Raw genomic sequence first — 144179 nt, 5'->3', positions numbered from 1 at the left:
TATTAAGCGACCACCAGTACGGATCCTATCGAAGCCAATCGATAGGAGATCTACTCTCATACATCACCCATCACTGGACAAATGCCATGGAGAAATTCGGCAAATCCAAAGTTGTTGCACATGATATCTCTAAAGCCTTTGACTGGGTCTGGCACAAAGGCTTATTAAGCAAACTCCCATCATTTGGACTGTCTCATGACTTCTGCAGATGGATTGCCAGCTTCCTGTCTGGACGAACACTTTGTGTGATGGCAGATGGATCCCTATCCTCTCACCATCCAACTAATGATGGGGTCCCACAAGGTTCAGTTCTCTCACTGACTCTCTTCCTTCTATATATCAATGACCTACTTCAGTTGACCTCTAACCCAACGGTTTTGCAGACAACAGCACATTATACTCCTCCCTCTCATTTGACAAACCCTACTCTACACAACTCACTTCAACCACCACTGCCCTTAATTCTGACCTCCAAGCCATCCTCCAATGGGGTTCAGATAGCTTCATCAACTTCAACGCTAGTAAAACCCAATTGTCTTATTTCTCACAAAAAAGAACCATTTTCCACCAACATTATTTTTGATAACATTCAAATTCCCAGACAAGATGAGATCTCTCTTCCCAGAATTACCCTGACACCAAGCCTCTCCTGGCAAAAACACATCACAACCATTGCATCCTCAGCTTCCAAATAACTAGGTTCTCTTTCGCTCAAGACGCTACTTCACCTCTAAACAGCTGTTAACATTATACAAATCTCGAATCCGCCCAGCAGCTATCGAATACAGCTCTCACGTTTGGAGTGGAACTCCTAAAAGCTCTCTCAAAATGCTTGACTCAATACAGAAGAGAGCAATTAGATTGATAAATGACCCATCTCTCACCAACTCACTCCCCTCACTTTCACATACACTTGGTCTCTGCGATTTGTATATTCTATAAATATTGCCATGGAAAATGTTCATCCGAAACAGCATCAATAATTCCCCCACTCTGTACTAAGCCCATTGAAACACATACAGCTACCACCCAACATCCTTTCACAGTATGCCTTGAAACCCACAGAACAAGTTTCTTTTCCTCCTCCTCCATCCCTGCTACTGCAGAATACTCTTCCCCCGACGTATTTCCCAAGGAATACAACATACAGGCTATTAAATCAAATGTAAATAAGTTTCTCCTTTCCCAACCCATGCATGGTACTAACATACCAGCCAACCTCTCGTATATGGGCCCAACATAATAAAAAAAATAAAAAATAAAAAAAAAAATAGCCTGGGTACATTTTTCAGAGAATTTCATGAATAAATGTGCAGAGGGCAAAAAAGTTGGTTTGGTTAAGTTTGAACTTCATCTGCAATTGGTGAATGTAGTCATTTATATTTTAATAGGCTAGGCTCAGAGCACATGAAAATGTCACAGAAAATGCATTTAAAAAAAAAAGTATTAAGAAAGCAATTGAACTGGGCTTGTTAGAGTGATAAACTGTCATTTTCTTATTAAGAAAGGGTGATTATTCCATGTTGCTTATTTCATTCACCAAGCTATATGAATTAATTGCATTTATCTCAATTTTTAGAAAAACGGGTGGAAACAATACCTTCTCATCTTTATTTTCTGTTAACTTTATTTTCCTCTACCACACCATTAAAGATATTCATAGCAATAGTTCAGTTTTATTCAACCAGTCTTGATAACCACTATGGAATGTCAAACCAATAGTTTCAAATTTGAGCAGGTTTAGATAAATGGTAAATACTGAACATGCCTAACAGCCTGTCATAGAGTTAGAGGCAATACAATATACAGTTAATCTTAAATCAAACAAGAATCACTGGTAAGCCTACCAGCCCCTGAGCAGTATGAAAATTGGTTCACATAAGATTTTCATAATGCTTGAACTTTCAACATTGAACTAAATGAATATAATTATTATTATTATTATTACATAACACCTCCAGGGAGTCCAAAGACTCATCGAGGAAGGGCACCTACTCCACACTTCTCTGTCTCCACCACTCAATCCACCAACTACAACTATGTTCATATACACCAACCACCACACCACTAATATTTTCACAGACAATCACAAACATCCATACCGAAAGGATTCGAACCTGCAACCTTTTGGCTGGAGAGCGGATACGCTAACCACTCAGCCAACCAGGCTGGCAAATATAATTTAATTTAAATGTATATATGACATGAAAACCCTACATTTTCTCACACTTAAAATGCACGAGATTTAATTTTCAAATAAAGCACCATAACACATAATAGCTGCACATTTTTCTTGCTTCATAACTAACTAAAACCATTAATCTGTCACACAGTGAAGCATGTGTGGATGAAAGAGTAGAATAATATTGCTGTGAAAGAAACGAGATTTTTGCAACTCGAAAGCAAATATTTATGAAGTCTTTCATAAAAATATTTTTTAAAAAATACATTTCATTCTTTGAATGATAGAATTTATATTTATATTATGAATGCATTTAGAAAGAGGCCAAAGAACTTACTTGCCACTTTTTTTTTTGTTTTAACTCATCTATGGCAAGAAAGCTAGTGGATTTCTGGAGCCCTAAGCCCAACTGTCCAAAACTGTGGTGGCAGGTGTATTTTTATGTACAATCCCTGTAATATTCTCAAATCTCATTTGAAACTGTCTGGCCTAATCTACTTCCTTAAAGACCAACTTCTTCCTTTCTCAATTGCTAATGTACAGAGTTCATTGTTACTGCAAGTTGCCCTATTATGGGCAGAAAGACCATATGAAATATATGATCTTTTCACCCATAACAGGGCAAATATATACAGTCAGATATAGTAGACCATGCCTTGAAACTCACAACACACATCAAATGAAAGAATACCATACAGCTGCTCCTAAAAAATCAACGTAAATATGAATGTGAGAAACTCCACCCTTAGGCACTGCGTGAAACAAACAAGGTTTCTTGTAATTTCCCAAAAAGGACACTTCATAACCAGGCTATATGATTTGCATTGCTTTGTTACAATTTTTATTATTATTATTTGACACCTCCAGGGAGTCTAAGACTCATCGAGGGAGAGTGTTCCAACAGCATCGAACAATCGAACTCCTTCCAACTACTAACTGCACTTAGCCTTGCTTAACTTTTTGCGTGAGCCATTAGTAGCAGAGGCTCTACCAATCGACCAACTATTGTACCCCTAAAGATGTCTGCAACAAATGAAATACTGGACATTAAACTGTCTACCCCTCACCCCTCTCCCAAGATTAAATCCTGGGTGTGCTACTGACAATGCCATACCATATTGTACACAAAAAGTGAAGATTAAATGAAGGGGATAAAAATCCCTTATTATTTTCCAGCCAGTATGCAAAACTTTAAGATTGATAAGATAGTTGCCTTGGTGTGGAACTACAAAGTGGTCACTTATGCTTGGATTCGCCGAAAGTTCTTCGGCATGAAACTCTTAGATCGTAGTTTTCGATCTTAAAGTTTCGCATACTGGCTGGAAATTAATAAGAGATTTTTATCTCCTTCATTTAATTAACTTCACCAGAAAAATAGCCGTTTGGCTTTTCATCTTAGTTATAAAAAGTGAAGATACTTCTGAAGACCAAAAATATTAACCAAATCAAGTGGCTAGCACATTCTCCAGATCTCAATTCCATAAAACATGTTTGGGACACAATAGAGAGATGCGCTGCAGTTTGAAATTCTTCTCCAGAAAACAAACATGGCCTTAGGCCTTATATCCTACGAGAAAGAGGGTAGTTGTCATAGTAATCCCCACTCATAGGCCTTATATCCTACAACATTAAAATGGTGTCAAATTAGATGACCTTCAGGATTTTTGCCTCTTTTCTTGGTCAGATTATTGCTTTGATTTAATAACTGAACTTATTCTTGCAGGATTAGTGCCTTTATTCCCCATTTCGTTCAAACTCTCTGATCCTTATCCAAGCTCTGGTTTTCCAATAAATACAGAAGAGAGCAATTAGATTGATAAATGACCCATCTCTCACCAACTCACTCCCCTCACTTTCACATACACTTGGTCTCTGTGATTTGTATATTCTATAAATGGTGTCAAATTAGATGACCTTCAGGATTTTTGCCTCTTTTCCTGGTCAGATTATTGCTTTGATTTAATAACTGAACTTATTCTTGCTGGATTAGTGCCTTTATTCCCCATTTCGTTCAAACTCTCTGATCCTTATCCAAGCTCTGGTTTTCCAATAAATACAGAAGAGAGCAATTATAATAATAAAAGAATTCAATTATAATAAAAGAGCAAATGATAAATGACCCATCTCTCACCAACTCACTCCCCTCACTTTCACATACACTTGGTCTCTGCGATTTGTATATTCTATAAATGGTGTCAAATTAGATGACCTTCAGGATTTTTGCCTCTTTTCCTGGTCAGATTATTGCTTTGATTTAATAACAACTTATTTAACAGTAAGCTAAAAATGAGAACACATTCAATGGTCCAAGCTAAAACTACAGCCTCTCATTCTTACACCACAGCTTATAACAGTAAAAAAAAACATAAGAAAAAGTGAATTAGACTATGTAAGTGCCAAATGCACTGAGCCACCTGGTCCTTGCCAAGGTTGCTTTGCAAAACCTCTGCCCAACTATGTTCCCACCACTCTTATCCTGATGGAACAATGGAATTTCCTAAAAATAAGATGGACTTCTTGGCATCAGTCTTCTCCAACTCTTGTTTATATAAGAAATTCAAGTCTCTTACAATTCCACAAACCACTCTCAGTATGCCTCCTCTGATCTCAAGTCAGGACATCAGAAAAAATACTCAGCCTTGACACCAATTAGTCCTCTGACCAAGTGGTATCCCTCTAACTGTACTAAGAGCTTGTGCACCAGAATTAACATATCCGTTCTATATCACCTTTACGAGCTGTCCTACTCATCTGGCATATATCCAACAGCATGAAAGCAAACTTATATGGCCTGTTCAAAAAATGAGAGATAAAAGTCAGCCAAATTACAGTCCATTGTCTTCACATCAACACTCAAGAGTGGAGGTAAACAAACTAGCTTCTTCACTATCACTTCCTAAAGACCCAGTGGTTAATCAACAATTATCAATATGGATTGCCATTTTCATTCTATATCAGACCTCATTAATCTTGCCAATCTTTGGACACAGGCCACCATGGAAAGATGTGGACAATCTATGGTAAGCTGATATTTCCAAGGCAAATGATCAAGTTTGGCATCACAGTCTTCTTTTCAAGCTGCCACTTTATAGTCTCCCTCCTAGTCCACAATCGAATTGCCAGCTTCCTCTCTGGTTGTTCACTGCATGTCATGGAGAACAGTTCCCATTCATCAGATTTTTCCATCAATGCTGGAATATCCCAAGGCTCTGTGCTTTTACTTACACTTTTCCTATACATCAATAATCTTTTCTAATATCCAATCCTATTCATGGCTTTGCTGATTCCCCATTGCCCAATAACAATCAGTATGGATTCTGCCAATCCAGATGGCTGATATAGCCTAAATCACCCACCACTAGACACATGCCATGGAAAGGTTTGAAGAAATGAGTGATGGCACCCTCGATATTTCCATGGCTTTGATTGTATGTCATCAAGATCCGCTTTGCAAACTGCCTTTCTTGTCTACCTGCCACCCCTCTGTAACTGAATAGCCAGCTTCCTCTCTGGTTGTTTGCTGTGTCATGGTACATGGCACCTTCTCTTCAAGCTTTGCCACCAATGCAGGAGTGCTTCTAGGCTCTGTTCTCTCACCTACCCTCTTTCTTTTATACATAAATGACCTACCCTTAATGACCACAAATGTTATCCATAGCTTTGCTGGTGATAGCATACTCCATTCATCCTACTCCTCTGACAAACCATAGTTCCCAAACATCCATTACATGAAGATCTGCAACCAGTGCCTTAAACACTGATCCCCCATACCATCCTTCAGTCGGGCAAGGATAGCCTAGTGACTTTCAGTGCTTCCAAAATGCAGTCTTGCCTTTTCTCTCACAAAAGGGATCTCACCTCATCGTCATCCTTAGTAATACATGCATCACACATGATGGATGGATAAAAACTCTCTCTCTCCTTGGACCAACATTTACCTCCAGCCTATCTTGGCACAAACACATCATATCAACAGCCTTCTCTGCTCAAGAAGCTATCTTACACCAACCCAGCTGCTAACCCTATATCAGATCACCCCAAAAGTAATGTCATTTTTTATACTGTACTTGTTCAAACGTATCTCAGCTTGTCTAAACATGAATTTTTAAAGCTTTATAAGTACTGCTGAGCTGAGGCAGCCTCATTCTAAGGAATTTCATCTTGCAAGAACATCATACATATCCTAATGTTTCAATAACCCTTTATTACTATGGAGGTCACTGAAGAGTACATCATGAGTTCAAAAAAAAAGCAACAATGCTGCTAACACTATAAAAAATGTGCAAGATGGCGATAACGTTTTGAATATGCAAATGTGCCAGTAATAATCCCAAAAATTTTGACAGGGGGACTTTAGATTGAAAGACCTCATTCTGGTCACCCTGTCTTGATAATCATATGCTGGAAGCTGCTCTATTGCAAGAAATGCCAATGCAACTGTTGAAGACTTAGCAAAAGATCTTAATTCATCGTCATCAACCATCCAATGCCATTTGCAAGAACTTGGAATAGTGTCTAAGCATGGCAAGTGGATTCCTCATGAACTGATGAACAACAATCAAAGACAGCACATCAACATCTGCACTGCTCTTCATTCTCGAGAGGTTCAATCTCCATTTTTGAGTTATATAGTCACGGTGATGAAAGTGGATACTTTACAAGAATGTCAAGCTTTGATGGCAGTGGAACAGGCTAAACCTCAGCCAAAACAAGAATTCACCTTCAGATTAAGCATTTGGCGGGATATGGGTAGTATGAGACTGAACTCTTACCACAAAACCAAACACAGCTGAAGTATATTGTGAACAATTCGATCAATTGAATGAAAAACAGAAAAAGAGGTGTTTTCTGGTAAATCGAAAGGGTGCTGTTTTTCAACATGATAACACACGCCCTCATAGTGCAAAAACCACATGTACAGAGATTGAGGAATTCAGCTGAGGAAAAGCTTCCACATCCTCCATATTCTCCTGATTATTTCCAAGAAAAAAGACCATACTACAATCTCCCTCTCTTTGAAAGACACTCCACTCGTCGTCTCTTCTCAGACTAACTTTCATACCTCCAGTGAGTGGGGTAATGGAGTTTCCACATTGGGCAATAAAAATTATCTTCAACCTGTGGCAGTGGTATGAGCCCACAGCCTGTAGTATAGTTTCAATAACCTAATACATTTTTCATTACTGATCTGTTATTCTTTCAATAATTTCAGAAACTATCATAATCAAGTTTATCACCTCCTGTAAGCCTATTAACTGATTGTTAGTATTAACTCCATTCTAAATACAGGTCATCCCTCAAGTAAAATGCACCATGAAAAAGATGGGGAAAACCAGCTATGATTGTGCACATTTTAATGACTCTTGTAGAGGAACTTTTTAAGCAAGCATGCAATTCATGATTTAAAAAAAAAAAAAAATGCTTAATTTCTTCTTTGGCCTCTTATTATAGGTCATAGCAATTTTTTCCTCAATGTTGCTTATGTATAGAAGGCTATTTTATAGGAAAAGGATAGAGAATGTAACAGCTGAACTGTTACATTCTCTACCCTTTTCCTTTTGTATATCAATAATCTAAATAAGAGTTATGACAACATTATTTCTGTCCTCTCAAGTGTCATAACCCAAGGGGTTGACTATCATAACTATTTGAGATCCATAATGTGCAGCAGAAAGATGGTGAGATGTAGATAGCGTGTTCAGTGGGCCAGTTTGTCTATTTCGAGGGACAAAAAAAAAAAAAACCTTCAACCCCTGTATTAAACCAGCTAACTGACCATTTGATTAAAAACACTTTTTTAAAGTTCCTCTAACCACAGATGGGATTCAAACCCAAGACTGTACCATAGAGGATCTAAGGATGATTTTATTACTAACACTGCTTTCAATAAATCCTCAATGGGATTGAAAAACAAAATCAACATCAGTACAACTAATATGTATTTTCCCCTAACCCTGCCTGAAAGTGTCAATTTGCTGTGATGAGATCTTCAGACTCTTAAATTAAGTCAGATCTTATATATAGATACTTCTAAAATGAATCATCAGACACTTCATTGAAAAAAAGACCATACTGCAATCATGAAGTAAATGAGATGGAATGAGTTTTCATTCCATCTCATTTACTTAAAGAATTACAACTAGTAATTTTTCAGGACAAATATCAATAAATTTCTCATCAAACACATAACAGAAGAGTAAATTTTGGCAATAGCTTTTATGATTTCTGTGGGAGGTTGCTATTAACAATTTATATACAAAATAAACGTTTTACATTTCTGTTGTGTGGAGATACTATAAATGGATAACTACAAATTAGTTTATGAATATCCATTTAATACTTAACTTTCTAAGAGGCCTGTGGACATACATAACATTTTCATAATAAATCTCTCGTTCTCTCTCTCTCTCTCTCTCTGGCTTAGACTCCAAGAGAATTAATGTAATAATAGTAAATATATTTTTTACAGGGTTCATACTGTCAAAATAACCAGCCCATAGCTATCGTACAGGATACGCAAACTGCTAAATATTGCACATGATTATAATATATGGCTCTAATTACCTCATCTACACATAAAGAACTTGTTCACACGATTCACACAGGCGGCCATTTAGTAGCCAACATAATAGCCGCCATGTGATTTCAAAACAAAAGGAATTAATTCTCAGTACAAATACTTAATTCTAAATAAATCACTTGACAATGTATTATTGTTATCATTTTTTGTATCACTATCATCACAATTACCACTTTTACGATACAAAAGAATCATTTTTGACCGTGTGGTAGAACACAAAGAACTGTCCCGTATGTATGCTAAATACGCGGTATAATAAATTACGCAATTTACTGGAATATTTACATGAAATAATAACGAAAATGACAAATACTTACCGAAAGGTTAATAGGCAGCAACTTCTAAACCTTCTGTCTATGAAAATCAATACCTAAACAAATAGCAAGACTTCGAGAGATACACCAATTTGCCGAATTCAAACACGCAGAAAAATTTAATACGCCGTTCTATTATCTGAGAATAAGACAATAGCAGCGCCACCTAGAAATGCACAAAAAGCATACAAAGAACAAAGTAAATATAAGCCCAATTTTAATTCAGCAATTTTTGGGGAAAGTTTCGAAAAAATTGAAGGCTGACATGTTACAAAGGAATACAACTTATGAGAGCTGACAAACTCTTCCCATTAAGGAAGAAATAAAGATCCGGAAGGAAATGACACCAAAGACTTCTAGAATGTATGGTATGAGACGATATAAACAAATATTTTACAGTATGTTGCTGCAAAGGGTGATGATCTTGAAATATTCAGGATATTTGCTGGTAAAATGAAAGCATGTGATCAGGGCCGTCGTTTCCCATTAAGCAACAAAGTCAATGCTTACGAGCACAAGTTCTCAGAACTGCAAAATGGTAACTCAAACATGAAAATATTGTTTTGTTTTTTTTTACTTTTGCATATTTTCTTGAATTTAGAGATTACAAGATGCTAACTGCTAAGCATGAAATATACCCTAAAACGGTTACTGCTTCTGATAATAATGGAAAATAAGAAGTATGGTAATATAATCTGAGTACAAGAGATAGCATAATAAAGGGATCGAATGTTTGGAAGAATTGAGAAATAATTGCCTTAAATGACATGCAGTGGAGGAAATTAGAGAATCAGAGGCTCTGGATTTCGTCACAGCATTGGAGGAATTGACAGTTTTCTTCATTACAGTTGATGAGAATCATCCTGCAGATTAATTTTTTTAATTCAACAAGTTAAAGTTAGTTTTCTTGCATAGCAATAACCATGGAGTTTATTTTACTGGACATATATATATTAGGATAACGAAGTAATTTTATAAGCTTGGTTATTTTTACTCCTAACCCCAAGTAAGCAAACAGTTTAGTTTGCGCCTAAAACGTAGTTCAAGTCTAAAGATGGTACAACACAACGGTAACTCATTGTAAAGGTTGGTAAAGTTCTGATCACTATTCTTAGTATTTCCCATAATGTAAAGCACATCTCACTAAAAGATGTATACTGTAATACACTATGGGTGCAGTCACTATGCTGACCGGTTTCAACCTTTTTTGAGGTCTCCTCGGTGAGTAGCTAGACCCTAAATAGCAAGGTTTTAGTAATACAGAGCCTTATCAACTTTACCTACACAAGTTGCTACAAGGTGTTTTTTATTTTTTTAAAAATCTCTGGAGGAGATATAGATGAAAATGAATTTTTAACTTGGGGATATTGTATATTAGAATAACCAAGTAATTTTATAAGCTTGGTTATTTTTACTCCTAATCCCAGGTAAGCAAACAATTAAGTTTGCGCCTGAAACGTACTTCAAGTCTAAAGATGGTACAACACCGAGGTCTCCTCGGTGTTGTACCATCTTTACAATGAGGAGGTCTCCTCATTGTAAAGGTGGGCAAAGCTCTGATCACTAGTTTACGATCTGTATAGGTAAAGTTGATAAGGTTCTGTATTACTAAAACCTTGGTATTTAGGGTTTAGCTACTCACTGAGGAGACCTCAAAAAAGGTTGAAACCGGACTAAGTAGTGACCCCACCCATAATGTATTGAGGTATACATCTTTTAGTGAGATGTGCTTTACATTATGGGAAATACTAAGAATAGTGATCAGATCTTTATCCACCTTTACAATCAGTTGTCCTGGTGTTGTACCATCTTTAGACTTGAACTACGTTTCAGGCGCAAACTTAACTGTTTGCTTACTTGGGATTAGGAGTAAAAATAACCAAGCTTATAAAATTACTTGGTTATCTTAATATACAATATCCCCAAGTTAAAAATTCATTTTCATATATATATATATGAAATATATATATATATATATATATATATATATATATATATATATATATATATATATATATATATATATATATATATATATATATATATATATATATATATATATATATATATATATATATATATATATATATATATATATATATATATATATATATATATATATATATATATATATGCGTGTGTTTGTATGTACACGAGGGTGGTCTGAATAGTCTCGACGATGGGTTGCAACACTATCGGGAAGATTTTCTTTTTCTATGTCGGTACATATGTCATAGCATCCATGTCAAATTGCAAATCATACTGTCAAGTAGTTTGTTTTATACAGCTGTCTGAAGGAAGGGTGTTGTCTGCATCCCTTGAAATGGATAAAATTGAGTATGGTGTGGTTATAAATTTCTTTGTAAAAGAAAGTCTAACGCCAAACGAAATTCATTCAAAGTTCCTAAAAATTTACAGGCACTCTTCTCATTCGATTTCGACAATCAAGAAATGGGCTGCCGAGCTTAAACATGGCCGTACCACCCATGAAAATGATCCACGTGGAGGACGTCCAAAAAGTATAACAATATCAGAAATCATTGATTAAATACACCATATGGTATTGGATAATCGGCGAGTCAAATTGCATGAAATTAATGAGACTATAGCCATTTCAAAAGAACGAGTAGAATATATTTTGCATGAAGAATTTCATACGAAAAAGCATTACGCAATATGGATTCAGCGGTTGGTCATAGCAGATCAAAAACGCACTCGAATGAGAATCTCTGAACAGTGCATGCAGCGTTTTAACAAGAATAAAATTGATTTTTGTTCGTCGATCTATTACTATGGATGAGACCTGGATTCACCATTACCCACCAGAATGCAAAACAGTCAAAACAGTGGACAAAACCGGTTGTTCAGCACCAAAGAAGACAAAGTCAGTTCCAGCAGCAGGAAAGGTAGGCATCGGTGTTTTGGAATGCTAAAAGCATTTTGTTTATAGATTATTTTGAAAAGGGTAAAACAATAACCGGGGAATATTATTCCGATCTCTTAAGCAGACTAGGCTAGACGAAAACATTCGTGAGAAAAGACCCAGTATGCAGAAGAAAAAAATAATCTTTTATCAGGATGTTAGAACACCCACCCTATTCCCTAGATTTGGATCCCTCTGACTTCTATCTCTTTCCAAACTAAAACTCTCCCTTGCTGGCAAGCATATTTCTTCGAATCAAGAGGTGATTGAAGCTGTAGAGGGGTATTTTGCAGATCTTACTGAGAACCACTACAGCGACGGGATAATGGCGCTGGAGCATCGCTGGAATAAATCTAATAGTCATATGTGAGATTTTGTTGAAAAATAAAAATAATTTTGAATTTATGAATTCGTTTTTTTCATTGTTAGGCCGAGAACTTTTCAGAGCACCCTCGTATATCACAGGCGAATATTCCGGTTGTGCTAGGTGTGCCGTGCACACCCACCAAACAGCAATATCATATTCTGCATTTTTGCATTGTGTATTGGCTTTAAAGGCCTTTCCTACTCCTTAGAAGGGATTAAAAGACGTTAGATTATTATTATTTATTATACTTCTCGTAGTGTCTAAGAACGAACACTATTTCTGAAGATTACAACTACCAATTCAGACGAATCACCTTGTGGCAATTTGTATAACTGATGATTTCAAATAGAAAGTGAATACACATGTAAATTTTTGAATCTCTCGCAAAGGGGTCACGTGGCAGCACACAACAGGATAAAAAGCAAAAGGCTGCTGTAAGCGAATTATGTTTAAAGTAAGCTTTTTTCGTAAAGGAATAACGTTGCAAATTTCGATGTCTTGTAATATTTCAGCCATATGATGAAACTATTTCACGCGGGGAAGAGTTATTGCAAAGCTTGAATAAGGCTGCAGCATTACTGATATTGCCAGAGAGTTTGGAATCTCATATAGCGTTGTATCCAAGCTCTGGGCCGCTTTACAAACCAATGGAATGCGTTCCAGACGATTGTTAAAAGGTCGTTCTCGCTCTACCGAGGAAAGTGAGTTTAATACAGAAATAAAACAAAAATAATAATAACAGAAGCGGAAAAACTAATTGATGCCATAAGTTCATCGAAACATTTAAATTAAATATCAAAAAGGCAGCTATCCGAATAGGAAGTAAAATAAACCAGCATCGGAAGAGAGAATGGGAAGAAAATCTGAAACTTATCTAGCCTATACAATTCAGGCAGAACAATCAGACAAGTAGAAACAAAAATAGATATATTAATAAATAATATAAAGGAACCATAATACAAGGAAATAGAAGGTGCATGGCACTCTCCAAAAGCTAAATAGCGTTAAAATAGGCTGATCATGTAACGTTTTAAATGGGACAGTACCGTTTTTTACGTATTTCCCAGCCGTCCCGTCGTTTTAATAAAAAGGTCAATTTTGTCCCGTTTTTAATAAAAGCTATAAAAATACTTTAATATTGGTCAATCATAAATTACTATTCATAACGTATAATCCTATATCAATATCATGGATACCATTAATTTGTATAACCATGAAGTCGCATTGTTCGATACTAAATATCGATATCTGCAAGGATTTATTCAGGGCAAATAAAAATTACATGTTGGAAACACCTGCGTGTCACAGACGCGGCGTATGTTCTTCTGTAGCGTTAGTTTTGCCTGGTTTTATCATTCAATGGGAGTGGTTTATATTTCATATTTTTAAAATTTTAAAATTTTATTTTTTAAAGCTACAGATCTATCCTTGCAATGTCAAAGAAGCGAAACTGCAGATTTAATGACGATCTCCAGAAAGAATTCAAATTTATTAACTGTATAAGCTGTGTAGCGATGTAACAAAAGTAGTATGCCAACATTGTAATGTCCATTTTTCCATTCCTCATGAAGGTAGAAGCGACAGCAACCAACATCTACTTAGCCAGAAACATAAGGATGCTGAAAAGACTCAGGCTTCAATTTAAAAACATTAGTTCCATTATGAAGTGGGATGCAAGATACAAGCGGGTTGGAGGAACTGGAGGGAGATGGCTGGAGTGTTATGCGATCAGGGTGCCGATCAATCTGAAAAGCAAAATCTATAGGACAGTAGTGAGGCCAGCTATGACGTGTGCTATAGAAACTGTGGCCCTGAGGAAAAATAACATCAGCAGGATGGAAGTAGCAGAGATGAGAATGCTTAGGTGGATGTGTGGTGTGACCAGAAAGGATCATCTGAGAAATGACTATGTGAGGTGAACAGTGAAAGTTACGAACTTAGGAGCGAAGATACAGGAGGCAAGGTTGAGATGGTTTGGTCATGTGATCAGCAGGACAAATATGTGGGAAGAAGGGTCATGCAGATGGATGTGCAAGGAAGGAGGAAGAGTGGGCGGCAAAGAAGAGATGGAGGGAGCTGGTAGAAGAGGACTTGAGAATGAAAAACTTGGATGTGTTGAGAGCCCAAGACAGGAAGGTGTGGAGGAAACTCATTACAAACAGTGACCCCACTTAAGTGAGAGAAGCTGCAGAAGAAGTTCTTTTATGAAGAGACGTGATGGTGATAGTAAAAGCGATAAAATTGCAGCAAGTGAAGCTCTTGTTGCTTTATCATGCTGTGCTTCGCGGACAAAGTTTTCGCACAAATGACTGCTTGTCGCTATTGATAAAAGAAATTTATGAACCAGAATTTTTTTACAGCACGTACCAAATCAGAAGCAATAATTACCAACATTTTATCACCATACATAGTGGGCAAAGTAGGTCATTTGAAGTGGCGCTTGCGTCCTCTGCGCTTGGTAGCTCGAAGTTTTGCGCTCCCTGTGCCACCGCACAGTTCGCACACCACCCATGGATACGGCACGAAAACACTTTTCATATATTTTTCACCGCGCGACTTAAAAATCAAATTTTGTCTTCATTAAATTAAATTAAATTTTATCTTGATTAAAATTGATTAAAATCGCTAAAATCGGGCAAGGCTGCTGGCCCCAAATTCGGGCCAGCGGCCTTTCCCGATTTTAGCGATTTTGCCTGATCAAATTCGGCCCGAAATGCTAAAAGCCTTAAATCGAGACGGTGTTCTCTGGCTGACTCGAGTGTGTCAGGCTGCCTGGATATCTGGGAGAGCACCAAAGCAATGACAGACAGGAATAATAATACCAGTCTTCAAGAAGGGAGACCAGAAGGATTGCAGTAACTATCGTGGCATCTCTGCTCAGCCTGCCTGGGAAAGTGTATGCTAAGTGCTTGGAAAGACGGTGCAGGAGCATAGTTGAGACAAAGTTCCAGGAAGAACAATGTGGCATTCATTCTGGTAGAAGCACAACTGACCAAATCTTCACTTTAAGGCAAGTCTTTGAGAAATCTTGGGAATATGCCAAGAATGTCTACACATGTTTTGTGGACTTGGAGAATTCATATAACTGGGTATCTCGGGATAAGCTTTGGCAAGTAGTACAGGAGTATGGAGTGGATGGTCAACTATTAGCTGCCATCAAGTCCCTGCATGAATGCCCAGAGTTTTGTGTCAGGGTAAACAGCACAATGTCCGAACCTTTCACAGTCTCCGTTTGCCTGCACCAAGGGTGTGTTCTGTAACCCCTCCTTTTCATAATATTTATGGACTCGATTGATAGGCACAGCCGAGACAGTGAGTCTGTCAGAATTGGAAAATGTAGCATTGGACGTCTGCTTTTTGCAAATGACCTAGTTCTGCTTAGCTCTTCCACAGATGACTCCAGCGGACCCTGGATATGTTTGTAGCTGTTTTTGCAGACGACGGAATGAAGATCAGTGTGGCCAAAACTGAAACATTGGTGGTCTCAAGACAACCATCCCAGTGCACTCTAAATGTAAGTGGCGTCCCAATAAGGCAGGTGGAGAAGTTTAAATACCTTGGATCCATATTCACGAATGATGGAAAATAGGACGTAGAGCTAGATACTCAAATTGGCTTAGCAAGCTCAATATTGCGGAACTTTGCCGTTCGGTAGTATTGAAGTGGGAGTTAAGCCAGAAGGCAAAGCTGGCTGTCTTCAATACTGTCTATGTCCCCATCCTCACCTATGGTCATGAGAGTTGGATAATGACCGAAAGAATGCGGACACGAATCCAAGCGGCTGAAATGAGGTTCCTTCGAGGGGTTGCGGGGCTGACAAATCTCGACAGAGTCAGAAGCTCTGGAATTCGGGAAACCCTCAATTCTCAACCACTGCTTCTCCGTGTTGAGAGATCACAGTTACGATGGTACGGGCACCTGGTCAGAATGCCACCAGAGAGGCTTTCTCAACAGGCCCTCTTTGCCAAGCCAGAGGGTGGGAGGCCACGTGGAAGGCCAAGAACTCGCTGGATAGATTATATCCAAAACCTTGGGTGGACACGTTTGGGAATCCCACCAGAACACCTGAGGTTGGGGGTAGAGGATCGTGACCATTGGAAGTTCCTCTTGCAGCTGTTTCCCCCACAACCCAATTAAGAAGAGTGGGCCTTGAAGATGTATGTATGTATGTATTAAATTTACGTCTGCCCGTATCGTCCATGTAGCTATAAGTAGCAAATTTACATTAGGGGAAATAGCACGCATGTATGTCAATTATTTACCGTATCATTCTTTACCATAAAGTGTTTATTGTTGAAAGTTGTCTTCGTTAACTGCCAGGAAAGCGCATTAAAAATCACAAGTGTGTTAATCTCAAGCTGAGCACTTTATTTTCTGGTGAGTTGCATACAATATGTAATGATTTTTCTTTTTATGTAAAAAAAAATATTTTTATAATAGTGGCCACTTTGAGGGCTTTTGCGATATGTTTAAAAACGAAATTAGTGAATTCATTGATGGAGAAATAGATTTAAATTAGGAGACTTGGTACGATTAATAGATGACGTCGAACCAAATGGCGGGGAAAGGTCTTCAAAGATTCTAATTGTGATGAATCCATTAAAGAATTTAGTTTAAATAAATTAGCAAAAGGATTGGACTTGGCGAGAAAGTTAGGAAGTTATTTTACGAATAATGATCCCTCAATGTAGCTCTCCAGAAAATTCATGAGACAATTGGATATTTTTTAACTCCACATTATGAACTTAATAAAAAAAAAATGCAGCATAGTGGTAAACAAGGTCTTATTACTGAATTCGTGATAACTAAACCAGCCAAACTATGCAATGAGAATTATACAAATGATGTCAAAGAGATATCAAGTGATGACGACGTCCAACCATTCATATATAAAAAACATCTATGAAATGTTCGATTTTTTTTTTTGCCTAAAGCAATTATGCATTATGTGTAATGAAGTTCACGTACAATTTGTAATTATATAAGTTTACACTGAAAGTTCAAATTCATGTAAGTTATGGAAACATATAAACTATGAAACAAATATATGTTTCTATAACTTACATGAATTACCTGAATTAATTAAAATATATTTTGTTGAGTATGCCATTGTTGTTTATAGTGTAAATGGCCCCCCTACTCCCTATACGGGAACAAATAGGCGTTAGCTGATTTTTTTTTTTAATTAAAAAAAAAAAAAACGATTTCGAAACATAACCCTACTTTTTCTATGTGATCGAAGTTTCTCATAACGCGATTTATATAACTCGGCATTTCTATGGAACCTAACATCCGAGTTATACGAGGATTACCCGTATATATATATATATATATATATATATATATATATATATATATATATATATATATATATATATATATATATATATATATATATATATATATACGAGGATTATCCGTATATATATATATATATATATACGAGGATTATCCGTATATATATATATATATATATACGGCAAACAGTTAAGTTTGCGCCTGAAACATGGTTCAAGTCTAAAGATGATACAACACCAGGACAACTCATTGTAAAGGTGGGTAAAAATCCGTTCACTATTCTTAGAATTTCCCATAATGTAAAGCACATCTCACTAAAAGATGTATACCTCAATACATTATGGGTGGGGGTCACTACCCAGATCAGTTTCAACCTCCTTTGAAGTCGCCTCTGTGAGTAACTAGACCCTAAATACCAAGGTTTTAGTAATACAGAGCCTTATCAACTTTACCTATACAAGTTGCTACAAGGAGTTTTTATTTTTAATAAGAATCTCTCCAGGAGATATAGATGTAATTAATTTTTTGACTTGGGGATACTGTATATTAGCGTTACCAAGTAATTTTATAAGCTTGGTTATTTAACTCCTAATCCCAAGTAAGCAAACAGTTAAGTTTTCGCCTGAAACATAGTTCAAGTCTAAAGATGGTACAACCCCAGGGAAACTCATTGTAAAGGTGGGTAAAGATCCGATCACTATTCTTAGAATTTCCCATAATGTAAGGCACATCTCACTAAAAGATGTATACTGCAATAGATTATGGGTGGGGTCACTACCCAGACCGGTTTCAACCTTTTTTTGAGGTCTCCTCAGTGAGTAGCTAGACGCTAAATACCAAGTTTTTAGTAATGCAGGGCCTTATAAACTTTACCTATATACGTATATATACTCCAAGCCTCCGTACACAAGTAAAACATTCTTCCTAAAGAGCAGTTTGGGTTCCATCAATTCCATATTACCACACAACAGATACATAGACTAGTCAAATACATCTCCATGGGATACAATTAGCCTCAATGCACTGGAGCTGTTTTCCGTGACATAAGTAGTGCATTTGATAAAATTTGAAATTTCCGATTACTGCATAAACTGATCTCAACATATATATATATACAGTATATATATATATATATATATATAGCGTGAGGTGTTAGTGAGTGGCAACTAACTCGAGAGCGTCAGAATTGAATCACTGTGCTGTGTGAGTAGATTAATGTTCATGGGTGAGGGGTCAGAACCATTTCTTTTGATTCTAAGATGCGTCTTTCTCGTTCCACAGAGCATTATTGATATATTATGGATACGTTCTTCTAAAAGAACCCGTGCAAGCGCCCTCTCTAGTCATGTCCTTTTCTCTGTCAACTCTAATTTTAATTTAGAAGAGTGTCAACACCAGATAGACTGGTATCTTACTACTAATATCCATAAATGCGCTGACGAACTAGAAAGACGCTTCTTAGAATCAAAAGAAATAGTTCTGGACCCCTCCCAAGGTAAACTTTGATTCCATTTGGAAATAATATATATATATACGTGCAAGCGCAAACTTGACTTATTTGTCTGTTTGCTCACTTGGGAAATAGGATTAAAAACAAAGTTTGTATAAAATTACTTGGTATCTTGAATACATAATATACCCAAGTTAAAAAACTTTCTGCATCTATCTCTCATCCTGAGATTATATTTAATAAGGTCAATGCACCTTGTGGCAACTTGTTCAGGTAAAATTAATATAAGCTCTGCATTACTTCATCCTTAGTATTGTCTGGTCTGGCTCCCACTGACCAGACCTCAATAAAGGTCGAAATGGTATGGATAGTGACTACTGCCTTTAATGCATAGCATCATATATCTCCGCAAGGGGATGTGCTTTACATTAAGGGAAAAATACTAAGGAAAGTATTCAGATCTTAATCCATATTTACCACGAGTTGCCTAGAGTGGCAATACCATGAGTTGCCCAGACTTGTACTACGTGCAGACTCAAACTTGACTTACTTGTCTGTTTGCTCACTTGGGAAATAGGATTAAAAACCCAGTTTATATAAAATTACTTGGTATCTTGAATACATAATATACCAAAGTTAAAAAACTTTCTACATATATATATATTATTTCCAAATGGAATCTTTCATTATTATTAAGTTATTAACATGGAAAAAATTTGAAGTAAACTGAATGACAAAGGAAATCAAGCAGGAATTATAATGGATGAAGTGAAGCAGTTGCATTAGGAATTTTAAGTTCAGGGTATAAGGGTGAGAAATATGGTAAGGAAGGAAAAATTGAGCAGAGAGTGGATTTTTATTGTTATGTGTCCAAAGAAAAGAGGAATGATTGCGGATAATCTTGATAGACACAAGAAGCAATCGATTGGCTAATGGCATAGTTTATAATAGCATTTTAAACTGGTGAAAGGGTTGTTATTCTTAGCAGAATTGGGAAGTGTGCAGAGTAAGAATGCTTGACTGGACGAGATTTCACCAAGTTTTTCCAGACTGTGTGCTAAGGAACTAATATTGTTACTAATCTTTCACTAAACAACTAATCTGTTGTTTAGTGAAAGCCTTAAAACCCGCAAAGTCTATAAGCAGTGCAAAGAGAGTGGTGCCTTGCAAATGGGTGCTGGTGATTGAAAGAAGGTATCAATCTATAGACCAGTTTCTATTTCTTCTGTGAAATTTCACATTTCAAAAGCTGATGAGTTTATATAAAATCTGCAGATGAAGATATGCTATCTCTACAGATTATCATGATTAAATGTGGATAATCATCCATTAGTAATCTTTGATAATTATAATAAAGTAACAAGAGTAATTAATAAGAAATTGTTTTTGCAGTTTTGCTTATAAAAACTAACTTTTTATCAGTTAGTTTTCATAAGCTAGGTTTATAATTTTTGCTCAGAGTTGCAATATATTCCGAGGTCTTTAATGACAAAAAGGCAATTGTTGGGGTATGGATTTCTACTTGATCTTCACTATTAAGATGGGTATAGAACAAACACTGTTAGTCTGCATTCTCACTTGCGCCCGGACCAAGTTGGATATGCCATATATGTAATCTATCCGTAATCAATTCGTTGGGGAACGAAACATTCGTATTGGCAGTGTTAAATTCTTCTTACAATCGTAGTTCCTCAGTATTTGCGATGCCCTTTGGTTTGAAAGATCTGAGTTAGAATCCTATTCAGGACAAAGAAGGCTTATCAGGGTTTTCAAATGAAGTTGAGTTATTCAGCCTCAAATGTAGGTAGCAGGTGGCAGGGAATCCCTCCCAAAAACTCGAGATTTTCTATGGCAAAACAGGCATACCAGCTACAATAAAAATACAATTTACAGAAATAATGTACTGATAACAGGCCAAAGTTGCTTCTGCAGTAAATCCTAAGCAAACAACCAACCAAGTACATTTCGTCCATCTGAGACGGGGTATTACCCTAAGGATATGCAACATTTCTGAATATGGCATAATGATTTCTACAACATGGTAGTTTTATGGAACAAACACATCTCTCTGTCAACAAAACGCTGATCCATATCATGCTGCTGCAGATGCCATTGTTATCTGGTTGTAGAAAATATTTGTGCAAAAAACTTAACAATTCTATACAGTTTGTCAATCGCATTTCAATACTAGGACAACCCGAGTCTCTTATCCTGTAAACGTTGTCCTCTTATCCTGTATATTCCACATCTGGTTTACTGTGCTCAGTTCTGGTCGTCTGGATTCCTTGGAGATGAGGAAGTGGTGGAGAGGGTTCAAAGGAGAGTGACTAGGTTGGTGAGTGGTGTAAAAAATGCTTCCTTCACACTGATAGATTGAGAGTTTGTTTATTACAGAGGTTGGTTGATAGGCGGAGAATACGGAATATAACAGAAACATTTAAATTTCTAAAAGGTTTTTATAAGATTGATGGAGTGGAAATATTTCATCAGTCAGATAGTGGTGGATTAAAAAGAGGTCATCCCTGCCAATTAAGGAAGAGTGTCGTTAACAAGGGTGAGAGAACTATATTTTTTGCTTGGAGAGTGGCGAATGAATGCAATGCAATGCCTGACTCAGTTCTAAGTGCTACGTCTGTTGATGAATTCAAGAAGAGTATGATTGATGTTGTTTTGATAGTTTGGGTCTCCTACGAAGAGTCTTTTGACTACATGGAGATACCTATATAATAATAATAATAATAACAATAATAATAATAATAATAATAATTTTTTTTTATCGTTTTTTCAAATATTTACATATGTACAATGATCATCTATTCAGTATATTATTTTACAAGGTTCAGCACTTTGTGCTACATATAATGAGATTTAAATAGTAATGATGATAACAGTTTTTTTTTATATAACAGTCATAATAATAATTTACAATTATATTGTTCAGAGTTACATAAGTTGTATAATATTACATGTTGTGGTTTACTATTTTTTTTTTTTTCAAGTTTGTAAAGGTGTGATTATACAACAGTATTTAATTGACAATTGACAATTGACATTTATGTCTTTAGGGGTGAAGCAAGATGCTTTTCATATTCCCCGCTATCTGTTGTGGTTGCAGTGAAGGTAAAATTTATGAGCAGAATGCTCGCCCTGATTGGGCATGGAGATTATGCATCACTAAAGGATGCCAATATAGCTTTTGGTCTTCTGTATTTGAATATGTCCGTTGGATCGTATGCTGTAGCTTGTTGAACCAAATCGTTGGGATGTGTGAACGTCTTTAGGAAAAACTTGGTGGCTAAGGATCGTAGAAAAGAGAAGATATAGGGAATATTTGTGTCTCTGTGGAGTTGAGTGTTTCTAACATACCACGGGGCATTCAAAATCATTCTCAGGCACTTGTTCTGCACTCGCTGTATTTTGATGATGTTAGCATTAGAGGTGTGGCTCCAGGCCGGAGAGGCATAGGTGATTATAGGACGAATCGTCAACTGGTATAGCTGCAATTTGATTCTGTTGCTGAGCTTGCTATTTCTATTAATTAGCGGATAGATCTGTGCTATGGCTTTAGATGCCTTTGTGCATGCAGACTTGGTGTGTTGATTGAAAGATAGCTTTTTGTCGAGAATTACACCCAGGTAATTTGTTTCTGACTGCCAGGGAATTTTAATATTGAATAGTAACAAATCTCCTACAGGAGACATTGGCCTTTTTGAGAAAAGAACGGCTGAGCTTTTCTGGGGGTTGACTTCCAATCTCCATTTAGAGAACCAACCCTCCAGCTTTAGAATGTTTTCTTGAAGCTTTCTGGTAATGAAAAGGGGTCTGAGAGATCTGGTTAGTATTGCCGTATCGTCTGCATATAGGGCCAAAATGGAAGTCATCGGATTGTGTGGGATGTCTGACATGTATACAGAGAACAGCAATGGAGCCAGCAGAGATCCCTGCGGCACTCCAGCAAAGATGTGGCGCTGGGAGGATGTAGAACCGTTGATTTTTACTTGCATTGATCTATTTTGAAGATATGAGTGGATTAAATGAACCATTTTAGGTGAGATGCCGGCTGAGATAAGTTTGTGCAGGAGTCCAAAATGCCGGATTTTGTCAAATGCTTTGGATAAGTCTAGGAAAACAGCGCCTGTGCACTGGCGCCAGTTGTAGCTGGTTGTGATGTATTCAACAATTCTGTGGATTTGCTGGGTAGTACTATGGTGTTGCCTAAAACCAAACTGTTCTTTTGGAAGGATGTTTAGGTCATTTATTGAGGTTTGAAGTCGTGAGAGGATGACCTTCTCTGCAACCTTACCCAGATTTGAGATGAGACTGATTGGACGATAATTTTGGGGTAGGTGTGAGTCACAACAGTATTTACACATATACAATCTGAATATTATGTGTCCTTATTTTCACAAACATACGGTGTAAACTCATGATTTACTTTTAAAATATTTTTTTTTTACATTGCATACATTTGTTACAGATATTATATACATTATATACATTTGTTACAATAATTATATACATTACATTCATTTGTTTACATATGATACATTACTTACATTTGTTCACATGTGATATTCACATTACGTACATTGGTTTACATACATTGGTTTACATACATACATTGGTTTACATACATACATTGGTTTTCTTGTGATACGTACATTACATGCATTTGGTTACATATGATACATCTTGGATGAGAACTAATTTTTTTTCCCTTTCATCCTCGAAGCTTAAATGTAAGCTTATCTGAGGATGACATCAGTTGGTTATTATGTATTTTTTTTTTTACTGTGTTAGGATGCTACGGAATCTATGATTGAGAAATTTGCGCGCGCGCACTCACACGCACACACACACAATAAATTGGAATGTACTGATGCGTCGCTGAATTGGAAGCCTGAGCGAATATATTGTGTTTCATTAAGTTGGAATGGTATTTTGGGTATGTGTTTCTTATTCGTAGTATGTCCTTAGAGCTCTTTTCAGGCTATTGTAGTTTGTAAGGTTTCTGTATTCAAATGGTAATTTGTTTATCATGTCTGGGATGTAGAAGTTTCGCGTGGCCTTTCCGTAGTGATTATTGTATTTATATGTGATATAATTAGTAGTCTGAGGTCTTGTTACATGGTATGTATTTCTAACTGTCCTGTAGTTGGCATCGAAATAATGTTTTAGCAAGGCTGCATAGTGGCATAAATGTTTTGCTGTCAGTATTTTGCGTTCTGCCATTGTAATGCTTATAAGGTCGTGATTTTCTCTTTGTTCCCAAAAGATCAGTTTTGTCATTTTGTACTGAAGCGACATTAATCTATTTAATTTGTAGGGTGCACAGAAAGCATACGTTGTTATAGCGTATCTTAGTATATTTTGGCATAGTGCTTTGTATATTAGTGTTTTTAGGCGTATGGGAACTATGTCTTTTAATCTGTAGAGTTTGCCACTTATTGTTCGGAGTTTGTTGTGTAGATGTTTTATATGGCTATTCCAGTTCATATCTGCATCGAGGTAAATTCCAAGGTATCGTATTGTTTCAACCTGAGTGATTGTAGTGGTTTTGCTGTTCTGTGTGTTTTTTGTGTTGGAAAGTGGATGTTGGATGGTTATATATTTGTTATCAACTGGTCGAGTCAGTGGATTTCTGATCATTAATTTTGTCTTTTCTGAGTTTAGGTGTATGGAGTTTTTCGTGAGTCAGTCTATGATCAGATTTATGTCATGTTGCATATTTGTTTTGGCTATGCTTGCGTTATTATGGATGGATATTATTGCTGTATCGTCTGCGTATTGGAATATCTTACCTTTGAGTGGTAACTGATTAATATCGTGCGTGTAAATGTTGAATAGAGTTGGGGAGAGTACAGCTCCCTGTGGCACTCCACAGGTTACTGGTAGCTCTCTGCTTCGGTTTGATCCGATACGTGTGATATGCTTTCTATTTTGGAGGTAGTTTGTAAACCACCTGTGAAGAGGCCCGCCTATTCCAACATGCCTCAGCTTTTCTAACAAGGTTTGATATGTGAGTGTATCGAATGCTTTGGTTAGATCTATAAAGACTACCATGGCTATTTTGTTTTTGTCTAAGGCGGTATTAATTAAGTCTGTAAAATCTTCCGAGAGAGATGTTGTTCCCTTATTTTTCTGAAAACCATATTGTGTTTTGGGGATAATATTAAAGATCTCAGTGTATGCTGTGAGTTTCTTCAGTATGATCCGCTCCATAATTTGATTGATAATTGGTAATGTTGCTATGGGTCTGTAATTGCTGATTAAATTTCTTTTTCCTTGTTTGTATATGGGTGTAATTATGGCGGTCTTTAGCATACTTGGTATCTGTCCTGTTTTAAATATTTTATTTATTAGTTTTAGTAGAAGGACTTAAACTAGTTGCAAGTTGCTTTATATCTTTAGGTCTGATACCATCTATTCTTGGGCCTTTGTTTGGTTTGATTTGATGTATTGCTGAGAGAAGTTCTGCTTCTTTTATGGTTGGGAAACCATAATGTCTGTTTTGATCGCGGTCCAAGTGGAGGGTCTCGTTTTGTGATTGGGGGAATATTTCTGTGAAGTTCTTGGATGGAGTCTGCAAAGTATTGGTTAAAGTCATTTGTTAGTTGTTGGATAGGTTTTGCGTCTTTCATGAAGCTGTGTTTTATGGTTTAGGAGGCAGTGGTATTGGGAACAGAATCTAGCATTTCATTAATCAGATGCCAGGTTTGTTTCATGTTGTTTTGTGCGGAGGTTAGTTTGTCTCTGTAGTAGCTTCTTTTTGCATTTCTGATTTGTGTTGTAAGGCGATTCCTTGTTATCTTATATTCAGTTTTTAAAGTTGTGTTATTTGGATATCGCTTTAATTCTTTCCATAAAGCGTCCTTTCTGTGTATTTCTAGGATTAAGTTTTGTGTTATCCAAGGATTTTGTGTTGTTTTTGATCGAATTCGGACTTTCTTTGTAGCTTTCTTATATATTTCCTCCAGTGTGAGTTTAATGTTGTATAAGATATCTGCTGAATCTGATGCCAGGTGTTCCCAGTCTGTTTTTCTTATTTCGTCGTTGACTATTTCTTCGTCTATTATTGTTTTCTGTCGTTTTTCTTCTGTGGGACATTGCATGGGTATTGTCTTGGTGTGCAGGTTTAGAGCGGTGAAGTAATGGTCTGCTACTTTGCACTTTGACTGATGCAGTGTAACTATTTGGTGGTGCTCGGACGTTTATATGGTCTAGACAGGAGGCAGTGATAATATTTCCGAATATTTCTTCTCTAGTACATGATGTTATTGTTGGTATTAGATTGTACATGGATAGTGTGTCTAGGTATTGTACAGTGTTGTTCTGGTTTTCATTTGGAATATTTATGTTTATGTCGCCAATTATCATTAGGTGTTCGGTTGAGCATATTTCTTGGCTTGAAAGCCAGCAATTGAGTTCGTGTAAGAATTTTATCATGTTTAGGTTTGGTGGGCTGTAAATAGCATTTAGTATTATGGGACGCTGTGTATTCGTGGTATTAATGATTTCGAGGCAGAGGGTTTCAGCATGCTCAAACTGATAGGCCATTTCTTTTGCTATTAATTTTTGTTAATAGCAAAAAAGCACCCCCTCTTCTTGTTTGTCGGCATGATCTATGTTGTTTGAAGCCTGGAATTTGGAAAGCAGTCGCTTCGTCATTAGTTATGGATATTTCTGTAAGAATCAGTATATCCATAATATCAGTGTAATTCCTCAGATAAGCCTGTAATAATAACCAATGTTTTCGGATGCTTCTGATGTTAATATGCAAGATTGAGAGACCTCTCGCTTGTGCTGTGTTTTGTTTCCATGCATCAAGAGATTCGAAAGTACAATTACTGATGTATTCTGGTGTAATTACATCTATCTGATGGTTCACATTCATTTTTGTTGTGTTGAGATCTTTTTATTGACCTACGTTAGAGTCTTTTGTTTCACTCTGGCAACCTATCTATATCTTCCGAGCTTTTTACTTGTATAGACTTTGAAGTCTGTGACTTTCTCAAGAATATTTTGCCGTCTTTGATCCATAAAAATTGATACTTTTTTTCTGTTTTTTCCTTTCTTGCTTGGTACAAAAGATTCTGATTGAAAGGTGTTAAATATTCAGATAGAAAGATTGGCGTATTGTCTTACGATGCATTTAAATCCTTGATTACTGTTTTTTTCAGTCTGCTGGCTTTTATGAGATTGTCTCTTGTAGCCTTGCTTGTCAGACGAACTATGACTGGTGCCGGTCGTGGCGAACCTTGTTTTCTGTTCTTCCTAGGAAACCGATTTATGGTCTGAATATCATTATGCTGTAAGGGGATGTCAATTGCATGGCCTAACTTTAGTACTACGTCTCTGAGATTTTCTGTGGATTCGGTTTCTGGAAGACCGTTTATGACAAGGTCTTCTTTGTGTTTTTGTTGGTTTAAAACTTCGTATTGTTGTTTCAGGGAATTAAATTCTTGACGGAGTTCCGATGTGTCTTTTATCAATTTGTGCTGCCTCTCAGTTAATGCGTTAATACTGGTTATAATGTCTTTTAGCGTTTGTAAGACTTCTTCGACTTTTGAATTATTAAATTTAACAAACTCTTCATATTCGCTAATTTTTTTTTTATTATTTCTTTATTCTGTTTATCAAATAGTTCTTGGACAAGATCTACCAAGCTGGCTTTCATATTTTCGAAACCTTTTTCTAGTAATAAATTAACGGAGCTCAAATAATAAGACTCACCGGTGTTTTGTTGTCTGCTCAGTTCATCGTCCGATTCGGCCTCCGGCATAATCAGTTGCGTCGTGGGTGGTGGCGTTTATTTGTTCTCTCTACAGATTAGGCACTTCCATTCTTCTCGTTTGGCACTGGATTTGCGTTGCCAGGTTGTGGAAGTCCGGAACATGTAAAGTGAAGATTCCTATGGCATTTCCTGCCAGTTATGTAACATCCGTCGGACGGCAATTCCTTCTGACACTTGTTGCACTTCATGACTCTCCTTTCTTCCTCTGGACTGCTGCAAAGATGGCGACGTCGTTTGTTCTGTACTCGTTAGCAACCTAAGTGTACGCTTCAATTTTTTTTAGCACACTCAGATTTTGGATTCCACTTGGCCGATTTCGGTGAATTATATGTCACTGTCTTCAGCATGACAAGTAGAGTTACTTTATGACACTTTTAAATTAAAAACAGGAGTTAGAACCACATTAAAACTATAAAAACGGGACGAGCGATACGACCATGCAACCGTTTGTATGCCTAATAATAATAATAATAATAATAATAATATATATTAATATATTAATATATTAATATATTAATATTAATAATAATAATAATAATTAATATATTAATATATATTATAATATTAATATAAATAATAATATATTAATAATAATAATAATAATAATAATAATAATAATAATAATAATAATAATAATAATAATAATAATAATAATAATATTATTATTATTATTATTATTATTATTATAATAATTATTATTATAATAAATATTATTATAATAATAATAATATTATTATTATTATTATTATTATTATTATTATTATTATTATTATTATTATTATTATTATTATTATTATTATTATTATTATTATTATTATTATTATTATCTTAAACTTGCATTAAATAAAATATATAACAAAGATAAAAATACGCTCCCAAACAAAACAATCCATGGATAACAGACAACACATTAACAGACATACAAAGCAAAGACGCCCTGTGGAAACAACTTAAGAAGTAGCCAAACAATATCACTTTACAAGCTGAATACAAAAGAAAACGGAATCTCCTAACAACACAGATTACAACGGCAAAAAGAAACTACTACAGCAACAACTTAACAACAGCGCAGAACGACATAAAGGAAACCTGGCACATGATTAATGAAATGCTGTAAAATATATACGGAACCACTGCCTCAGAAACAATAAAACACAAATTTGCTTGCGACCCCAAATCCCTCAAACAGTTGGCAAACAACTTTTACCAGCAATTCGTAAACTCCATCCAAGAAACAGCCTTTCCTCACAAAACGATCATTCTCCACTAGGTCCACAAGCAACCCAGTCGATGTGGTTCCCACAGTAACAAAAGAAGAACTATCACTGGCAATTCAACAAATTAACCCTAACAAAGTTCTGGGGATAGACGGAATCAGACCAAAAGGCATCAAGAAACACTCAACCAACCTATGTCCGGTTATGCAAAAACTGTTAAATAAAATCTTCGAAACGGGACACATACCTGAAACACTAAAGACTGCATTTATCACACCCATACACAAACATGGAAAAAGAAACATTATAAGTAATTACAGACACATCGCCACGTTTTCTGTAATCAATCAAATCATGGAGTGCATCGTGCATTGCAAATTCTCCACATACGTTGATAATTTTCAAGTCATACCCAAAACACATTATGGCTTTCCAAAAAAATAAAGGAACAGCAACACTCCTGGAAGATTTCACAGACCTAATAAACGCTGCATTGGATAAAAACAGAATAAAATTAGTCGTATTCGTTGACCTAACAAAAGCATTTGACAGACTAACACATAAAACTTTGTTAACGAAACTAACGCCTATCGGAATCGGAGGTCGTCTACTCCAGTGGTTTAAAGCTTACATGAAAAATAGGAAGCACATCACACGTACAGGATCAGCGTACAGCAAAGAGGTACCGGTAACCTGCAGAGTACCGCAAGGAGCTGTGCTATCTTCCCTTGTATTTAACATATACACACCAGACATAAGCCATCTTCGCTTAAAAAGTAAAATCTTCCAGTACGCAGACGACACGGCTACAGTATCCATTCACAACAACGCAAATATCCTTTACACAAATATGCAACACGACATCAATCAAATCACTAACTGGTTAACCGAAAACGGCATATATATAAATAATCCCTGGGAAAACAAACCTAATGATGTTCAAAACCCTTAAACCCAGCCCATAGAAACTAAATACCTCACTATCCAACATCCACCCTCCTATACACAAAGATCTGAACCTAAAACCACAACCATCACACAGGTGAAAACAACACGCTATCTCGGACTTCACTTCGATGCAGATCAAAGTTGGAATAGCCATATAAACTGCCTACACACCAAGCCTAGGATAATAGCAAGAAACTCTACCGATTTAAAAACATAGCCCCGACACACATAAAAATACTAATCTATAAAGCATTATGGGAAAATAGTTTAAGATACGCAATCACATCGTATACATTCTGTGCATACTACAGACTTAACAGGTTACAATGGTTGCAAGATAAAAATGCTAAAACTGATATTCTGGGAACAACCCACACTTTTGCAGGCAGCACGGACACAACACAAAATATTTAAGGTGAAACACTTATGCCACTACACAGTCATGTTAAAACATTACTACAGCCCAACCTATAGAGTAACCCGAACAACATACCAGATAACAAAACTACAGTCAACAAACTACATAACATATAAGTACAACATTCACAACGGCAAAGTCACCCGAAACTTCTACGTGCCTGACATGATAAACAAACTGCCGTTCGATGACTTAGCACGTAAGCACGTACCAACAAACAGTAAAATCAATACCTGGCTTGAGTATAGAAACATAACCACAAAACCACCGCCATCTATTATCTTCCTCCGATAAGCTCCGCAAAGCTTCGAGGAAGAAATCAAATACCTCCCAAAATGCCTTCTAAATTATTATTATTATTATTATTATATTAGTTATTCACTAAAAAAAATTCTCTATAATCATAACTGTTAATATTTGATCATGTGTTGTAAATGCATAATACAGAGGCAAAGAGTGTTATTAAAATTATTAACTGAAATCCAATGTAGAAAAATTTTGTAAAATTATACTCAAGATAACTATTGTACATATATGTGTAAATATTCTAGCAATGAATAAAAATATTATTTATTAAAAAATTATTATTATTATTATTATTATTATTATTATTATTATTATTATTATTATTATTTTATATGAGACCTCCAGGAAGTCACGGACTCATCGCGAGAGGCTATAAAATCACCCAAAAGGCTGTCATACCCTCTCTTAAATTCATTCACCCTAGATGCACTCACTACTCCTAAAGGCAAACTATCCACTCACTGCTCTGTGTGAGAAAACCTAGCTCTTACCCTTTTTTTAACTGAAAACAAAGTTTGCATCCATGGATGTGCCTGTGTTTTCTCCCCACCTTTGTATAAGGAAAAATTTCATCGGCCGATATCCTATAACCTCCCATTCAGAAGTTTATAGACCGCTGTCATATTACCCCTCTTTCTCCTGTTAACCAGATTCTGTAATTTACTTATTCGCAATCTGTCCTCATAATATAAATCCCAAAATCCAGAAATATTCTTCTTGGCATTCCTTTCACAGCTTCTTTATCCCCTTGTAACCTTAAAGATTACATCTGCGCACAATAATCTAGGTGTCGTCTTATAAAGACGCAAAATGATTGCATTATCCTTATATGTCAAAGTTCGATAAATCATCACATTTATTCTCTGAGTTATATTTTCGTTTTTCCAACTTTCCAGCCTATTAAAATCATTTTGTATGTACTAGATATCAGTAACATCCTATTTGCTCTGCCTATCTTCGCATGAATCATCAGCAAACAATCGCACATCTAATGTTTTACACTCCCCAATGTCATTAATGTATAGATCGAACAACAATGGCTCAAGGATTGAATCCTGTCCTACACCACTGGTCATCTTAAATCTGGCATATTCATGCCACCATATACCAATTTTTGACATCTGTCAGACATCCATCCATTGATCAATGTAAAGTGTATATATTCCAATTCCATATTCTGTAGTTTGTACAATAGCCTTTCATGTCGTATCCTATCAAATACCTTAGCAAAATCCAACATTTTCATAGTGTATCCATTCCCTTTATCTAACTCTGCTAGTGACGCACTCAGGATTTAACCTTGGAGGGGGGCGAGCACTCAAGATTTAATCTGGGAGGGGACGAATTCAGTAGACGATTTGAGAATACACACTACGCATTGCATACGAGCTATGACTGAGTATCTGTCTCTATATAAATGTAACTATGACTGAGCATCTGCAGTGATCACTAATAAATGATACCCGTGATCTCCTCTGGCCTGGCTCGGGTAAATGAAGTAGCGCCCGAGCACTACTTCGTTCGCCTTGCGTTCACAGCGGCCAGGATTCCCGAGCACTATAGGGTATTCCCACCTTATGTGACTGCTACTTCATTAGTAGCATAGAAATAGAAGACATGACGCAACATACATTTTTTTAAAAAAGTGAATTTTAATTAGGAAAAGATTTTTGGAAATTTTTCTAGTGTTTTTCCTTTGGGGGGGCAGGGACCCTTGTCCCCCTCCCTGGGTGCTCCTTATTTTAGTAAACCTTTGCTGTTCCTTGCAGAGTATGGCATAGGCTATATGCCATACTCTCCAAGTTTGGCTACCTTTTTTTGTATACGAGTTCTTAACAAATGGTCTAAAATATTCGCTACTACAGAGAGATAATGATAAGTCGTTATTAGATACATCACTTTATGCACAACCCTTGTACAATGCAACTATCATGCATCCCTTTCATTCCTATACGAACATTCCTGAGCTGAGACTCAAGTTATTCAAACATGTCACAGGCCTAACCATTTCGGTTGAACATTCCATTAGCAAATGGGCTGATATTTCATTGGCTCCTATTGAAAATATCTTATCCTAGTTATGAAACAACGCTTCAACCTCATTTTCATGCACCTCTAACTCTTCACCCAATGGAGTAATACTATCAAGCTGCACTGGAAGAAGAGGTCTGTGTTTGATACCAATAATTTTAAGGTATTTCGATGTTCAGTTATTGTCAGTACTACGAGGTGTGAGCTTGTTTTTCCACTTATGATTTCTGTGGTTTTTGAAAGCTTCTCTAACTTGATTATTAAGTTTGTTTAGGATTTTTCTATCTTGTGCAGTTCGTATATTTTAACATCTTTTCAAAGCTTTATTCTTATCTCTGATTTTAAATGCATGATATCATGCGAGGTTCGGTTAGCTCGAAAAGAAGATATAGTCATGGAGACTGCTGCCAGTGCACTGCTGATTTGACTTACGAGTTCATTATTGCTTCATCTATTTCTTTCTTTTTTATGGTAGGCACTGGAACGATACGAGTGGGGGGATGGAAAATTCTAATAAATACTTAGAAGAAACGTGGCTGGTTTACGAAACAAGAGATTTTCTGAGATGATACAAATGATGCATTAGGGCGACCCCAACTATAAGGGATAAGGCACAAGAAAATTACAAATGATACAGCAGCGTTGTAACCAGTATATAATACTTCGTGGGGAATATGTAGAATAATGTGTAAGTGACATGGTTCTACCTCAATTCCTACATGCTGATTATCACTTCTCAGCATATCTTCTTTGGAGATTACTTTGGAAATTTTTCCTAAGCTATGAAGGAACGACATGGGGTAAGTTATTCCTGAGTGAGTAATTTGAATAAGATTCGGTTGTAATATGGAGATAGTTCATTAATTGTATGTTGCTGATACTGATATGTAATGTTGTGGGATAGCCATATCCAAGAGATCTGTTCTGTCAACTGGAGAAAAGTGAGTGTATTCGGTTGGACCTGCTACTGCAGTGTAGTTGGAAGTAATATAATGGTTTAGCCCATTTTTGTTTGTCATTTTATCATTCCATGTTGTATGTTTGGCATTTACATTATCTGCTATGATAATAGAATCCTTAGTCCTAGAACTGTCCTAGATTTGTAATCAGTAGAGCTTTTCTGGGTGAGTTGTAAGATGCATAAATTTTAAAATTTCTGGCATTGTTGGTATGACTTTCAATTCTAGTGATTGCTAAATGTTTAGTTTTCGGGGTTGATTGTAACATTATGTTTGACGTAGTTTTTAGCATAAATGGTAGTGCTACCACCACTGGCATCAAGTCTATTCTGTATGCGATATAGCCTCTTAACTCTGGATTGTTAGCTGGTGGACAGTGTGTTTCACTAATTAGTATTATTTCTGGATTATATCGGATGCAAAATTTTTCAGTTCAAGATTTTAGTTGGTGAGGCCGTTGGCTTTCCAAGAGGCAATAAAAAGTGAATTAGGCAAGATGGTACTTCCACGAGATGATATTTCTCGTATGTATTGCTGACTGCAGTTGAAATGGGGTGGTCTATTTGAGAAATCTTTTTTGTATAAACCAGGGTAGGGCTGGATTTACTGAAATCAATCAGCATTTTTGCATTTGAAGCAGTTATGACTGCAGTTAATTTGTGGTTCATTATGTAGTTGTTCAAGGCGTGATGATTTCGTTGTTCGTGTCATTTTTGAATGTTTTATTAGGTTTAATTATTTCCTACCTGTTTATCAGGTGTTACTTGGGTGGATATTTTATCAGCTTATGTTAAACCAGCGCTATGTAAAACACTACAAATGCTATTTCTTAGACTTCTCTTTCTCAAATGTATCAATAATATGATCATAATTCAAATTATTCACATCATCATTTTCAAAGAATAATAGTCATAAAGGCGAGTTAACCCATGTCATACGGATGCCTTTTTTTTGTTCACGAAAACTTGGGGTTTTCATTCTGCATACAGGCAAATTAGTCATGAGAATACACACAATTTACAGATAATATATACTAGTGTCATTGATGACTCTTGATGAGCGGTAGTGTCGCATGGTGGATGTTTAAATAAATGAAACGGTTAGATGTGGTGGAGTGACGGAGCAAAAATGAGGAAGCCCTGTTCAATATAAGTATATAAATTATTGACTTTAGGTCATCGATACTAGCATATTTGTATTTAAAGACCAGTTTCATGCGTAAAATGTAAAAATTTAAATGCTCTTCAACCCCTTATTTATTTTTTTTATTTTGTTCCAAAAATCTAATTGATTTCTACGTCTTTTTTTTCTGCATATATTATCATGCCACAATTCTTCTCTGATTTTATGAGCCTGTTCTTTTCTTCTCTGTATATAGATGTATATATGTAAATATAATGATGATACGTTACATAACTTTTTTGGAATTATATGCATATCATAACCTGTACGCTGTTGCTCTTAGGTTACATATATTAGTAGTAGTAGTATTTCGTGACACCTCCGAGGAGTCCGAAAATCTATGAACATTCAAAATTTTGCACTATAATATAAAGCTTAGAATAAAGAATTCAGAATTTAAAAAAATAGGAGTGCCCTTCCGCGATGAGTCCTTGAATTCCTTGGAGGTGTCACGTAATAAAAATAATAAAATTTTTCACATATATGACCTAAAAGCTATACCAAAAAAAAAAAAGAGGTTATATTTGTTAATTACTTATACTTTTTCAGCAAATAAAAACACTCTTCATTTTACTATTACAGAATCACAGAAAACATCCTGACAGGTTGATTCTTTATCTTAATTTTCTCATTATCTCATGTCTTCAGTCGAAAACTGTTAAACATCCTATGCTACGATTTTTAGTAGAAATCGGATAAATCGATAATGTCATTTGGCCATATACTGATATCCCAAGTCATGATATCAAAGCTACGCGCCAATTTTAGATTTGTTCCGCTAGAGGGCAAAGCAAGAATACACGTTAATAGGTTGGTGTCATTTCTTGTAATTAGAGTTACTTTTAAGTAAATTATTTTCCAATATTCATGATTAATAGATGTATTTATGTAACATTTGTTTTTCGTAGTGAATATTTTGAACTGTATACGTTAGATAGTGTGTGTAGTGTGCTTCATACATGTTCACTAACACAACGTGAAAGCCGCCATTGTGGCGACGCTCGTGCTGTGATTTGCGAATTTATCACTAATGTTTATAGTAGTACGCAAGATAAATAAATATATATATATATTTAATTATACATTTAATGAGAGATTATCTCAAATAAAAATGTCATATCTCAAAATACGATGCCTCTCCTTTACTATATGATTTTTTTTTATTGACGTAATGTAAAGAAAAATTAACCGCCGGTAACGCCATGCGATAGTCTTATTTAACACTTTGTTGAAAGCTATTTGTTCGTTGAAAGGGCGGAACGTTCTTGACATCTTGCGAAGTCAAACGGCTCAGACCAAGAGACCCATCCTGACCATTACATCTGCAGTATAAGAACTGTTCACTTCTTGATGTACATTTGGACTTGTTAACAATTTTATTTTTCTTTCCAAATGATCCATTGTTCTCCCAAATTTTCCTCAAGAAATGAAGCGAAAATTCGTGTTTTTAAATATGGAGATTAATTTTTGATTCCAAACATTTTCACATTAAATGTTATATTTAATGTGAAATTAATTGAAATATTTAGATGCCAAATAATTTTCTTTATTATTAAATAAAAACATTTTAAGTGGTCAAGACTTTCATATTTGGTACAAAGATAAAAATGGTTGAAAATAGTAAAATTGATAATACTTATCAAAAAAAAAAAAACTTTTGGAGGAATTTATGAAAGTGCACAGAACTAATGAATTCAGTATAATATTTAAATTCAATGTAACATTTATTTTTTCATGCTGACAATCACTTACTGCAATGAGCTTTAGTGATTTTTTTTTTTAGTTGATTATTATCAAAAAAAAAAAAAAAATCAGCTAACGCCTTTTTATTCCCGTATACGGGAGTAGGCGAGGCCATTTAGCCCTATCTAACTCTTGGAGACTGAGTGGGCAGTTCAATCTCCACTGGTACCAATCGGAGATAGATGGCCCAAGGCTATCACTAATTAAGCGGTACACAGTGAAGAGAGACGGCTCAAATGTGCCGCCATCTCGTGGTCCCTAACCTTAACACAACATATTTAATGTCTGAAAATAATGTGGGTTCTGCGGTCGATTTTCTTGAGTTTACGGGAGGAAAAACCCGCTTGCCCGTGCCAGAGATTGACTAACTCGGGAACCGGTCGAAAAAAGGCTTAGAAAAATTTCCTCTAGTCGGCGACTAGATTTGAACCACCAAACCCTTTCTTCGTGCGGTCAAGCGCTGTAGAGTGCAAACGCCACTTCTACTGAGCTACACAGGCTCTTCTTGTTATTATTATTACTATTTTTTTAGTTGATATATATGTGTTAAGTTTACACAAGATCCTCCATTGAGTCTGAAGGTCTGTTGCTTGCCATACACTAACCTTATTCACACAGTACATCTTCAACACCCTTTAAACTCTCGTTCACTGACAGCTCTTGCAGCTTTTCCTGGCAGTGCAAGAGCCTTTTGTGAGATACTTATACATACCTGTCACATCCCACTTCAAGTTTGTTTGCTGATGAAGCACTTGTACCGCCTTAAAATCATGCGTGTGTGTGTGTGTTATATATATATATATATAATATATATATATATATATATATATATATATATATATATTTCACATTGGCCAGCTTGGTTGGCTGAGTGGTTAGCATATAGATTGATGTGATTTGGAAAACCAACAGTAAACAAAAATGGAAAGTGACTCATTGATTATACAATATATAATAATTTAAAAATAATGAATACATTTTACAAATATAAAAATATACATAAATATACGTGGTGTGCAAGAGAACAAAAATCAATAATAGACTACTTTATAGCAAATGAAAAAGCAGCAAACCTCTTCTTAGATGCTAAAGTTTGAAGAGGGCTAGAAATTGACACCGATCACTACATCTGTACAGGCAAAACTAAGATTTCCAAGAAATACAAGAAAATAAACAAACCAGAGAAACAAAATCTAATTACAAAGTAAGACTACCAAATGATTCAAGTATAAGAAATTTATACCAACAGAGGATTAATAACTACTTAGAAAAAATACAAGAAAATGAAGACATCGAGAAAGAATGGAATAATATAAAAATAATTATTGCATCAGCAGCATATGAAAGTCTAGGAACACACCAAAAATATCATAAAAATTTACATATATGGGACAATGAAATAAAACAGTAATTGAAAATAAAAAGTTGCCTTTTAAAAGATGGTTAAGTAGCAAAAAACAAGAAGATGAAAATGAATATAAAAAAAAAGACAAGCAATAGCCAAAAGAGAAACCAGAAAGAGACATAGAGAAAGCTGGGAAAAATTTGTATTATATCTAGAAAATGACATATACAAAATAAGACCCAGTGCAACACATGAATGCAGATATAAAAGAAACTGCAAATATAAATTGTGAAATAGATGTAAAAGAATTCTTGGATTACTTCACAGATCTTTGAACGGATAATACTAGCATCAAAAATAATTACACCAGAAACTTACAAAATACCTTAAATGATATGATAACAATGAAAGAATTAAAGGAGAACCTAAATAAAATAAGAAAATGGCAAATCAACAGGAGAAGATGTTAATTAATTCCGAACTGTATAAATTTGCTGGAAAAAAATTTCATCAAAGATTACTAAAATTTTTAACTAAAATATATACAAATGGACAAATCCCAATAGAATGGAATGCAAGCATAGTAATACCTATATTTAAAAAAAGGGGATAAAACAAAACCTGCTAACTACAGAGGTATTAGTTTTTTGAATACATGCTACAAAATATATAGTAGAATACTTAATAAAAAACTAAAAATATGCAGTGAAAAAATATTAGAATGTCAAAATGGATTTAGAAAAGGACGCTCTACAATGGATGCAAGTTTCTGTTTAAAACTACTTATAGAAAAAAGAAGAGAATTTAATTTGGAAACTCATATTTTGTTTATAGATTACGAAAAAGCATTTGACAAAGTAAAAAGATATATGCTGTTTGATATATTACAAAGAATAAATATACCTAATATTTTACTACATGCGATATTGAATATATACAAAGATAATGAAATAAAAATAAATGAAAAGTTGTCTGAAAAACAATATAAACCACGGAGTAAGACAGGAATGCCATCTGTTTCCAACACTTTTCAATATTTACATTAATGAAATATTAATACAGTGGAACACCTTAAACAATCAAGGTATAGAAATTTCTCAGAATAACAAAATAAATACGCTATTATTTGGAGATCATCAGGTAATAATATCAGATAAGAAAGACAATTTACAAAGAGCAATATATAATTTAAACATTATAGTAGAACAGTTTGGAATGAAAATTTCCATAGATAAAACTAAAACAATGCCATTTTGTGGACAAACTAGTTAGAAGCAAAATAGTTATTAATAATAAAATAATAAAACAGATAAATACTTTCAGTTATTTTGGATATGAAATATCATATGAGGGAGAAAAAGACATAAAATTAAAAACTTCAAAATTTTTACATTTTATAGGCCTGATAAATAGAACACTCAACCCAAATATAGTACAAAAAGAAACACGCTTGAAAATATACAATACTTTAGCAGTGCCCACATTATTATATGGCAGTGAAATTTGGGCAATAAACAAACAAGATAAATAAAGAATAAAAAGAAGTGAAATGACATTTATGAGAAGAACTGCAAACTACACATTATTAGATCAAAAAAGGAACGCAAACATTTTAAAAGAACTAAAAACAAAATCAGTAGAAGAAAAACTAAACAATTATAAACAAAAATAGATTGAACATATAAACCGAATGGCCAACACCCGACATCCTAAACAAATACTAAAATATAAGCCAATTGGAAAGAGAAGGCAGGGTAGACCTCAAAAAAGGATATTGGATGGATAATGAGACCAGAACAGACCAATATGGTCTATACCCGTAATTAGTGTTATGATGATTATGTTATACATACCTGTCACATTCCACTTCAAGTTTGTTTGCTGGCAAAGCACTTGTACCTCCCTAAAATCATGTGTGCATATGTATTATATATATATATATTTCACGCTGGCCAGCTTGGTTGGCTGAGTGGTTAGCATATATATATTGATGGGAATAGGGCTATTGGACTGGATGGAATTTCACCATCCAGTCCAATGTTATGAAAGAATGTGCTAGGGAACTGACAATTCCATCGACTTGGTAGTTTAATAAGAGTGCAAGTGTCTTCAACAGTCCCTAATGAGTGGAAAGAGGGCATAAAGGTGTAAACAAAAGAGATGTTTCTGTGCATTCTGTATAGAGGTCAACATGGGTTTGTTAAAGGGATGTTTTGTTTTACAAATTTATCTTTTATTCAAAATTAAATTGATACTGATTATCACATTATTTCTTAGCCAAATAAGAAACTCAAAGATAGAAAATCTAATCTAAGAGTTTCATGCCGAATATAGAAAACTATATAAAGTTCTGCGAGTCCAAGCATAAGCCAACACCTGGTAGTGCAATGCTAGGACAACTATTAGTAAAGGTGGAACAAGATCCTATCACTGTTCTTAGTATTTATAATTAGCATATATATGCTTACCTTTTATATATATATTTTTATATTTTTTATTTTATATATATTTATTTATATATATATATATATATACTTTTATAATAAGGTGACTACAGTTCTGGATAAGGGTGATTCATATACAATGGTACTTCTGGATTTTACAAAGGCATTTGACAGGCTACCACATAATAAATTGGTGTATAAGTTATGGCAAATGAGATTGGAAATCAGTTGGTTGATTGGATAGCAAACTGGCTTTCTAATCGATATCAAATGGTGTGTATGTATAGCGGTGCCATGTCTCACAGGAGGAGAGTTATCAGTGGAGTCGCACAGGATTCTGTTCTAGGCCCACCCCACTGCTGTTTAATTTGTTTGTTAATGATATTGCGAGTGGTCTGCAAGCTGATATTCAGCTGTTTTCAGATGATACTAAGTAGGTAAAAGTTATTAGGAATGATGAAGACATACAAGTTGAATACAGTGGCCATATGGGCCACTGTATTCAAGTGGCCCATATGGCCCATTCAAGTGGCCCAACGATCAAGTGGGGATGTCAATTTAACACCAGCAATTTTAACCCAGTAAATTTAAGGTTTTGCACTTTGGATCTCAAAAAAATAAAGCTGTTGATCATATTGAAGATGTATTACAGGAGGTGGAGGAAGTGAGAGATATTGGTGGATAAAGATTTGAAGTTCGACGGACATATTGCAAAGGTGATAAAAACAGCACAAAGAAATGCCAGTGTACTAAGAACACTGACAAGTAGAGATAAGGATGTGGTCATTCTGCTGTACAAGGCTTTGATTAGACCACATCTGGACTACTGCACATTGATTTGGTCACCTGCATTCCAAGCTCTGGAAAAAGTTCAGAGGCAAATCACAAAAGCAATATCAGAATTGTGGGATACTGACTATGAAGACAGGTTGAGAGGATGCAAATTACAGAGTAGTCAATAGGCAGAAGAGGGGCGATATGATTGATTTATATAAACGTATATGGGGTGTTTATCAAATAGATACCAAGGATATTTTTCAAAGAGTTGAAGGGGGGGAAGGGGATAGAGACAAGAGGTCGTTCTTGGAAGTTGACAAAAAGTATAAAAGTTAGTGCATAAGAGAGTGCAGCATGACTATTTTGCATGAAGAGTAGTTTATTGCCAAATGAGGTGGTGAGTGTGCAGATGTTGACTCATTTTAAGATAAGGTATGATAAACATTATCTCTGTTAGAATGTATCTTACTATTCCTCCCTTGATGAGTCTTGACTCCAGGAGGTGTCAAAAATCCTTATTTGTTTACTGATAAACTTAAATTGTTTCAGGATGGAGTCATTTCATCATCATCAGTGAATATATAATAACTAGTTTAAAGTAGAATAAGTAAATACAGTAATCAGCACAAAGAATGAATTAAACAGAAGTTTAATTCATTCCTTTTATGGGGATTAGAATGACAGATTTGAGTGTAAATATATAACTTGTTGTGTGTGCAGGTGGGGGAATATCATTTGAGATCAGAATTTTGCACATCTTTTCCCTAGAAACTTGGGATTTTTATCTTGCAAACTTGCCAAGAAAACATATATGTTTACAGACATATATTGTCCTCATGGCCTTAGTTGCTTTGGCTGTAATCTCACAAAATAAATAAATTCTCTCATGCATGCAATTCAGGGGGGGGTAGCATTTTTTAGAATGCTTTCACTGACCGTGGTAAAGTGATTATTGAATTCTTCAGCTAATCCTCTGTCTCCATTTCTCTATTCTTATCAATATCTTTAAGTATGAGAAGAGTTTGTGTATATCTTTGCCAATTAATTTATTCACTTTAATTTATTGTTTTCTGGAGTTTCCTTGGCATATTAGGAATTAATTTCTGTAGTATTTGTTTTTGCTTTCTTTTAATTTATAGTATATTAGATTTCTGTAATACTTGAAACTGTGTTCATAATGTTATTTATTTTCACATCGTTGAGGACAACACAGAATGATAAGAAAATAATACTTATTAACTTATTTGCTGGTATTATATTATTATTTAGGCATCCAAGGAGTCAAAAGACTTATCGTGTGAGGTCCTTCCTAGGAAACACAAAGTCTATCATATCACTCCTTAAACTCAGTGACTGTTCTCACTCTCACCACTCCATCAGGCAGTGCATTCCACAGTTCAACCACCCTCCATGCAAAGAAACCACTCCTTACCCTCTTGCTCACATTTTCCTTTCGTAACTTCCAGGGATGGGCCCTTGTCATCACTCCTTCCTGCTTTTCAACCAAACGAAAGAACTACGCAGTGTCAATCCTGTAACCACCTCTCAACAGTTTAAAAAGTCTCAGTCAAATCACCTCTATTGCTTCTATCCACCAAACTCTGCAGTCCACATTCCCACATTCCCGATCCTCATAACTAACATTGTACAGTCCTGAAACTGTCTTTATTATCTGCCTCTGTACCCTTTCCACAGTTAATTTATCCTCTTCACCACCTTTGCAATATGTCCCTTGAATTTCAGGTTTCTATCAATCATCAACCCCAGATCTCTTGTCTCCCATACTTCCTCAAGTATATCTCCTCCAATAGAGTATGCAGCATCTAATCGATATGTCCCAAACCTCAAGGACTTACATTTTGCTGCATTAAACCAAACCCCCATTCATTTGCCCATCTGTCAAGCATATTCAAATCCTCTTGCATGACTACCACATCTGCATTATTACTTCCCAGCTTCAGATCATCTGCAAACAACTGAACATCCCCCTACAATCCACTGACAATGTCATTGATATAAAGGTTAAACAATATAGGTCCCGGTACTGAGCCCTGTGGGACCCCACTTGTAACCCTCTGCTTCCTTGAAACTGCCCCACCATACACAACTCTCTGATACCTATCGGACAGCCAATCCTGAATCCAGTTGACCAACCTGACATCCAAAGCCATGTGCTGCAACTTATCAGCTTATCATGTGGCACCCTGTCAAATGCCTTCGCTAAATCCAAGAAAATGGCAGTATATGCCTTTCCCTCATTTACTGCTCTTGTAACTTTATTATAAAAGGCTAGCATATTACTAAAACAAGAGCACCCCCTCACAAATCCATGTTGACTCTCACAGATAACATTACCCACATCTGCCCAACATTGTATATGGTCCCTAACTAATTTCTTCAAGATCTTAACAAGTACTGATCACACACAAACTGGCCTATAATGACACTTCCAGTCTGCTACCGCCCTTATGCAATGACTCTATCTTACCTTCCTTCCATTCTCTGGGCACCTTTCCCATAGCCAGACTTGCATTGAAATGCCAGGTCAAAGGAGCTGTCAGTTCCTTAGCACATTTTCTCAAAACTCGTGGTGAAATACCATCCAGTCCCACAGCTTTACTGACATCCAGAGTACTCAGTATTTGGAACACGTTCTCCTCCTGTACCTCCCTCTAAACCTCAACCCTACCCTATCCCTCTAGTATTAAAATTTACTCCTCCAGGATGAAATACATCAATAAAGTGTTCATTGAACAATTCCACTATGTCCTCTGTCTGTCACTCTATTCCCACTTTTATCCCACAGTGTTATTCTTCTACAATCATTTCTCCTCCTACTGGCCACATAGCTAAAAAATTCCCTAGGATTTTCTTTGGATCTTAGGGCCAATCTCTTCTCATAATCCAGTTTTTCCTTCCTTACCATACTAGTCACTCTCCTGGTCTGTGTCTTATATTCTTCACCTGTCTCCTTATATATTCAGCATCTTTAGAGCACAAAAATAATTTGTCACAGTACGTGAAACAACAACAATTTGGTATAGTAGTGGGACTATTTAAAAAAAAAAAGAAAAAAAAAAGTTAATTAACAACACAAGGACACAAAGTCCTTATTAGGTGCCATCTATGATCTTTGCTATTTGGCAATTAAATGATTGAATAGAAGGTAGCTATCAAAAAAGATATTTAATTCAGGATCTAAAATGAATATTTTTATATCAAGAAAAGAGAAACTATCAGCGTTTTTTATCTGATTATAATTTACTCATTGTGGTAAAACTGTCATCGGGTAACTTGCCTTTGTTGCCATAACATTACTTAATAAATAAAGATAATCCCAGATGTGAAAGACAGTTCGGCTTGTGCACTAGTATCATGGATGGGCATAATGCATTGAAGATTTAAAGATTGTACTCTTTAGGCTTCTCCATAGCACAGCCATGAAAAAAATGAAAATAGGAGGAAAAATTTATTCTTTGAGTTTGGAGTTGAACCATGGAAGGGTGCATGCTTAATTTCATACCAGATTTAGAGGAATTAGCAATGCCAGTTATAATGAATGTTGAGGTGATTAATCAATTTAGTTGCTCTCTTTTGTACTGATCAAGGATGTTTAGAAAGGCATAGGGAAACTGATTGGTTTGTTGTTTTGGATTTACAACAAAAGCTATGAGTAAGGTGACCAGCTTTTTAGAAAGATAAACCACGACAAAACAGCAGTCAATCTCAAATTGACTGCTGTGAGATAGAAAAAATTTGTTCTGCAAATATCACCTATCACTTCTTTTTCTACTATTTACTTTTTTCTTTTATAAGCCATATTAGTCATGCTGGAAATTTGTAAAATTATTACCATTTATCATAAAAACACTGACAGTTATCAGAAGGGTAAAAATATTTAATATTATTCAGTCTTGTTGTTCAGTTTGTGGACTGTGATATAAGCTCAGAAGAATGGCTTGGTTCACTAGAAGTATGTAAATAAACTGTCATTTCTGTGACTTGTAAAGAGTAACTTGCAAATGTTATTATTTTCCTGTTTGTTATTCATTTCTTGTGTAATATAATTTCATTATTGTAAAGTGTACTTGAGATGACTTTTTTTTTTTTTTTTTGTGCATTTCAAAAACTAGGACAAATCTGGTATCTTTTTTGGGACAAAAAAAAAAAAAAAAAACTGCCAGTTTCCTGGTCAAACCAGGACATATGATCACCTTAACTATGAGACCAGTAGATTGTCTGTGAATTGCATGTATATTCTGCTGCCCACTTTGTTTGCTTTCAGGATGAAAAACACAAGTTTCTGGGTAGAAAAAAAAACTTCCATCCAAATCACCTTCAGATGAAAACATTCACCTTCTGCATTTATCAAACTCTGAAAATCAATCTGACTTCTTCAACTTATTCTCCATGAAGTTTTACCATCTGCAATCTAGCTAACCAAATAGTGAGGTCATTTTCTAGGTGACCTTAATCTCTACAATCCATCTGGCTCTCCTTATCCAGCACCGCTGACTAAGATGAATAAGATGCTAAGGTCTTGCTATAAGCAAAGCCTTAATGCAAATTATGCATCTACCTACCAGAATTCCTGATAACCCTCTTCATTCTCCCAATACTCTTTGATATCTTTTTAAGATGATAACTTTCTCTCCTCAAAAGTTTTTTTTTGTCTGTTCTCCTTTCAGATACACTGTAGAGATCACCTATCCACTTGGCAACTCATATCAAGACAATCTTCTGCAAGTTTCCACTCATACAGAACTCATACCACAAAGGTACCAAGTGGGATAATCTATGGAACTACTGTTCTTCCCTTCCATGTTCTGACTTATTACTTTCACTTAAATGAGTAGTCACACAAATCATCCTCATTTATAAAGGTTAGTGAGAATATTTTCTGTGGCTTGCTCTAACTAAAATTCTTGTCCACTTTTCAAGCTCTGGTTCAATAAAGATGTAGAAAAGCAGTTGAAAGAAAAAAAAACTCAGCTTACAAAAGGTGACTTGCACCACGAACCCCAGCTTTATACTTGGCCTATACTAAAATGTAAAACAACCAATAGCAAAAAACTTGCTGCTTGTCCAATTGGAAGCTGTGCCTTCTGGTCCTATTCAAAGGCTATCAGATGCAACTGCCTATGCTTCCACCTCTCTCTCTCTCTCTCATCCAATTTGGGTGCTATAACAGTAAACCACTGTTTTCCTCCAATTCCTTCATAGATGATGAAGGCAAATCACTTCCTGCCGTGCCAGTAACAGTATGGTATGCTTCCTGTGGTTTCTAGCAAAATAACAGAAGAAGAAGAATACTAAATAACTGGGACACTAAAAAGTCCTCTGATGGCATCTCTCCAACTGTACTCAGAAGTCAAACTCCAGAACTATCACTAGTCTTCTGTCATTTTTACAATATTTTGTACTCAGCTGGCACTTATCACATACACGCAATCTGTTCTGAAAATGTAGATAAAAGCTTACCATCTAGCTACTGACCAATCACCGTTGCCTGAATCCTTTCCAAAATAATAGAAAGTTACTAAAATTCAACTTCACTACCTACAAGCTCACCAGTTAATCAGCAGCTACCAGTACTTTCTACTAATAACTTTCTGCCAATCTAGATCAGTGGCTGATTTCTTAGACTACATCATCACTCACCATGGCATTTGCCATGGAGAGGTTCAGAGAAGCATATGTTGTTGTCAATGACATATCAAGGACTTTAGATAATGTTTGGCATTGAGATTTGCTTTACAAACTGCCTTCTTTTGGTCTACCTGCTGCCCACTGAAAGTTATAGTCAGATTTCTCTCCTCAAAAGTTGTTTGCCTGTCGTGGTCAATGGCATCCTTTCTTTATGTCACCAATTCAGGATTGCATCAGGGCTCTGGTGCATCATCTGCATGACCTATTCTCAATCAGTACTAATCCTATCCAGAGTGTCACTGATATTATACATTTCATTCATCCTACTTTTTCGACAAACCATACAGTTCTCAGATATCACAAGCTTCAAGATCATCTCCAGCTAATACCTTCAACTGAATTCCATACCATTCTTCAGTGGAGCAAGGCTATCCTGGTCACCTTCAGTGCCCCAAAAATGCTTTTTCTCTTGCTAAAGAGACCTCAGCTTACCTTCCCTTATCATGAGTAATACATAAATCACTACAAAGATCAGATCTCTCTCTCTCTTTGGAGTGATATTTACTTCTGATCTCTCTCTCTCTCTCTCTCTCTCTCTCTCGGCATAAACACACCAATAGCTTCCTCTGTCTCTAAAAAAACTAGGAATTCTTTTCCACAACATATTGTTTTACACCCATCCATCTCCTGACACCATACAAATCCCAAATCCATTTGTTTAGGATTTGTGTAAATCCTTCCAAATGTGTGAGCAGTATTCTAAGGAATCCTTAGAATACTATCATTTTCACAATATTTGCAGAGTGATGCATCTAAAAACTTCTCTAAAAATTCTTGATGCTGTCCAGAAGAGAGTGGTTCAGCTCATAGATCACCTTCACATTCACTTCAACCTTTATCTCACAGATGCACTGTTTTAGCACTATTGTCTTTTTTTAACAGTTATTTCCATGGTCACTGTTCCAGTGAACTTGGTAAACATTCCTTGGCATTCTGATGGGCCTATTAATTGCAAATACATTGAACCACGTCATATTTCTTATTTATTCCAGTTACCTATGTCTTCTGGAGCAGCATTCCTATTAATGTTTCCCAGCATCAACTTTCCAGCTGTTCAAGAAAAAAATGTCAACAGAGGTTTTCTTTCTCAATCAAAATTATATCAGATGTATCAAAATTATTTAATCTTGATACTTTGTTTTTGTTATTCCCATTTAAATCATGATCAAAGGATATTTTAAAACATATCTTTTGTGTCTTTGGGACAGATTTCATGCAAATAAACATCAGAAACCTGTAGTAGTGAATTGCTGCTCTAGAGTTTCACTCATTGAATCAGTAAACAATTTCCAATTAATATTTCTGTTTTCTTATTTCTTGTAGTATATTGGGATTCTAACAAGAAAGCATATTAAAATGCAGTTTAAACATTCAGTGAATAGCTTAAACTAAAATGCTTTTGATAAGGTAAAAAAAAACCTCTTTAACTTTAATAAAATGTCTATTTCATAACCTTCCATTGGGCCTTTAAATCCTTCATAACATTAATCATACATCAAAACTTTTAAAATGTATATTACACATACATCAGAGCTCAGAGTTAGCAGCCTTTCAGTTAGCCACTGGTCAGCATACATATACAGTTCATTTCTAAGCTTAATAATACTTAACCCCCTCAGCCCATGTCGCTGTTTCCGATCAACGTAAACCGTGTCGTGCGACTTTTGTGTCCAGGGCTTATTGAATGAATTCCAGCTGTGAAGCCCAGCTTAGTTATTAAATAATTAAGCTGGGCTTCACAGAGCGCAGTGTTAATACATTCCAAAACATGGTACAATCAATAACAATAGCAAAAAAAAATATTTACATAATTGTTTAAGCAAATAACTGTCGGAAAAGCGCAAAAAAGACTGAAAACTTTTAAAAATTCATATCTCCGCTTGTAATAATAGACCAAAACCTTTTTTTTTTTTAGTTTTGTAGGTAAATGTATGTACATTAAATCAAAATTAATGATAAAATCGTATTTTTAAATTACAATAATTATTTTTGCAGTTGAAAGTTGCTCATTTTAATCAGCAATTGTAAAAAGGTAAAAAAATGGTATAAATGCATGATTTTTTTTATTTACATGATTTATTTAATAAAAATATTCATTCAAAATGTATCTTTTACATTACTTGCAACAGATCGAATGTTTTGATTAGTATGCAAAACAATAATGTTCAAAATATCATCTGTTATAAGCAAGCTTCATATGTCTAATGGACAGCGAATATTTAATGCATCTCCTGATAGAGACGGAAAATGTTTTCAAATATTCGATGATCGATGACCACATGTTTCCAGAGCATTTGAAGACCACTTATGACCTTTCTGCCTCGAATATATAAGGCCTTCGTCCCACAGTTGGAGTAACTGACTTCTCAAAGTTCTCTTCGTCTTCTTTGTTGGTGGAAAAATTATCGCCTTCTTCGGACGCCTCACTCTTGACATAATTAATGGGGTTGTGGAGAGAATAAACAATCTCATTTGAATTGCGAAGAGCCATTTTTGGAGCTAAAAATTTCAAAAAATTAGCATTTCTGAAAAACTTTTTTTTGGCTAAAATTGTTGTAAAAATTTTTTTTTAACACTTACCTCACCCTTCTTAGTAATTTTTGCACAAAAATATCACCAGACACAGTAAAAAAATGAAAAAGAGCACAAACTTAATATTTCATTTGACTCATGTTGGTGGGACTTTTTTGTCCTTCAGCTACTTCGAGGCCTCTTTATACCTGAAAGGACAAACCGAAACTACCAGCCTACTTTGTGTGCTCAGCCTAAAGTTTTTTTACCACTATCACAGATGGTGCTATCTGTCTCATCCTAAAAGATATTGCAACCAATATTTTTCTGCTGGACGAAAAAGTCCCACCAACATGGTCTGAGGGTTAATAGTACAGTTCATTTCCAAAATTAATACATAGTACCTAGGATTTCTCATTTCATGTCCTTACAGAAGATTATTAAACTCATGAAGTGGTGGTTGTCGCATCTATTTTGTTGTGCTTTTTTGTCTTACAGCTATATACACTGTTAGTTAAACAAGCAAGATTTTCTGTATGGTAGACTTCACACTTTACAATTGGTAAAAAATGTCTTTTATGAATATATTAAATGCCATACCACAGAAGTGAGGCGATTGGGATGTTTATCCTTCTACTAAATCGTACTTACCGGGTGCGAAATTTAAGGATGTAAGTGAGAGTATTAGAGTGCAAAAACAGAGGGTGAAAGAATTAATAATTGTGGCAGGTACAAATGAATTGAAAGGTGATAAATTTTTTATGAGAGAGGACTTGAAAGTATTGTTTAAGGTAGCGAAAGAAAAGAGTGACAGAGTTAGAATGGTTAGTCTGTTGCCGCGGTATGACAGAGAGGAAATGGGTTTACATATAAGGGATAAGGGAAATGGGTTTACAGTGATACTGCTGGACCTGGCAAAGGCGTTTGACAGGATACCACATGGAATACTAATCCGTAAACTACAACATATGGGAATGGATATAGGATTGGTGAGATGGATAGGTGGTTGGTTGATGGAGAGATATCAAAGAGTAGTTTATTCAGGAGTAGAGTCCAAAAGACGGCCTGTGACTAGTGGTGTGCCGCAGGGTTCTGTTCTTGGACCACTGCTGTTTAATCTGTTCATTAACGATATAGGGAAGGATCTAAGTGGAACAATTCATTTGTTCGCTGATGATGCAAAGTTGGGTAGGGCAATAGTGAATGCAGAAGATGTCAAAGTCTTGCAGGATGACTTAGATAGATTGGAGTTCTGGGCTAAGGAGAATGGATGTCAATTTAATGTGACAAAATGTAAGATTATGCATTTTGGGGTGAAAAGATTAGCAGCAGTATACCACATTGGTGGAACTGTACTCCAAGAGATTGATGAGGCCAGGGACTTGGGAGTGTTGGTGGATAGGGAGATGAAGTTTAGGGGGCACATTGCAAAAGTAGCTAAATCAGCTCATCAACTCACTTGGTTGTTGAAAAATACCTTGACGAGCAGAGACAAGCAAGTTATTGTACCTCTGTACCGAGCCTTGATAAAACCTCATCTCGACTACTGTGCCCAGATTTGGTCACTTCGGTTCCTTCTTGATGGGTGGAGAGGATCCAGAGGCGAGTGACTAAGATGATAACAGGTCTATGGAATGAATCATATGAGAACAGGTTGAAGATTTGTGGGTTGCAGAAACTAGTTGATAGGCGGAGGAGGGGAGATATGATTGAGACATTCAAATTGCTAAAGGGATTCTATAGGATTAATTCAGAGGATATTTTTGAGATCAGGACTGGTGGTGGGAGAACTAGGGGACACCTATGGAAGCTGGGCAAGAGTGTGGTTAGTAGGGGTGTTAGAGCTGGGTTCTTTACTTTTAGAGTGGTAAATGAGTGGAAGAAGCTGCCAGAGTCTGTTGTGGGTGCTATGATGGTGAACGAGTTCAAGACAAGGTATGATAGATACTGTGAGAATGTAATCGCATAGTTGTGTGGACATGATGTTTTGGGCCTCCCTCGATGAGTCTAAGGACTCCTGGAGTCGCCCGAAATAATAATAATAATTCTACTTGAGATCGTTGATGGAGATCACAACCAATAATAAAACATTTTAATTACTATGAATGATTGTGTTGTACTGAACTGAAACAACATGATTTTATTTTTTTCAATGAATTTTACATTACAAAATATTGTATACATATTTGCATTTTAAAAAAAATGTGTTACTCTTAGTCGCTGTTCAGATGGGAATCCTAGTTAAAGTGAAATGTTATGATTTGCATCATTCTTCATTTCTTGTCAGTTTAGTTTAAAATCATATTATTATTAAGAGAGACCTCCAGGGAGTCAGGAACATATCGAGAAAACCATACTATTTGCATCAGCTGTTATACCTGTTCTTGAATTCATGCATGCTACATGGACACACACACACACACACACACACACACACACAACATCCAATGGCAATCCATTCCATTCATGCACTATGTGAGGAAAAAAAATCTAGTCTTTACCCCCTTCTTGACAGCATTCATTACCAACTTACATGGATGCCCTCGCATCTATTTTCCCCCACCCTCCATAGAATGAAAAATTCCATCTACTGAAATCCTGTATGACCCTTTCAGAAGTTTGTAAGTCTCAATCATATCTCACTCCTCTTTCTCCTGTTTGCTAGTGTATATGCAGTCTACATAATCTTCAGTCTGTCTTCATAATCATTATTCCACAATCTTGATATCATTTTTAACAGTCACCTTTGCATTCCCTCCTCCATTGCGATTCCTTTTTTAGAATCACAACGTAAGCCAGGGGACCAGACTTACACACAATAGTCCAAGTGAGGTCTTATCCAGGTCTTGTAAAGAGACAAAATGACATCCTTATCTTTACATCTTAAGCTTCTTTTCAGCATTGTAATTATCTTTTGAGTTGTATCTACTTGCTATCTACTAACACTCCAAGATCCTTATCCTGATCAGTTTTTTCTAGCATAATCCCACAATATATAACATTGGATATCTAATCATACCAAAGTGCATTACTTTACATTTATTAACATTGAAATGACAGCCATTTTCACATGTCCACAACTCCAACCTATTCAAATCATCCTGCAAGTACTACATGTAGCTGATATGCATGTAGTATGCTGATATGACATGCAACATCATCAGCAAATAACTGTATGTTGCATGTCAAATCCTTCTCAGTGTCATTAATGTACACATTGAATAACAGTGGAATGAGGACTGAGTCACCCGTGCATGAATTTTTGATGTCTGTCAGTCTGCCGACATCTTATCCATGCTAATAGTTTATAATGAAATCCCATATTCTCCAGTTTATGCAAAGTTTTCCATGATGTATTCTGTCAGAAGCCTTAGCATCATATATTAAGTTAAGGTCCTGGTCTACCTTCCATTCCACCAGCTTTTGACTTGCTATCATTTTCATTATAACCCCATAAATTGTGATGGCGTTTGAAATCTTCCAGTATCATACATGGATGTTGTTGATTTGTTAGAGGGGAATCAGGCCAAGTGGCATTCAGTAGCAACAACAGCATATTCTCAGCAACTATCCAAATAGCTGACCATAGTCATGAACATCTATAAATCCCCAAATGCCACTTGGCCTGATTCCCCTTTAACCAATCAATCAGACTGTTTTCAGAAATATAACCTCCAATTTGTGACACTAAGCCTGTTAAAAATTAGGGTTTGATTTATGATGGCTTGCTTAACAGTAGTCATCCAGGAGCCTGTTAGTTCGTAAACATGGGGGGGCTGCTGTATTTAATAGCTTTCCTATAAAACATTTTTAAATAAATTGTTAGCAGCTTATCTGATTCACCAACCCATTCCATATTTGTTGCTTCTTTTTAAATGGAAATGTTTCTGTTTGTTACAGCTATTCTATAAAGTTTGCTAAAAGTGCACCACTTCCTTTCTTCATTCTTCTGATTAAAAATCCATGATGAGCAGTCCTAAAACTTCAAGGTCATCAATTTTTTTTAGTCAGGAATGTTAAATCCTGTGTTTCTTAATTAGTCAAAAGCAAATAAAAGTTTGCATTTGAGAAACCAAAGCTTATATCAGCATATCAATTTCTCTTGCCACATGATGATTTGGCAAGTATTCTCAAATGGTTACTCATACTAAGTTACTCATAATAAATCATACTAAGATGGTTACTCCTTTTGGGAACAGCATTTTGATGCTTATAGTTTCAAATTTATATTCGATCATTGATATTAATGGTTTCGATGATATGTTCTTGCAGCTGCTTTAAGTTTTATTGGACTCAGTAATAAAGAATCTAATCTTTAAAGGTACCTGTGGCATAACTATAATACATTACACGATAACCACAGTAATTAACTTTAATGAAATAAAAGTACGGATATTTCGTACTGCAATTAACAGTACATCATCAGTTTCTAAAAATAATTTCAGAAAGTTTAAGGATGAAATAATTATTTATAACTGCTTGACATTTAACATATGTTTCAGTAAACTATTCTTGGTTTCTGTCTGGTTTTATATGCTTGCTCAAGAACAAAAAGTGCACTTCAGATCAGCAGAAACTAATGAAATTAAGTAAACTATTTTCTGTATGTGTTGCTCCTGTGTTTATGCTGCCAGTTAATGCAGATTATATTGGATTCATGTAAGTATTTAGATTTACAACTTTGTTGAAATCTTAAACATTTACATGAGTGCATAGTTTGTATAGCAAGTGCTGAATATTTTTATTAAGAGAGACCTCCGTGGAGTCAGGGACTCATCGAGATATAAATCCAGACATTTAGAGGAAACTTTAGTATCTTGGAGCATGTTCTCTTAGAAACACTATTATGAATTTACTTTCTTTAATGCAAACATTTTGTTTCTTGTTTAAGAAACCTGTTTTTTTTATCCTCTTTGACTAAGATCTTGAAATCCTGAACAACCATTGAACTCTGCTAACTGTAAACATTCAGTTTTTGTCTCCCTCATAAAGACAGTGCAATATAATAATACTATACACACAAAGCAGTTCTGATTTGATCGTACGAATATCTTGCAGTACTAATCTCACTTGCATATTTTTGAAGTTATGTTACTTTCCTAGTTATTAAAGAACTTTGTGGTATACCCGAGCCTGCATAGTGACACATCAGTGTGTTTCATAGAACACCAGTTTTCAGAAGATTGCTGTATAGGATTGATTCCAGCTCCAAACAAACTTTAAAAAGATGTTCTGTAAGTCCATTTATGAAATATTCATAAAAACTCTTTGGATATTTGGAATTTAAATATTGAGCACACAGTATCACATTATCTCTTTACACATTGGAAATGAATTATATTATATTATTTATATAAAATATTACACCAGATTAGTCAAGTTTATAACCATCTATCTAGGCATGTTTTTGTCTCCACAATTGTATAATTTTTTTTATTATTTTATTAAACTTATGTTTTTATTTATCACTTTATGGGTTTTTAAAATGTGTTAATGAGATGCAATTTGCAGAGTCTGGTGGAGGGATTGTTATAGGATCAATGCTGGAGAAGTTCTACAGAAAATAGTGGGAGATCGGGGGAGAACCAGAGGTCATCCCTGGAAACTGTATAAAGATGTGAGTATGGGAGTGAGAGGCAGGTTTTTTATGTGCAGAGTTGGAATGCCTTGCCTGAGAGTGTGGTGTCTGCAGGGAGTTTGAATGTATTCAAAGCACGATATGATGAGCTGTGTGTGTGTGTGTGTGTGTGTGTGATAAAAGGACCTCCCAGATGAGACTTTGACTCCATTAGGTCTTGGGTAATAATAATAATAATAATATTGCATTTTATAGGCCATCTGAGTATATTCTCATCCCATCTCATTTTCTTTCTGGATTAATGTCCAGAAAGTAAATGAGATGTACCCTCTTTCATAAAATAATCAACCAAATCACTAATCAGTCAGGTTGGTGATTAAAACTGCTATCACATACAGCTAGTAACCAAAGAGTATGTGATAGCAGTTTTAATCATCAACCTGACTGATTAGTGATTTGTGTGATTATTTTATGAAAGAGGGTACCAATCATGAATTAGTTCTTAGATTGGAACATGATTGGGTTACCCAAGCACCTTATTTCAGGTTTCTAATTTTTTGTCTTCCCCTAGATCAAGTTTCTAGTATATACCCAGGCAACTCCTGCACATGTTCTCCTTCCCTTGGACTACTCTTAACCAGTATCATTCAGGTCTATTCTTGAGGGGTTTAACAACCATAATTATTGAGATTATGTTGGTTTTTTAAATCTATCGCTGATTCTAAAAAATGCTTTTCAAATTTGTATTTGTCATGGTGAAGCATAGTAGTTTTCTTTCATTTCATTCTGTGCAAGGTATTATTATTATTATTATGACACCTCCAGGGAGTCCGAAGACTCATCGAGGGAGAGTGTGCTGACAGCATCGAACGTATTCAAGGCATAGTCATCTAGATCTGATTGGCCATGGCAGTAGATGTGTTTTTTATGTTTTTCTAAGTGGATGTTGCAAATCTCCCAGTTTTACCATAATATGATAAGTTGCAAGAAAAAGGAATTTTGTTAAACGCTGGAGCAGAGAGATGCAGATCCTTGGGAGAGCAGATGAGGGCAGCTGGCTTTAGATTAGATTTGAATGCTGTGCAGAGATTACTTTTCAGAGTTCTGCTTATTTTTTTCCAAGGTTCTCCCTCACATACATGAGGAACAATGATAGCATTGCTATAGGCAACATGTTCAGAGGGATGTGAAGACATGGGAGGAACAATTAATTTGTAGATCTTTTTGTCATTGTAACTATTGGACAAGAAAGTCTGGTGAATAAAGGATTGTTCAACCTGGGCAGAACAGATTGGAGGTTCTGTTAACAAGGATTAATATGCTGTTAACGATAACAGCATATTGTTGAGAGTGGGGGGGAAAGCTTATGTAAACTGAGAAAGAGAGGGTGACATCGGGATGACATGATTAGAGTATCGAGAAAATGCAGGCTATTATTATTTTCTTTTTCTGTAGTGAATTGGATTCTAGAGTGTTCTGTTAATAACCATCATCAAATTCCTAATATTTACCATCAAGGGGTGTGCAGGATAATTAGGATAGTACTACATGACTATCCTAATTATCCTGCACCATTACTTTACTTCCCATTAACAGTTTTCCTCCAAATTAATCTGTTATTTGTCAAAACTCTAATATTATCAGATCCTGTATTTCTGTCTTTGAAGGCACTTTTTACTGTATTAATCCATCTATGTCTTGGTCGTTCCATGGGTCTTTTTCCTGCAAAGAACACTTGTTTTGCTAATCTTTCCTCTCCCATTCTGTTTAAGTAACCATACACCTGAGATTAGCTCTACTAATACCTTCCTGAATGCTAACAGTGGCAAGTTCTTTCCTAATATCCCCACTTTTAATGATACTGCTATTTATGCCATCTGTTCACTCCACTAATCTTTCTCAGAACTCTCATATCAGAGGTCTCTAATCTTTGATTAGTGTTTTATTTCTAACCCAGCTCTCAGATCCATAAGATAAAATTGGTTTGAATGCTGTTTTGTATATAGCTAATTTAGTGTTTTGACTAATTTTTATCTTATTCCATATCAATTTCTTCAGCTGACTTCCTCCCATACCAGCTTTATTAATTTGGTTGTCTATTTCCATATGTAATTTGCCATCTTCACTAAAAATAGCTTAAATGCTTTACTTATTCTGTAGGTTCACCATTCAGGATACAGCTGTTTTCAATGTTTTTGCCTATTAACATTGTCTTTGTCTTTTCATCTCCGATTTTCGTACTAAATTTATTTTAGCAGTTATTCAGAAATATAACATCACAAATTTTGATATTAGATTTAATACCACTTTTCTTCATAATGCCATCCATATAGATAATGACAATGGAGATAAGATACACCTAGTGGAAAGGCTTAGACGTTGGTTATGCATTATTACTAAATAGTTTAGGGAAATAACAATGTAGACTAGGATATACATTAAAATAACTTTTTAATACAAATCCAATATTTTGGCAACGTCACGTTGCCATTTTCAACAGGAACTTGTGAGCAAGACACATGCACGCAGGCACAGCAAACAGTAATTGAGGACGAAGCAGGAAGCTATTCTTTCTCCTAAAGTCCTCCTGGTGCCCCCTAGCGGGCAATGTTGGTATTCTTGGGCAATTGGGCTGAGGTCTTCTGATGTAGGTTTCCCAAATTTGAGGCAGTGTCATGCAGCCAAATTTGTTGAGATTTGGATTGTTTCTTAAGGCTGAGGCTGATTCCATGAAAAGCCTTTCGTACTTGTATTTACTATGGTGAATGATCGTAGCTTTCTTCCACCGTATTCTATGGCGAGTATCCAGAGCATGGTCTACAAGACCAGAGTGGCTGTATTGGTGGAACCGGATGTAGTCCTTGTGTTCTGTAATTCTGATATTGGCTGTCCTGCCTGTTTGGCCAAAGTAGGACAGCTTACAGCTGCAAGGGACCTGGTATACACCAGGTAGGTCTAGGAGGGGAGGTTGGTCTTTTGTGGAGCAGATAAGGGATGCCAATTTCTTATATGGTCTGTAACAAGAAGTTAAGCCGTGTTTTTCTAAGATTTTTTTAATTTTTCCCGAGGTGCCTCTGATATTGGGTATGGTGATGGATTTAGAGTAATCCTTGTTCTGAGGGGTGGGGGTTGTGGTTTATTGGTTTCAATATTTTTTGGATTGTTTTGGGAGGGTAGCCATTGGGTGGGAAAGTGTTGAGAATGTGGTTTAGTTCTGTGGTTAAGGCATTGTCATTTGAACATATAAGTTTAGCCCTGTTGTGTAGTGTCTTAATGACACCATATTATTGTGAGGAAGGGTGGCGGGATTGTTGGTGAATGTATCTACCTGTATGGGTGGATTTTCTATAGACCGAGAAAACCAAGGTTCCATCAGGCTGGCGGGTGACTAGTGTGTCTAAGAAAGGAAGGCAGTTGTTTTTTCTTCTTCCAGGGTGAATTTGATTCTGGGGTGTTGGTTGTTTAAGTGTGTTAGGAAGGAGAGGAGTGCATCGGAGCCATGTGGCCAAATAGCGAACACATCATCTACATATCGAAGCCAAATGGTTGGTTTTTGTGGGGCAGAGTTTAAGGCTTTCTCTTCAAAAGTCTCCATATAAAAGTTGGCCAAGGATGGGGAGAGTGGAGAACCTATGGCTGTCCCCTCTACAAACAAATAGACCTACCTGGTGTATACCAGGTCCCTTGCAGCAGTAAGCTGTCCTACTTTGGCCAAACAGGCAGGACAGCCAATATCAGAATTACAGAACACAAGGACTACATCCGGTTCCACCAATACAGCCACTCTGGTCTTGCAGACCATGCTCTGGATACCTGCCATAGAATACGGTGGAAGAAAGCCACGATCATTCACCGTAGTAAATACAAGTACGAAAGGCTTTTCATGGAATCAGCCTCAGCCCTAAGAAACAATCCAAACCTCAACAAATTTGGCTGCATGAGACTGTCTCAAATTTGGGAAATCTACATCAGAAGACCTCAGCCCAATCGCCCAAGAATACCAACATTGCCCGCTAGGGGGCACCAGTAGGACTTTAGGAGAAAGAATAGCTTCCTGCTTCGTCCTCATTTACTGTTTGCTGTGCCTGCGTGCTGTGTCTTGCTCACAAGTTCCTGTTGAAAATTGCAACGTGACGTTGCCGAAATATTGGATTTGTATTAAAAAGTTATTTTAATGTATATCCTAGTCTACATTGTTATTTACCCTAAACTATTTAGTAATAATAATGTACACCATTGTTGCATACCTGATTTTATCTCAAACCATCTTCCTGTACCTCCTTTAATTCTAACTGCTGACTTACAGCTTAAATAGAGACTGTAGATCCTGTCAGCTGTGCCATTGTAACAATATCAGTCTGTTGGTTATATTGTAATATCTTCTTTTCTATTCTTTATTTACTAATTAACAGTGCATGCTTTCTCTCTCGTAACCTTTCTCGCTTACTCTACTGCGTATTATGCTTATCCACCTTCCATATTTATTAGTCATATGTCTATGAACACTGAAAAATTTATTTGTTAGACTGCGCCATCAGTATATCAAATATTCGGCATAAAATTCAATGAAACGTCCGGTAGAGTTCTCTCCCTCTCTCTCTTACAAGCATAAATTCCATCAACAAAGTTTATATAAACAGTCGTGGTTCTTTAAGTACTTAAACTGTGCTTTTAATGCCTTAGTTGTTTCCACTCACAAGTCCGATTTATTTAGGAACAGTTCAGTTGTAAAATAAAGGATCAGGCAGCACTCTTTTAACAAAATATTAAATCACATTTATTTACATTAATATGAAATATACATGAATCAAACGACAGGGAGATTGCTTTCTCTACCCATCTATAAAATCTTTAGCATAAAATTAGAACCCTTTCACTTCAAACACTAAATTATCTCTTTAACTCAAAAATGTATTTACTCTCTGCTTACAAATTCAACTTATTAAACTTCTAGTTTACTTGCAAAGAGAACTCTCTGTTAAATTATTTTTACAAATTTGATATCAACTTTTAACATGCCAATTGACTCTTGTAGATACTTCTTATTACTATTAAACTAATTCTTAACGGTCCATGTACAACATATCTCCTAGATTATAAGAGAAAATATACAAAAGGATGTAACTTACAGAGGCTCTATATCGTACATTCAGTCAAGAGTATTGCACTAAAGTTTTTATGGCATTTCTATCATCTCAGATCTTAAACTTCCTTCAGGAATGTCTTGCTTTAGCGGTATCAAGTCGGGATATTGACGGGCTTTTGGACTGTAATCTGCGGTACTTGAATAGCACATACAAGAGGTTTCAGCATACAGACAAATTCTCCTGGGAATCCTACTTCGGGAATTTCTGCTTCTAAATGCCGCCACTTCTGCTACTAATTGCTGATGTCACCTTGCCACGTGCATTTCCTGGAAATGCAGTAAACTTAAATACAAATCCTTGTTATGTTCCCAAGATTTTTCAACTATTTGCTATTCTCATAACTATCTGTTGAGATGGAGTCAAATGTGTCTGAGCCATGTGGCCAAATTGAGAACAGCTTTTGTAATTTTAATATCGCTTCCCTGACGATTTCTCAGTGACTGAGATGAAATATACAATTAATTAAAAGTGTGTTTAAATATTTATGTGTTGTATTCATTACATTAAACCTTATGAGTTCAAACCAGCATCTAAGTCTAAATAGTGAAGGACCTTTTTGTTTATACATGTGCTTACATTCTTTGTACCCTTTATCTCTCAAGATATTAAAATTATTATTATTATGGGTAACTCCAGGGAGTCTTTAGACTCATCCCACGACAGATTCTGATAACCTATTCCACCCATTCACCACTCTCCAAGCAATAAACCTAATTCTAACAGCCTTGCTAACTACACTCTTACTCGGTTTCCATGGATGGCCCCCCTAGTTCTCCCATCAACACACCTGTTCTGAAAAATTTCCTCAGAATTAATCTTGTAAATACCTCTCAGCAATTTGTATATCTTAATCATCACCCTTTGTCTGCCTGTCACCCAGTTTCCGTAACCCGCAAATTTTCAGCCTGTTCTCGTAAGGTTCATTCCATAGACCTGCTACCATCACTCACCTCTGGATCCTCTTCACATCATCACCACCAAGAAGTCCTGGTGCCCAGATCTGCATGTAGTAGTCAAGATGGGGGGGGGGGGCACTTATCAAGGCTTGATAAAGAGGAACAATAACCTGCTTCTCTGTTCTTCGAAGTATTCTTCACTAACAAGTGATCTGATGAGCTGCTTTAGACACTTTTGCTATGTGCCTAAGCTTTAACTTCCTATCCACTAACAGTCCCAAGTCACTTCTTTGTCAATTTCCCAGAGTATAGTTCCACCAATATGGTATACAGCTAGTAATCTTTTCAACCCAAAATGCATAACCTTACACTTTGCCACATTAAAACTGACATGCATTCTCCTTTGCCGATTCTGCCAATCTATCCAAATCATCCTGCAAAATTATGACATCATCTGTATTAACTATTGCTCTATCCCACTTTTCATCATTGGCAAATAACTGAACAAGTTCCTCTCAGATCCTTTCCTATATCATTAATGAACAAATTAAGCAGTAGCAGTCCAAGAACAGAACCCTGCGGCATGGCACTAGTCACAGGCCTTCTTTTGGACTCTACTCCTGAATAAACTGCTCTCTGATATATCTCCATCGACCACCCTCCATCTCACCAAACCTATATACATCCCCATGTGCTACAGTTTACTGATTAGAATTCCACATAGTATCCTGTCAAAGGGCTTTTCAAAGTCGAGCAGTATCACTGTAAACCCATTACCTTTATCCAACAGTGAGCAAGTTACTGTAGGCCTGAACCACCCTTCACAAAACGATGCCCCCCCCCATACAGTATCCCATTTTCATCTATCCATTCCTATATTTTGCTCTTGAACAACTTCTCCAATACTGTAACAACTCCTGATATGCTACGACTGACTGATAATTTGATAAATCAGTGTCTTGGAGCCTCCTTTATGCAATGGGACTATTTTCCCCTATTTCCATTCCCACTGGACTAACTCAGAACTGAGACTTAGAGTAAACAGTATGGTCAAGGGCACTGACAATTCCCTCGCTACTTCAGGTAAAACTCAAGCTGGTATGTATACCATCCAATTCCACAGCTGTATTCGCATTAAAGTTTTGTAATATGCTATGCACCTCCATTTCACTTATCTCAGTTCTTGTAAGCCGTTTGCTCTCTCATTCCTGCAATATCACCACCTGGATGATATACTCTAGCAAAGTGTTCACTTAGTAATTCTACTATTTCAACTGATTCAATTACCTTGCTACCATCGGCATTCCTTAAAATCATTCTGCCACATACATTCTTGCTTTTACTTGCAGCATATCGAAATAACTGTTTGGGATTCTTTTTAGCCTGCATTGCCTGTGCCTGCAAGTCTCCTTAAATTTCTTCCACATTTTTTTTTTTCCAGCTTGATGATGATATTCATTTATCTAACTCCCACTTGATTTACTCTCCTGACTCTAGGTATGCAATCTGCCATTACCAGTGGTACTAACTAGGCATATTATACACATTCTTACACTCAACTGCCTTGATGTTTGCATATTCACTCAACAGCTTACCCCACTCTCCTAAAAGCTCTAGTTTCCATTATTCTGCACATCCACTTTCACTTCATTCAACAATTTTTCCAGTCTCCAAACACCAAATCCATTCAGATGCAAACCATCCTTCTTGCATAAGTCCTTTCACCCATTAAACTCACTCCACACGTCCACAAACTCCACACCACTCCTCCTGCATAACCTACGCATCAAGTCATTTGCTATTTTAACCCTCCTTCTCAGCTCTACTCTGTCATACCATGGCAACAGACTCACTATCTTAACTCTCTCACTCTTTTCTTTTGCTACTTCCAGTAATTCTTTCATGTCCTCTCTCATGCCATACTTTACTTCTTTATAATTATTCGTTCCATCCACTATGATCGTTTCTTTCACTTTACCCTTTTGTGCTCTAATAGCTTCACTAACATCATTTATTTTTGCACCAGGAAAGCACAATTTTGTCAACCTCTCATCGATCATGCCTTTTATGAGTAAGTTACCATTCCTTGATTTTTATTTCACTCTTGGTTAAGACTTTGTTTTTCTTATCTGGCATTTCTTTCTTTCAGTTATCAGATGATCCATTCGCTTCAGCTCACGCTTCGCCCTATATACCATTCCTCACAACAGAGCTATTTCCCTTATTGCAGCCAATTCCTCATTCTTTACATCAGTCATACTATTCTTTCGTTCAACACTTTTACTCTCTCTCTTCTACATTTTCGCTTTCATTAATGTTCACTTCTATATTCTTGCTTTTGATAAATTTTACTTCTACATTCTTGCATTCTTTCAGTCCATCAGTACTACTAGCTTTCGTTTCCTTTCCATTTCCAGATTTATTGCCTCGTAGTCTAATAATATATCGCACTCCTACAAATCCATACCTTCCCTCATCTCCCATCCATTCTCTCCACAAACACATCCTTTACACTCTGCCATGCATACATATTACACTCACAACATCAAATCAATTTCATTGATGCCACTTGATTTTTGCTGCACTCACCTAGTCATGCTTCGACCACAATGGAAGTACACAATGGAAGTACTCACAAGGGCAACCAAGAAATGGTTGCCCTTGTGAGTACTTCCATTGTGTTCTGTTTAATAAATAATAAATCTAACAATTTAATAAATCACACAGACACACTTTGTTCTTAAAAATAAATAGTAGAACACTAAAATTCAAGAAATATTGCCGATTATTACTCATAATACACTTATCTTTTCTGAAAATATATCTCTAAATTTCATGAATTGTGGCAGAAAGTAGTAGAATTGCAGTAGAGAGTTGCTAAACTTATGTATCTATATTTACTATGGGTAGTTCTCTGAGTTGGCATGATAATTCTTCCATTCTGTTCAATCTGTTAAACACATGCACTGTACATGAAGATCTGATGTTTATACTTCTATCCCAGCATTCCTAACTGCATTAGTTATGCATGTGAAGTTGCCCATGCAACTTGGACAAAATATTGAATTATTATACCAAAGATTATCCTTATTAGTGTTGTCTACCCATTAAATCAGCATATGTCTAATAACAAACACAAAAAAATGATGTCTAAAGAACAAGCATCCCGCAAAGCACTCAGGTTGTGAATAATTTCTGAAACCCTCTAGATTTCTTGAGAGAATAGACCTTTCTTAACTATTATAGACACTTTCGAACTAAACTACCATATATCTGACTACTCAGAGCCTGTGTAGCTCAGTGAATGTGGCGTTTGCCAACCACAACGCTTGGCCGCACGAAGGAAGACATGGTTTCGAGTCTAGTCGGCGACTAGAGGAAATTTTTCTAAGCCTTTTTCGACCGGTTCCTGAGTTAGTCGATCTCTGGCACGGGCAAGCAGGTTTTTCCTCCCGGAAACTCTGGTTTTTCGTCCTGTAAACTCAAGAAAATCGACCGTAGAACCCACATTATTTTTTCAGACATTAAATATATTGTGTTAAGGTTAGGGACCACGAGATGGCAGCACATTTGAGCCGTCTCTCTTCACTGAGTACCGCTTAATTAGTGATAGCCTTGGGCCATCTATCTCTGATTGGTACCAGTGGAGATTGAACTGCCCACTCAATCTCCAAAAGTTTGATAGGGCTAAATGGCCTCGCCTACGGGAATAAAAAGGCGTAAGCTGATTTTTTTTTTTTTTAATTTATTTTTTTTTTTTTATATCTGACTACTCTGGGATGGCAGTTTTTCTTTTCTTCTGTCCTCAGGATGGGTCTTTCATGGATAATAGCCTTCCATCCATCTCTGTCCAAAGTGAACTCATTCATATGCCAACAGTTTTGAAAGTGCAATGTGATTCTAATCGCTTTATGCTGTGTCCTCTAAGTCTTGCATGTCCTCCATAGTGCCCTCAAATATCAGGTGGGAACATTCGTACAGTTTGGCCAGACCAATTCAGTTAATGCTTTTTAATTGTGTTAGAATTGTTGAGTCAAGGATATTCAAATCTTACAGCACTTGTGCTTTAGTCATGTTCTATCCAATGGGTTTTGTTTATTTATTTATTTATTTTTCCTGAAGCATCATCATCAAATTCCTGCCATGTACCCTCAAGGGGTGTACAGGATATGATAGTGTTACATGAAAAAAATTACATCATTACTAACTTCCTATCTACAATTTTCCTCCAAATCAGTCTGTTACTTGTCAAGACTCCAACATTATCAGATCTTATGTTTCTATCATCTAAGGTACTTTGTACCGTATCAATCCACCTATATCTTGGTCTTCCTCTGGGTCGTTTTGCTGCCAACCTGGCAGAGAACACTTGTTTTGCTAATCTTTCTTCGCCCATTCTGTTTAAGTGACCATACCACCTGAGATTAGCTCTGCTAACGCATTCCTCGATGCTGACAATGTCAAGTTCTATCCTAATATCCTCGTTTTTAATATGATATTGCCATTGATGCCATCTGTTCACGCCTCTGTAATCTTTCTCAGGACTCTCATATCTGCGGTCTCTAGTCTTTGGTCAAGTGTTTTACTTCTGACTCAGCTCTCAGATCCATAAGTTAAAACTGGTTTGAACACTGTCTTGTATACAGCTAATTTAGTGTTCCGACTAATTTCTCTCTTATTCCATATGAATTTATTCAATTGACTTCCCACCATACCAGCTATGCTGACTCTGTTGTCTGTTTCTATATTTAATTTACCATCTTCAGTAAAAATCGTGCCTAAGTAGCTGAAATGTTTTACTTGTTCCACAGGTTCTCCATTCAAACACAGTTGATATTTTCAATGATTCTGCCTATTTTCATTGTCTTTGTGTTTTTATTGCTGACCTTCATACCATATCTATTACAACACCTATTCAATTTGGTCAGAGAATCTTGCAAACTCGTAGCCGATTTATTTAGAAGTATAACATCATCCGCATAAAGCAAAGAGCTGACATTAACATCTCCAATTTTGATATCAGGTTTAATACCACTTTCCTTCATAATGTGATCCATATAGATAATGAATAACAGGGGGGGATAATGTGCATCCTTGTCTAACACCAGATTTAACATTAAACCATTTTCCTGTACTTCCTTCAATTCTAATTGCTGACTTACAACTCAAATAAAGACTAAGTATTGCTTGATATAATGCCCCATTGACACCTTATAGCTGCGGCGTATTGAATAGCTTCTCTCTTGGCACCTTGTCATATGCCTTTTCCAAATCAACAAAACTTAAATACAGATCTTTGTTATATTCCCATGCTTTCTCGACTATTTGTCGTAAAGTGAAGATCTGATCCTGACAGCCTCTATTTGGCCTGAATCCAGCTTGTTCTTCACCTAGCTTTTCTTCCAGAATTCTTCTCAACCATTTCTCAAGTATACTTGCATAGATCTTGCCAGGAACACTCAGTAGGGAAATACCTCTGTAATTCTCACATTCAGTTTTATTTCCCTTATTATATATGGGTACTATGAGAGCTCTACTCCAATCATCAGGAATTCGTTCCTCTATCCAGGCTTTCTGAACTATGCAGTGCAGCCACTGTAAGACTCTTATACCACCATACTTCAGCATTTCTGGTCGAATATCATCTACTCCTGCTGCCTTTCCACATTTCAAGCCTTTGATGGCTTTTTCAACTTCAAGTATGGATATGTATTCCTAACTGCATGCCTGGTCAGTGTTTTTTACCACTGTGCTGTCATCACTGCTTGTTTCATTTAGCAGTTTTTCAAAGTAATTACTCCATACCTCAAGGATATCTTTTTCTCCTGTTTTCATGTCACCTTTATCATCTCTAACTCCTTTTACAGCACTCTTTCCTCCCTTCCTAAGCTTCTTCAACAACCTCCAGAATATTTTGCCACCTTCATATTTATTTTCTATGTTCTTACCGAAGTCCTCCCATGACTTTTGTTTAGCCAGTTTTATGCAGTTTTAGCTTTCTTACATTTGTCTCTGTATTCTCTGAGAGCACAAGCTGACTTATTTGCCAGGAATTTTTGATATGCTTTCTTCTTTTCCTCCACTGCCTCTTTAACTTCTTGTGTCCACCATGGAGTTCTGATTTTTCTATCCTTGCAGACAACCTCACCACATGCCACTCTGGCAGAATCAATTAATGTTTTCTTCAGAGTTTGCCACTGAATCTCCAAAGTTTGACTGTTCTCAAACTCTTTCATTTTTTCTTCAATAATCTTTGTGTATTTTAGTCTACAGGTCACATCTGAGAGCTGCTCAACTTTTATTCGCTTTAAAACTTTCTTACATGTTATTCTTTTCAATACGAAATTCAATTTTATCCTGCTCAAGACTAAATAGTGATCGCTTACAATTTCAAATCCTCTGTACACTCTGGTGTCCTGCACCAGGGAGAAAACATCACTATCAACAATAACATAGTCAATGAGACTTTTCATATTCCTTGCCTCTTCTTTCCATGTGAATTTGTGCACATTTTTATGTTGGAACATGGTGTTAGTAATAACCAATCCATGTCCTGAGCAGAAATCCAACAGGTATTTGCCATTATTATTAGCTTTGCTCTTTTCTCCAAATTTTCCCAAAACATTTTTGTATGTCTGACAATCACTTCCTACTCTGCTATTTAGATTCCCAATAAGGACCAACTTTTCCTTTTTCATTGTGTCAGTAGCTTTTTCTAGAGCCTCAAAAAATTCCTCCACTTCTACCTTAGTAGAAAACCCTCTGTGGGACCATAGGCACAAATAAGTCTCATTGTCCAGTTCCCCATTCTCATATTTGCCCACATTACTTTACTTGAGACTGACTGCCATTCAAGAAGATTAGCCTTGTATTTTGTGTTGAATACTATGGCTACTCCTTCTTTTCCTTGATTGTCATTGCCTGAATATAACATTTTGTATTTATTGCTCAAAAAGATCTCACCAGTTTTTGTCTTTTTTGTTTCAGTCACCCCTATTATGTCGATCTGGTACTTATCTAATTCCTTAGCTAGCTCCATTTCTTTGCCATTCAGGCTTCTTACATTGATAGTACCGATCTTTAACTCTGGTGATGTTGAGTTGGGGTTTGTTTTCAGATCTGTTCCAGTAGCTGACTTTTCGCTGTCGCCCTGATTCCCTGGTGAACATTTTCATGCTAATTATGTATAAAGACTGTCTATGTTGTTCATAGTCTTTTAACCCTCAATGTTTAGTATTTTTTCTTTTATAATGTCACCTGAAGAAGGTTGTTACAGGCCGAAACCAGTAGTGTGTTTATATTAAAACCTTTTTAATTAAATCTCGGTTCTAGTCATTCAATTTTTTCATAAAACTGTGTATGTTAACCGAGTCAATGATCATTCTTTCATATATATATATATTACTTGCACAGTTCACAGCAGAAAAATATCAATAGTAGGAATGAATTAATGTATGCTGTAGATATAGTGAACTCAACAGAATGTATTCAGATTTAAAAAAAAAAAAAAAAACAAGCAGTTGGCAATGTCCTATTCACATACTATCTACTGGAAAATCTATAACCCAAGCTTCCAAAGTGTACCAAGAATACTAAAGCCCAAAATGCCACTTCAGCTGATATTATACCACGAGAAACAATATCATTATTATTGTTATTATTAAGAGAAACTCCCAGGGAGTCAGAGACTCATCGAGGGAGGCCACATACTACACACATCAGCTATCATACTTATTCTTGAATTCATTCAAACTGCTTGCACTCACAATATCCATTGGCAGTCCATTCCAATCATGCATCACCTTCTGAGAGAAAATTTCTAGCCATCACACCCTTCTTGGCAGCCTTCATTCTCAGCTTCCAAGCATGCCTTCTTATCCTTTCCTCACCCTCCATAAATTGAAAAATCTCATCAATTGAAATCCGGTATGAAGTTTGTAAGTCTCAGTAATATCACCCCTCTTTCTCCTGTTTGCTAGTGTCTGCAGTCTACAAATTCTCAGTCTGTTTTCGTAATCAATATTCCCTAGCCTAATCCCACCAATATAATACAACATTGAATATCCAATCATGCCGAAGTGAATGACATTTACTGACATTGAACTGACCCATTTTCCCATGCTGAATCATTTTTAGCATTCTCCTTTGTACTCTCTCCAGTATATGAGAATCACAATGGAAACAAGGAGACCAGACCTGCGCACAGTAGTCCAAGTGATTTCTTATCAATGCCTTGTAAAGAGGCAAAATAACATCCTTATCTTTACATGTGAACGTTCGTTTCAGCATTACAATTATCTTTTGAGTTGTATTTGCAATCTTTGCCTCGTGACCCCTAAACTTCAACTTCCTATATACTAACACTCCAAGATCCCTAGCCTCATCAGTTTCTTCTAGCCTAATCCCACCAATATAATATGACATTGGATATCTAATCATGCCGAAGTGAATGACATTTACTGACATTGAACTGACACCCATTTTCCCATGCCCACAATTCCAGCCTATTCAAATCATTCTGCAAAGACTGCATATCAGCAGCATTCCTGATTACCCTACCTATCTTTGCATCATCAGCAAACAACTGTATATCGCTTGTCAAATCCTTCCCAATATCATTAATGTACAGAATTGAATATCAGTGGACCAAGCACTGATCCTTGTGGTACACCACTTGTTACCTTAAACCTTGCAGACTCGGATCCCCTGTATACCACTTTTAGGTTATACAATATTAGCATGGATAAGAGGATGGCTGACTGACAGATATCAAAAAGCGGTATACAGGGGATCTGAGTCTGCTCATTTCATTTCCTCCAATTTATGCAGCAGTCTGCCATGCTGTATTCTGTCAAAAGCCTTAGCAAAATCCAAAAGTATCATGGTGTATCCATTCCCCTTGTCTAGTTAAATGGTAACATTGTTATAGAATGTGAGCAAGTTGCTAAAACATGACCTTCCCTTAGTAAACCCATGTTGTTCATTGCAAAGTAGAGATTCACTGTGAACCCCTTTCTGAATGCGGGCCCTAACCAATTTTTTCAAAATCTTCAACACCACTCCTGAGATACTAATTGGTCAATAGTTGGATACATCGATCTTTGCACCACCCTTGCGCAATGGAATTACCATACATTCCTTCCATTCCTGCAGAATCTTCCCTGTTCTGAGACTCATATTAAACAGCCTGGTAAAAGGAATGGCCAGTTCACCTGAACACTCTTTTAGCACACATGCTGTTAACCCTTCAGTCCATATTGCTGATTTCTTATTCAGTTTGTGCAAAAGCTCTAATACCTCCGCCTCACACACCTGCGTTTTTCATCTAGTGAAGAGTTAACAGTGAGCTCAATGTTGCACTCACCAGGTTGATAGCTTTTAACGAAATGGGCATTCATTAACTGAACAACCTCTTCTGCATATGTAACCTCATGCAGCAGTCTATTTAGAAGAGTTATTCTTTCATATTCATTCTTTCTTTTACTTGCAGCATATCGATAGAATTCTTGTGGTTGTCTTTAGCATGCAGAGCCAGTTTCTTTTCGTAATCAGACTTTGCTTTCCTTACAACAGTTGTAACTCTTCTAGCCTGCTGCTTATAACGGACGTTATCCTTATGCAAATTGTATTCCTTTGACATCGTCCTTTTCTTATGAATCTCTTGCTTAATAAGATTACACATCCATTTGACTCCTACTCTGTTTATTCTTCGAACTCTCAGGACACATTCTGATATTGCATCATTTAAGTATTGTTTAAAAGCTTCCCCTGCACTGTCGATATTCTTTCCGTCCAGCAACCGATCCCATTCCACTGAACTCAGTATACTCCTCTGTTATATGTAGATTCTAATATTAAAAGTATAGCATGCTTCATATCTTACATTAAAAACATAACTTAAAAGAAATAGACATAATAGTAGACTTTGAGGGTACATTAGCTTAATATAGATGATTTCTATTGCTTGTTAGAGGCTTGGTTGAGATGGTTTGAAAAAAAAAAATTTCATGTTTGATCTTCAGAGTAGAGTTCTGAGATTATCTAAACCTTAGTCCACCAGTAGTTCTTAAATGTATCATAAGTTACTACACGCTATTAACTAACTTGAAATGGGTGGGATTGGGTGAGAGGCTAGTTAATTAGATAGGTCATAGGTGGCGAACCTATGGCACGCATGCCAGAGGTGGCATGTCCGAGAATTTTACTGGCACGTCAACGATTTACAAGTGATATCCTTTTATATGCTTATAAATTATTCAGCCTTTTTTTTTTAATTGTTACAATACGTACAAGTGAAATTTTGTTTTACACGAGAGAGCAGCTATGAAGACGTGCTTATGATTGGTGAAATCACAACCCAAAGGCAACTGACAATTCTTGAGTTGAAATGCTAATTCTCTTCAGCCGAATTTCATAACATCTAAAACTCTCATAACAACATTCACCATGTATTTCTTAGTTTTGACACATTCGCGAAGGGGTGTCGTTTATTGTTCTGATGGAACTTCTCATTACCGGCGGGCTCAACTCACACAAAGTTTCAACCCTTGGTTGAATTTTATTGCTGCTTATTTGAGCTGCCACTCGAATTCACACATGCATTATACAGCATGTTTCAATTCATGGTAGAATTTTATTTGAAGTTAGCCTTTGTGATCTGTCATTATGATATCGAGAATTTCAAATGCAATAAAACAAACACTTATTTCATATATTGAAAGATTGAACAATAGTTTTTAGTTAGATACTGTGTTTCTGATGCAACATATGGTTTTGTTTGAGTCTATGCAGCGTGGTTTCTGTGAGAGGGGACATGTGATTCATTTGTTATTGTGGTTTTTATTCAGGCTATCTGTAATTGCAATTTGTTGAGAAATATATTACACAGACTGCAAAAGGCTCCATACCTTATTCAGGGATACAATAAAACTACTTGTTTTGGCTGTTGGGGTGGGCAAGTTACTATCACCCTGACGTGAACATGTTCAAACATTAAATCATATATTTAGTTTAATCTTTATCCAAGTGTAAGCAAACAAATTTTGCACCTGACGTATCTTCAGGACTGCGGCAACTCATGGCAAGGGTGGACTGACTTCACATCACTTGCCTTAGTATCCCATAATACAAAGCACATCTCCTTGCGGACATGTATAATACTATGCATTATGGGAAGTGTCACTACCCAGACCGGTTTCGACCTCTATTGAGGTCTTTTCAGTGGGAGCCAGACCAAGAGGTGATACCAAGGTTGAAGTAATGCAGAACTCATATTTTCCTATACCAGTTGCCAAAAGGTGTCACACTTTTTATTAAATTACTCTGGATTAGAGAAAGATGTTGGAAGTTTATTCACTTGGTTAGACTATAAATTATATACATGTCTTCTGAAAAGTTGTCTGCCTAACAATGAAAAAACTAATTTATAATTTCGAAATTGTTTTTATTTTTTAACATAATCTCCCTTACGACTAATACATTTATTCCAGATGCTCCAGCAAAATATCCCGTCCATACAGTAGTTCTCAGTAAGATCCTCAAAATACCCCTCTACAGCTGCAATCATCTTGATTCGAAGAAAAACGCTGACCAGCGAGGAAGAGTTTTAGTTTTGAGAAGAGATAAAAGTCAGAGGGAGCCAAATCTGAGGAATAGGGTGGATGTTCCAACAATTCATAGTGCAGATCCCTTAATTTTCCCATTGCCAAAACACCTTTGTGGGCAGGTGCGCATTGTCCTGATGAAAGATGATTTTTTTCCTTTTGCAAACCGGGTCTTTTCTCACAAATTTTTTTCAATATTCCCCGGTTATTCTTTTACCCTTTTAAAGATAATTAATAAACAAAATGCCTTTAGCATCCCAAAACACCGACGCCATGACCTTTCTTGCTGATGGAACCGACTTTGTCTTGTTTGGCACTGAACAACCGGCTTCTGTCCACTGTTTTGACTGCTGTTTAGATTCTCGTGTGTGTGTTATGGTGAATCCAAGTCTCATCTATATTAATAAATCGACGCAAAAAATCAGTTTTATTCTTGTTAAAAAGCTCCAAGCACTGTTCAGAGATCTTCATGCGCGTGCGTTTTTGATTTGCATGGCATCCACCTTGCGCAAAGCTTTTTCATTTGCAATTCTTCATGCAACATGTATCCTGCACATTCTTTTGAAATGCCTATGATCTCAGCAATTTCATGCACTTTGACTTGGCGTGTCATCTAATATCATGTTGTGCACTTGATCAATGATTTCTAGTGTTCGTACACTTTTTGACGTCCTTCACGTTGATCATTTTCAAGTCTGGTATGGCCACGTTTAAACTCGGCAGCCCATTTCTTAATTGTCGAAAACGAAGGAGAAGTGTGCCCATAAATGTTTTATGAACTTTGAATGAATTTCTTTTGGTGTTAAACCTTCTTTTACAAAGAATTTTATAACCGCACAATACTCAATTTTATCCATTTCAAGGGATACAGACAACACTTTTGCTTCAGACAACTGTATAAAACAAACTTCTTGATAGAATGACTATAATTCACATGGATGTTTATATGACAAATGTACCAACTTAGGGGAAAAAAAAAACATCTTGCCGATAGTGTTGCCATTTATGTTTGAGGTCGAGAACTTTTCAGACCACCCACGTATTTAATTTAATCCTTTATCCAAGTGTAAGCCAACAAAGTTTGTGCCTGAAGTATCTTCAGGACTGGGGCAACTCATGGCAAAGGTAGACTGACTTCACATCACTTGCCTTAGTATCCCATAATGCAAAACACATCTCCTTGTAGACATGTATAATGTTATGCATAATGGGAAGGGTCACTACCCAGACCGGTTTCGACTTTCATTGAGGTCTCTTCAGTGGTAGCCAGACCCAGAGATGATTCCAAGTTTGAAGTAATGTAGAAGTCATATTTTCACACCTTAATTATTAAATAACTGTGGATTAGAGAAAGATGTTGGAAATGTGACACCTTTGGGCAACTGATATAGGAAAATATGAATTCTGCATTACTTCAAACTTGGAATCTTCTCTGGGTCTGGCTCCCACCGAAGAGACCTCAATAAAGGTCGAAACCGGTCTGGGTAGTGACCCTTCCCATTATGCATAGCATTATACATGTCCGCAAGGAGATGTGCTTTGCATTATGGGATACTAAGGCAAGTGATGTGAAGTCAGTCTCCCTTTGCCACGAGTTGCCGCAGTCCTGAAGATACGTCAGGCGCAAAATTTGTTTGCTTATACTTGGATAAAGATTAAACTAATTATATATAATTTAATTTATATATTTATTTTATAAAGTCCTGAAGATACTTCAGGTGCAAACTTTGTTTGCTTACACTTGGATAAAGGATTAAACTAAATATGTAATTTATAGTCTAACCAAGTGAAAAAAGTTCCAGTGTTCAAACATTTTTCATGTGCGAGATATATGCAAAACTTTTTAATGTCTTTTTTCATAAGTAAAATGGGCAGTGCAAGTTATATTTGAGTAAATACGGTAAGCATTTCGCCGACAAGTTGACATCCTTCTGCTGCTTCCCCTGTTCAGCTGACTTCTATAGTGAGTTACAATGCATAAATATTTTTCTCATTACTGTTTTTTTTTTCAAACCAACATCATTAAAATCAATTTAATAGTACAATAATCAAATTTACACTAAATAATATTATAAAATTATATATAAATAAATATTAAGTAAAATAAAATATTATTTATCAAATTATAAATAAATTAATTAAGTTAGATGAATTTTCTATTAATTTTCCCCTATTAAAAATTGCCTGGCACGTCAGCAATTCGATTGATAAATTTTTGACACGCACACGTAAAAAGGTTCGCCACCACTGAGATTGGTGATTGGCTGTCAGGTACCACCTTTTGTGGGGTGGGATTCACATAAAAAAAGACATGAAATTATATATTTCCACAGAAATTTTAAACGTTAAATCCATAATGTTTTGTAATTTTACATAACACAGTAAACTATACAAACTAGTAGAAAATACCTTAGGTTTCCACTAATTATTTATTGAAGATTTTTAACAGAAGGCTCTAAACCAGGGGTGGGGAACCTTTTTAGTATCAAGGGCGAAAATTGTTAATTTAAAAACTTCTGCAGGCGACTGGCAAATTTTAACTCATATATATAGTGTATGTAGTGTACAATATATATCTCAATAAGTAAATGTGCAACATTCTCATCTGAGAATTGTAATTAAAAGATATCTTTTAATTACAATTGTGTAGACATATAATTATAACAATCAGGCAAAGGCTATATTTAATTTATTTAAAAAATGATATTTATTTTAACTGAGAACTTTATTAAAGCAATAATAGCATAATAAATATTTCATCAAAGTTAATGAAGCTTATCTTTAATCTTAAACTTTTTAGTGAGAAGGCTGAAACTGCTTTTTTTGTGAAAGCGTTGAAATATTAGCCGCCCTTGATGAGAAGGCTACTCGTAGTTCATTGGCGAGATTTTCGTTCATATTTTATGTGATATAGTTATTTTTGATTTTGTATATTTAATTATTTAAATTTAAATTAATTTAATTATAATAAATTTAAATTATTATAAAATTTTATTTACATCTACATAGGAGTACATCAGCAAAGGGGCGAATTGAAATAGACTTGCGGGCAAGGGGTTCCCCACCCCTGCTCTAAACCTTGCACCACTAAAGGGGGGGGGGTCTGATTAAGTTGAGGTCAGGTTAAGCAATCTATTTATGTACTACAAGAAGGTGATGAACTCACTGGATAAGGGAGATGTGTATATATTGCTGTACTTGGATTTTTCAAAGGCTTTTGTTAAATACATGATAAGCTGATAACTAACTTGAAATGGGTGAGAGGCTATTTAATTAGATATCTGATTGGCTGTCAGGTATCAGCTGATTGTGATGGCATTTCAAAAGAGAAGATCACTGGCAGAGTGTTGCAGGATTTATTTTGCAACCATTATTGTTCAACTTGTATGTTAATGATATTGAGACAAGCTTAACTGGAGGAAGATAAGTTGTTGTTTGCAGATAGTACAAAATTGAGAAGAACTTTGGAGAATAGAATAGATGTCGCCTTACAGAGGATCTTGAGAGACTGAGTGGGCAGTTCTGCAGAGCTGTCGTTTTAATGTTGCAAAGCGTAATGCCATGAAATTTAGTAGGCAAGGATGGAATGCACAGTATAAAGTTATTTGTGAAATTTTAAAGGAGCTGGGCAAGAGAGAGAGATTTGGGAGTGGTGATGGCCAGAGACTTGAGGTTTAGAGGTACATTGCTAAAATTGTGAGAACAACACAAAAGATTATAGCAATAATGAGGAGGACCTTGATATGCAGAAGCAGAGGTTATTGCTCCCTTGTATAAGACTTTGATCAGACCACTTATCTGGTTTTCAAGGAGGATATTTTATAGATGGTCTAGTGAAGGTTCACCAAGTTATTCCCACTAATTATTGGGAGGCCAGATCAGTATGCCCCAATGTTATCTGGGGCATACCGATCTGGCCCCTGGAAATTTTCTGGTGTAACACGTGAATGGTCCTAAATATGTGATGTGTAGTTTTTTAAAACCAGGCATCAATTTTTTATTCAGAATAAGTGATTGTTAAAAGTGCTTTTGAAACTTGCTCAGCAAATACACTGAAACAAGCATACAACAGTGTAATGAACATGTTCAGTAGTGACTAATCATGATGTGAGCACCGTCATATCCCCCACTATTTAGACCATGCATTCACTGTTCTGAAGTTACAGAACCATGCATAGTCAATCATTAATTCAACATATGATAGTATAAATGGTTTCTCAAAGAATAAAAAAGATGAGATAGATGCATTGAGTGAGATCGCGTTGTTGAATAGTGCGATAGAAAGAGCAAAACAGCAGCTAGAGTGCATGAACCAACCAATAATAAAAGGTATGACAGGAAAAATAGACGTATGAATGTGAACATGAACAAAATGAAGGATAGAGTGCTGTATGGAGACTCGTTAGTACGAGGTGTGTTAGTAGAGGATTTGACAAAATCGTACCAACCTGGTGCGACCATAAAGGACGTAACTGAGTCTATTAGAGAGCAAAAGGAAAGGGTGAAAGAAATGATTGTTGTGGCAGGTACGAATGATTTGAAAGGAGATAAAATGGAAATGATAGAAGACCTGAATAAATTGTTTGAGGTAGCAAAAGAAAAGAGTGAGAGAGTTAGAATGATTAGTCTTTTGCCACGGTATGACAGTGAAATGTTTAAAAGGAGGGCTATAATTGCGAATGACTTTATGCGTGGGTTATGTATGACGCGTGGTGTGGAATTTGTGGATGTGTGGAGTGAGTTTGATGGGCGAAAGGATCTATATAAGATGGATGGCTTGCATTTGAATGGTTACGGTGTAAGAAGACTTGAGAAAGTGTTGCTGAATGTAGTGGATGTGCAAATTCAGGGAAACTAGATTTGTTAAGGGGGGGGGGGGGGAGTAGAGATACAGTCCTTATGGAGGCAGTTGAATGTAAGAATGAATATAATATGCCAGAGCAAATAAGGACAACAAATCTGAGTGGGATAGTTAATATAAGGCATCAAGGTAGGGTCGGGGCTAATGGGGGTCTTAAATTAATGTACACTAATACTAGGAGTATTAGGAACAAGAAGGAAGAGTTTTTGGCCATGGTTGGCACTTCCAGACCACAGGTTATAGGTATTAGTGAAACATGGCTGACTGTAGATGATATAACTAGTGGGATTGAATGTGATGGGTATAGTGTGTTCAGGAATGACAGAGAGAATAAAATGCGGGGAGGAGTATTGTTGATGATAGCTGATGAGCTCCAGCCAAGGAGAATAGAAGTTGAATTGCAGGATAGAGAAAAGAGCACATTTGAGGCCATTTGGTGTGAGATTGTGGCTAGCAGAACTAAATATACAATTGGGTGCTGCTATAGACCAGGTGATGGAAAAGATGGTGGTGACAGTATGCACAAGCAAATAGAAGAAATGGGTGGAAGGAGGGTGATTATTATGGGAGATTTCAACTATGGTCGCATTGATTGGAGTGAGGAGAGGACACACGGAGGGAAGGAACTGGATTTTATGCGGTTATTAAGGGATAACTATCTGCGGCAGCTTGTAATGGAAAATACTAGGGGTCAGAGAGTACTTGACCTAGTAATTACATCTCAGGATTTGGCTGTAACAAATATGACCACATTGCCACCAATCGGTGAGAGTGATCATAGGGTCTTAACTTGAGAGGTGGCTAAAGATGTAGAATTTTCAATTAAGACAGGATACATGTGGAATTATCGGGCTGGAAAGTATGACAAGCTTAGGAGTTTGATTGGTTCAGTGCCATGGCATGTACAACTGCAAGGACTAGAAGTTGATAGTGCATGGGAGGTAGTTAAGAAGTGCTTGCATGAAGCAATGGCTGACTGTATACCTAGAGTCCGAATAATAAATCAAGTAGGGGTTAAATGAATGAATAACACCATTAAGCTTGAGCTGCAAAAAAAGAAACAACTATGGAGGGAATTTAAGGAGAAGGGTGACAGGCAGGCACATGAACGGTATAAAGCGCAGGCCAGAAGGGTGACGAGTGTGGTAAGAAAAGCAAAAAAGGATTACGAAAGAACATTGGCCATGCAGGCTAAAGAGAATCCTAAACAGTTTTTTAGATATGTAGCAAGTAAAAGGAAAAATGTACATGGCAGATTGATTTTAAAGAATGCCGATGGTAGGGAGGTAACTGAATCAGTTGAGATAGTTGAGTTACTGAGTGAGCACTTTGCAAGAGTATATCATCCAGGTGGTGACATTGCAGAAACGAATAAACCAGTAGATTATATGGGAATTGTGGTTAATGAAGTGGAGGTGAGTAGTCTATTGCATAACCTCAATGTCAATACATCTGTGGGATTGGATGGTATACCAGCTCGTGTTGTACGAGAAGCAGCTAAAGAATTGTCAGTGCCCTTGACCATTTTGTTTAATTTGAGTCTCGGGTCAGGGTTAGTCCCGAGCGGGTGGAAAGAGGGGAAAATAGTTCCACTGCATAAAGGTGGTTCCAAGACTGCTGTTGTAAATTACCGACCGATTAGCATATCAGGAATCATTGTCAAGGTCTTAGAGAAATTAGTCAAGAAAAGAATACAGGATTGGATAGATGAAAATGGGATATTGTATGGGGGACAACATGGTTTTGTGAAGGGTAGATCATGCCTCAGTAACTTGCTCACGTTTTATAACACAGTGACGACTGAACTGGATAGGGGTAATGGGTTTACAGTGATACTACTGGACCTTGCCAAGGCCTTTGATAGGATACCACATGGAACCCTAATCAGTAAACTGGAGCAGATGGGGATAGATATAGGGTTGGTGAGATGGATAGGAGGGTGGTTGAAGGAGAGATATCAGAGAGTGGTTTATTCAGGAGTGGAGTCTAAAAGATGTCTTGTGACTAGTGGAGTGCCACAGGGCTCTGTTCTTGTACCACTGCTTTTCAATTTGTTCATCAATGATATTGGAAAGGATCTGAGAGGAAGTGTTCACTTGTTTGCTGATGATGCAAAGTTGGGTAGAGCAATTGTGAGTGCACAGGATGATTTGGATAGTTTGGAGGACTGGGCTAGGAAAAATGGATGTCAATTTAATGTGGCAAAGTGTAAGGGTATGCACTTTGGGGTGAAAAGAATAGCAGCAGTATATCGCATTGGTGGAACCATACTCCAGGAGTTTGATGAGGCCAGGGATTTGGGAGTGTTGGTGGATAGGGAGTTGAAGTTTAGGGGGCACATTGCAAAAGTAACTAAAACAGCTCACCAAATCACTTGGCTTCTGAAAAATACTTTAACATGCAGAGACGGACAAGTTGTTGTTCCTCTGTATCGAGCCTTGATAAGACCCCATCTGGACTTCTGTGCCCAGTTATGGGCACCAGGGTTTCTTCGTGATGGGGAGGAAGTGGAGAGGGTCCAGAGACGAGTGACCAAGATGATAGCAGGTCTGTGGAATGAACCTTATGAGAATAGGTTGAAGATTTGTGGGTTGCAGAAATTGGACGATAGGCGAAGGAGGGGTGATATGATTGAGACATTCAAATTACTGAAGGGTTTTTATAAGATTGATCCAGAAGATATTTTTGAAAATATGACTGGTGGTGGGATGACTAGGGGCCATGCATGGAAGCTGGGCAAGAGCGTGGTTGACAAGGGTGTTAGAGCTAGGTTCTTTACTTGGAGAGTGGTAAATGAGTGGAATAAGCTTCCGGAGTCTGTTGTGGGTGCTACGACCATGAATGAGTTCAAGGCAAGGTATGATAGATACTGTGTGAATGTTGAATAGTTGTTCTTGACATGATGTTAGGGCCTCCCTCGATGAGTCTGTCGACTCCTTGGAGTTTCCCGGAACAACAATAATAATAATAATAATAACATTCATTCATTTACTTTGAGTAACAAGGTATATTTGTGGCACTAAATAATAGTATATAACTATTACATAGTGTTCTTATGTAATAACATATCCATAAATATATCAAAAAAGGAAAGTGCAAGGTAGTTGAGAGAAGTGGAAAAGAGAAAGAAAAAAAATGTTTTCACACAAAATTACAGGAATGTGTGAAATTAACAGATATATTTTTCATGGTGGTATAGTACTGTACTTGTACTGCTTCAGAATCATATGATACTACCATTATGAATGTTTTTTAATATCATTAGTTATATTAACAACCATTCTCTGCCATCGTAATCAAATACAAATATTGATATACTTATCATTGGGTTATTGCAGTTTGAAGAAATGCATTACAGTCAATCCTTGACATACGGCAGGGTTCTCTTCTGATGATCCTTTCATAAGTCAAAAGGATTAAGTGTTAGCATGTCTGAATGTTATAATAATGTATTTTTTATATATTTAACTTTTACTCTTTGTTTGTAGTGAAATGATACAAGATATAAATTATAACATAAAATTAGTGTTTACAGTAGTGTACTATAATAAATAATGGTGTGTGAGGGATACAGTGCACTTATCAGTAAAATAATCAGCTGGAAGCACTTGGAGCACTTGTCATCCAATTAATAAAGCAGCTGTTTCATTAATTAGATGACATTTGCAGGGGAAACTAGGTCATTAACAAGAAATTCTTCATATTTAGGAATTTTAACAAAGCATTCTGATGTTCACCAGTTGCATAACTTGTGGTCTAGAATTATCTTCAGGAGAGTAAGGTGACAGCAGGAGTGGGCGTGTTTAGGAAATTTGTTCCAACTTAATCTGCACAGTTAGCTTTTTCTTTTCTGCATAAATTTCTCTATAGCAAACAAATACAGCTTGCTGTAGAGAAATTCTGTCTATTATGCTAAATCTCTTCATGTTGGTGTCCACTTCACAGCAACCAAATTGTATTACTGGCAAAAGCAAATTCCTCTGCCAATAAGATGCAAATTTTTGGGGACCTTGGCTTCTTGTTATTCTCTTTTTTGTCCCTTCTTTTTCTGTCTTTCTCTTTCTTTAGATCTATGAGGTCTTCATTTGAAAGCTTTATCTTTTACAGATTCACCCCACAGTCCTACATCTTCATTGGCAACCTTGAACTTTTGAGTTAGCAACCTATTTATTTTCAGCAGCTTGTAAACATTATTCATACACTCTGCTGTCACCTCCCTCCATGCTGCATCTACATTCTTTGTATTTGTACAGTTCACGATATTATGTTACTTCCAAAAGTCTCTAAGGGTTTTCTCACCCTTAGTAACAGCAAAAGAAAGAACAAAAGTACTTCTTAAATAATATGCCTTGAAGACAGCAACGAATATGGTAATGGGATGGCAGTTGCAAATAAGAGAGTGATTATAAGTTGAGGACTGAGTGTAATTTGATTCTCCAAATATATCTTCACCACAAAGTTCTGTGTCAACGTCATCAGCATTTATGATAAATAGGAATGTGAAGTATCCCTGACATTAATCAAGCCATTTCATCAACTTCACAAGTCTTATACAGTCACGTTCTGAATGCTAAAGTTAACATTAAAAATATCTTAGTAAAATAACAAGGATATTCTTAATGAATCAACATCAAAAAGCTTTTTAGAAATATATAAATTATGTATTAATATGTAAAAATATGTGTAATATATATAAATATTTTTGAAAAGTATGAGTAAGCATTTGCTGGTCTGTTGGCCAAGTGTTAGCAAGTTATCTCTTCAACCAACAGGCTGTAGATTCAAATCAGAGGGGATTTGAATCTACAGCCTGTTGGGTATAGATATATATGATTTCTTTAGATGGGAGATAATGTCATTGCCCAGTCTAAGATCACTGCCTCAATTATTGGAGTCCTGAATTGGTTTGAAAAGTTACATGTTTGGTCTCTTGACAAGGTTCTCAGATTATTAAAAAATAAATAAAATATAAAATTAATAAAAATAATATTTTTGAGAACATGAAAAGGATCTGTACATTTCATTTTGTAGATCTGGAAAAGATATATGACCAAATGCTCAGAGAAAAGCTTTTCAAAACACTACAATTATATGGGGTGAATGGAACAATATACAGAGTTATACATAGTCTAAATTTAAGTTTTAAGTCAGCAGTTAAAATTGAAGGAAATAATGTACATCCTTGTAAAACAAGGATGTACATTATTTTCACTCTTATTCATCATCTATATGGATCTCATTATGAAAGAAAGTGGCACTAACACGTTCATTGCCTATCACGTGATGTGAGTTCTCACCAAGCGGCCGATCACGCGTTATCGCGTGGACGTCGCTATCAAGTAAAAAAATTTGGCCACCACACGAAATTCCAATTTTCAGCTTTGCAATGAACTTGTTAAAACTGATATTAGAATCGGAGATTTCAAACTTAGCTCTTATCTTTACACAGATGATGTACTCCTAATCATATCCATTGTGAGTCTCTAGGATTCTCTAAGTTGAATTACAGCTGTAACAAATTTTCCATGAAAATCAGCAATAAAAAGACCAAAACTATGAAAATAGGCAAAAACTTCAATTGCATTTTCAATCGAGAACCTGTAGAACAAATACAGTATTTCAGCTATTTAGGCATAATTTTTAGTGAATATGGCAAATCAAATTTAGAAATAGACAATAGACTAAGCAAAGCTGGTATGGTAAGCAGCTAATGGAATAAGAGAAATTAGCCAAATTTTACAATTATATAGGACGTTGTTCAAACCAGGTTTAAGTTATGGATCTGAGAGTTGGATTAGAAATAAAGCACTTGATGAAAGATTAGAGAAATTAGATATGAAAGTTCTGAGAAAAATAAGGAGCCTGAATAGATGGCATCAATGACGGAATCATATTAAAAATGAAGACATTAGGAAGGTACTTGAGATTGTATGGCTTAAACAGAATGGGAGACAGGAAAAAGACCAAGATCTAGGTGGATTGATTCAGTCAGAAGTGGTTTAGAAGCACAAAACATTAGATACAGCAATATTGGAGTACTGATAGGTAATAGATTAATTTTGAGGAAAATTGTTGATGGGAGATTAATAATGTAAAATGAACTTGAGTGTTGTCATAGTAGCCTGAACAACCCTTGAGGATATATATCAGGAAATTGATGATGATGAAGATGGATAGATTGCACTTAATTTTATGTCGTGGCTACATGCTGGTCATCATTCTTTGTATAGAAATTATGACAAAACACGTGTTAAACAGTTATTTCACTTAAAAGTAAGATCAAAGAACCTGTGGAGAGGAGACTTCCACATATTCTGACCTAATGTCCAATCCTCACCTTCTCGTGGGGCACCCTGTTAGGTATCTACCTGGATACCGAACGGATGAGGATGGGCTGGCAATTTGGGATTTAGCCGACCAAATTGTATTCTTATTGGCTTAAACCAAAATTTCAAATGATGGTACAACATGACAAAATTTCATGCCAGCTGGGGGCGTCACCCAGTTAAACAAGCCCCTCCTTGTTTTCGCCAGGGAACCAGGTCAAACAGCGAAAACTCAGCTACTGGAACAAATTCTAAAACCCACCCAAACTCAACATCACCAGAGTTCAAGATCGGTACTATCAACAAAAGAAGCCTGAATGCCAAAGAAATGGAGCTAGCTGAGGAATTGGATAAGTAACAGATCGACATAATAGGGGTGACTGAAACAAAAAAGGCAAAAAAGTGGTGAGATCTTTCTGAGCAATAAATACAAAATGTTATATTCAGGCAATGACAATCAAGGAAAAGAAGTAGTAGCCACAGTATTTAACACTAAATGCGAGGCTAAATAAAAACTGGACAATGAGACTTATTTGTGCCTATGGTGCCACAGAAGATTCTACTAAGGTAGAAGTGGAGGAATTTTTTGAGGCTTTAGAGAAAGCAACTAACACAATGAAAAAGGAAAAGTTGGTCCTCGTTGGGGATCTAAATAGCAGAGTAGGAAATAATTGTCAGACATACAAAAATATTTTGAGAAAATTTGGAGAAAAGAGCAAAGCTAATAATAATGGAAAATACCTGTTGGATTTCTGCTCAGGACTTGGACTGGTTATTACTAACAAAATGTGCACAAATTCACATGGAGGAATGAGAAAAGTCTCATTGACTGTGTTATTGTTGACAGTGATGTTTTCTCCCTGGTGCAGGACACCAGAGTGTACAGAGGATTTGAAATTGGAAGTGATCACTATTTAGTCTTGAGGAGGACAAAATTGAATTTCATATTGAAAAGAAGAGCGTAAGAAAATTTTACTGCGAATGAAAGTTGAGCAGCTCTCAGATGTGAACTGTAGACTAAAATACACAAATATTATTCAAGAAAAAATGCAAGAGTTCGAGAACAGGAACCAAACCCTGAAGAAAACACTGATTGATTCAGATAGAGAGGCATGTGGTGAGGTTGTGTGCAAGGATAAAAAAAATCAGAACTCCCTGGTGGACACAGGAAGTTAGAGGCAGTGAAGGAAAAGAAGACAGCATATCAAAAATTCCTGGCAAATAAGTCAGCTTATTCTCTTAGAGAATACAGAGACAAATGTATGAAATCTAAACATATTGTAAAACTGACTAAACAAAAGTCATGGGTGGACTTTGGTAAGAACGTAGAAAATAAATATCAAGAAGGTGGCAAGATATTCTGGAGGTTGTTGAAGAAGCTCAGAAATGGAGGAAAGAATCCTATAAAAGGAATTAGAAATGATAAAGGTGACGTGAAAATAGGAGAAAAATACATCCTTGAAGTATGGAGTAATTACTTCGAAAAATTGCTAAATGAAACAAGCAGTGATGGCAGCACAGTGGTAAAAACACTGACCAGGCATGCAGTCAGGAATATATATCCATACTTGAAGTAGAAAAAGCCATCAAAAGCCTGAAATGTGGAAAGGCAGCAGGAGTAGATGATATTCTACCAGAAATGCTCAAATATGGAGATATAAAAGTCTTATAGTGGCTGCACTCCATAGTTCAGAAGGGCTGGACAGAGGGACGAATTCCAGATGATTGGAGTAGAGCTCTCATAGTATCCATATATAAAAAGGGAAATAAAACTGAATGTGAGAATTACAGAGTTATTTCCGTACTGAGTGTTCTTGGTAAGATTTATGCAAGTTGAGAAGGATTGTGGAAGAGAAGCTTGGTGAAGAACAAGCTGGATTCATCCCAGATAGAGGCTGTCAGGATCAGATTTTCACTTTACGACAGATAGGTAAGAAATCATATGAGTATAACAAAGATCTGTATTCAAGTTTTGTAGATCTGGAAAAGGAATATGACAAGGTGCCAAGAGAGAAGTTATTCAAAATGCTACAGTTATATGGTGTTAATGGGGCATTATATCAAGCAGTACTTAAATCCTTACTTGAGTTGTAAGTCAACAGTTAGAATTGAAGGAAGTACAGGAAGGTGGTTTAATGTTAAATCTGGTGTTAGACAAGGATGCACATTATCCCCCTCTGTTATTCATTATCTATATGGATCACTTGAATCCCTTGAATTAGCACAAAATGTATCCAATTTAATACAATCCAAAAATTAGGGGTCGTCAGGATTTGAAGAATGAGTACCAAACAATGAAGGAAAGTGGTGTTAAACCTGATATCAAAATTGGAGATGTTAATCTTAGCTCTTTGCTTTATGCAGATGATGTTAGACTTCTAAATAAATCCGCTACAAGTCTGCAAGATTCCCTGACTAAATTGAATAACTGTTGTAATAGATATGGTATGAAGGTCAGCATTAAAAAGACAAAGACAATGAAAATAGGCAGAAACATTGAAAATATCAACCGCATTGTGAATGGAGAACCTATAGAACAAGAAAAACATTTCAGCTGCTTATGCACGATTTTTAGTGAAGATGGTAAATTAAATAGACTGCAAAATCAACAAAGCTGTTATGGTAAGAAGTCAACTGAATAAATTCATATGGAATAAGAGAGAAATTAGTCAGAACACTAAATTAGCTGTATACAAGACAGTGTTCAAACCAATTTTAACTTATGAATCTGAGAGCTGGGTCAGAAGTAAAACACTTGACCAAAGTTTAGAAACCGCAGATATGAGAGTCCTGAGAAAGATTAAGGGCATGAACAGATTTCATCAATGGCAATATGATATGTCAGCATTCTGGAATGCATTAGCAAAGCTAATCTCAGGTAATACAGTTACTTAAGCAGAATGGAGAGGAAAGATTAGCGAAACAGGTGTTCTCTGCAGGTTGGCAGGAAAAACACCCAGATATAGGTGGATTGATACAGTAAAAAGTGCCTTAGAAGACAGAAATATAAGACCTGATAATATTGGATTCCTGACATTTAACAGACTGATTTGGAGGAAAATTGTAGATAGGAAGTTAGTAATAATATAAATGTTTCATGTAGTACTATCATATCCTGTACATCCCTTGAGGGTATATATCAGGAAATTGATGATCATGATAAGGTCATCATCAGGAATACTTATTTATGCATACACTAAAATACAAGCTACGTCACAATACACATTAAGTTATAGCATACCTGCTCTGTTAACATACTTACTCTAGCCAGACTTCTGGTGAGGGAAAGTTAAATTTTAAAAAAATTATATGAAAAAATAAAAATAAATAAAATATAACATAAATGTGGAACTATATCAGTTGTTGCTATTAAGTTATCTATATCAAGTTTTTTTTTCATTGACCAGGTTTTCTTGTATATGGAGGATTTTAGAATTCTGCCATTTTGTTCTTATGTTGTTCTATACCTGAATGTATGTTGGTTGGTTCCAGATGGATTTTCCAGACGCTTAGAATTGCTAATCTTGTTGGGATTAGGAAGATGAGTTAGCATCTCACAAGCTTATTTAAATTTTCTTTTCTACCAGGTTTTGGTGCAATGTAAGGACTTTGTGCTTTCCAGTCATTTCTGTGGCACATTTGAAGTGTATGTTAGAAAAGTCCTGTTTTCCCATAATGAAAGAATTTAATGTGTTGTATGTGTTCTTTTCTTATTGAAATTGTATGTCCTATTTCCGTTATGTAAGATAAATTACAAGTCCACTGGATTTTGTGTAACCCTGGTTGGTGTTGGGGAATGATCTGTTGAATAGCTCAGTAGGCTTTTTAGTTTCGTAGGTAGTTTGAATGTAGTCTTATTTTATTGTATTTATGCAGTGCTCTGTCTGCTTTTCAGATATTCCCCTAATGTACAGAATGGCTCTGGCATTGTTGTTAGCATTATTGTGAAGGCTCCTGTCAGTTGTTTTTTTGTTGTAGTTGTTCATTACAAAGGTTTTATTTATTGTTTGGTACATTATCATCATCATCAAATTCCTGCCATGTACCCTCAAGGGGTGTACAGGATATGATAGTACTACATGAAAAATTTACATCATTACTGACTTCCTATCTACAATTTTCCTCCAAATTAGTCTGTTACTTGTCAAGACTCCAACATTATCAGATCTTATATTTCTATCATCTAAGGAACTTTGTGCAGTATCAATCCACCTATATCATGGTCTTCCTCTGGGTCGTTTTCCTGCCAACCTGGCAGAGAACACTTGTTTTGCTAATCTTTCCTCATCCATTCTTTTAAGTGACCATACCACCTTAGATTAGCTTTGCTAACGCATTCCTTGATGCTGACAATGTCAAGTTATTTCCTAATATCCTCATTTTTAATATGATATTGCCATTGATGCCATCTGTTCATGCCCCTAATCTTTCTCAGGACTCTCATATCTAAGGTCTCCAGTCTTTGGTCAAGTGTTTTACTTCTGACCCAGCTCTCAGATCCATAAGTTAAAACTGGTTTGAACACTGTCTTGTATACAGCTAATTTAGTGTTCCGACTAATTTCTCTCTTATTCCATATCAATTTATTCAGTTGACTTCCTACCATATCAGCTTTGTTGATTCTATTTTCTATTTCCATATTTAATTTACCATCTTCACTAAAAATCGTGCCTAAGTAGCTGAAATGTTTTACTTGTTCCACAGGTTCTCCTTTCACAATGCAGTTGACATTTTCAACGATTCTGCCTATTTTCATTGTCTTTGTCTTTTTAATGCTGACCTTCATACCATATCTGTTACAACAGTTATTCAATTTAGTCAAGGAATCTTGTAGCGGATTTATTTAGAAGTATAACATCGTCCACATAACGCAAAGAGCTGACATTAACATCTCCAATTTTGATATAATGTTTAATACCACTTTCCTTCATTGTTTGGTACTCATTCTTCAAATCCTGATGACCCCTAATTTTTGGATTGTATTAAATTGGATACATTTTGTGCTAATTCAAGGGGCTTTGGAATGTATTTAAAGTTTGGCAGCCATTAGGCTAAATGGCAAATATAGCATCAACATATCAGTGTGTTAGCAGTAGTCTCATTTATTGACTCTCCTTGCTGCAGTTGCATAGTTTAGTCCTTTTTGAAGAAGTAAGAGCTCTCCGTTAATATTGTGCTGGATAGGTTTAAGTTAGCCATTGGCAGTTGGGTGCTTCCCACATTGCTTGATTGTAATTGGCTGCTCTTCAGGGATAGCAGTTATTGGTTGTCTGTTGCTGTTTTAGTCCTAAGAACTTGGGTATCAATTTTCTTTGATTTTATACAAAACATGTTTTAAAAATTCTTTTAAAAACATCCCAAATATTGGGATTTATATAGTAGATAATTCTGATTTTTGCTGTAAACCGTTTTGGATGACTGCCAAATTTTTGCAGGTTCCTGGGATTTGTTCTCTAAACAGGCTTTCTCCATTTGGAGATAAATGCAGAGGCTTTGGCATTCATTGTATAAAAATTATGGAGAGAAAATGTGTTGGAGCAATCACTTTACTTAAAACTGAGATAAAGTAACTTAACTTCTTTGGTTGATGGACCAAGTCTGGATTCTTTATCCCTTTTGTTTGTGTCAGTGGTGGATGCTTTACTTGCTCTTTGTGAGCTTATAGTAGTTGGTGGAGTTGAATTTGCAAGGATGGAGTTGGACTTCTGTGTTTTGAGATGTCTTGAGTTGTAGCTGACTGTGGTGGATCACAGGTAGTTGAGGTGTTAGTTTCACTGAATTTTTCCACATAGGTCTGTAGGAAGGTTTGCATGTCTGGTGTCTTTACCTCATGGTGTAGTTGGATGTGTTTCTCACATATCACGGGACATTGAATGCCATTTTTAGGCATCTGTTCTATATTAGTTGTAGTTTGTTGATGTTTCTTTCTGGGGTATTATCCCCATGCTAGTTAGGCATATGCTAGGAATGGTCTTATGACTGTTGATGTACAATAGGATCTTCTTTATGTTTAGGTAGCTGTTCCTATTTAGAAGTGAGTAGAGTTGGGCAATGGTTTTGTTGGCCTTTATGCAGACAAAGACCATGTGTTTCCTCAAGTTTAGTTCTCTGTTTAGCTGAAGCTTTCCCGGAAGGGAAGGTGATTCTGAACACGAAAACTGCAGAGGTTTTTTCCCAGGTTGTTGGAGCTTCCAATTCCAAGAATGGAAGCCTCATCTACAACCCATATTACATCCAAGTATAGAACAACAGAAGAACAAGATGGCAGAACTCAAAAAACTTCCGAACATAAGAAAACTGAATAAATGGACAAACAAACAAAAAAAAATTAAAAATAACCATACTGTTGAAATTTAACTATTAGCAATTGATGGTGTTCCACATTGCAGTTATGTTATTGTTTTTGTTATTTTTTAATATAATTTTTTAATTTAAATTTTACTCTTTCTTTTTCTCACCAGAGAGCAAGCTAGGGTAAATAATTAACAGACCAGTCTTGGGATAGCTTACCAAAGTATATTTTGATGCAGTTTGTGTTTTAGTGTGTGTGCATATACATGTATGTATTCCTGATGGCAATCTTGATATAAAGGATGAAGTGCCAAAGGTTATTTTATCTTATTTTTATGTAAAGGTATTTGTTCCATCACTTGTATTTCATTTTCATAATTTCTACAGAATAAATGCTGACCACCATATAACCATGAGAGAAAGAATCATCATAATCCATGGAGATTGATCAACAAGGGGTGCAGTTTCCAATAGATTTCAGTATTTAGTCATTTTGTTTAATATGTATGATGTTGTGGTTGGGCTGGATAACAATATACAATTATATATTTTGTATGGACATTTGGATGGTGGCATTTGTGTGCAGTCTCTTACTGGATGCCATTTAACAGTAGTGATAGCCTTTGGCCAGCCATCTCTGATTGGCTAATGGTGAAGTTTGACTGTCCCTCAGGCTTGAAAAGCTAGATAGAGCTAAATCAGCCTCACCAGCCCCTATCGGAATAAGAGACATTAGTAGTAAACTGCTAGTAATGAAAAGCTAGAATATTTAGGATAATGTGGAACATCATCATTTGTTCGTGTATGAATATGGAAATATATACAGAATATGCATGTAAGAACAGCTCAAGAAGATAGTCTATTAAATGAAAGTAAGTCAGGTTGCTGTTGTGTTATAACTAGTAAATGTCATATGGTTCATGAGTCATCAAACATAACTTTATTTATATATTGCTGAAAGTGTTTTCTTTGTCTTACTCCTTCTCTGTGTTCATCAGTCTGTAAAGATCAAGTGCCCTGAATGTAGGTGAGTGTGGATATCAAAGTTATTGTCCCAACCATCCCATCTGTCTTTAATTGTTTCTGTTTGGAATCTTTGCCAGCTTTCTTCAAGATAACAATATTAGGAATATGATCTTGCTGTATATATATATATATATATATATATATATATATATATCCTAGTATTGATTCAAAGCATGTTATCCTAAAGTTATTGATGATATTAACTGCAATGCTCCATGTCTGGGAAGCATATGTAAATAGGATTTGATTGATGAATTTTGATATTTGTAGTAATGTGATAGGATTTCCAAATATTGGTTAGGCCTTAAGATGTTAAAGCCATCCCATCAGGTGACTGGAATGTTGAAGAAAGTGCTAACTTCAGGAATAAGGAAGTTGTTCCTCTGCTGTGAAAAGGCTTTGATAAGACCTCTTTCTTATAATGAAACCTGTGGAGCTTTCCATAACTATAAAAAACTATAAAATAACACATATGCCACAGTAAAATAAATTTATTATGTAAATATTTTGTCTTATGTATTGTAAAACATCATCAGGACAAACAGCAAACACAAGGAATGAACAGTAGAGTACATTCTTAAATTGGAATCCATCTAGGTATACAGTTGCTTGTTCATGGATTTGTACTATCAGACTGAAATTAAAATTCATTAAAAAAAAAAAAAAAAAATATATATATATATATATATATATATATATATATATATATATATATATATATATATATATCATCCCTGTACACCCCTTGAGGGTACATGGCAGGAATTTGATGATGATGATATATCATCATCATCATCATCATCAAATTCCTGCCATGTACCCTCAAGGGGTGTACAGGATATGACAGTACTACATGAAAAATTTACATCATTACTAACTTCCTATCTACAATTTTCCTCCAAATCAGTCTGTTACTTGTCAAGACTCCAACATTATCAGAATTTCTATCGTCTAATGCACTTTGTACCGTATCAATCCACCTATATCTTGGTCTTCCTCTGGGTCGTTTTCCTGCCAACCTGGCAGAGAACACTTGTTTTGCTAATCTTTCCTCTCCCATTCTATTTAAGTGACCATACCACCTGAGATTAGCTCTGCTAACGCATTCCTGGATGCTGACAATGTCAAGTTCTTTCCTAATATCCTCATTTTTAATATGATATTGCCATTGATGCCATCTGTTCACGCCTCTAATCTTTCTCAGGACTCTCATATCTGCGGTCTCTTGTCTTTGGTCAAGTGTTTTACTTCTGACCCAGCTCTCAGATCCATAAGTTAAAACTGTATGTGTGTATGTATATATATATGTGTGTGTATATATATATATATATATATGTATATATATATATATATACATACACACATACAGTAAAAACCCCGTTTTTACGTTCCCGCAATTTACGTTTTCCTGCCATTTTCTGTTGGTCCCATCTTAAGGCCTATTCTTACGATATATTGTTTCCTACCATTAACAACTTGATGTGGACTTTATTTCCTGTGATTTTTGTTTTTTTCTTGGGTGGCAATGCTGATTTTTGAATCGATATCTGCGCATTTCTGTTCCCAGGTGGCATTGCTTTCGGCTGCAGTTTCATTTTAGCCATCACGGTGACTTGCATGCTTGCAGCAGTAATGTAGTGATGAGTGATACTGTGATTTTTCAATCACAAAGTACGAATTGATATTGCGAAATTTCTGCTACGTAATTTAGCATTGAAAGTTGCTTTCAAGTTGTGGTGGTGGATTATCCATGTTAGTAACATGGAGAAAAAAGACAGAAAATGTATTTCGGTAGAAGAAAAGATTGCAATTCTGCGACATGTAGATTGACATGCCAGAACACGTGTGCATTTTAGCAAAAGATCTTGGACTCCGTGTCCATTTGGTAAAAAACAGGTCAAGCATTGAACTCAATGCAAAGCAATCTGGCGCTTTGTCAAAAAAAAAAACGGAAAAGCAAAAACAATCAACAATTAAAGATTTTTTTAAATAGATAAATGTAAGTAATTGTAAATTCATTTATTTTCAGTTATTAAATTTTGTAATCTGTAGACTCACATACTAGCAGTAAGTCATCCTGTAGCCTTTTTTAAATGCTACAGGATGTAAATAGTGTAAAAAAGTGTAAAAAAAAAGTGTAAATAGCAGGAAATTTACATTTCCTGCTATTTACACTTTTTTTCATCAGTCCCCTGAAAAATGTAAAAAAGTGGTTTTACTGTATATATGAGAGAAAAATTTATTTAACACGATGGAGAATAACAATTTCCCAAACTGGTGATATAGTGAGGCAGTTGTTTCAGTTGAGATTAGGTCTGTGAAGTAGGGTTTCGTCAATTTCTTTGTATAAATGTTTTCATGTTTATATATAAACATGAAAGATAAGACATAAACATTATATATATATTTTTTTTGATAAGATAAGACATAAACATTATATATATATATATATATATATTTTTTTTTTTTTTTATGTGGTTACCACCTATGAAAAGTTATTACTAAACCTATAGTACATTTGTACCGTGGGTGGGCTAAGGTTCTTTTCTTTTTTTTATTATTATTTTTACATAGTTCAGAAACCCTGCTCTAGAGACCAAACATGGAACTTTTTCAGCCACTTCAGGCCTGTAATAAGTGGGGCATTGACTGGTCTCGCACCAGTCAATGAAATTCATCTTTCACCTAAAAACAATCATAAACTCCATGTCCATTGTGGGATTTGAACATGTGACCTGTTGGTTGAAGAGCAGGTATGCTAACCACTCAGCCAACCAGGCCAACAAATATGGATCTATGTAGCAGCTTAGCATTTTGCCATCGTATCTTATAGTTAGCATTTACAATTCCATGTTGTGCAAGGCCAGATTTGTGAGGTTTGATAAGACGAATGTGGTCTTTATGTTCAGTGATATGTTTATTTACAGATTATGGACAAATAGGAAGATCAGTAAATGAACTTATATCTGAACATCAAGACCACATCTGTCTTATCAAACATCACAAACCTGCCTTGCACAACACAAAATTGTAAATGCTAACCACAGGATCCAATGGCAAAACACTAAGCTGCTACATAGATCCATATATAAACATGAACGTTTATACAAAGAAAGTGCTGAAGCCCTACTTCATAGACCTAATCTCTATTGAATGACTGCCTCACTGTACTACAAGTTCGGGAAATTGTTATCCTCAATTGTATTAACTAAATTTTATCTAATACAATTGAGGATAGCATTTCCCGAACTTGTGGTATAGTGAGGGTTTAGAAAGTCCTAGAACAAAAATGATATTAAAGCAACTGATCTGCCACAAATGAGGATATACAATAAGAACATAAATTACCTTCAATACTCTGCTACTAGGATGTTCTTTCTTTCTTGTGGTTATATCAGTTGCTTTAATATCATCTTTGTTCTAGGTGTTTATCAGAACTTTCCAGACTCTCTCCCTCGTATATATTTTATTTTTAATTAATTTTAATTTCAGCCTAATAGTTTTAATCCATGAACATGAAACTATATACTTAGAGGGATTCTAATTTAAGCATGTGCTCTACTGTTTTCTTATTCAAGGAATTGAATAAGAAAACAGAGCAGAAAATTGCTATAAAACAACCAAAAATTTTACAGGGTGACCCGTAAGTCACAATGGGGTTTAAACATTTAATAACTTTTATTTATTAATTATTTTTATTCTTTTTTTGTTATGATGAAATACAGAACCTGGAGATTTTTTTTCATCAGTTATGAAAAACTACATTACTTAAATGTCCTCCATTTTTGGCTTCATAAAGATGGGGCCCTTTCTATGGCATGTTCCATGACAGCTGCTAATCTTTCTGGCCTACATGCCTTAATTTCTGTACGAATGTTCTCCTTCAGCTGTTAGATTGTCTGAAGCTTGTTCACATAACACCTTTTCCTTCAGGTAACCACATAGTGGGGAGTCGTCAGATGTGGAGGACGTGATAAACAGCTAATAATAATTGAATGTTGATGTTCAAAATAAAATTGCATGCATTTGGTTCATTGTTGGACTGTGAACTTTTCCATGATTAATTTCCCAAATGTTCCTTAGAATACCTGAAAAAAATAAAAGAAAAAATTAATAATCAAAAAAGTTATTCACATTTTTAAACATCTTCATGACTTACGGTCCACCCTATACAGATTAACAATTTTACATAAGTGTCTTCCATCATTAATTAGTATTATTATGGCAATAATTCATTGTACTCGTATAGAAGATATGTACACACACATGTCCTTTCATGTTGGGATTCACTTGAACAAGAGGTATACTCATCAATCTTAGTTAGATGCTGGTCATTTAAGGTCATCACACTCTGGATATGCATCCTCAAGGGGTGTACCTCACACTACAATAGTACTACATGAAATGTTTTCATTATTATTAAATTTCCACCAACAGTTTTCTTCAAATTAGTGTGTTATGTGTCAGAACTACTGTGTTTTCAGATGTTATAGTTCAATCTTCCTCTCCCATTCTGTTTAAATGACCATGCCACCTGCAATTATTTCTGTTCACATATTTCTGAATTCTGATAGTGTCAAGGTCTTAATTTTTCATATGATTTTGCCATTTGGTACCATCTTTTCACTCCCCTGATTTTTCTCTGAACTCTGTGATCTCTGGTCTTTGAAATGAAAATGACCCGACTCTGTGTAATGATAAACAACTACCCTCGCACAGATGCTATACGTTATCATTAAAATAATACTAATTTTACACTTAAAATTTAAGGCATGTAGTTTTTACACTTAAAATTTAAGGCATTTAAGCAACTAGTATGCAGTATATATTTAAAACTTTGTAAAAATACAGAAAGGATATAATATACCATCAAGCTAGTTCCCTCTTGAAGGGGGAAACACAGGAGGTAACATTGCTTGGCATGAATATGTTAAAGCTATGAAATCTATGCGAAACACTGAATATTTTTTATTATATTTCATTTTACAAAATTGTTGGTTGCAACCCACTAAACTGATTTCATGGCCCATTAATGGGCAGTGAAATCTCTGACTCACAGTTAAATTCAATACGGAAAGATAATATTAACCCTCTCATGCACATGTCCACTGTGGTGGATGGCCACTATTGGCTTTTTAATCACCATTTCAGAAATTCGTGCATGAGAGGGTTAAATACTTTCAAAACAAATTAAACCTAGTATTCAGCTGAAAGTTCTGTAGTTTCACTTGGCCATATGAGAATCTTCTTTGTAGCACTTATTTTTATTGTTTTTACTCATTCATTCATTCTGTCTTTTCTCTCAAATTTCTTGATAATACTAGAGTCGAAGTCAAAAGGCCTCACTTAACTAATATACTCGCATATGTCTTTATTCAGTAAGCAAGTTCCTTAATGTATCTTTTCCTTATTTTTGTAGTAGACATGATGAATAATCACTTAGACAGTTTAAATATATTTATTGTGCAGTTCCAAATACAATTCCAATATGGAACTCTTCTGCTGATTCCATATTGCTTCTTGGAACCTATATCACTTGCTTTTCATTAAGCACAAAATATTTTCACTATCTACAAAGGCTTAATACCTTATACTGCACTTCAGTCGATAACTTGCCTTTTCTTTGCTGGGTAGCATTCTTGTTACCCAGCAACTGCTCTTCTAAAAACAACTAATATGCATGTCTTACCAAGATTCAAAGCTAAACTGAGACAACATGGCTGCTGTTAATACAGCAACTACATGCTACGGGTGTTTGACATAGAAACACTACGGTAAACAACATAAATTTATAATATACAAGCAACATTTTGTGTTAATCCCTAAGGATTTCAACATGCATTAAGCAATTTTGCTACTTATAAATACATTTAAGTTTCGTTATGCTTCACTTAAGCACCTGGCAGCTCTGGTAATACTAAGCATATAACTGCGTTACTAAATGTGAAGCAAGCACATATTTACTGTTAGATTATCTTGTTATATAATGACAAAACATATTTCTTATCAATGAAATTTTTACTGAGTATATATATAATACTTTAAAAAAATGAACATAACAAGTAAAACATTTATGTGAGATTTTTACACATTGATGTTTATAACTGTCTTTAGGTAAGAGATGAATCTCGTTACCCTGCTTATAGGATGCCTGAATTGGGTTGAAAAAGTTCCATGTTTCGTCTGTAGAGCAGGGTTTCTGGATTATGTAAAAAATTAATTTAAAAAAAAAAAAAAAAAAAATATATATATATATATATATATATATATATAATTAATTTAAAAATGAAAAAAAAAAATCCTAGCTCATGGTACAAATGTACTACATATAGGTTTATAGAAGCTTTTCATGGGTGGGAGCCACATTAAAAAAATAAAATAAAATAACATTGTTTAAAAATAAGATATTATATTAGAAGTGAAGTTGATTTTGTGTTGACACTTAAAATAGTTATTTCTTTTCTTCTTCTTATAGCTATGGATTCAAACAGAGATTACAGCCCAGATGACAGGAGATCAAGATCTCGATCACCATTTGACAGAGATGGTAGCAATAGCAGAGACAGTATGAGAGACAGCAGAAAGGGAAGAGGTGGTGATGAAAGACGTGGTAATCGTACACCCCATCCTCGACGAGTGTACGTCGCAAACATTCCATATGAATCGAAGTGGACAGATGTCAAAGATTTGTTTAGGGAGAAGGTAGGCGATGTTGCTTATGTTCAGTTATTTCAAGATGAAAATGGGAAGTTTAGGGGATGTGGAACAGTGGAATTAAAAGATTCATCATCAGTTCAGAAAGCAATAGATGTTCTGCATCGCTATGATTATAAAGGCCGTCAGCTAGTGGTCAAGGAAGACTATGATATTGAAAGAGATAAAACTGGACGTCCTGTATCACGGTCAGGAGCACGAACTTCAAATTCCTATACTGGAGATATCTTCACTACTGTTCCCCAGTATGATACATATGGTTTGAGTACAGATTTCTTGAGGTCTTTAGGGATAACTGGCCGTTTAACAAACAGAATATTTGTTGCCAATTTGGATTATAAAGTGACAACTAAAGAATTGCAAAACATTTTTAAAATGGCAGGAAAAGTGATGAATATTGAGCTCAAGACAGATAATGATGGAAATAGCAAAGGACATGGCAGAGTGGAGTTTGATCACCCACTAGAAGCTGTTCAGGCTATATCTATGTTTAATGGTCAAAAATTGCATAATCGACCTATGAGTGTTCGCATGGACAAATTTGGAGATGAGGCTGACGGGATACCATCCAAATTGCCATCTGGTTTGCAAGGAATAGGTAAGGGTTTGGGAACTGGTGGACAGCCTCTCAACTTAAAAGCAATGATAAATTCTGGAGGAAATCAGTTAGGCATATTGTCGGGTAACACTGCTTCAAATTTACCATTGAGTAACATTGGTTCAGGTCTTGGGAATATAGCATCAGGAACGTCATCAAGAAATTTTGGAATGTTAGGAACATCCAACTTGGGTATACAGTCTGGATTAGGAATGGGAGTCAGTGGCATGATGGGAGGTGACAGACGAATGCTAGGTATGGGAATGGGTGGCAGTATGTCTGGAATGTAACCGAAGTATTAAATGTGAGCCACTTGCACTGAAGTGATGAATTCACTTTGTGAAATGGCAAGAATTTTAATTAATCATGGAACCTGTATTCATTGAATTGTAGGTCATTATTTGTAAGAACTGATAGCTCCTGATATTAACAGTTATTTAAGACTTTTGCCTAAAGTTTAAAAATACTGCTTTATTGGAGAGCAGCACACTGAAAATACCATCTCTTTGTTTTAACTGAATACAGTTCTTAACATAAATGACAAAAACCATGATGTTTATTTCATTGAAATGTATTTGTAACAGTATATGTAGCTCACATTATTCATTATTCATCTAAATAAAATACTTATATAAGTCACAAATTCAAATGCATTTTTAGTCAAGCATTATATTCCTTAAAATCAGGCTGTAGAAAAATGTACACATAAATAAGAAATAATCCAAATTTTTAGTTGCATTTTCCTTTTAAATACAGAAATTTAATGAGATCGTGGAAATTAATTTATTCCAACAACTTTGTTGCTTAGTTGTGCTTCGAAAGTTTCATCATGTGTGGTGATTATCAACTGTACATCCAAGTTTTCAAACTGATCACTAGGGGACAACTTTTTTTTTCCAGATGGTAGCACTTTGGAATATGTTGCTTTGAACTTGTGTTCTCTCTCTCTGTTTTTAATCATTTTTAAAAGCAGCTTCCTTGATGCTGCAACACCAAAAGAAAGTATAGCAATTGATCCAAGGGACTGAAGAATTTCATACAAAAGTATAAGTACTTTGAGTGTTCCAAAGAAGTTGTTTCCGTTTTTTATTGGGTGTACATAAGTGCCAGCACACAAAAATATTGTTCAGCTATTCTTAGTGCATGAAGCAAAGATGGCAGTAACAGTTCCCAATACCAACAGAGTGTGTTGGTATTGGGCACTGTTACTACCATCAGGTTTCACTATTGCAATGCATTTGCCTAACATTGACAAATCATTTGAAGCTACTTAGTGCTATAGCAGTAGGCTGGGCATCAAAGAAACAAAAATAAGTCGAGTGCAATTGCTGTTTCAGTAGATGCATGCTTATCAAAGATTGATTAATCAGTGCACAAACTTGCTTCTAGTGAACCTCAACCAGCCTTCCTTCTAGCTTTTGTACCCCCTTCAGATAAGTTTCTTTAAAAATGCATTGGCAGTGCGTGCGAGTGAGTGATTGCTTTTGAGGAGACTTTTCCTTGCAAAACTGAATATACAAAAAGCTGATTCATGATCAGCATCTTGATGTACTTTCTACTGAAAGTATTAACACACTTTGCAGCTTCATTTTATAAACAGTTCATATCGATTTTTAAAAAAAAATTAAAAAAATGCTGTCATTCTCAATTTCACATCAGAGATACATGCAGTGCTAAAGTACCAAATCAGCCAGCTGGCTAGAAGAAAAATTGAATCCAGAAAAATTGTCAGGTCCAGAAATAGAGATTTCTAGATGAATTCTCTCCCACCTGTTAACAGCGATCTGTGACATACCAAGCAGATGTGAATTTATTACGGCTGTGAATAAGAAATTTGAAAGCATTCTTCCCTAGATCTTATCTTTGCCTGGCAGGAACAAGTACATTTACTCTAAACAATTGGAAAAGAACCAAAGATGAAGAAGCATGGGACATTGACTTGAAAAAAATATATGTGCAGAAATCAGGTGTTCCTAATAGCCATCGTTGAAACCAGAATACAAACACTGCATATCCAATCACGCTTCACAGAACCTCCCAAATGCATTTCACAAATATACATGGTCTCAGTTGTAATTTGATATTCATTTCCATCTACTTACCTGCAAAACTTCATTTGTGTTTTCTGACAGGGTTCCACATGTTCATGTTAATATATCATGACAGAGGATATCCAATTTCCTGTTCTTAACCTCCTTTTCTAAAAAATCTCTCTACCCATTCTAACAAATTCATTTGTTGTCTATATTGCTCCCATAATGCCACCTGCCATTCTGAACTTTTTTTTTATTTCCTTTCTCTAAATGCCAATCTTCTTAAGTCTAACTTTATTAACAGTGAGATCGTAATCCTTAGAGATCTTCACAACACCAACTGCCTTCTCTTCATGCTGCACAGATCAAGCAGGTAGAGATGCTGAGATGTTTGCTGTCAGCAATGATGTTACATAAATTGTTTACATGCCTACCATACAACCACTCACCAAACATCCTTTTTTTTTCTTTGCTGATGGATCAGCCCCTCTAAGTATTCTGTAAATGTGTTTTCTTTTGATAACTCAAACTGCAGTCTAGTACAAATCTCACTTCCATCCCCTTATCTAAGCTTTAGTTCTCCAAAAGATATGCCAAGGTGATACAAGAGTATTAGGCATACTGCAACAGACTTTAATCTAAATATCCATCTTCCTTTGCTGCTTATGCCAAAGCTTGGAATAGCTGCAAGAAAACTCTCATTGCATCCAAAACTAATTTTAAGAGCTAAATAACTTGCAACCTTTCCATGGCAGGCATGCCTTCAGGACTTTCCAAAGCTATCAACCATAACCATAACTTCTCACCAGCATTGCTCACATGTCTGTTACTCTCAGATGGTTCTCTTGCTTCATCACCATCATCCATAGAAAAAAAAAAAATTCTGCTGGCTTTTACATTTCATGAAATTGTTGCACAGCAGATTTTAGTTAATATAACCAAACCATTCCAAACACTCAGTACTAATGTCCACCGTTGATCTCTTGCCAGAAATCAATCAGAAGAATCTCATCCAAATTAGTTACCAACAAGGCTCCTTGTTCTGGTGACGTTTCTGTGATTGTTCTGAAGGTTTGTGCTCCAAATACGACTCCTGTTTTGCGTTGCTTTTTATGCTCTCTTATTCTACTTGTATCTAACCTGCAACCTAGAAATTAGCCCACATGCAACTCATAAGACGGGTGTGACAAAATTTTACCTTCAAATTACTATCATTTCTCTCATCTTAGTTCATCCTAGTTAGGGGTGTGAGACGGGTGTGACAAAATTTTACCTTCAAATTACTATCATTTCTCTCATCTTAGTTCATCCTTAGTTCATCTTAGTTCATTGGTGGTTCTCCATTCCTTTAGGAATGGAGAACCACCAATGCTCAACTTCCATGCTACCTTGAAAACACTCAACTAATAAATATTTTCAAGTGGATTCATTCCACCACTGTCAATTAGCAGTGGATCTGCTTATGTATGTTGTCTATTGTTGGACATATGCTATGGAAAAGTTTGTCAAATATGAAGTAGTTCTAAGTCTTTTGCATATGTTTCACACAAAGGTCTATTAACTCACAGATTGCCATTGGATTCATTCAGAAGTTGTTAGTATTTTACCTTCAAAATTTATTGCTGTTACAGTTTTCACTTTATCACTGTAACTACTTTTATTTAGTAAAAAAAAGTGTTCATGATGTCCATGGTTATTTTTCTGTATGGAAAGGGAGTGGCCAGCTCATTAGAAGAGATTTGCACTAACATCATCCCACAGCCATTATAAGCCAGTTATCAATTTGCCACCACTGCCAAAATATTTTTATTATTTTATATAAATCAAGTGGATATTAAATCCAGCATTATTTCAAAGCCGAATGTAGAAACTATGAAATTTTCATAAAGAAGTTGACCAGAGAGCTTACAGGAATACACTCTTCAGGATTCACAAGTTGCCCTAGCGTGGACTATATAGAAGGCATGTGCGCTTGCCCAAGTGGAATAAAATATTTACTAAAATAAAGAGCCAAAAGGCTTCAGTTTGGTCAGAAGTTCTCTGGTCAACTTCTTTATGAAACTTTCATAGTTTCTACATTCGGCTTTGAAATAATGCTGGATTTAATATCCACTTCATTTATATAATTTTGCTTTGCTGAACTGAAGCCTTTTGGCTCTTTATTTTAGTGAATTCTTATTATTTTCTCTTAAAAAATTCATTGCTCTTACAGTTTTCATTTATCACTGTAACTACTTTTATTTAGTAAAAAAAAAACACGTTTTCAGGATATTCATGGTTATATTTCTGGTTCGATGTTTCTAGTCTTGTATGGTAAGGGAGAGGCCAGCTCATAAAGAAGAGATTTGCACCAGTGTTGTACTAACATCACCATATAGCTATTATAAGCCAGTTATCAACTTGCCACCACTGCCAAAATATTAGTATTTTCTCTTCAAAAATATATAATTCCCTTTATATTTTTCACTTTGTCTCTGTAAGTACAAACTTTTAATTTAAAAGAACAATAATTATCTCATACTTGGCATGTAGTAATATACAGGTAACCCTCGTATAACGAGGATATTAGGTTCCATAGAAATGCCGTGTTATACGAGACTTAGATCACATAGAAAAAGTAGGGTTAGGTTCCGAAATCGTTTTTTTTTTTTTTTAATTATATAAACAACAATGACATATCCAACAAAAACAATATTTTTATTTAATTCATTTAAGTTAAGAAAACATAAACTATGAGACAAATACGTAGTATAAAATTATAAAAATTACAAATTGTACATAAATTTCATTGCACATAAGGCATAAATGTTTTAGACACGATAAAATAAAGCGCATATTTTAATCGTCATCACTGTCTTCAAAAATAACATTTCGTAGATGTTCTTTAAGTGGCCAGAGGTCATCACCACTTGAAATCTCTTGGACATCATTTGTATAATTCTATATCACTGTCTTCAGAAATAACATTTCGTAGATGTTCTTTAAGTGGGCAGAGGTCGTCACAACTTGAAATCTCTTGGACATCATTTGTATAATTCTCATTGCATACTTCGTCTGGTTTAGTCATCAAGAAGTCAGTAATAAGACCGTGCTTACCACTAGGCTGCAATTTTTTATTAAGTTCATAATATGGCGCTAAACAAATATCCAATTGTCTCGTGAATTTTCCCGAGCACTCCATTGAGGGATCATTATCCGTAAAATAACTTTCTTGCCAAGTCCAATCCTTCTGCTAATTTCTTTAAACTGGATTCTTTAATGGATTCATCACAATCAGAATCTTCAGCAGAACTTTCCCCGCCATTTGGTTTGATGCCCTCTATTAATTGTACCAGTTCCTCCTCATTTAAATCTGTTTCTCCATCAGTTAATTCACTAATTTCGTTTTCAACCATATCTCAAAAGCCCTCTCTACCAAAAATGTGTGTGACATTTATTATACGACGTAGCTCAGCATGGCATTCACTGGAGGTATGAAATTTTGTTCCAGAATGGCTTCAGGCCATATTTTTTTCTAGCAAGCATTCAGCGTAGAGGGTTGTAATTCCTTAATGGACAGAGAAATAATTTTTACACAATTCAATATTGAAAACTCTTTCCACGCTTGAGGCAGTGTCATGTTTGGATTAGATTCCATTCTTTCCAAAATTAATTGAAATGTTCGCCGAATATAACATGACTTTAATGTTGAAATTATTCCTTGGTTGAGTGGTTAAATAAGTGAAGTAGGATTAGGCAGCAAAAAAGTTATTTTAATATTCAGATGGCTTAAATTTGTTGGGTGGCCTGGTGCATTATCTAAAATTAGTAGAATTTTGAAGTCCATATTCTTTTTCTTTGTGTAACTTTCTACATCCCGTACAAAACACTTGAAAAACCAATTTTCAAACATGCTAGCTGTAACCCATGCCTTTTTGTTGGACCGCCAATAAACAGGTAGGGTGGACTCGTTGAGTCGTTTCACAGCACGAGGATTTGCGGATCGGTTAATAAACATTGGTTTTGTCATGTAATCACCTGATGCATTACTACAAAACAGTAGAGTAATTCTATCTTTGGAAACTTTGAATCCAGGAAAATTTGAATTTTGTTCGAAATATAGGTGTGTTTTGCCTTTTTTTTTTTTTTTTTTTTCCCAATATAACAGATTCATCCGCATTGAACACCTGGTCTGCACTATAACCATCTTCTTTAATGATTTTTAAAAGTTCCGCTGGGTATTTCCGGGCAGCTTCAACGTCTGCTGATGCTAATTCTTCCTGGATTTTAAGATTATACAAAGAAAACCGCTTTTTAAAGTTTTCAAACCAACCCTTACTGGCACAAAATCCATGCTGAGAGATTTCTGAAGAATGTTGATCGAGTTCTTTTAAATGTTTATAAACTTTGAGAGCTTTTTGCTTAATAAAGTGTCCCATCCAAAGGAATTTCTTTTGAGTGCAATCTTCTATCCAAATCATTAGAGATTTCTCCATTTTTTCTATTAGAATATCGCGAACACAAGCAACGCGCTTTGCACTTACCTTTGACCCAGCAATAACACTTTCTAGGATTTTATGTTCATTTTGTTTTATTGTTCGAATTGTTGATTCATTTAAATTCAGAGTCCTTGCAACAACTCCGTTTTTCTCCAATTTTCAACCAATCCAGGATTTTAATTTTTTCTTTGAGAGAAATTAATTTCCTCTTCAATCTTGGTTTTTTCCCTTTCATTGCAGTTTTAGTGGTCATTACAATAAAAATAAACTTTTACATAAAAAAAAAGCATTGCATATGTATGTAACTCACCAGAAAATAAACCGCTCAGCTTGAGAATAACACACTTATGATTTTAAATGCGCTTTCCTGGCAGAAAAGAAAGACAAGTTTCAACAATAAACACTTTATACAGTAAACCCTAGATGGCGAACCTATGGCACGTCTGAGAATTTTGCTGGCATGTCAACAATTTACACGTGATATCCTTTTATATGCTTATAAATTATTAAAAGTTTTTTTTTTAATTGTTACAATACGTGCAAGCTGAATTTTGTTTTACACAAGACAGCAGCTATAAAGACGTGCATATGATTGGTGGGTATTAACAAAAGATTCGCGCGACCCAAAGACAAAAGCAACTGACAAGTGTTGAGTTGAAATGCTAATTCTTTTCAATCGAATTCCATAATATCTGAAACTGTCATAACAACATTCACTATTAGTTTTAACACATTTACAACAGGGTGTCATTTAACGTTCCGATGGAACTTCTCATTACTGACTGGCTCAACTCACACAAATGTTTCAACCCTTGGTTCAATTTTATGGCTTTTTGGCAGGCGAACTCACACATTCATTATATGGCATGTTTCAATTCTTGATAGTCTTTTTTTTAAGTTAGCCTTTATGATCTGTCATAATGACATCGAGAATTTCAAATGCAATAAAACAAACACTTATTTCATAATTGAAAAATTGGACAATAGTTTTTAGTTAGATACTGTGTTTCTGTGCAGCATATGGTTTTGCTTAAGTCTATACAGCATAGTTTCTTTGAGAGGGGGGGACATGTGATTTATTAGTTAGCGCCGTTTTTATTCTATCTGTCTCTAATTGCACTATTTGTTGAGAATGACACAGACTGCAAAGCCTCTGTACAGTACCTTATTCAGTGATCCAATAAAACTGAATTCGATACTTATAACTACTTGCGCAATACGGGCAGACACAAATTTAACGAAGATAAAATTTGATTTTTAAGTCCCGCTGTGACAAATATGAAGAAAAATAAATAAATAAATGGTTACTAGAAATTGTAGACCGTGTTATACGAGGGTTACTTGTACTTCTTTCATATACTCCACTATGAGAGATCTTATTGTAAGCTATATTGGATGTAGGTGGCTAAAGAAAAATTCGTTTACCCCTGTAAAAAAAAAAGTAATCTATTATGGTAACTCTGTGTTGATATTAATACGACCTTGGTGCCTCACTTCTGATGAGCTGGATGCTCCTTTCCCCCACAGGTGTAGAAAATGTGAACGAGCAATATAAATACACAAACTGTGCAAATATGTTAGTACAACCCAATGTTGCAATTTTTGTATTTATTTTACAAATCTCTGGTATTACTTCTCTCGTTTATTTTATTATTTTTATTATCTGAGACCACCAGGGAGTCAAGGACTCATTGAGTGAGGCTATAAATCACCCAAACCAGCTATCATACTTTCCCTTAAATTCATTCATACTAGATGCACTCACTACTCCAAGCACAAATTATTCTACTCACTCACTGCTCTCTGGGAGAAAAACCTAGCTCTTACCCCTTTTCTTGACTGCAAATAAATTTAATAACTTCCATGGATGCCCTCATGTTCCCTCCCCGCCTTCCATGTAACGAAAAATTTCATCCGTTGATATCCTATAACACCCATTCAAAAGTTTATAGACCTCTATCATATCACCCCCCCTCTTTCTCCTGTTAACCAGACTCTGCAATCCACATACTCACAATCTGTTCTCATAATCTAAATCCAATAATCCATATATAATTTTTGTAACTCTTCTTTGCACCCTTTCCACAGCTTCTTTATCTCCTTGAAACCCGGGAGACCAAATCTGTGCACAATAATCCAGGTGTGGTCTTATCGAAGCCTTATAAAGAGGCAAAATGACTTCCTTATCCTTACATGCCAAGGTTTGCTTCAACATCACAATTATCTGCTGAGTTGTATTTGCAACTTTTGCTATGTGGCCCTTTGAACTTTAAATTCACAAATATGCCAAGATCCCTTGCCTCTTCAGTTTCTTGTAGCAGAACCCCGCTAATATAATATGCCACTGGAACTCTAATCATGGCAAAGTGGATAACTTTACACTTACTAACATTAACCGACAGCCATTTTTGTTTGCCCAAATTTCCAGTCTATTCAAATCATTTTGTAATTGCTGAATATCAGTAACATCCCTGATTGCCCTGCCTATGTTCGCAACATCAGCAAACAATTGCACATCTGATGTTAGATCCTTCCAGATATCATTAATGCATAGATTAAACAATAATGATCCAAGGACTGAACCCTTAGGTGCACTACTGGTCACCTTAAATCTGGCAGATTCACACCCACTGTATACCACTTTTTGATATCTGTCTGTCAACCATTTCCTGGTCCAAGTCAAGAGTTTATATTCCAATCCCATATTCTCTGGTTTATGCAATAACCTTTCGTATGATATCCTATCTGATGCCTTAGAAAAATCCAACATTATCGTAGTGTATCCATTCTCTTTATCCAAATTGCTGAAACATGACCTTTTAGTAAATCCATGCCATTCCTTGCAGAGTATAGCATGTTTGTCTACCCATTTCTGTGTGCAAGTTCTTACCAACTTCTCTAAAATTTTCACTACCATGCCAGAGATGCTGATAGGTTGGTAGTTAGACACATCAGTTTTTGCACCATCCTTGTACAATGGAACTATCATACATTCCTGAGCTGAGACTCAAGTTATACAAACATGTGAAAGGCATAGTCAATTCGGCTGAACATTCCTTTAACAAATGGGCTGCTATTCCATCTGTCCCTATGGACAAATTCTTATCCAGGTTATGCAAGAGCTCTTCAATCTCATTTTCATGAACCTCTAACTCTTCATCCAAAGTAGCAATAGCACTGTGAACCATGCTGCATACACCTGGTTGATATATCTTAACAGAGCATTCATTAACTGAACAATCTCATTAGCTTCAGACACTCGAGTTCCATATGCATTCAATAAAGTTATTCTTCCACATTCATTCTTTCTTTTACTTGCAGCATAACATAAAATTCTTTTGGATTGCCTTTAGCTTACATGGCCAATTTCTTTTCATACTCTGATTTAGCTTTCCTCACAATACTTAGTAGTTTTCTAGCCTGAGCTTTATATATTTCATAACTCCTCTCACAGTATTCTTTCCACATCTTCTTGTGGATTTCTTGCTTAATAAGGTTGGACAACCATTTCACTCCCAACCTATTTATTCTTTGAACACTAGGGATACATTCAGATATCACCTCATTTAAGCACTTTTTCAAAGATTCCCATGCATTACTGACATTTTTCCCATTCAGTAACTGATACCATGGGACCAAAGATAGTATTCTCCTGAGTTGATCATAATTTCTAACTTTGTAGTTCAGCGTGTAACCTGTTTTAATTGGAGCATCAATACAATTAGATACTTCCCAAGAAAGTACAGCATGATCACTGTCACCAATTGATGGTAAAATAGCCATATTCTTGACAGAGACCCCTTTTGATGCTATGAGCAAATCCAACACTCTTTGACCTTGAGTTCCTTCTTTCACATGCTGCTTGAGAAAGTTGTCTCGCAACAATTCAATAAATTCCTCTTCTTTCTTATCCCGAGATTTCTCTTCTACCCAATCAATGTTTGGAAAATAGTCGCCCATAATGATCATTCATTTGGTACCCATAAGGCTAAATTGGCAATGCATTTCTTCATCCCCTGCAACTGAGCTGCCAGGTCTGTAGCAACACCCCACCATATATTTCATTCTGTTAACCTTCGCTTCACACCAGATAGACTCAAACTCATCTCTACATGGGACATTGACCATCATTGTTTTATTGTTTCAGGTGTGGTGGGAGATTTGTTTTCACAAATCTCATGGCACACCTGAAGACCTCGTGGCACACCGGTTGAAAATCGCTGCTACAATTTAACAGAAAAAAACAAGAACATATTTTTTTATTATTTTTTTTTTATTTTGATTGTTAATATTTGGTCCTTTTTTTATACTAAATATGAGACATTTTCCTTGAATTTTATTGGACCATGATTCTTAATAAATATATGTATACAATCGGCAACCAGTTTCGCCAGCTTGGGTCTGTCTGGCTTCTTCAGGATGAGAATGGTACGTTCATGAATAAAGACACTACGTCTAGACTTACAAGTATATCTGTATTGGATATATTGATACTTTTTAGTTTTTCAACAAAATGCTGAGAATTCTTTATGAAAGAGATTGATTTCTTTATCTTCTCTTTCAACAGAAAGAGAAGATTTTTGTACATTGAAGAAGATTTCAAATATAGAAACTTTAAAGACGCTGCAGTGGTACTCCGTACAGGAGACAATCTCAATAGAAATCAAGGCATGATATTAAAAGACGTTTGGAAAAGCTTAATAAATTCGCTATGTTTAGCAGAACTGAATAACGCGAAAAACTATAAAACGTGATCTACTAACAATGATTAATTCTCCACGCTTTATGCTCTTAAATGTCGCGCGTCCTTTTCAATATTTTTAATTGAATTTAAGGTCGTTACTGCATTCTTCTGTTGTAGCATTTAATGTTAGTGTAACCATTCTCATCCTGAAGAAGCCAGACAGACCCAAGCTGGTGAAACTGGTTGACGATTGTATACATATATTTATTAAGAATCATGGTCCAATAAAATCCAAATAAAATGTCTCATGTTTAGTAAAAGCACATATACTTGCTTTGTTGATTTTCAGAAGGCATTTGACAGTATTGACCATAAAGTGACATTAACAGTGCTGGAATCCTATGGAATTGATTGAAAACTAATAGCTATATTAAAAGATGTTTATCAGAATGCAATTGCAGCAGTTAGAATAGTGATGATTTGGAGAAATGGTTTAGAACAAGCAAAGATACTAGACTGGGGGACCCAATATCACCAAGCATTTTCATCACACATTTAGATAGAGTAATGGACAAAATGAAGGAAGATGCAAAAGGAATATCTATACACAGGATGAGAATTAACAGTCTGAGATTTGCAGATGACATTGTTATTATTGAAGAAGAGAAAGAGAACTACAAAAACACTGAAACTGCTAAATGAGGAAGGGAAGAGATTTGGACTTATGAACTTTGAAAAAACGAAGACAATAGTATTTGATGAGAAGAACACAAAATAAAAGATACAAGTGAATGGAAATGATATTGAAAATGTAGAACAATTCATATTTGGTAAGTAAAATGACGTATGATTTGGACTGTAAAAAAAGAAATAAAGATCAGGATTGCAAATGGAAGAATAAATCTGAAGGCCATGGATAACATCTGGAAAAGTAAAGTGATCAGCCTGCAAACAAAACTAAGAGCACTGGAAGCATGCATCTTTAGCAGTGTACTGTATGGATCTGAAACATGGATAATAAATAAGGAATCAAGAAAAAGAATTTTGGCATTTGAAAGAACTTGTTACATGAAGATTCTAAGAATAGGATGAGTACAGAAAATCACAAATTAAGAGCTCTGTCAGAAGATACAATCAAAAGGGAATCTAATGCAGAAGATTATAAAATGGAAGCTGCAATTTAGACTATTCATATTTGATCTTTATATACTGAAATAAACACAAAAACTTATTCTGATTATAAGACCATCGGTTTAATACACATATGTCTGATTAGACAATCAGAGTCTTATTTATGGCACTCTCAACACTTTGTTTAGAAACTCAAGAACGTTAAACTATCAAAAATAGACATAATGGCCAGTCTGGGTGTGGTCTCCTTATTTACAAACGTTCCAGTTGAGGAGGTCATAGACATTATAAAAGATCTCTTTCCTAGGGATATCACACTTTTCCAACACTGCCTGAATTCCAATTTCTTTAAAGTCAACAACATCGTTTATCAACAATTGGAAGGGCTAGCCATAGGCAGTCCCCTGTCACCACCATGTGTGGACTTGTTCATGAAGAAATTAGAAAAGGAAATTCTAACCAACATTGTTCCAAAACCACCAGTCTGGTGGAGGTACGTAGATGATGTTTTTATCATTTGGAAAGAAAAAGTAGAAAGCTTACATGTGTTCCTAAATAAAATCAACTCATTTCATAACAAAATCAAATTCACTTTAGAATTGAAAAACAATCAACAACTTCCTTTTTTAGACATACTGGTCAAAAGACAAGAGAATGATAATATTAAACTTACTATATATAGAAAACCAACAGATACTGGACGGTATCTGCATTTTACTTCCAATCATCATACGCAAAAATACAGCATAGTCCATATGTTACGAAATAGAGCCCAAAACATAGTCACAGACGAACAAGATGTACGTACAGAACTTTTTCAAATATCGAAATCGCTTTCTCAAAATGGGTACCTCTAAAAATAATCAACAAATTGCTTTATAAAAATAACCTCCAACAACAAAGGATAACAACTCAGTATGTTTCATTCGTTGTCATCCCCTATGTTGGTTCAGTCTCCACTAAAATTGCTAGAATGTTGAAGCCTTACAATATCAGAGTTGTGTTTAGACCAACTGCAACAATTAGACAGTTTTTAAGATCCCCTAAAGACAGCGTTCTTTTTTCAAATATGCAGGGGTTTATAGAATACCATACACTTGTGGACTTTCCTGCATAGGCCAAACTTCAAGAAGCCTGGAAATTAGACAGAAAGAACATGTAATCATGAACAAATTCCTGACATGTACCCTCAAGGGGTGTACAGGATATGATAGTACTACATGAAAAATTTACATCATTACTATCTTCCTATCTACAATTTTCCTTCAAATCAGTCTGTTACTTGTCAAGACTCCAATATTATCATTATCAGATCTTATATTTCTATCGTCTAAAGCTGTATAACTGAGAGGAGACCTCCACATAACCTTTAAAGGAATGCGGAGAACCAACCAGGGCTTCTGACCTAAAGTCCAATTCTCACCTTCTCATGGTGCACCCTGTTGGGTATCTACCTGGATACTGAACGAACGAGGATGGGCTGGCAATTTGGGATTTAGCTGACCAAATTGTATTCTTATTGGCTTAAACCAATATAGAAAGAACATGTTGGAGATGTAAATCACAACAGGTCAGATACCACAGGTTTGGCGCATCACTTCTCAACTTCTAACCACGTAATAGATTGGGAAATCAGCTCAATGGCATATATAGAGGATGATTACAGGTGCCAAATTTTCAAAGAAGCTGCAGTGGTCCTACGAACAGGTAATAACCTGAACAGAAATCAAGGAACAGTATTGAAAGATACATAGAAAAATCTGATTAATTCATTAAGTATAGCGGAACTACAGTACGCCAAAAACTATGTAATGCGTATTCACAATGATGACTGAAGCATCTCGCTTCGTGCATTCATTGTCACGCGAGCTGTCAAATTTGGTTGCCTAACTGTTGTTAACGGTTTACTGTATTCTTTCATTTTTTTGCATTTATTATTTTCTTTCACCTTTTTAGTCTTGACAAAGCTAGACAGTGTGCTAGTGAAACTAGTCGACATTCTTGTACATATGTGTATTAAACCAATGGTCTTATAATCAGAATAAGTTTTTGTGTTTATTTTGGAAGCTGCAATTATTTGGACACATCTGTAGAATGAGTGAGGACCAGAAGATAAAGGCATTTATGTTTGGTATTATGGATGGTGTAAACAGAAGGGGGGGTAGACCATACAGAGAATGGATAGATGATATAAAGGACTAGTGTGGAATGGGTGTACAGACACTGTACACTGGACACAGAAAGGTGGAAGAAGATAGTGAAGGGGGCATCGGACACCAACGGGCAGTGAGCCTGTGGTTCGTGATGACGATGATAAAATAATTATGGTCCAGTAAAAAAAAATTTCTGATATCTTGAGTAGTCACTCGTTCAAGCTCAGGAATGTCATCAATCATCCTCATCTCTTTTTTTTTTTTTTATGGCCTCTAATATGTTGCTTCCTTTTCATTCTATACATACTGGCCATTGAATTAGAAACCTTTATGCAGATGTATATAAACATGCAGCATATATGCAAAATACTTGTTTGCATGCATCACGTGTTTAGGGTAACTATTTAAAAGTGCAGCTGGTTGTCAGTAGTGTTGTTGATCACATTGGGAAAAACAAAGGTTCTTTCAGAGTTTGATAAAGGGCTTATTATGAATGCCTATCTTTGAAGCCACAATTTTGAAAACAGCAGAGCTGCTAGGTTTCTCAAAAGGTGAGATATCCAAGATGTTTAATCAGTGGAAAAATAGCCCACATTGCTTGTCTAAGATACATAACTGTGGTCCTAAGATAGTTTGTCAGGAACGAGATTGCCATTATTATCTGAGAAGGCTTGTACGGACAAATAGAAGTTCTTGCGTGCAACCATTGACTAAAGCATTTAATGAAGGCTGTTCCAGACCTATATCTCACCTCTCTAAGATTGCTTGATTCTATTTAGAAGAGGACAAGCTGGCTAATTAATGATCCCTCTCTCTCTCTCTCTTACAAACCCTCTTCAATCACCCTCTCACAGATGTTCAGTTTCTGCTTTGTGCCTCTTCTACAGATACTTTCATGGACAGTTTCAAGAATTCTCTGCTGAATTGGCCACTATTATTCCTCCACTCTCCTCCAAAATCATTAAAACAAAAGCCACCACTAATGAGCATCCTTTTTGCAGTCCATGCAGTCCTTGAAACTCGCCAAACAAACTTTAATGCCTCCTCTTTCATTCCATCTACTTCTGTCTTTTGGAACACTCCGCCTTTGCCAAAGATTACAACCTCAGCTGTTCAAGCAAAATGTGAACAGATTCCTCCTTTCTTATATTTCTCTTGCCCACACATGACACTGATGTACTGTAGGTGTTGTGGTCTTTCATGTGTGGATCAGATATAAAAAAAAATAAAAAAAACTATGCACAGAGTATTGAAAGGGATCGATACTTCTAGTACGATCCCCTTCTGGAAAGTTCATCTATAGTGGTGTCAGGAACACCATGACTGGGCACTGAAATACCGAAATACCAGAAAAAGACATGTGGTCCAACCAGTCATATACACCTTGTTCTACTGACAGTAGGCATAGAGTTTGGCAGGAGCCCAATGAAGTAATGAACCCAGTTTGCCTTGTAAACAACTCAAGGTTTTGGAGGTGTCGTGGTGTGGGGCATGTTCTGCTGGTATGGAATGGGTCCCCTTATTTTGCTGGAAGGTTCTGGTGCCCTCCAATTAATATCTGAACATGTTGCCAATGAAGTCCATCCTACAATGTTGACTTTTTACTCAGCAGGTAATAGTTATTTCGTGGATGGCATTGCACAAGAATTGTTCAGCAAGCATGACAGCGACTTCCACTGCAAAACCCGGATCTGTTCTCCATTGAAAATCTATAGGACATATCAGAAAAACAGATGTAGGAGTAAAGTCCTCTTCTATCAAATTTGAGCCAGTTGAAGGACGTCTGTTTTTGATAATTTTTGTAAATGTTATAGACCTAGATGCAATCCAACATCTTGTGTAATTTGTGCTATACAGCATATGTGCTGTAATTTGGGCTAAAGGAGGTTTAGCACAGTACTAAATAAAAGTTTCTAATTCAGTGGCCAGTATGTGTAGTATTTAAGACTACCGTAAATTGATATAAATTCTTCATAGTTTCTGATGTAATTCACATCTAATGGGACATCATTTTCACTATTGGGCATATCGATGATTGAATGCATAAAACCACACCAAAACAATTTTGAATGGTTCTCACTAACTATCAGCCATAAACTGTATTGCTTCTAAAAAATTAATTGCACTGATCTCCTTAGCAATTGTCTAGAACCACTAAAATTTTTTCTTCATTTCTATTATAATTTCATGTCCTAACTCATAAGCTAATTCTTAAAAAAATTCAGATATCTTCCACACATTTTTGTTTGCTTAGTATTATTATTATTATTGTTATTATTGTTCCGGTAAACTCCAAGGAGTCGACAGACTCATCTAGGGAGGCCCTAACATCATGTCTGGAACAACTATTCAACATTCACACAGTATCTATCATATCTTGCCTTGAACTCATTCACGGTCGTAGCACCCACAACAGACTCTGGAAGCTTATTCCACTCATTTACCACTCTCCAAGTAAAGAACCTAGCTCTAACACCCTTGTCAACCACGCTCTTGCCCAGCTTCCATGCATGGCCCCTAGTCCTCCCACCACCAGTCATATTTTCAAAAATATCTTCTGGATCAATCTTATAAAAACCCTTCAGTAATTTGAATGTCTCAATCATATCACCCCTCCTTCGCCTATCGTCCAATTTCTGCAACCCACAAATCTTCAACCTATTCTCATAAGGTTCATTCCACAGACCTGCTATCATCTTGGTCACTCGTCTCTGGACCCTCTCCACTTCCTCCCCATCACGAAGAAACCTGGTGCCCATAGCTGGGCACAGAAGTCCAGATTGGGTCTTATCAAGGCTCGATACAGAGGAACAACAACTTGTTCGTCTCTGCATGTTAAAGTATTTTTCAGAAGCCAAGTGATTTGGTGAGCTGTTTTAGTTACTTTTGCAATGTGCCCCCTAAACTTCAACTCCCTATCCACCAACACTCCAAATCCCTGGCCTCATCAATCTCCTGGAGTATGGTTCCACCAATGCGATATACTGCTGCTATTCTTTTCACCCCAAAGTGCATATCCTTACACTTTGCCACATTAAATTGACATCCATTTTTCCTAGCCCAGTCCTCCAAACTATCCAAGTCATCCTGTAAAATTTTGACATCCTGTGCACTCACAATTGCACTACCCAACTTAGCATCATCAGCAAACAAGTGAACACTTCCTCTCAGATCCTTTCCAATATCATTGATGAACAAATTGAAAAGCAGTAGTCCAAGAACAGAGCCCTGTGGCACTCCACTAGTCACAAGACGTCTTTTAGACTCCACTCCTGAATAAACCACTCTTTGATATCTCTCCTTCAACCACCCTCTTATCCATCTCACCAACCCTATATCTATACCCATCTGCTCCAGTTTACTGATTAGGGTTCCATGTGGTATCCTATCAAAGGCCTTGGCAAGGTCCAGTAGTATCACTGTAAACCCATTACCCCTATCCAGTTCAGCCGTCACTGTGTTATAAAACGTGAGCAAGTTACTGAGGCATGATCTACCCTTCACAAAACCATGTTGTCCCCCATACAATATCCCATTTTCATCTATCCAATCCTGTATTCTTTTCTTGACTAATTTCTCTAAGACCCTGACAATGATTCCTGATATGCTAATCGGTCGGTAATTTACAACAGCAGTCTTGGAACCACCTTTATGCAGTGGAACTATTTTCTCCTCTTTCCACCCGCTCGGGACTAACCCAGACCCGAGACTCAAATTAAACAAAATGGTCAAGGGTACTGACAATTCTTTAGCTGCTTCTCGTACAACACGAGCTGGTATACCATCCAATCCCACAGATGTATTGACATTGAGGTTATGCAATAGACTACTTGCCTCCACTTCATTAACCACAATTCCCGTATAATCTACTGGTTTATTCGTTTCTGCAATGTCACCACCTGGATGATATACTTTTGCAAAGTGCTTACTCAGTAACTCAACTATCTCAACTGATTCAGTTACCTCCCTACCATCGGCATTCTTTAAAATCAATCTGCCATGTACATTTTTCCTTTTACTTGCTACATATCTAAAAAACTGTTTAGGATTCTCTTTAGCCTGCATGGCCAATGTTCTTTCGTAATCCTTTTTTGCTTTTCTTACCACACTCGTCGCCCTTCTGGCCTGCACTTTATACCGTTCATGTGCCTGCCGGTCACCCTTCTCCTTAAATTCCCTCCATAGTTGTTTCTTTTTTTGCAACTCGAGCTTAATGGTGTTATTCATCCATTTAACCCCTACTTGATTTATTATTCGGACTCTAGGTATACAGTCAGCCATTGCTTCATGCAAGCACTTCTTAACTACCTCCCATGCACTATCAACTTCTAGTCCTTGCAGTTGTACATGCCATGGCGCCGAACCAATCAAACTCCTAACCTTGTCATACTTTCCAGCCCGATAATTCCACATGTACCCTGTCTTAATTGAAAATTCTACACCTTTAGCCACCTCCCAAGTTAAGACCCTATGATCACTCTCACCGATTGGTGGCAATGTGGTCATATTTGTTACAGCCAAATCCTCAGATGTAATTACTAGGTCAAGCACTCTCTGACCCCTAGTATTTTCCATTACATGCTGTCGCAGATAGTTATCCCTTAATAATCGCATAAAATCCAGTTCCTTCCTCCCGTGTGTCCTCTCCTCACTCCAATCAATGCGACCATAGTTGAAATCTCCCATAATAATCACCCTCCTTCCACCCATTTCTTCTATTTGCTTGTGCATACTGTCACCACCATCTTTTCCATCACCTGGTCTATAGCAGCACCCAATTGTATATTTAGTTCTGCTAGCCGCAATCTCACACCAAATGGCCTCAAATGTGCTCTTTTCTCTATCCTGCAATTCAACTTCTATTCTCCTTGGCTGGAGCTCATCAGCTATCATCAACAATACTACTCCTCCCATTTTATTCTCTCTGTCATTCCTGAACACACTATACCCATCACATTCAATCCCACTAGTTATATCATCTACAGTCAGCCATGTTTCACTAATACCTATAACCTGTGGTCTGGAAGTGCCAACCATGGCCAAAAACTCTTCCTTCTTGTTCCTAATACTCCTAGTATTAGTGTACATTAATTTAAGACCCCCATTAGCCCCGACCCTACCTTGATGCCTTATATTAACTATCCCACTCAGATTTGTTGTCCTTATTTGCTCTGGCATATTATATTCATTCTTACCTTCAACTGCCTCTATAAGGACTGTATATCTATTCCCCCCCCCTTAACAAATCCAGTTTCCCTGAATTTGCACATCCACTACATTCAGCAACACTTTCTCAAGTTTTCTTACACCGTAACCATTCAAATGCAAGCCATCCATCTTATATAGATCCTTTCGCCCATCAAACTCACTCCACACATCCACAAATTCCACACCACGCGTCATACATAACCCACGCATAAAGTCATTCGCAATTATAGCCCTCCTTTTAAACATTTCACTGTCATACCGTGGCAAAAGACTAATCATTCTAACTCTCTCACTCTTTTCTTTTGCTACCTCAAACAATTCATTCAGGTCTTCTATCATTTCCATTTTATCTCCTTTCAAATCATTCGTACCTGCCACAACAATCATTTCTTTCACCCTTTCCTTTTGCTCTCTAATAGACTCAGTTACGTCCTTTATGGTCGCACCAGGTTGGTACGATTTTGTCAAATCCTCTACTAACACACCTCGTACTAACGAGTCTCCATACAGCACTCTATCCTTCATTTTGTTCATGTTCACATTCATACGTCTATTTTTCCTGTCATACCTTTTATTATTGGTTGGTTCATTCAGTCTACTTTTGTTCATGCACTCTAGCTGCTGTTTTGCTCTTTCTATCGCACTATTCAACAACGCGATCTCACTCAATGCATCTATCTCATCTTTTTTGTTCTCTGAGAAACCATTTATACTATCATTCACACTTTCTACATTCACACTCTCACAATTTTCATGTACAACCTTGCCGTTTCTTGTCATATCCCTATTTCCTTCATTCTGAAGGTTGACAAAAATATCACACTCACGATCCGAAATACACTTCAATTCCTCATTCTTCCTACATTTTCTACCCACATTCAATCCTTTATTATCATCTAACCACACTCTGACCGCACTCCGCAAAGCGTACATTTCACAACTAGTACACTGACTCATTTCTTTTATGCTACCGTTCTTTGATAACGATGGCGAACCTTCATTACTGGCCGCCATTTTCCTTCGCACAGGTGCCATACTTATTTCAACGTGTTTTGTCAAATTATACGTTATAACACACCAAAAATAGACGCACTAAAATACGCAAGGCAAACAAAACAAAACTACACAATATTAAGTAATTTGTATCGATAACTGAAAATGATACTTATCTTATCTGGAGCTTGCACGAACACTACACATTACGAATTCATCTAGCAGCGACTTCCCGACATAGATTATGTTATAAAACACTTTAGTACACTAACCACGCTAATAAAGCTCCAATAATATACCAAAATTACACACTTAAGTCCATTAAATTGAATCCAAAACATCAATAAATCAACAAAAAACACAAATCTCTCAGGAGCTCTCCGATAGCATGTCCATTCACCAGCTAGCCTCGACACCAAATCCCAGTATTGAACTGGTAAACTCTTCGTTCTAATCCCTTTAAAGCATCGAGGCCCGCCCTTTTTCCAATAACTGACAAGTGTCATTTACTAATTCCTAACATATTTGAACATCGTAACAATTGCACAATTGTTACGATGATTGCATTGATCCGATCAGTGTAGTATGTTTATAGCACAGTGAACCATCCAATGTCTGTGATAAAATCGTTGTGTTTCAACAATATTGCAGGTGCCATTCAGCACGAAATTTTTGAATCAAAATTACTGAATATTTCTAATACTCCATGTGGTAGAAGTTACTGACTGGCCCAATTAAACAGCATTGTGTCCCAAATACAGCAAATTCTTGATATAGTCTCACTTTGTTTTTGGTCTTCTGGACTTTTCCCAATAAAAAAACTGCCCCAATTAACCAGAATATGTTACATAATAAAAAGCTATATATAATCTATTTAAATAAAAATAATACAGATAAAAACTTTATTTTCTTGAATATTTCTTGTTTTTGCATTCATTCAATTTTTTTGTTGGCAAAGAATTTTATTTGAATCCTATGTTGTGGGGGAGGGGATTATCCTTACGGTTATGTTTCATTTTACTGTTTCAATTAACCTGTGAGTTGTATTTGCAATCTTTGGTATAGTCATTGAACTACAACTTCCTATCTACTAAAACTCCCAGATCCCTAAGCTGAACAGTTTCTTCTAGCATAATTCCACCAATGTGGGATTATGCTAGAAGACCAATGGACCGAGGACTGATCCCTGTGGTACAACACTAGTCACTTCATATCTTGCATACTCATATCCCCAAATGCTCATTACCCAAAATTGCATAACTTTATATTTACTAACATTGAACTGACAACTATTTTCACATGCCCTCATTTCCAGTCTTTTCAAAGCTTTCTTCAAGTACTGCATAATAGCTGCATTCCTGATTACTCTACATATCTTTGCATCATCAGCAAACAACTGACTCAACTCATGGCAGGTTTTTGGAATGTATCCTCTGAGGATAGACTGAAGGTGTGCGGGTTGCAGAGTTTAGCTGACAGGTGGAGGAGAGGGGGATATGATAGAAATTTATAAGTTACTAAAATGATTCTGTGTGTATATATATATATATATATATATATATATATATATCTCCATTTCACACAAAAGAAATTTTTCAATGCATTGGGAAAACAAGGGGTGACACTTGGAAGTTGTCTAGGAGTGTGGTTAGTAAGGGTGAGTGGACTGGGTTCTTTAGTTGAGTGGTAAATAAGTGAAATGGATTGCCAGAGGTAGTTGTGAGCACCCCAACAGTGAATGAGTTTAAGAAGATGTATGATAGGTATTGTGTTAATGGATACTGTGGGTTTCCCATGATTAGTCTTTTTGACTCCATTGAGTACCTGTATAAATAATAATAACTGTATGTCACCTGCCAAATCCTGCCTGATTTCATTAATATAAAGATCGAATAACAATGGACCAAGGACTATGGTACAACACTAGTCACTTTAAATCTTGCACACTCATGTCCCCAATAATTACTCTTTTGATATTTTACTCAGTCATCCTCTTATCCATGCTAATACTTTATAATCCACTTCCATGCTCCATGCTGTGAAAAGCCTCAACAAATTTCTTCAGTATCATGGTGTATCTATTACCCTTGCCTAACTCAATGGTAACATTGTCATAAAATGCAAGTAAGTTGCTCAAACATGACCTTCCCTTTGCAAACCCATGCTGTTGATTGCAAAGTATAGATTATCTGTGAGTCCATTTCTGTATGTATGCTCTTACTAACTTTTGCCAACATCTTCACCATCACTCCAAAGATACTGATCAGTCAGTGGTTAGAGAGATCATTCCTTATACCATCCTTATGCAATGGGATTATCGTACATTCTTTCCACTCCTGTGGAACCTTCTCTGTTCTGAGACTCAGATTATATAGCTTGGTCAAAGGAAAACAGCCAGTTCAACTGAACACATTTAGCATCCATGCCGATATCTCATCAGCCTCTGGTACATATTCAGTTTGTACAACACCCCCTCTGACACTATAATCAGATCTAACATTGTTTTATCTAGATTTTCTTCTTTCACATGCTGCTTGAGGAAGTTGTCTTGCAACATCCAAATAAATTCAGTCTCATAGTTCTGAGATTTCACCACTACCTAATCAGTGTTTCAATAATTAAAATCACCTATGATGATTACTCCTTTAGCACATATCTTGTTTATATGGTAATTTTATGCACTAAATCTATATAACAACACGCCACTATCTGTTTGATCTTGTTTAGACTCCACTTCATACCAGATGGCTTCAAACTCACTGCCACATAGAAAACTGTTACTAGTATTTTTACTATTATTTCATAGCTTTTTACCCTAACTGGACTCAAATTATCCAAGATATATCATTAGCATCACATTAGCCTCTCTTGTGATTCCTAAAAATAATATGCCCTTTGTGCTCAATACCGGTTAAAACATCTGCCTCTGATAATCTGTCTCATTAATGCTTACAATCTTGAGGTCCCAATGTCTTTATTAAGGCAACATCCTCCACCCCTTCTTTCTAATATTTCTAGCATTTGTGTACAGACACAAAAAGTTACCTGTTGCTTTTTTGTATAATCACTTCTGTAGTTTGCATGACCTGGTTTTGGACAACTTACAGATCTCTGTCTCTTCTTATCTAATGCCTTACTTTATGCCAACATCCTTGCACATGCTCAATAAGTCTGAAGCAAATGAACATACATTCATTCTGATTTTAGATAAGTCTCTGATTTGTTTTAGCCATTCCTAATCTTCTGAACAGCAGTTCTTCACATTAATAATGGTTCCCATGTATTCAAACTTGCTGACTTCCTCAATTCTTTCTCCATTAAAGAACAATTGTTTCTCAAGAGCTTCCCTGTTTGTATGAGAACCATAGTCTTTGTCTTGCTAGGATTGAGTTTAAGTCCTCTGTTATTACTGATCTTACTAACTTTATCAAGAATTTGTATTAGTTCTTCTTTGTCATTACAGAGGAGTACGGTTCATCAGCATACCTCAGATTACTGATCAATCTACCACCCATCCTAATTCCTGTCTTGAGTTTTTCCGATGCTTCACACATGATGTCCTCCAATTATATACTAAACAAGGGGGAGAAAGTAAGCATCCTTGCCTAACTCCTTTTCCAACCTGAAGCCATCAATTAATTTAACACCTGTTCTTACTGTGACTTCTTGTTTCCTGTGCAAGTTGGCTATCAACCTGATAGCCAACTATGTGTTGAGGAAACCTATTCTTTTCATTACTTCTCACAGTTTCACATGCTGAACACAGTCAAAAGCTTCAGAGTAGTCTAAGAAACACATTACCAGAGGGAGTCTAAATTTTTTTATTATATTTTTCTATGATCTGTCTAAGGCAAAGATCTATCTCTGGTGCCGGTGCCCTTACCTGTCTTCAATAAAATTTTGCTTGCATGAGATATTAAATTAATAGTTCTGTAGTTCTTGCAATCCTTCATATCTCCCTTCTTATGTAGTGGTATGAAAACAGACTTCTTCCAGTCTCTAGGCCATGATTTTGTCTCCCATATCCTTGTAATCAATCTATGAAATCTCATCCCTCCATCACCTGGGGCGTTATTGCTGGTAAGCTGCTCTTTCAACTTTGTGCCTAAATGGAGGAGGTTCCAAATCAGAATTTTCCTGGTGAGAGGGCTCTTCCAAATTTTCTGTCTGTATCCACTCTATTGTACAGTTTCTCACAGTATTCTTTCCATCTGTTTTTGATTTCCAATTCTTCTGTTAGTAAAGCTCCATCTTTGATGACATTCAATTTGGGCTTAAACTTGTGCTTTGGGTCACAAACTAAATAAAATATCTTTTTATAATTGTGCCTCCTCATCTGGAACTCTATCTCTTCACATTTATTAGTATAAAACTTTTCCTTGTTCTGCTTGATGACCCTTCTGACTTCTCTCTGTAATCTCTTATATTCTTCAGTTCCTGTGTCTCTTTGTTTTTCCAAATGTCTTCTTTTGATTAGTTCCCATGTTGAATCTGATATCCATGGGTCTCTTGGTCTTCTTATTGGGGCAAGATACTTCTAGACTGTCTCCAATATTATCACTTTGATTCCTTCCAAAACCATTTCTGGTGTGTTCTCCTCATAGATCTCTAAAAAATCATTCAACTGAGTTGATGTTTCTTCTGTGAATCCACTAGGAATAACTCTAACATCCAGTCTAGTGGGATGTGCCTGACTTGGAAGTTTTTAGGAGTCTTAGTCTTACTTTGGTGGTTTGTACCACAATCTGCTATAGGACAAGTATGCACATCAGAGATGCTTGTCCTCCACGGCTGAAGAGCCAGGATGTAATCATTCTAGTGCCTTGACTTATTAATGTTAAATATCCAAGTATGGTCCATTGTGGGTGTTTCTGGAAACTGGTATTGGTAATAACTAATCTGTTAGCATGGGCAAATTCCAACAGTCTTTCGCCACGAGTGTTACAGTCACCCAGACCAAACATGCCACACTCCAGCCTAACTCTCATACTCTTTCCCACTTTTGCATTTAAGTCCCCTAAGATGTAAAATATGTCTCTCCTTAGTAGGCAGTCCAAGACCATCTGTAGGTTTTCGTAGAATTCTTCACTCTCTTCATCAGACCTATCCATGTGGGGTGCATAAACTATCACGATTGATACATAGGTTGGCTGAGCCTTAAGTCTAATAGAAAGTATCCTGTCATTGATGAGGTTATAACTAAGAAGGCCTCTTGTCTGAACTGTCTTCAGTATCACAGCTACTCCATGATACTTTGGTTTACACCTAAATAAACAACTAGCTTACCATCCTGTCTTTTGAAGTGACCTCCATTCTATCTGCTCTCTAATTCCCAGGATGTCAATTTTATATCTGTTAATAAGGTAAAGGTTAATTCTTTACCTTCTGTGTTCCTCATTTACAATATCACTGACTTGTTGGAGACTGTAATATACTTCTCAAACAGGACCCCTCTGCCTGTGTCCTGAACATGGCTCTGATTATTCTGAGCAACAACCGATGCAGCATGAGATGTATTATAAGACACAACCATATTAGCATTTTGAAGTGAAATCACTGCAAGAAGATTAAATGAAATAACAAAATGGGAATGATTCACCCCTAGCCCTCGATTACTCTAATAGCATTGGGGGGAAGCAGCAAGAAGAAAAGAAAGGAGAGAGAAAAGGGGAGGGATCAGTTTGCAGATAATATAACAGATGTATATTACATGAAGTAAGGCATGGTCCAGCCTCAGGTACCTTGGGTTTGCCACACCCATACTCACTAAAGTGAGCACTAGAGGAGCACATTCCTCTCATTAACGCAATTGAATGTATACATTCTGAGCATTCTTCCTATCATAATCTAGTTTCCCTGAATATCTGTGTTACATCTCATAATAGTTAGTAATTTCTCCAGACTCCTGATCCTAGATATGTGGGGTGTAGACCATCTCTCTTATGCAAACTCATTGTTTTTTCAGACTCGCTGAACACATCCAGAAACTCGCATCCCTTCTTTCTGCACAGCTTGCATAGCCCTTCTTAATTCAGTTCTATCATATCTACCTAACATAGTAACAATTTTCACTTTCTCACTCTTCATTCACTCTTGCTTCCTTTCATATCCTCTCTCATACTAAACTTTTCTAGTTAAATCATTCATAGAATAGAATTACCATCTGTTTTTCAGTTGTGTTTGTTATGTTTATATGATTTTGATTTTTGCTCCAGGAAAACTCAAAGTAATTACCTGGTCATCAGTGACATGTTTTATGAGAAAAACATCACATCAAATAATATCCTCTTTTTTTTATTGACTTCGCCTGCATCATTATTGTTATGTAATATTTTAGCTGATTAAGTGAATGTGCAGTAGACAATTTTCATTTCCTGGTATGATACCAGAGAATGCATATTTATCATCTTGAAAAGGATTTTTTCTTTTAAGGTTACACTGTGGTCAGAATTCATAGTGAAGAATTTACGGAGACACAACACACGTGTTAGAATAATTACTTAACATTAATCAAGTAATAATCGGCGTTTCAACTTCTGTATTGAGGTCATCATCAGGAAAACATACATATGTACAATATACAAGCTACATGCCACTGCACTATATAAAAGTAAAATGAATCTAGATGTTTGTTAATCATTTGTCCTAGTATGACGTCTGATGAGAAAAAAAAATGGAAATACATTAAACAATTTTCTTTTGTCTAGGGTTGTTCTGGTTGCTGTATGGGTTGAAGATGGGTCCTCCACATTCTTGGAATAATTATGATGGATTAATTATTCCAAGAATGTGGCAGACCCATATAGCAACCAGAAATACCCCAGACAGAAGAAAATCTCAATATTGAAAGGACTGTAGAATTTATTTGTTTTTTTTTAAGTGGTCAGGCTACAACAAATGATTAACAAACATTTAGGTTAATTTTACTTTTGTATAGTGCAGTAGCTTGTATATTGTACATATCAATGCTTTCCTGATGATGACCTCAATACAGAGGTTGAAACATCAATTGTTACTTAATGTTAAGTAAAGTAATTATCCTAACATGTGTGTTGTGTCTCCATAAATTCTTTACTATGAATCTTGAAGAGGAGAGAGGCAATCTTGGCATTGTTAAACAATCTAGAATTTGCAAAGAAGTTTTGGTACTACTTCCTCCATCATGGTAGCAGTTATGCCATACTTGGGCAGAGTAAAATTCTGTATTCAGCTGTTCACAAGAGAAGAGAAATAAATCTGTTTTTTATGGTCAGTTTTGCACAAGGGTGTGGTATTAAGAAGTATGTATGTTGGGATCTACTCCTGTGTGTCTATAATTTCTTTTTTTTTCCAAGAGTGATAGCTTCAGTAATTTTTGATAATTTGGGTGAATATTGTCAAACAATTTTTGACTTAAAATTAAATTGTAGATTGTTAAAAATAAATAAAATAAAATAAAATGTTTTTTTTTCTGTGGCTAGAGTTTGTTCTCAGTCATCTTGACTATTGGTTTCATAATTTAATGCCACAAGAAGAGAATACAGCTATTTTTTAAATTATTTCAATAATGTAAGATTTTTGATTAAGACCTGTCTGGTATTTATCTAGTATAAATAAACATTTGTATATGAGTAAAAACCTGGTATTTAACAATCAAACAAATCTACTCAGTGAATCACAAAAAAATGTACAGTCATGACAGGGAGACAAAGAAATAGGTCCATTCCTTCTTACATTGCAAGAAAGTAACACTTTCCAACAGACTTAATTTCTTGAAAAATTGCGGAGATACTATAATTCTGGCATTTTTAAGGATCAAAGAAAATATACCTCCTACCAAATCATGGAGGATATATAGAAGCGCAGTTTGGTGCTCTTTTGTGCCGAAATAAAAAAAGACGAGATCAGACTTATTCTCAACTGAGCAAAATACATATTGCCTACATTGTACACTGGCTACTTCATTATCCCCAGATACATGGAATGTCGTAGACAGAATACATTCAAAGAAGGTCTCACAAATAGAGAAATTGCAAATAAAGATTGTCAGAAAAATTCAAGCATTTATACAACAGAGTTCACAAAAACTAAAACTTTCGGAATTCTAATAAATTTGTATTAAATTTTTCAAACTATAATCTTACTAATATAGAGGTTTCAGTTTTAAACAAAGACATTATGACCTGTGTTGAAAAAGCTACTAAATTTCTGTCATCTCATGAAGAAGCATTATCCACAAGATTCCATTTTATTAAATAGTCACACACCAAAAAATAATTTCACAGCTTTAGAGAAAGAAGCTTTGAGAAGTTTATGTAACAATGATGAAATTGCTATACTTAAAGCAGATAAAGGGAATTCAACAGTCATTTTAAATAGTGCAGACTATGACATCAAGATCACCTCCATGTTACCAGACTCTCTCACATATTCAGAAATGAAGAATGATATCACTTGGTTGTCACACTTAAAAACGAATGTTCTAATCTTTAGTACTTTTGAATTTACAGAAGACCGTAAAAAACAACTAAATTCAAGACACCTGATAACTCCGAGATTATATGGTGGGACCAGAGTTCACAAGATGGGCATCACTCTAAATCCAATAGTTGATGGCAGAAGCTCTCTAACATATCTTCTCTCTAAGCACTATCCTTCTACTCTCATATAGGACATACAGACTCATATTTAAAAAACTCAAAGCATTTTGTAGGTAAACCCTCAAACATTCAAATTTCCCCATCAGATGTATTAGCCAGTTTAGATGTTTCGTTATTTACCAATCTGTTGAAGAATGAATAGATAGATATGCTTGAAAACCTATTTTGTCCAGGCATCATATCTCTTCCAACATCTTCATTTTTCACTTGGAAAAGAAAATTTTACTACCGAATATATAGTCTTGCAATGGACTCACCTCTATCCCCGCTGATTTCAAACTTACACGGAAAAATTTGAAGAATCAGCTATAGAACAGGCAACCTTAAAACCATATGTCATCATCTAATTCCTGCCATGTACCCTCAAGGGGTGTACAGGATATGATAGTACTACATGAAAAATTTACATCATTACTAACTTCCTATCTACAATTTTCCTCCAAATCAGTCTGTTACTTTTCAAGACTCCAACATTATCAGATCTTATATTTCTATCGTCTAAGGCACTTTGTACCGTATCAATCCACCTATATCTTTGTCTTCCTCTGGGTCGTTTTCCTGCAAACCTGGCAGAGAACACTTATTGTGCTAATCCTTCCTCGCCTATTCTGTTTAAGTGACCATACCACCTGAGATTAGCTCTGCAAACGCATTCCTGGATGCTGACAATGTCAAGTTCTTTACTAATATCCTCGTTTTTAATATGATATTGCCATTGATGCCATCTGTTCACACCTCTAATCTTTCTCAGGACTCTCATATCTTTGTTACTTCTGACCCAGCTCTGATCCATAAGTTAAAACTGGTTTGAACACTGCCTTGTATACAGCTAATTTAGTGTTCCGACTAATTTTTCACATATTTCATATGAATTTATTCAATTGACTTCCTACCATACCAGCTTTGTTGATTCTGTTGTCTATTTCCATGTTTAATGTACCATCTTCACTAAAAATTGTGCCTAACTAGCTGAAATGTTTTACTTGTTCCACAGGTTCTCTGTTCACAACACAGCTGACATTTTCAACGATTTTGCCTGTTTTCATTGTCTTTGTCTTTTTATTGCTGACCTTCATACCATATCTATTACAACAGTTATTCAATTTAGTCAGGGAATCTTGCAGACTTGTAGTGGATTTATTTAGAAGTATAACATGACATTAACATCTCCAAATTTGATATCATGTTTAATACCACTTTCCTTAATAATGTGATCCATATAGATAATGAATAACAGAGGGGATAATGTGCATCCTTGTCTAACACCAGATTTAACATTAAACCACCTTCCTGTACTTCCTTCAATTCTAACTGCTGACTTACAACTCAAGTAAAGACTTAAGTACTGCTTGATATAATGCCCCATTAACACCATATAATTGTAGCATTATGAATAACTTCTCTCTTAGCATCTTGTCATATGCCTTTTCCATATCGACAAAACTTAAATTCAGATCTTTGTTATATTCCCATGATTTTTCAACTATTTGTCGTAAAGTGAAGATCTGATTCTGACAGCCTCTATTTTGCCTGAATCCATAAATCTTACCAGGAACACTCAGTAGGGAGATACCTCTGTAATTCTCACTTTCAGTTTTATTTTTTCCCTTTTTATATATGGGTACTATGAGAGCTCTACTCCAGTCATCGGGAATTCGTCCCTCTGTCCAGGCCTTCTGAAGTATGCAGTGCAGTCACTGTAAGACTTTTAAACCACCATATTTCAGCATTTCTGGTCGAATATCATCTACTCCTGCTGCCTTTCCACATTTCAAGCCTTTGATGGCTTCATGTATGGATCTAACTGTATGCCTGTTGAGTGAATTTTACCACTGTGCTATCACTGCTTGTTTCATTTAGCAATTTTTCAAAGTAATTACTTTGAAAAATTGATTTCATGTTACCTTTATCATCTCTAACTCCTTTTACAGCACTCTTTCCTCCATTTCTAAGTTTCTTCAACAACCTCCAGAATATTTTGTCACCTTCTTGATATTTATTTTCTATGTTCTTACCGAAGTCCTCCCATGACTTTTGTTTAGCCAGTTTTATGCAGTTTTAGCTTTCTTACATTTGTCTCTGTATTCTCTGAGAGCACAAGCTGACTTATTTGCCAGGAATTTTTGATATGCTTTCTTCTTTTCCTCCACTGCCTCTTTAACTTCTTGTGTCCACCATGGAGTTCTGATTTTTCTATCCTTGCAGGCAACCTCACCACATGCCTCTCTGGCTGAATCAATCAGGGTTTTCTTCATGGCTTGCCACTGAATCTCCAAGGTTTGGTTCCTGTTCTCAAGCTCTTTCATTTTTTCTTCAATAACGTTTGTGTATTTTATTCAACGGTTCACATCTGAGAGCTGCTCAACTTTTATTCACTTCAAAACTTTTTTTAAATGTTATTCTTTTCGATATGAAATTCAGTTGTATCCTGCTCAAGACTAAATAGTGATCACTTACAATTTCAAATCCTCTGTACACTAATATCTCCCTGGTGTCCTGTACCAGGGAGAAAACATCATTATCAACAATAACATAGTCAGTGAGACTTTTCTTATTCCTTGCCTCTTCTCTCCATGTGAATTTGTGCACATTTTTATGTTGGAACATGGAGTTAGTAATAACCAGTCCATGTCCTGAACAGAAATCCAACAGATATTTGCCATTATTATTAGCTTTGCTCTTTTCTCCAAATTTTCCCAAAATATTTTTGTATGTCTCGCAATCATTTCCTACTCTGCTGTTTAGATCCCCAACAAGGACCAACCTTTCCTTTTTCATTGTGTCAGTTGCTTTCTCTAAAGCCTCAAAAAATTCCTCCACTTCTACCTTAGTAGAACCTTCTGTGGGACCATAGGCACAAATAAGTCTCATTGTCCAGTTTCCCATTCTCATGTTTGCCCACATCACTCTACTTGAGACTGCCTGCTATTCAAGAAGATTAGCCTCATGTTTTGTGTTGAATACTATGGCTACTCCTTCTTTTCCTTGATTGTCATTGCCTGAATATAACATTTTGTATTTATTGCTCAGAAAGATCTCACCAGTTTTTGTCTTTTTTGTTTCAATCACCCCTATTATGTCGATCTGGTACTTGTCTAATTCCTGAGCCAACTCCATTTCTTTGCCATTCAGTTTTCTTGTGTTGATGGTACCGATCTTTAACTCTGGTGACCTTGAGTTTTGGTGTGTTTTCAGATTTGTTCCAGTAGCTGACTTTTCGCTGTTCGCCCTGGTTCCCTGGCAAAAACAATGGGGGCCTTTTAACTGGGCAATGTCCCAGTTGGCATGAAATTTTGTCATGTTGTACCATCATTTTGTATATTGGTTTAAGTCAATATGAATACAATTTGGTCGGCTAAATCCAAATTGCCAGCCCATCCTCGTTTGTTCAGTATCCAAGTAGATACCCAACAGGGTGCACCACGAGACGGTGAGGATTGGACATTAGGTGAGAATCCCTGATTATTTCTCTGCATTCCTTTAAAGGCTATGTGGAGGTCTCCTCTCAGTTATACAGCTTTGACCCTTAAGCAATGTATGGTGGAGATATGTGCATGACATCTTTATTGTCTGGAAACACGCCCAGAAAGACCTGGATGATTTTCTATATTTTCTGAATTATTGATCTCTGAAAATAAAATTGACACTAGAAGTTTTTTTTTTAAAAAAAAAAAAAGAATGGAAAATTACCATTCCTAAACATCCTTGTCAAGAAAAATATCACTGGAGGATTATCAGTAGAAGTCTAGGAAATAAATCCACACAGTCAGGTACCTACCAGCAAGCTCATTTCATCACCCTCAACAAAAATTAGATATAATGAAAACCTTGAAAAATAGAGTTTTAAACTTTCTAAAAAATGAAAACAAGAACTTCAAATCCTAGTTCATCAGTTTCTCCACAATGGATACTCAAAAAAGGATACTAAAGAAACTTTTATTTTCTGATGAATTATCCTGGTATATCTTAGAAATTAATTACATAATATGGAACATGGTATCTGCTCCATATATTGGCAATGCATCATGAAAAATCATCAAAATATTAAAGTCCGCCAACATCAGAACGGTCTTCAAACCAGTCAGCACCGTATGAAGCTTTCTATGCTCCCCTAAAGACAAAGTTTTCCTATTTTCTAAATATACAGAATTTATAAGTGTATACAGGATTCCGTGCTCTTGTGGAAAGATATACATAAGTCAGACTGGAAGAAGTTTCAAAATCCACAACAAAGAATATATAAGCGATGTTGAAAACAAATGGGAAGAAAAAGTGGACTTGTGGTGTACAATTTCAAAGATCACATTAAATGAGTTAATATACTCATTTAATGTGATCTACTTCAACAGGTTATGCAAGGAGTCCTCCGAGGTCATTCACTCGAAAGGCACACCAAATAGAAATCAAGGAATGATCCTTCCCAACATCTGGAAGTCATTAATTGTAACATTAAAGTTCTCTCCTATATAGGCCAGCAATCACATACAGAGTTTACACAGCAGTGGAGAGACTGCACGTGACATGCCTAATGGTACTTGTGATTGGACTATAATTCCAGTCTTTTCAACTTAGATATTAACTGCTTTGGAAATCGTTTATTTTTATCATTTTTTATTTATGTTAAGCTACCTCCTGAATGTTGCTGTTAGTCATGTGCATCTAATATAAATGAATATTTGCATACGAGTTAAAAACCTGGCATTTAACAATCTAGTATAGGTTTGTTAGGAATGAGACAGGATTAATTTTCAAAAGGATTAAAGCTGACTAGATTATCTTTTCCCTGTTGTGAATGTATGGTGATGAGCATTTACGAGTGAATCCATCTACCAGGCTCAAATGGGATTTGCAGTCAGTAAAAATCAATATGTGTAGGAGTTGCAAAAGAAACTGAGCTTATGAGAAACTTTGCCATTAAAGAATAAAATGTCCTTTCTACTCCTCCTCTGTCTTAACTCCTCTCTCTCTATACCCACATGAAAAAAGCAACTAGAGAGGAAACATGATACCAATTGCAAAATACAAAAGGAATTTTGCTTGAAGCCCCATGGATCTCAAAATGTCTCAGAAATGTCATGAATAGTACTGTATAGTTTTTTTAAACCCTTCCAGAGCACTGGTCCTTATTAATCATCATGGGTATCAAAGATTTAGGCCCAGCATGGCCTGTTCCGGCCTTAGAAGTCATCGTTTAAGAGGACATCCTGATTTTCTTTTTTCCTAATGGCTTGTACTTTAAGGCTTGTTTGGTAGTCTTTCTGTTTTCATTCTTTGAACGTGTTCCATCCATTTATGTTTATATGTTTATGTTTAAGCACCTCCGTAGCGCAATTGGAAGAACGATAGTACATTGTGCCCTTCGATTGGAATAGGCCTATGTTTGATTCTCATCGCGACGGGAGGAATCTTTATCTGGACAATTTCATTCGAAGGTGAGTTAGCCAATCTCATACGGAGGTAGCAGGGTTTTTCTTCCCGCATTCAGACAAATCGACCCTTCAGAACACATGCAACTTACAGACAAAAAATACTAGTTGTGGTGGAGGTGGGCGGTAGATGGCGTTGATGGAGATGATTCGTAGTAGAAGTTCGGTGTAGTGGTTGAGACAGTTGTAGGTGTCTTCCCGCGATGAGTCTTCGGACTCCTTGGAGGTGTCAGGAATAACAATAATAATAATATTTTTAAATTTTTTCTGTTACTGGTCCTTATTAATATTAAGTCAAAACCTAATAATAATTTCACTGCCTAAAAGAGATTTGTCTTTCATTTTGTATATAGATATATATAAAATATTTAGGTAACTCAAAGTTTTGGAAGATTTTCGTTTTCAGCACTAAATGATTTTGGTGTATACTTTTGGTTGGGTTAGATAAAGCCTTGATTCATGTTATATCTATGACAAAAGTAGTTATTTGAATCCTTTTGAAGTAATGTTTAGCCTTTGAGAAAAGTGACAGGATTTTCCCTCCTGAAAAGTTGTTATACTGGTTTACAGATATTTACATTTTCTTATGGAAAGATATTACAGACTGTCCCTGAAATTTTTACATTTCGACATTCCATTTGTGACACAGCTGGCTTGTAGTTCAGACTTAAATCCAAGTCATTTTACATAATTGAACTATATATATCAAATGGACTTCAGAAAAATGTGTAATTATGAACTGGTTTAATACTGGATGTAAGTAACTATTACCCTCTGATACTTGTATTTACATTTACTTACCTTATTATAGAGACTGTTTAGCACAGTCAGCAGTGCTTTTGGTTGGAAAAATTTGTGTTTTGAATCATGTTTAGGACACAGAGGACTTATCAGAGTTTTCAACTGAAGGTGAGGTAGCCAGTCTCATACAGAAGTGGCATAATTTTTCCATCCCAAAAACTTGGGTATTTCATACCACAAAACAAACAAACCACTTAGAACACATGCAGATACCATTAACCATCATATCATGATCAATATTCAGGTAACCAATAATCAAGCCATGAAACTTAACATCTTTTTAAGTTATTGAGTTTCTTGGACATGACAGGCAATTGAGCCTAACACAAAAGAAAGATATGGATGAGAAGTATTTCTTGTTTTCAGTCTGTTTTTATGATAAGGGCTTTATTGCAAAGAAATAATGAAAATCATTGGCCAATATGTAGTTTTAGGGCTTCTTAATTGTAAGTTATAATTTCTTCACATGTGTCATTGAGAAGATTGTAATAGAATACATTGATAGTACCTCCACAAAAATTTGTTATTTCTAGCTTACTATCAACAATTTTCTTCCACATGAATCTGTTATTTGTAGTCTCCAATATTATGTCATACATTTCAGTTATCAAATCTCTTTTAACTGTATTAGTCCACTTCTGTCTTGGTCTTTTTTATGCTATCCTTATATCAAACAATTGTTATACTTTTCCTCTTCCATTCTGTTTAACTGACCATACTACCTTATAACATATCTTTGTTTTCTACTTATAGAATATTAATAATTTTAAATTCCTTTCCAATATCTTTAATTTTATTATTCTGACATTGATGCAATTTCTTCACATCTTTGATTTTCCACAGAATCCATATGTATGATCGCTGGGTCTTTGAACAACTAACTCTTCTCTTTCTAATAAAGTTTTCAGATTCTCATATTATTACTAAGAGCTCCAGGGAGTTAGAGACTCATCAAGCCCTAACCACATACTACACGCACCAGCTATCATACTTATTCTTGAATTCATTCACACTGCTTGCACTCAACATCCAATGGCAATCCATTCCAATCATGCACTAACCTATGAGAGAAAAATCTAGCCCTCACCCCCCTTATTAGTTCCATTCTCAGCTTCGAAGGATGCCCTCTTGTCCTTTCCCCACCCTCATAAATTGCAACCCTGTATGACCCTTTCAGAAGTTTATAATTCCCAATCTGTCTTCATAATCAGTATTCCATAATCCTGATATCATTTTTTAATGCTCTCCTTTGCACTCTCCAATATATCAGAATCACAACAGAAACCAGGAGACCAGACCTGCACACAGTAGTCCAAGTGAGGTCTTATGAAGGCCTTGTTAAGAGGCAAAATGACATCCTTATCTTTACATGTGAACGTTTTTTAGGAATTGCAATTATCTTTTGAGTTGTATTTGTAATCTTTGCTACATAGCCCATGAACTTCAACTTCCTATCTACTAACACCAAGATACCTATCCTCATCAGTTTCTTCAAGCATAATCTCATCAATATATAATACGACATTGGATATCCATGCCAAAGTGAATGACTTTACATTTACTGGCATCCGTTTTCCCATGCCCACAATTCCAGCCTATTCAAATCATTCTGCAAGTACTGCATATCATCAGCATTCCTGATTACCCTACCTATCTTTGCATCATCAGCAAATAGCTGTATGTTGCTTGTCAAATCCTTCTCAATATTATTAATGTATAGATTGAATAACAGTGGACCAAGCACTGATCCTTATACACCACTGGTTACTTTAAATCTTGCAGACTCGCATCCCTCATATACCACTTTTTGATATGTCAGTCAACCATTCTCTTGTCCACATTAATATTCTATAATACAGGACCATATTCTCCAATTTATGCAACAGTACCATGCTGTATTCTGTGAAATGCCTTAGCAAAATCCGAAAGTATCATGGTGTATCCATTCTTCTTGTCTAGTTCAATGGTAACATTGTTATAGAATGTGAGTATGTTTTAGTAACTTGCTTTAGTTCCCTTAGTAAACCCATGTTGCTGCTTGCAAAATACAGATGCACTGTCAACCGATTTCTGAATGCGATCCCTAACCAATTTTTCTAAAATCTTCACACCAATCCTGAGATACTAAATGGTCGATAGTTGGATACATGAATCTTTGAATCACAGTTGTACAATGTTATTACCATACACTATCCATTCCTGCAGAATCATCCCTGTTCTGAGACTTGCATTAAACAGTCTGGTCAAAGGAATAGCCAGTTCAGCTGAAGACTCTTTTAGCACACGTGCTGATATCCCATCAGTCCCTATTGCTGAATTCTTATTCAGCTTGTGCAACAGCTCTAATACCTCGTCCTCATACACCTGAGTTTTTATACAGTGAAGAGGTAGCAGTGAGCTCAATGTCACGTACATGAGGTTGATAGCTTTTAACAAAATGGACACTCATTAGTTGAGCAACCTCTTCTGCATCTGCATTTAGAAGAGTTATCCTTTCATTTTCTTTTTTTTACTTGCAGCATATTGAGAGAATTATTGTGGGTTGTCTTTAGCATGCAGAGCCAGTCTCTTTTCATACTCAGACTGACCGTACAACAGATGTGACTATTCTAGCCTGATGCTTATAATCTTCATAATACACATCATCCATATGCACACAGTATTCTTTTCATATCGTTCTTTTCTTATGAATTTCTTGCATAATAAGATTGCACATTCATTTGACCCTGCCCTATTTATTCTTCAAACTCTTGGAACACACTTTGATATCATATCATTTAAGTATTGTTTAAATGCTTCCCATCTATCAACCGATCCCATTCCACTGAACTCAGTATGCTTCTCAGGTGGTCATAATTTCCTCTTTTGGTAGTTCAGCATGCAACCTTTTCTGAATGGAACATTCACCTTTACATGTGAACGTTGTTTCATCATTGCAGTTATCTTTTGAGTTGTATTTGCAAGCTTTTCTACATGGCCCCCTGAACTTCAACTTTTTATCTACGAACACCAAGATCCCTAGCCTCATCAGTTTCTTCAGCATAATCCCACCAATATAATATGACATTGGATAGCTAATCATGCCGAAATGAATGACTTTACATTTACTGACATCCATTTTCTTATGTCCACAATTCCTGCCTATTCAAATCATTCTGTAAGCACTGCATATAGCTGCCTTTCCAATTACCCTACGTATCTTTGCATCATCAGCAAATAATTGTATATCGCTTGTCAAATCCTTCCCAATATCATTAATATATGGATTGAATAACAGTGAACCAAGCACTGATCCTTGTGGTACACCACTGGTTACCTTAAATCTTACAGACTCGCATTCCTCATGTACCAATTTTTGATATCTGTCAGTGAGCCACCGTCTTATCCACGCTAATATTCATAATTCAAATCCATATTCTCCAGTTTATGCAATCATACTGTATTCTGTCAAAAGCCTTAGCAAAATACTTTTGGATTTTGCTAAGGCAAACATTATTTTAATGGTATTACAACACCATATAAAATATTAAGTTATAAAATAATGTTTATTAACTGGCTTATATTTTGCTGGATTTCAAGTCATCATCCACAAATCAAAACATGTTTACATGCTACAATGAGGAGTGAAACAATTCAAATTGTAATGGATAAAAGAGTCTCAATGTGCTAGCTCTAATGTCATATAAAAGAAGTTATTGCAGTATGTGTGAGTTGATCTTAAGACAAATACAGTTTTTGTCTTGTGTAAGTTAAAAGGATGGGCTATCTCTAGTATCAGCTATAGGGATAGGGAAGTATTAGATTTATGGATTTTGGGTGCCCCATAAATATGGAGTAAAATACATGAACAGGTTTTAATTTGTTAATGGCCAACAAACAACTTTTTATAATAATTTACATACTTTCTTTTGAGACAGATCTAGATCTATAATTAGGTAAGTAGAATTATCATCTACAAGATTTTTTTTTCTTTTCCATTTATGTATATTTGTAAAATTTCTCATATAGTCTAGAATGTGATATGTTGATATATAATATAAATTCTAATAGTTAAATTTTATTTTTACATAATTCGTTTAATTTCAGTATGAACAATGTTTTTCCACACGCTAAGTATATGAACGTGTGTACAGTGGTACATAAAGTTGCTCACTGTGTCATTACCATACTCTGAGAAACCTTATTCTCATTTCTTCCGACATTGTCAACAGTGAATTAGTTGTCGACAGCTGATGTAGCATCTCAGAATCAGTCCTTTGCTGTTTGAAGGTCTCATGGGAATAATATAATGTATGCTGATAATTTATGCCCAACATGTGTTGTGGCATATGATCATGTTCCCTGTCCTTTAACATTTTGTGTCTGTGACACATTTCCCACCCATATTAATGCACTAGTTTTAATAAAAGTTTCCATCTCTGTATTTACATGTTTTCACATATTCATATTCCATGAAAGAAAGCGGGTTTAACTTACATATATAAAAATATAGCAGGAAATGTTTCAGCTTCGAAGGCCTGTGTAGCTCAGTGGAAGTGCCGCTTGCATCCTCTATGCTTGGCCGCTCGAAGTTAGACCTAAATTCAAGTCTAGTCACTGACTAGCAGAACTTTTTCTAAGCCTATCTTTGACTGGTTCCCAACTTAGTCGATCTCTGGCATGGGCAAGTGGGTTTTTCATCCTGTAAACTCAAGAAAATCTACCGTAGTACCCACATTATTTCAGGCAACATATCTTGTTAGGGTTAGGCCCCAAGAGATGGCAGCACTTGTTTGCTGGACTCTTCATCAGTAGCCACCTATAATTAGTGATAGACATGGGCCAGCTATCTCTGATTGGATACCAGTGGAGATTGAACTACCCACACTACCCACTCATTCTCCAAAAGCTAGATAGGGTATAAAGGCCTTGCCTACTCCCTATTAGGGAATAAGAGGCGTTAGCTGATTTATTTGTTTCAGCTTCATTATACTTCGTACATCAAAAGAATATGTTGTCTAAATTAAATTTTTCAACACTATTAACTTTATTAATTCTAAAAAAAATTTGTCATTCTGTCCAGGAATATGTTTATGATTCTGTGGATCACAGACTGGAATATGAGAACATCCAAGCACCTAATTCTCTTGATTAGACAGCTGTAGGACAACCAAGGCAGCTCCAATGAAGAAAAAAAAAAATTCTGGAAAACCTGTGAGTGGGAAAAGGGGGTGCAGCAGGATACTATACCTATTTTTTTTTTAATGGTGTATGTGAGAGCCTGTGTAGCTCAGTTGATGTGGCTTGTGTACACCACACGAAAGAAGATTTGCTTTCGAATCTTTTTTTTTTTTTGACCGGTTCCCGAATTAGTCGATTTCTGGCATGGGCAAGCAGGTTTTTCCTTCCGTAAACTCGATATTTTCTTCCCGTAAACTCAAGGAAATCAACTGTAGAACCCACATTATTTCAGACATTAAATATATTGTGTTGTGGTTAGGGACCACGAGATGGCGGCACTTGTTAAGCCGTCTCTCTTCACTGTGCTGCTTAACACTTTCATTGCCAAGCTTAAAATTGGAATTTCGTGTGGTGGGCAAATTTTTTTTATTTTTTTATTTAGTTAGCGACGTCCACACGATAGCGCGTGATCGGCCGTTTGGTGAGAACTCGCATCGCGCGATATCGTTCATTGCCAAGCTGAAAATGGAATTTCGTGTGGTGGCCAAATTTTTTTTATTATTTTATTTAGTTAGTGACGTCAACGCGATAACGCGTGATCGGGCGTTTGGTTAGAACTCGCATCGCATGATTGGCAATGAACGTGTTAAGTAGTGATAGCCTTGGGCCAGCTATCTCATTGGCTACTAGTGGAGATTGAACTGCCCACTCAGTCTCTAAAAGTTAGCTAGGTCTCAAACGGCCTTGCCTACTCCCTATACGGGAATAAAAAGGCTAGCTGATTTTTGTTTTGTTTTGTTTATAGTGATTCTGTTAGAAGAATGGGTAACAAGACATCTTGCACGAATTAGGATTGTGGCAGGAAAACAATTTCAGATATGCAGATGATACAACTCTTGTAAGCAGAACCTAAGGAAGACTAAGCTGCTCAGTCTATTGGTTGATGGAAAGCAACAGAGCCGAGCTTAATTTAAACTTCAACAAAACTTAGATTAGATGAATTTATAATTGAAGAAGATAACATATAGGTCGTTGAAAATTATGATTTACTGCCACCCATGAATAAGAAATGATGGTCAATGTGAAGATGAAATTAAAAGGTTGCTCATGGGGAAAAAAGCTATGTTAAACCTGCCAAAAATTATGAAAAATAGGTTTAATGCCACGAAAGATGGAATTGTCAAAGCAATAGTATTTCCAGTAGCCTTGTATGGAAGTGAAAGCTAGATCATTATAAAAAACAGAAAGTGATTGATTTATTTGAATTATGAGCGTGGAAGAGATTATTAAGAATCACATGGACTTCAAGAATGAATAATAAGAAAGTTTTACAGAGTATAACGGCAATGAACACAGAACAGTAGTTAATGTAGAGGGTGACCAAAATTAAAGTTTCGCCATTTAAGGCCTTGTGAAGCATCACCAAGTCCTCCAAACTGTGAACTTTGCAGGAATATATTGTGCGTTTTTCGGAAGCGATATCTGAGAAGAAAAAAAAGTTCCAAAATTCACCAATGGAGAACTTTGTGGTGTACTGAATTTAAAAAAAAAAAAGTCGTAACGCCTTGCCTACACCGGAGCCAATTAGAGATAGCTCTCCCTAATCCAATCACTGTATATGAGGTGTGATAATTTAATTCCCGGAACTTGTACATCTTTTACCTAATTCATGCGTAAACCTTAAGCTGATAGAGCCATTTGCTAGTTGGCTATTGCAAATACAATAGAGATCTGCGCGTAAATTTTGATGTAAAAATCTGATCGAAATTTGGAGCAGCGTATTAACATCAATTTTCTTGTGAAAATCGGCAAAACTGCTACAGAAACGTTGCAACTGTTGAAAGTGGCATGTGCTGTATGCTATGAAAAAAGTCAATTGTCTTTGAGTGGCATAAGAGATTCAAAGGTGGGTGAGATGTGAATGACGTCCCGAGAAGTGGGCAGCCAAAAACAAAATGACGGATGCAAACGTGAAAACAGTGCGAGATTTAGCACAGTCTGACAGACGATTAAGTGTGTGCAATTAATGGCTGATGAATCGAGAAAAAGACCTGAAAAGTGAATCGCCCATCGTGACAATGGGACAAGCCATAGCGTGCTCATCGTGAGAGTTTCTGGCCAAAAAATCGATTACCGAATTAGGTCATCTTCCTTATTCACCCGACGTAGCTCCCCGTGATTTCTGGCTGTTTCCAAAATTAAAGAATGCGCTAAAAGGACGAAGATTTTCTGACGTCGCTGATGTCCAGCATAATGTGGTAAAGGAACTCAACAGTATTCTGGAAAAAGAGTTCCAGGCCTGTTTCCAAACATGGGAACACCGTCTAAACCAGCGTATAACTGCACAAGGAGACTACTTCGAAGGCAACAGTAGCCACTAATGTATCGTTCCGAATGTAGTTTACAGGCGCATTCCGGGAATTCAATTTTCACACCTCATATATATTTACTGTCTGGGACAGTGTGGGTTCTACAGTTGATTTTCTTGACTTAACAGAACAACAAAAAAAAAACTGCTTGCCCGTGCCAGATATCGACTATCTCTGGAACCAGTCGATGAAAGGCTTAAAAAATGTTCCTCTAGTCGGCGATTTGAACTTCGGGCGATCAAGCACCATAGGGTGCAAACGCCACTTCCACTGAGCTACACAGGCTCTTCTATCGAATTAGGTGTAGTAATTTTTCTCTGTGTGTGTGAGAATGAAAAAAGCGACACAAGTGTAAATAATTACACATTTTTATTCACTTCTGGTATGCATTCATTGTACTGTTCAATGTGCTCCCCATCTGGTATACCACAATCTGCATCCTTTGCACAGTGTGTTCAACGATAGAACCAGCTGGTCGGGACTGATGTTGCGTTATGCTCTTTTTCAGTGCTGATAAATTATCAGGATAATCCCAGTAAATCTTGTCTTTGAGAAATCCCCAGGTCCAGATGTCAGAGGATCAGATCTGGTGTACAAGGTGGCCATGCAGTTGGATACTCACAGCTGATCACTCTGGCTTCTGTGAAATGTTCTCGAAGAACCTCCTCTACGGATCGACCGAAGTGTGGACCAGCTCTCCGTCCCGCATGAAAATGACTGAATTTATGCACAGGCGCTACTGTAGCTGTGGCACAACAAAATTGTTTATCATATCAAGATACTTTGCTGCCTCAACTGAGGAGCTAATACAACCAGACTGGCTAATGTCCTCAAAGAATAATGGTCCAATGATAAACGAAACTGTAAATCCACACTAGGCACTAACTTTGGGTGAATGCAAAGAATTTGTTCGAATACATGCGAGATTTGAGCAGCCCATGCCCGTTAGTTGTGGGTATTCACCGCTCCGTTAAGGTGAAAGTGAGTTTCATCTCCCTATAAAATCATCCACGGCCACACACACTCCAACTCTACTCAAGCAAGGAATATTAAAGCGAATGTCAGTCGATTTTCAAAGTCCTGCTTACACAACTCCTATGTCGGGTTTAACTTGAATAGGTAGATATGGAGAATTTTCTGTAGATTTTGTTATACAGTTGTGTAAGGCACATCCATGTTTTTTATATGGCATGCACTGCAGGGACCAATGCTGTTATTCATGGTCTGTTCCATAACGAAAGTCGTAACTTTATTTACGTCTTGTGAACTGATTGATTTGACCAGAATGTTTCCCTAGAGTTCGAAGAATAAATAGAACAGGAGTGAAATATGTGAGTAATCAAATTGAGCAAGAGAATCGTAAGAAAAAGATGATGAAGGAATACCCGTGCATAAGGATGATGTCCGTTATGATAATTATAAGCAGCAGGCCAGAAGTGGCACAACTATTGAACAGAAAGCTAAGTCTGAGTATGAATAGAAACTGGTTTTTCAAGTTAAGCACAATCCAAAAGAATTCTATCGTTATGTTAAAAGTAAAAGAAAGAATGAAATTGAAATAATCACTGTAAGTGGTATGCGCGTGAATGATGCAGAAATGATTGTTCAACTAATGAGCAGTCATTTTGCTAAAAGCTTTCAACTGGAATATGCAACTCAAATTTACCTCTTCACTGTATGAGGAGGAAGTACTAGACCTCTATCTTATTCCACCATTTGTTACTGTATTTAAACTACTGGTTTACAATTTTTGTGGGTGTTTCTTTCGCATCCGATCTCATATCACACTGTTAGTCATTGAATTACATAAAAATTCTCATATAGCTTTGAGTTTTGATTTTTTCTCTTTGTTTCTTAATTTATGGAAACCATTATTTGACATACTGGTGTTTCATACACTAAACCATAAGGCTAGGACAATTAGCGAACGTAAAGACAATAAATAAGACACAAATAGTAAAAATAAATAGTAATACTATTGCTGGTTCGAAATGAATTAATATAGTCGATATCTGACGCGGACAAGCGGATTTCTTTCTCCCGGAAACTCGGGTGTTTGTCGTGTAAAAATCGACCATAGAACCCACTCTATTTCAGTTATTAAAGAGTTTCTGTCTGGGTTGGGGATCGCGAGATGGCGGCACTTGTTATCTGTCTCTTTACTGGATGCCAGTTATAAATTGTGAAAGTCCTAGCGAAAGATTTAAAGTTGTGAAAGAAATTATTGAAAGATTACTCTGTTATAGTCCAAAGGAGACTCTATCAGCATTCCCTTTGGACTATAATAACGTAATGATATACTTCAGTTGCGACCTAGATATGAGCTATTATGAACATGCTTTATGACTCATTCTTATGATTCATGTTTTAAATGTAGTTACCTGTCTTTGTCTCCAATAATGTTCATATAGCGTTGGATGAAATATATTGGAGTTTTTAAATAAAATTCTTTCTATATTTTTTGCGAGGCTTGTATCTCAGTGGAAGTGACGCTTGCATCCTCTGCGCTTGGTCGCTCGAAGTGAGACTTAGGTTCAAGTCTAATCACCGACTGGAGGAACTTTTT

General features: G+C 36.0%; 2 protein-coding genes across 2 annotated transcripts in view; one reads left to right on the top strand and one right to left on the bottom strand.

Annotated features, from left to right (window-relative positions):
• Positions 1–9213, bottom strand: part of LOC150096999 (myelin expression factor 2-like) — a 13311-nt gene extending 4098 nt beyond the window's left edge. Inside the window, exon 1 of the mRNA XM_090408143.1 lies at positions 9080–9213. The gene's annotated coding sequence lies outside the window, so the exon portion shown is untranslated. The remainder of the gene's footprint in view (positions 1–9079) is intronic.
• Positions 9214–35645: 26432 nt separating this feature from the next.
• LOC150096998 (myelin expression factor 2-like) lies at positions 35646–99181 on the top strand. The gene is made up of 3 exons (XM_090408347.1): positions 35646–35779; positions 54602–54732; positions 97702–99181. The coding sequence occupies exons 2-3, from the start codon at positions 54726–54728 to the stop codon at positions 98826–98828; spliced, it is 1134 nt and encodes a 377-aa protein (XP_090264473.1). The 5' UTR covers positions 35646–35779; positions 54602–54725; the 3' UTR covers positions 98829–99181.
• The last annotated feature ends 44998 nt before the right edge of the window (positions 99182–144179 follow it).

This window comes from Typopeltis vanoorti, chromosome 18 (genome assembly GCF_054136105.1).
Source record: "Typopeltis vanoorti isolate ZY-2024b chromosome 18, IOZ_Tvanoo_1.0, whole genome shotgun sequence".
Taxonomy (NCBI): domain Eukaryota; kingdom Metazoa; phylum Arthropoda; class Arachnida; order Uropygi; family Thelyphonidae; genus Typopeltis; species Typopeltis vanoorti.
This window is presented reverse-complemented; position numbering and strand designations above follow the sequence as displayed.